At 33.9% G+C, this 144179-nt stretch overlaps 4 protein-coding genes and 1 pseudogene across 4 annotated transcripts; 4 read left to right on the top strand and 1 right to left on the bottom strand.

Annotated features, from left to right (window-relative positions):
* Nucleotides 1-51581: 51581 nt before the first annotated feature.
* On the top strand, nucleotides 51582-53305 carry LOC133188255 (uncharacterized; annotated as a pseudogene).
* An 8286-nt stretch (nucleotides 53306-61591) lies between these two features.
* On the top strand, nucleotides 61592-74559 carry LOC133188600 (oxalate:formate antiporter-like). Its single transcript, XM_061324088.1, has 11 exons — nucleotides 61592-61746; nucleotides 64316-64505; nucleotides 65080-65206; nucleotides 65598-65737; nucleotides 65901-66018; nucleotides 66871-66992; nucleotides 67318-67432; nucleotides 68013-68135; nucleotides 68481-68690; nucleotides 70068-70167; nucleotides 74359-74559. Exons 1-11 carry the CDS (start codon nucleotides 61656-61658, stop codon nucleotides 74412-74414), a joined length of 1392 nt encoding a protein of 463 aa, XP_061180072.1. The 5' UTR covers nucleotides 61592-61655; the 3' UTR covers nucleotides 74415-74559.
* A 2627-nt stretch (nucleotides 74560-77186) lies between these two features.
* Nucleotides 77187-84135, bottom strand: LOC133189059 (poly [ADP-ribose] polymerase tankyrase-1-like). Its single transcript, XM_061324498.1, has 3 exons — nucleotides 84112-84135; nucleotides 79217-79387; nucleotides 77187-77939 (listed from the first exon to the last, which is right to left on the bottom strand). The coding sequence occupies exons 2-3, from the start codon at nucleotides 79383-79385 to the stop codon at nucleotides 77344-77346; spliced, it is 765 nt and encodes a 254-aa protein (XP_061180482.1). The 5' UTR covers nucleotides 79386-79387; nucleotides 84112-84135; the 3' UTR covers nucleotides 77187-77343.
* Nucleotides 84136-90254: 6119 nt separating this feature from the next.
* LOC133188602 (uncharacterized) lies at nucleotides 90255-106653 on the top strand. Its single transcript, XM_061324091.1, has 6 exons — nucleotides 90255-90378; nucleotides 97349-97419; nucleotides 100164-100357; nucleotides 103302-103420; nucleotides 103929-104035; nucleotides 106297-106653. The coding sequence occupies exons 1-6, from the start codon at nucleotides 90351-90353 to the stop codon at nucleotides 106297-106299; spliced, it is 522 nt and encodes a 173-aa protein (XP_061180075.1). The 5' UTR covers nucleotides 90255-90350; the 3' UTR covers nucleotides 106300-106653.
* A 3084-nt stretch (nucleotides 106654-109737) lies between these two features.
* LOC133188601 (SH3 domain-binding protein 2-like) lies at nucleotides 109738-126911 on the top strand. The gene is made up of 15 exons (XM_061324089.1): nucleotides 109738-109839; nucleotides 115150-115226; nucleotides 115465-115551; nucleotides 115679-115781; nucleotides 116316-116436; nucleotides 118300-118376; nucleotides 118586-118734; nucleotides 119054-119212; nucleotides 123725-123786; nucleotides 124182-124210; nucleotides 124846-124939; nucleotides 125689-125765; nucleotides 126260-126323; nucleotides 126420-126473; nucleotides 126666-126911. The coding sequence occupies exons 2-15, from the start codon at nucleotides 115187-115189 to the stop codon at nucleotides 126807-126809; spliced, it is 1260 nt and encodes a 419-aa protein (XP_061180073.1). The 5' UTR covers nucleotides 109738-109839; nucleotides 115150-115186; the 3' UTR covers nucleotides 126810-126911.
* The last annotated feature ends 17268 nt before the right edge of the window (nucleotides 126912-144179 follow it).

The raw sequence follows: 144179 nt of genomic DNA, 5'->3' as shown, positions 1-144179 counted from the left end.
GTGAAAATACCAATCTATGGCACAGCAATAATCACGTTCTTAAACCCGACAAGTACCATCTATCAGACCAGGGAACATCAATGTTGGCATCAAATTTGAAGAACTCACTACATTCATCACTCGGAATCAAACAGGCCCATCCGAATTCGACAAACCCCAAAAAACAGTGGAGGGGAACAAACCAAGCGTATTACATGTACTATGGCGGAAATCCATATACTGGTAATGGTGACAAAAGAGGAGGAAGGGGTTACTACTAAACACCATCTAGCCCCTTGTTCAGACAACCGCGCCTTAGTGTATCCATAATCTCTTAGCAATTTATGAATACTAAAACTTGTTAGATTAAGTGTAGAAATTTGTCAGAGTGTTTGTTCCGATTTTTCTTTGTTTTGTTTTTTTTTAAATTTTTTTTTTGTCTCACATTTTAAAACTAGTGAGACCATTGTACCAAAATCATTTGTTATATATATATTTTTATTTTTTCATTACCATTGTTTAATAACATCTTATAAGGTGTCCAAATAAGGAATACCGGTAGATCATTTTTCAGTATCATGACAATTTACAAAAACTCGATCAATTTCTGTTATTGGAATATTGGTGGTTTAAATACTCATAATACAAGCAAACTTACTGACCACTCTTTTATCAAAGAAATACAAGAATATGATGTTGTGATATTAGCAGAGATTCACATTGGATATAATACTCCTGTGCTTATTGAAAAATTTAACTATTTTCCTGTGTGTAGAGATATATCATCAAATGGAAGGTATTACGGGGGTGTGGCAATTTTAAGAAAAAAAAGAATTAAAGGATCATATCAAAATACTACCCACTGAATGTAAAGATTATCAGTGGTTAAAATTTGACAAAAAATACTTCCACCTACAATCAGACCTATACTTGTGTGCTTTGTATTTTCCCCCTGCAAACTCATCATAAGCATTTACATTTATTTATGACATTCTTGAATTAATTGAAAAAGATCTTTTGAATTACAAAGAAAAAGGCGATGTCATGATATGTGGTGATTTTAATGCTCGAACTGCCACAGAGTTAGATGTTATAACTGACGATACTTCTAAATACCTTCCTTTGTTTGATTCATATAAGATAGACAATACCACCAGGGTAAGACAGAATCATGATACTGTATTAGATGCAACAGGGAGGGATTTGCTTGAATTTTGTATAGAGAATCAATTGCGCATTATGAATGGAAGGTGCATGGGAGATATTTTTGGACATTTTACATGTTTCAATCCTTTAGGTCAGAGTACAGTAGACTATTTACTAGCATCTGAGAAAATTACAAATCAAATACTGTATTTTAGAGTGTCTGACTTCATCCCCATCCTATCAGACTGTCATTGTAAGATATCATGGGAAATATTAGCTAAATTTCAACACTCATTTCCTCCAAGATCAGAAGAAGTAATGCATAAAGCCCCCATCAATTATACCTGGACAGAAGAGTCCGATATAAAATTTCAAGAAGTTCTCAATTCACCTGAATTTCAAGCAAAAATTAATAATTTCCTAAACAATTCAGATACAAGTACAAAGGATAAAATATCTGGGGTAATTTCTAAATTTCAGAATATAATTTTATCAGCAGCTGACTTGTCTCTAAAAAAGCCAAAATATAAGGCTAAAAATAACAAAAATAAAAACAAAAAATGGTTTGATGATAACCTTAGTAAAATGCGAGCAAAAGTTGTTGCGGAGGGTAAACTTTATTCTAAATTCCCCAAGGACCCAGTCATCAGAGGACATTATTATAAGTTATACAGGGAGTACAATAAACTAAGGAAAACAAAATATAAGAAATTTAGAAGTGATATTATCAATAAACTAGACTCTCTAGGCATAAATGACCCCAAACAATACTGGAAACTAGTAAACGATTTAAGGGCAGAAAAAGTAGACCCCGCTAACAATCCAGTTGAACCTAACAAATGGATAAATCATTTTAAATCTTTACATACTACATTTGATAAAAATTTTGAAAACAGATTTAAAAAATTAGACTCTTTACTAATAGAAAAACTGGAATCATACAACATCTTTAATAAGCTAGACAACAGAATAACTGTAAAAGAAATTTCATCGGCTATTGCTTCATTGAAATATAAAAAAGCAAAAGGACTAGATCTGATATCAAATGAAATGCTGAAAAGTGGGCATACAATAATATTACCCTGTTTACTGAAATTATTTAACTTATGCTTTTCATATGGTCATTACCCAGAGACATGGGCAAAAGGATATATTACCCCTATCTTTAAATCAAATGATCCCTGTGATCCAAATAATTACCGTGGAATAACTATAACAAGTAATCTTGGTAAACTCTTTAATAATATTTTAAATACCAGATTAGATAACTTTTTAAGGGAGAACAATTTAATACACCCTTGTCAGGCAGGATTCACAAAACATGCCAGAACTTCAGATCATTGTTTTATTGTTAAATGTCTTATAGATAAATATTGTAATACAAAAGAAGGAAGACTTTATGCCTGTTTTGTGGATTTTCATAAGGCATTTGACAGTGTTATTCATAATGGTTTGAAATTGAAACTACTGCAATACAATGTTGGAAATAAATTTTATAAAATTGTAAATGATATGTACATGAAAAGTGAGCATGTGTCAAGTATGGAAATCTTCTTACTTCTTCATTTCCTATCAAATTAGGTGTACGTCAGGGAGATAACTTGAGTCCAACTTTATTTAAAATATTTATAAATGATTTGCCATCATATTTACAAGGCTGTATAGACTCTGTCATGTTACACTAAAAAAGTATAGACTGTTTGATGTATGCAGATGATATAGTAATTTTTTCATCAACACCTGAAGGACTACAGCAAAAGCTAAATTCTTTAGAAAAGTATTGTGATGATTGGGGTATGAAAGTAAATTCTAATAAAACGAAAATTATTATATTTAACAAAGCTGGGAGAACAATCAAACATAAATTTCACTACAAAAACTTCAATATTGAATGTGTATCTAGTTATAAATACCTAGGCATCTATTTCACAGCCTCGGGGACTTTCTCTATGGCAAAAAATGAGTTATACAAAAAGGGACTTAAAGCTTTTTTCAAGTTACGAAAAGACTTTCTTAGCTTAAATCCTGGGATATCCACTAGCCTCAATGTCTTTGATCACACAATTAAGCCTATATTACTTTACGGCTCAGAAATATGGGGAATATTTAATGTTAATAATTCAAAAATAAAGCAATCTAATCAAATATTGATGCAACTATGCTATAAAAACTTTACAGGAGAAAATTTACACATCAAGTTCTGTAAAACTATACTAGGTTTGAATAGGAAAAGTACGAACCATGCCTCTCTTTCAGAATTAGGTAGATATCCTTTGCATTATGATATTATCAACATGTTACTTAAATATTGCTACAGATTAGAAAATTTAAATTCAGATTTCCCTTTACTAAAAGATGCATTTATATGTAGTAAGGAACTTCATTTCGCCCAAAAAACAACTTGGTATTCCTCAATAGAAAAATTACTAAAAATTCTTGATATCCCAAACATAATGTCCTATACTAAGAGTAATTTGATGAATTCATTAAAACAATCCATGAATAAAAAATACTCACTTGATTGGCAACACTCAAATGAAACACTTTAAGAGGGCAAACTTGTCACTTATTTATTTCTGAAGAACAATTTTAGATTGGAAAAATATCTAATTTTATTAAAACCTGAATACAGAAAACCAATATGTAGATTACGTGTATCAGCGCACAGACTTTTCATAGAATTAGGCAGATATAATAACACACCCAGATCAGAAAGAATATGTAAAAATTGTACGCTTAATCAAATTGAAGATGAAGAACATTTCCTTATTCACTGTAGCAAATTTACGAAGGAAAGAGAAGACCTATTTAACCTGATCTCATCTAAAGTAAAAAATTTTACAGAATTGCCTGATAAACAAAAATTATTCTGGATTCTAAATTGCGAAGAACTAGATATACTAAACTCTCTTGGAAGATTTTTACAAAAAACATTACCATAATTTTTTTTTTTAATTATTATTATTAATTATGTAAAAGTATGATACTTTCAAGTATATGGTTTAGGTTTAGTAATGAATGCATATATATATGATGTACTATATATCTATACTTATAAATTAATAAATTTTGCAAATAAACTCCGAAACGGGTGCACCAGAGTTCATACTAACTCCTCTAAGAATACACTAGATACAAGATGATGTCCGTAAACTATATTTAGATTTCACTCGGATAGTTAGTATCGTACATTAAATTAAAAGTCTACCCTCATTTTCTATAAACAGCCATGAAATAGCAAAAACATGAGTACGGTGGCGTTTCCGGTTGGCGGATCTAAGTTACGGGCAATTTTTAATGACACTGACAACAAGCAATCGTTCATTTATTTCATAAAACGTTATCACTGAATTATTAAATCAAAACTTGATTTAAATGATATAAAAGAGATAAGTTGTGATACCCGATTAAAAAGGGAAATGTGCAAATTATTTTCGTCATTCACCGATCTTAATATTGACGGAAGCTTCTAGAACATCATATAGCATCGAGCCCGATGTTAAAAAAAAACGAGGCTATTATGCTACATGAATATAAAAAAAGCTTTTGTGTGAATGGTCATTGAAATGATGGTAAATCATTGATAACACTGTAAGTTTTGAATGTATTTATATATCGAAAGACTAAACACATATATGTAGTAGGTTTTCCTAATAAATTTATCGGTAAAATCCTCACTGAGAGCATCGTGGCAACGAACCCGAAGTACAATTTGTACTTCGTAATAAACTTGCTTACATGAAAAGAGAAAATTTAATGAATAAGGTATTGTTCAAATACAATCAAAGCTTTAAACTTTTGTGCTTTAATCAATACATTTCAGTTATTTTTCTGAATACAGTCCTTTGTATCAAATACTCGGTCTATTCATAGGGCGTTAAAAGCTAATTTTTACACAGGTACTTGAGTCTTGGTTTAAAAATACGTACATGTATGTACCTTATTGATACATGTATGTAAAAAAGTAAAGTACATTTTTTTACATATCGATAAGGTACGTACATATTTATAAAGCAAGGCCCAAGTACCAGTGAATTTTTAACCCCCCTTCCCCCAAAAAATCAATTTATAAGTAAAATGTGTATATTCGCTGCTTTTATCCTTTATGGAAATGAAATAAGAGCATCTGAAGTACAATATCCATAACGTAGTGTAACAGGTTTCACAATAAACGCCAATTAATGATTTTTTTTTTCAAATTTTCACAAATTGGGGGGGGGGGGGGACGTACATCTACTTCCTGCAGGATTTTGAACAAAGTATTTCTTCCTGCTATAAGCCTGTAGGCTGTCAGTAGAAACTACAATATATTTTCTGTCGGTAGTAGTATAAATTCAATTCCCCGCGCTTGCGCGGGATTTCATCTAGTATACCTATAAAACAAGTCTTATGTTCATATAAAATATTTTGGGTATTCCCCTACTTGTATGTCTTTTCTATCAATCAAGCAATTCTTTCCCTCTTATGTATATGTATATTGTATTTCGTATGTATGATCATAATCATTATATACAATTTAACAATGAACTTTCTTTTTGCCCCATGAGGGCCCTTAATTGGTCAATAAACGAATTGAATTGAATTGAATTGTACGTTTCAATACAAAGTTCAAGCGCTCGCTCCATGATCGGAATGTTGTGAGTTCGTATCTCGGCCGCGACTGACCTAAGTCGATAAAAAAAAAATAGGTAGCAACTGTTCCTTCGCCAAGCGCTCGGCACGTTGAAGTGAAAGTTGTGGCTCCTTCGGATGAGACCTTAAAAACCGAGGCCCCGTGTCACGGCAGGCGTTGGTACGATAAAGATTCCTCACTGCCTAATGGCCCTGAGTGCCGCGTAAAGGTCCTAATTTGAAGCCATGTATATGAGTGATAAATTCTCGAATGGGACGTAAAACAACATAAAAACAAACAATCAATCAATACAAAGTTCAAGGTCTTCTTGATACAAATAGGAAATATTTCGAGGAAGCGAGAGGAATTCGATGAGTTTGCTCACTTCTTTTGAATTTTTACCTAATGAGGAAAATACATTTGAAGATTAAATTTCAACTTTATTCCTTTTTCTTCCTTAATGTAACATTACTAGATTGACTTCACGTTGGTAAATAATACATAATGTACAGCTCTCAGAAGAAAAACCTTATACAACTCTCACATGTTTGATAAAAAAAACTCACTTAAGAATTTGGCTCAGATGAGCTACATGTACATTGTAATAATACTTACATTAAATTTTGTAGTATGAATATTGGTATCAGGAGAGCTTTATGTGAAAAATTTCAAATTTGTTCACATGAATTGGTTGAGTCCTCAATGAGGTTGCAAACAAAAAAATATGGAAAATGCTCATCCTGTTGAGTGATTCCTTGTTTCTACTACTGAATATCTTGCAGTAATATTTCTAAAAAAAAATTTTTTTGCTTTTAGATGACGAGAAATGTTTGAATGAAAGCTATATTAAACTTGAAGAGGAAAAGCTGCAAAAATTGAAAAACTATAACAAAAGAAAATTAGAACTATTTGAGGAAATAAAGGTTTTCCAACATAAGAACTGTCTTGCTCTAAAGAAAATTGCCGAGACACTCAAAGAACAGCCAAAAGAATTTTCTTTGTCACCAATTATAAAATTTTAACTAGATCGATCGATATCTTTAACAAAACAAGATATGTTTGTGAAACACTGATGCCCTTGTATAGCAACTTATAGCGAAGGTTAAACTTTCTCGAATGCAAATGAAATATGTTGGTACCAAAAGTAAGGTCTTGTCTCGAGGAATACACCAGTGAAATGTGAAAGCCCTAACAGCAACCATTGAAAAGATATGGAAAAGGTTAAAGTTTTCAAAAGCAAGTCAAACATCAGGGTCAAAATTAATGGTGCCTAAGGAAAGGCCTTCTCGCTAGAAATACACGTGTGAAATATGAAAGCCCTAGCACCAACCGTTCAGAAGTTATGGCCAAGATTAAAGTTTTTCAAAAGTAGGTCAAACTCCAAGGTCAAAGAATCAAAGTTGTTGGTATCCAAAGTAAGGTTTTGTCACAAGAATTACATATGTAAAGTATGGAAGCCCTAGCTACAACCGTTCAAACGTTATGGCCAAGGTTATTTTTTTCAAAAGTAGGTCAAACTCCAAGGTCACATGGTTAAAGTTGTTGGAATCAAAGTAAGGACTTGTCACAAGAAACACACATGTGAAGTATGAAAGCCCTAGCTCCAACTGTTCCAAAGTTATTGCCAAGGTTAAGTTGGGTAAAATTTTGCAAAACTGGATCAAACTTCAAGGTAAAGGTCAAATATGATGGTACCCAAATAAAGTCTTGTCACAAGGAATATACATTGAAATATGAAAGCCATAGCTCCAATCAATTAAAAGTTATGGGCAAGGTTAAAGTTTTTGCGGACAGACAGACGGACGGACGGACAGGGCAAAGACTATATGCATAATAATACTATAGTTTATCTAGTATTCAGTAACTATATTTTGCTTTAGTTAGAACCCCGCTCCGAAGGAGAGGGGGGTATACTGTTTTACCCTTGTGTGTCTGTCTGTGTGTGTGTCCCTCAGTTTCCGTTAGTTTTCTGAGCAGTCTTCTATTCTGATAATATTGTAGCAATGTTAGATAATACCTTTGTTTATGTCTATTGCAATGTTAAACAATATTGAGTCGACCCCATGTCAACATTGCCTTCTTTTTTTCTTCTTCATATTGTTCACATCATCGGTATCGCATTATTGACCAATGTCGAGTCGACATCGTGCATCATTGCCTTCTTTCTTATCTTGTTTACATCGTTCACATCGTCGACATTGCAATGTTGGACGTTGTCGATTCGACATTGTGTCAACATTGCTTTGTTTCTTTTCTTGTTAACATCGTTCAAATCGAGTCGACATCGTGTCAACATCACGTTCTGTTTATTTCTATCTTGGTTAAATCGTTGACAACGCAATAATGCACAATATCAAGTTGACATTATGTTAGTATGGCATTGTCTTCTTCTGTTTACTTGTTTCACTTTGTCGACATCACAATCTAATCAACATCGTGTACATGAAATATTACGTATGACTGTTACATCCTTCAAACGTACTGAAATGACTGAATTGCAAGAGGGATATCGTAAAACATAGGTACATGTAAAAAAGGAATGATATTTGAATTTTTAATGTGTATTAGTCGCCCGCGTGGTGAGAGCATCTGCTCTGGAGTCGCGGAGTAAGGAGTTGATCATTACGTCGCGGGTTCGAATCGTACTGTGGGACGTGGAGACCGGTCCTTCGGATGAGACCGTAAAAACCGAGGTCCCGTGTCGCAGTTGGTGCTGGCAGGAAAAAGATCCCTCACAGCTCAATGGCCCTGAGTGCTGAGCATAGGTAAAAATTTGCAGCTCTCCCCCGGCAACTGGTGGCGTCACTATTTGAGTGAAAAATTCTCAAGAGGGACGTTAAAAAACAAACAAACATATTAATGTATATTACGTGTCATATATAAAATTGATATATATCGTTATGAAGACAATGGAAATATGGCCATGCAAGTGGACACGGTAATGCAACACCAAATACACAAGGATTTCATTTCGTCTTTCACCTGTTCAGCAGTATTCCGTGTGCTTCTTGTTGTTATTGCGTTGCATGAAACGCGGTTGGTCCTGGGTAAAAAGGATCTGTCTTGTAAGTTGTGAAGTGTGATTGCAGTAATGTTGAACTCCCGTAGCTGTATATATAAACAGATATTTTTTGTGATGCTTAAAATATTTTGCAAGGTTGATGGATTTTTCTGTGCTTTGCAAATTAAACAAGGATGATTTCGCTACCAGCGTCAGCAAGTGTGGATTGTGGATGAACGTTTGTTCACTGTTGTGATTGAACGATTTGAAGACTCGCCAACAGATACCAAAACTTCGGCCGCATTAAGAACTGCTTGAATGGTCATTGCTAAGCGCTGAGTATGCCCCTTCAGTTTTCCCATTATTCGTATGAAATAAATAATGCTACTTATAATCATATTCAGTCACCAAATCAATTGATAAAGTGATACAAGTAATCTTGTATCTTAAAATTTTTAATGGCATGTGAATAATGGATATTCATAGGAAAGAAATTAATGGGCGGATCTGAATTGGTTAAAGGTGGTGGGTATAGGTTCCAGACCCTGTTAAGTCGGTAGGAAGACCCAGGCATTGATATGATGAAGTAGAAAGTCCCTCCCTTTATTTTTATTAATTGAAAATAAATTAATTTCTGCTGCTTTCGCAAATGAAGTTTCACATGTGTGAATGCCTAAAGCAATAAATAAAAATTAAGTGCTTGACATTAGTGAAATTCCTTAACGTAACAGATACACATGTGTCAGTACTGTGGTTTTCTCAGAAATGCTTGTTCCTCGTTGTAGAACTTCACAGCCACATTCTGAGCGTCGTCATATAGGTAGATCTTCTTATTTCTGTGCATCTGATCTACCAACTAGAAAATTCTGAAACAAGAAAAGAAACATGTTAAATACGCATTTCATCACATTAGTCTCTAGTATGATTAATCTTTAGGCATCCTTTGCATTAGTTCCAGGGTCTTTAAACTTCCAATAATAAAGAAAGAAAATACTGAAACTCTAAAAATTAAATGCATCATTAGAGTTAGCATTTTTTCTTTCTTCATCAAGAAGACATCTGAATATTTCGCCAGGACGTGCCATGCCACATATATTAACCACGGGCTTTTCAACGGAAATGATACCTAAAAAAAACAATGCCTCGATATTTAACTTGATTTCTATCAATATGCGCAAATGGACTGTATAAATAAAAAAATCTATCATGAAAGAAACTTCTCTACTACAAGTCTGTCTCTTTAATGTTTCACCATTGTAGGCTGTCAAATATATTGTGGTATCGTAGTCAGATGCTGAACCAGTCTTGTAGAATTCAAGACTGCTCTGTCAGGTTTTGAGATCATCCCATAGCTGAATTTGCCGACTGTCATTGTTGAGCTGTTTTAAAAGTGATTTGACTGTAGCTGCTGCATTGATTGATTGCTTGTGTTGTTATATACGTCCCGTTCGAGAATTTTTCACTCATATTTGCGTATTTAACATGTTTCTTTTCTTGTTTCATACCGTTGCAGGACTTCAAATTTATACATTTACTCGGCACCCAGGACCATCGAGCAGTGAGGGTTCTTTATCGAGCCAACGGGTCCTCGGTTTTTAAAGTCTCACCCAAAAGACCCGCAACTTTCACTTCAAAGTGCTGAGCGCTTGGCGAAGGAACAGTTGCTACCTAATTTTTATAGACTTAGATCAGTCGCGACCATGATTATAACACATGACCAGATCAGGGAGCAAGCGCTCTATCGATTGAGCTACCGTGACGTCCTGTTGCAGTGAAAAAAGAATGAAAACAAAATGAACACATAATTGAATTTGTTACAAAAATTTGAATATAGTTATCTGTATTTTTTTTTAATTGGAATGGTTAATTAGATGAACACGTAATTATACCTCCGCTCCGAAGGAGAGGGGGGTATACTGTTTTACCCTTGTGTGTATGTCTGTTTGTCCGTAACAAATATTGGTCGCAGTTTTCTAAGCAACTACTCATTGCAGATGCTTGAAATTTTAGCACAGTCTTTGTTAAGGCATGCCATATGGTGGGATTCATTTTTGTACAAACCCGATGTCAACTTTCTGTTTATCCGTGCATCTGTTCATACCATACATAACAAATTTTGGTCGCAGTTTCCTCAGCAACTACTCATCGCAGGTGCTTGAAATTTTAACACAATCTTTGTTTAGGCATGTCATATGTTGGGATTAATTTTTGTACAAATCCGATGTCAATTTCACTCGATGTCAATTTACACGGTGTCTGTCCATAACTGAACTTTTGTATTTACATCAGAACGGGGGTATTATTAGTGAGCATTGGCTCACAGACTTCTTGTTGAATATGTTTAAAAAATTTGAGTATAGTTATTTGATTTCTTTTTTGTAATTGGGATGTTTATTCATTGTGTGCCCTGCTTGATCAAAGGAAGGCTCAACCACACCACCATTTCTTTTATGAAAGGGGGGGGGGGTTCTTCGTATGTGTGAGGGGGTGTGTATATGAGCGTGCACATATATATTTAATATATATATTTTTCCTTCCTCATAAACAAGAGGCCCAAGGGCCATAATGGTTATCTGAGTTATTACAACAATTTAGAGGATACATAGAATATAAAATAAACTGATAGATTAAGTTTTGTTGCCCAACAATGACCCCATATTAGGTCTCTCTTGGTCTTTGAAGAACAAGTTAATAAGATAAGTTATTTTTTCTCATTTCTGTTTATCTATTAAGGACAAGTCTTCTTGTTCATTAAAACTATGAAAGTACTTTTTTGTATTATACAATAAAAATTCTTGCATAATTTTCTTATTCTATTAACTTTTCAAATACTTTATTTACAGTGATATATTATCAAAAGTGAATGGCAAAGGGGAATAACTTCTCTCAGTAGAATAAATAATTAATAGAACCCTGCACAGGACCAGAACACTTGATCAAATGGTCCAGATGTTCAAAAATCTGATAAATACCCTAGCTTATTCAAACTTTTACCAAGGTTGCCTCCGACATGCCCAGGAGCAGAATTTCACAGAAACAATGCATTTGGTTGTTTGTATGTTGTTTAACGTCCCTCTCGAGAACTTTTCTACGGAGACGCCACCACTTGCCGGTGGAAAGCTGCAAATTTTGTCCTATACTCGGCACTTACGCCCATTGAGCAGTGAGGGATCTTTTTCGTGCCAGCACCTACTGCGACACGGGACATCGGCTTATACGGTCTCATCCGAAGGACCGGTCTCCTCGTCCAACAGTGGGATTCGATCCCGCGACGTAAGGAAATTGGAAATGTTAACGCACAACGGGCGACGCACGACGACAAAGAATGACTGAGTGACTCAGATGACCTCAAAATGGGAGATTGACCTTTTTCATTGTAGTAGTAAATAGGAGAACCATTCCTTCATGGAAAAATACCTATGTTCGCTCTTTTAATTATGTTTGTGAAACAATATTCATGTACCTTTTTTGGTCACTCTGGTGATCTATTGTTATCACTTTCGTCCGTCGTCGTGCGTCGTGTGTTAACATTTGTGCATTTTCAGCTTCTTCTGTGAAAGGGCTGAACCAAATTCAAAGTGGAATTACAAAGTGTTCAAACACCAAGCAGGCATATGTGTGTGTATTGAATTGATGTAATTTCTGATGTCCGAGTTTGATACAAAAAAGTGACTCCTAATATTAAAGGCTTCCGCACAATCACGCCAACATTTTGACAAACTATAGACCAAAATACCCGTTCTACTTGTACTTTAAAATTGAGTACTGAAGTTAAGAAAAAAATAATGTATTCCTGGGCCAGCAATTTTTTTTAATGGTATCTGAATCTGTCAAATATCTTCATTTTTAGAGTCACTGGATGTTATGTATTCCAGGGCCAGCAATTTTTTTTAATGGTATCTGAATCTGTCAAATATCTTCATTTTTAGAATCACTGGATGTTTTTCCTTCCTGTTGCAGTAACAGTATTCTGTACAAACAAATATATCTGCAAATAAATACGGACTTAAATCCTTATTATAAACTAAAATCAAATACATACGGGTATTAAATACTGAGATTTACATCAATGTAGGTATCTTGCACGATATTTTTTTGTTTGTTTGTTTTTTTTTTGTTCTGTTTGTTTGTTTTTGTTTTTGGTTTAACTTCCCTTTCGAGAATTTTTCACTCATATTGGGATGCAACACATACCAAATGCAGACCTTTACTCGGCACGTAGGGCATTGAGCAGTGAGTGATCTTTTTCGTGCCAACACCTACTGCGGCACGGGACCTCGGTTTATACGGTCTCATCTGAAGGACCGGTGTCCACGTCCCGCAGTGGGATTCGAAACCGCGACTTAATGTGTGTTGGCACGATAAAAAACGTCCCTCACAATGCGTAAAATGTTTGCAATATCATCGAATTGAAGTTGCATGTATGGACAGGGATTTCAAGGAGAGGACCATCAGTCATACACATCTTTACCGGCATCATTGACAGCAATTTTTACCAAAACATCCTGAGTTAACACTCCTCCCTTTTGTACGGAAGATCTACCCGGATGGTCACAGACTGATGCAGGATAATGATCCGAAACATGTCAGTAGGTCCACTAGACAATGGATGGAGGACAATGGCTTGAACCACTGGGTTTCCCCGCCCGAGTTTCCAGACATGAACCGAGTTGAAAATATATGGTCAGTACTGAAATTTCATATTCGGAGAAGAGTGAAACCAAGAAGACAAGAGGACCTCATAAGTGGAATCCTTGAGTTCTGGAACTCTATAGCGGTTGAAATGTTTATAGATACATTAACCACCTCTACAAGGTAATTCCCAAGACCATTGAATGTGACGGAAATGCAAGTGGACACCAATTGACTTTATTTGTGGGGAAGCACTTTGATTCGCAAGTCAGTCTGTTTGATGTCTGCTGGGGATGAGATTTGAAAATACCTCCTAGACCATTGTACCGTTCACGGTAGCTCAGTCGGTAGGGCGCTCGCTTCGTGATCGGGAGGTTGTGAGTTCGAATCTCGGCTGCGACTGACCTAAGTCGATAATAAATGGGTAGCAACTGTTCCTTTCGCCATGCGCTCGGCACTTTGAAGTGAAAGTTGCGGGTCCTTCGGTTGAGACCTTAAAAACCAAGGCCGCGTGTCACAGCAGGCGTTGGCACGATAAAGATCCCTCACTGCTCAATGGCCCTGAGTGCCGAGCAAAGGTCAAAATTTGAAGCCCTTAACCGGTTTATGGTGACGTCTCTATATGAGTGAAAATTCTCGAATGGCGTAAAACAACATACAATCAATCAATCTACACCATTGCTATGGATACTTCCTTTTCAATTGACCGAGCCATTGATAAAAAATAATGAAATGAACATAAAAACGTTGAATTTTCTTTTACACAATGAATTATTACTTTTCGGATATATTCATCATTTACTTTATTTATTTTAATTGGTCAATTATATTTGAAAAACAAAAGCTATTGGATGATTTATTAGAAAGGGTTTATAGATGATTCTTGGGGGGGGGGGGGGAGGGGAAAATACTCGGGTATACTGTATCTATGGAGAAGGTAGACACAGAGTGCCTCCGTGAGTTTACAGGTATCAAAACAGGGCTATCACGCGCAGCAGAAGAGCAGTTAATGTTGATGTCCGTAACGCCTTGAAGACGCCTGTGCGGGAACATGCACTTTACAAAACTGTACTTGTACCTCCGAAGTCAGGTTCACACGACATGCATACATTTAAATTGGATTGTAAATTTGTCTTCTGTGTCATAGAGAAATTTAATGATTTATAATTGTGATACAATGTAATAAGTGACCAATATCTACAAATCATTTACAAATTTATATTCGGTGCATGAAATGAACGTGCGCACGACCGCTCGAGACACAGTGATTTTGCTATGGGCAAATAAATTTTCATGTATCGACACCTTGCTACATGTAGATGTGTTAAAATTTCGGATTACAGTATTAAAATTATTAATCTCTCTCTCTAAAATCAACTAATTGTATTGGTACAGTACTAGTCAGAATAATCTAACTGTGTCTCAGGACAGACCCTCACCACAGTTAGAATGCCTCCCATATATCCGTAATGTAGCAGAAAATTGCAGAATCGCTCCGAAACGATTTTTGAGAAAATTAATGAAGTTGCATTGAAAATAACAGTCAAATTAATCATAACAAACCTTTTTGAGACTGTAAATACCTTTCATCTAAAAATTTAATTTATATAATGGAAGAATTCAACACTTTTTCACCAACGTTTTTTACTCGTTTCAAATTTACACACAATGTTGATATTCGGAACTCTCTGTTGCAACATATCTAGCATCTATATGAAAAACTCTTTTTCAGTCTTTTCTGCACATGGAATTTGACAATGTATCTTTAAGTGTATTTTAATGCAGATTATGGGAAAGTACTGCTTGGTTGAAATTGTAATCGAAGGGTTTCTGTAGTAGGAATGGTTGTCCCCTCTTGCCATATGGAGAAATGGTGCACAGTTTATTCATGAGGTTGCCCCCAGGTGATTTACTTCTCTTTAATATTCATAAGATCCTGCATAAACTCAAAATATTCCATTTCTTTAAATTTTAATATTAAAACCTGCAAGCACAGTTTGTTTTGTTTTTTAAGCCTCCGTCATAGTTATTTGGGCAGAATTTTGGGTTAAAAAACAGTTGACAACTCATGAAACCATCTTTTTTGGTAATAAGTAGGTCACACCGATGCAAGACATTGCCATTTTCAAATTAAAAAGGCTCTCTTCATGAAATGATAAATCATCTGTACTTTATAAAAATAGGCATTCGTCTGCAGCTATTAATCGGCGGAAGAACTCTGTCAACTTGTAATAAACACTTACATTTAATCACCAAAAATGATAAAAGACACCAATTCTGTGCTCTTTCCTTCACTAAAACATTATACTCTCGCTTCGGAATTTCAAATCAAAAAGGCGGTCGCAACTTTCACTTTGGCATCAACAATATTGGCATTTCCGGTAGAAGATATTAAGAAAAATCTAAACATCGGCGGTAGAACTTTATCCGAAATACTTAATATATAAAAATCCGGGGGGTTTTGTTCGTTCTCTATATAAACCTTCATGGAATCTGTCGCCATTATAGCTCCAATATGGCAAATATGTAAATGAGAAGAATGAACACCTTTTCTCCATACGCAATCGTGAAGGTATCCTATTTCTTAAATCTTCAACAGAAAGTGTCTTGTGTAAATACAGTTCTTCTCCGTGACGCCTTTCATTGACCTTAAACCGTCACGGTAGCTCAGTCGGTGATCGGAAGGTCATGTGTTCAAATTACGGCCGCGACTGGCTTAAGTCGATAAAAAATAGGTAGCAACTGCTCCTTTGCCAAGCGCTCAGCACTTTAAGTGAAAGTTGCGGGTCTTTCGGATAAGACCGTAAAAACGGAGGCCCCGTGTCACGGTAGGTGTTTGCACCATAAAGAATCCTCACTGATCAATAGTTCTAAGTGCCGAGTAAAGTTGTAAATTTGAAGCCCTTCACCGGTATATGGTGACTATATGAGTGAAAAATTAATTCTCCAACGGGACGTAAATCAACACAAAATCAATCATTGACCTGAAGGAGTTGTTCATCAAAGTATTTCCAGTTTCTTCAAAGATAACTCCAAACTTTGTGTCAATATCATTGCCGTTTAATGATCTGTAGTCAAGAAGTAAATTTGGATCATCTCTGTTTAGCAGAATGGAAATGCGCTATCAACCCTGGCTTGTTGATTAGAATTTCACAGCTAGTCAGTTCAAAGTACATATTTCTTAGTAAAGACTTTGGAATGTCGACATGGTTTGCATAACAACATATAAAGTCTCATTGTATTGACCTTGTTGAGAAGTTTGGCAGAAATGCATTTATTTCGTTGATATTTGGTGCATTCAATATGATACGTTCTTGTGTCTTGTTCAAGAACTTTCCAAATAAAGTAAAGTGTTCCAACAGAGCCACCACAAGGTGTATATCATATAATATCAAAGTTATCTGTAAAAGTAGAATTTTATGTATTGTTGCCTTTTGACTCTATCTTTGGGGGTATAGGAGTCAAGATCCATGCATTAATAATCTTTGAATGAGTTTTAATAATTTTGTAATTTTGTGTACTTATCTTAAATAGTATGGTACACCTCTTTTGCACCTTCCTTTATGCAGGAGGCCGTGTTCATATTTTTTTCAGATCTGGATAGATGTAATAGAAAAAAATGTAAATCGGACGCATTCACACACGCAAATATACAGGCACTGATCAAGGATTTTTTTCAAAGGGGGTTCTCATAAACCCTAATAAATGTCAAGTTCGGAAATGTTTTGTCAAACAAACAACTGTAATCAACTTCCCAAAACCTGAAAAAGCCTATTTGGGGAGTGTAGGAAGGGTGTAGGAAAAACACTTTCCTTAGTCAATTGTTTTTAGATACACGACTGTTCTTACCACATAGGGGTCTGTGTTTTCTGGGGAGGGGGTTGCAAAATCTTTCTTTTTACCATTATTAGAATCGAGACAAGTTTGTGGTGCCTTTGGTGACCTGAAGCCAAGGCTAACTCGTGCCCAATTTCTGTCCAAAGAAATTTTATAATGGCTGACAATACATATAGCTAACAAAAAATTGTGGTTTTAAAATCAACCTTTAAGAATGAATGTATGCAATAAGATTGATGACATTTTTCCCCGCTCTCAAGTATTTATTTTAATATTTTAGATTTCCATCATTTCGGCTTGAGCATCAATCAAGAGACAATTGTCTCTGGTGCATCAAAATTTGTACCGTATATAATTTACTTGTATTCTTATGATAGATTTTTTTTTATACATGCTCTACCTTTTGTCATGTTCAGATCAAGTTCGCTTAGTCCAGATTGCTGTGCTATGTCCTGAAGATTCTCATTCTCCCAAATGACTTTTGTGCCGTATTAAAAATGTATGGCATGAAGAATTGTAATTTTTGATGCTGAAAGTAGCAATTGCAGAGATTTCTTTTTTTATTTTCCTCTTTAAGGTGGTATATATATCAGTAAGAAATAAGAGGCCGTCGCATTCTACGAATTTTCCATCTTCCAGTTTCCGGTATTTGGAACTCCTGTGTCCCGCAGTTGATCTTCCATCTGAAGGACATCTCTGAAAATGTCCACTCTCTCAATCCCGATCTTATGAAGTATAGCATTTACATTTGCAACTCAACAGGCTCTAGAGGGAGATATGCGTACATGTAGTCCAGAATTTAGAGCATCGATTCTGTTTTGATTTATGATGCCAATTTTTTTTCATTGTAACTATGGAAAAGACAAGTCGATATCAGTTATTTTGGTACTAAATAATTCTCGCTAGAAAATATTTGATAAGCCTACATTTACAATGTGCAGCATTGGACGTTTATTCTGCCGTCTATTCAGTGTTGAAACATGGGGTCCTCGAATAAGACTCTATTTTGCTAGCCTAAAATTATGTAATATCGATTGATATGTAAGTAAATATTTAATATGATTACAACTAGGCTGACATTTATCTTTTCATTAGTGAGCTTTTCCGATCAAAGTTTTCCATAGTCCTTTTGTATCGCTTACTTTGAATGTTAACTTCTTTACACTTGTTTCCCTCTCCGGAACAACTGGGTCAATTTCAACAAAACCTGGCATAGAGTAGAATTATTGAAATGAGGGGTCAGGTAGATAACCAGAAAAGGACAAAAACTGGATTAGCCATTTAAATATTTTCTCAAGAGCCACCAAGTCGGAATAAACTAATGTGATAGCTTCCTGGCATAATGAAGATTCCGTTTTAGCGGAATAGACTTCAAATCTTTATCTAAGGCTAGAGGTGAGGTCTACCATCTTAAGATATTGTCGAGTTAATTTTCATATAACTTGATACCCACTTGTAAAATGTTGAATGTGTATCCTACCTGTGCGCCCGCGTAACGCAGTAGTTAGAGCGCCTCAATCTAGAATCGCCGAGTAAAGTGTTGATCCTAACGCCGCGGTTTCAAGTCCCTGTCGACACGTACAAACCATTTCTTGGGATTCATTAACCGAGGTCCCTTGTCGGCTTTGGCACGAAAAAAAATCCCTCACTTCTTAATGAATCTTCATCTAAATCTTTTCATCGGTAAATATCGGGGTTATCAACAGTGAAATCCTCAAAGCCAAAAATAACCAACTTTACCAAATAGAATCAGTCAGGAACAATTATTGGAGATATGAGGAAACAGACAATTTAAATCAAAACCAATATGGTACGAAAAGTATGGTATCAAAAAGGCTTTCAAAGTCGGTCATAGGTTATGAATTCCTACCGCTGTAATATGGTAGTAAATAATCAATCAATTAAATTAAGGACTTAATTAAGGACTTAAGAAAATTATGTATACCATTATCAAGTGTGTCGGTATAATGCCTTTCAAATAATGTTGCTTCCTGTTATATAAAGAATTGAATTGAATGTACTTCATAAAAAAAGGTCTCATCCGAAGGACCCGCAACTTTCACTTCAAAGTGTCGAGCGCATGGCGAAAGTACAGTTGCTACCCATTTTTTAGCGACTTGGGTCAGTCACGGCCAAGATTTGAACTCACGACCTCCCGATCTGAGCTACCGTGAACGGTTGACTAATGATGAAATGACCTATAAAAAAGTAACCATGATATTTCATCACCTATTCAGCCTTTTCCTCTGGTCCACATCGTATATTGTCTATGTATATTTTTTTGACAAAAAATTGCAAATTGATGATACTTCTTATATATTTTCTTTTCATTTTGGAAAAAAAATGACATTACAGAACGAAATCATCATCATCCGACCATACAAAGGCATTTCTCGAATTGGGGTTAGATTATTTTCTCTTTCTTCTTGGGTTGGAAGGATCCTTTTCGCGGAACTTGGGTGGATGACAAAATCTATCTTAGCGATGACGACGGGTTGGTGCTTTGATTTTGAAATGAAAAATTAAGACGATTTCAATACAATAAAATTGCAAACTCATGCCAATACATACAATGATAGATCATCCAAAACGGATTCTTATTCTGCCCCTTCCATTCTCTTTTGGATCATGTTTCCATTTACTGTTTTTTTTTTTTGTTTCTTAGTATTGAATGCAAGTCTTCAGAATCTGATACAATGTTTGGAAGGGATGAACTTTCTGGGTGCTTAACATTTCAGAGTCACTTTCAAATAATTAGTTGACCGTCGAGGTACTTATTCGGTAAAGCGCTCGGGATGTCGTGGAATCGAGCCCCGGTACCGACTGACCCAAGTCGATAAAAAATAGGTAGCAACTGTTCCTTCGCCAAGCTTTCGGCACTTTGAAGTGAAAGTTGCATGTTTTACTCTTCGACCAAATATCGACTTGCCGATCTCGATGAGTCAGCTTTTTTCGCCTTTATGTGGTTTGGAAATGCTCTTTCAACAATGAAATATACTCTTTAATATACGAGCTCCGACATGATGTTGCAGGAAAACGCAGAAAAACGAACGCATTGGGCAGATGAACAGTAATCCAGATAAGATTTTAGAAATCAAATGATATCCTGAACAGCCAAATTATTTTTTTTCAAAAATAGACTTTGCCCTACAGTTCCTAGTATTGAATCTCTGTACATTGCATCTGAAAATTGAACCTCCTGGCTTGTATGCTGATGCGCGTAAATGCATCGTGCCTTTGCAGTACATGTATGCAACTATGCACGTCGGTACTGTAGTTGCTAATAGACCCCGCCATAATAGGTAGCCATTCATATACCAGGTCATCAGATAAAGTCATCAAGGAAAAGGGATTCAAAGGATTCTCTCAATCTCTTGGCGTTAACTCATTGAGGTTCTCCCTCTTCCGTATTCTATATATATATAATTACCACCGCTCTTTCTGTTTACCATTTCATAGCCTGTATAACCCGTGTTTTAAGGACCAACACTGAAATATTGCCACTTAAACACCACTTGACCATGGTTTTTTCTCATCTGAAGATGTTAACAAAAATTGTCTCCAGAAAAGAAAAAAAAGAGTAAATAAACATGAACTTCTACAATTTATTTCTTTAGTATACTTCCATACTCTATCGGAGAACCGTTTTAGTACTGGTACTGGCGCACTGCAACATTCCATGCATACAAAGCATAATTCCTTCCATTGTAAAATAATCTGAAATTTATTATATTTCAGTTTGTTAATCCTGTGATAATTTGTCTCCATCTAGCAAGACATGCTATATCATTTTTGTTTCCGTTATACAGTTTTCACAGCTATACAGACCAAACGTTTTTATTACATGTTTAGTTTTACCTGTTAATGTTTTGCATGTATATAATTGTATTGTAATATTTATCGACTATTAATCTAACCTGAAAAGCGTCTGAAATGAAATATATGGTGATAACGAACTGTATTCAAGCTCAAAAGTCCATAAAACAATACAAAATAGGAGCAGAGCAAACACGGACCTCCAAACATCAGAGGTGGGATCAGGTGCCATGGAGGAGTGAGCATCCCCTGCCGACCGGTCACACCCGCCGTGTGCTCCTTGTCATGATCGAGAAATAACGGAAAAATCCGTCGACAATTCAGTGTGTAAATAATGGCTTAACAATTAGTATGAAAAACGTCAGTCAGCATTTGATTCAATGATAAATTGTATTTGCTGACAAGGTCATTGTATCGACCATAGAACTTACGAAATGATGACTTTAAACGAGACAGCTGATATTCTTGTCTCATCAACTTATTTTTCAATAATTTACCTCGTTTTAGAAATTGTCCATACGTAGAGCATGCTCTTGCGTATCGAATCAGCTGAGAGATATATACCCCGTATGCAGGTGATGAAGGTATATTGCTGCATAAATAAGGGAAGTTGATGATTGAAAAGTTAAAGTCATCACGTTTATCATAAAGCTTGGTTGTTAGATTACCATTAACGTCTTTTTCAAGTAAAATATCCAAATATGAAACGGATGTGTCAGACTCTGTGGTATCTTTTATCTCAAGTTCACCAGGATATATCGTATCGACATAAGAATGGAAATAGCCATTGTTTATTGACAATACGTCGTCGATATATCTAAATGTCGAGTTGAAGGCCACAGCAAGTGTTTTCCTCTTTTCACGTACAAGATTTTGGACAAATTTTGCTTCATATGAATACAAAAAAAGGTCTGCTAATAACGGGGCGCAATTGGTACCCATGGGAATTCCAATAGATTGTTGGAAGACCTGGTCTCCAAAAACCACATAGATATTGTCAATCAGAAACTCAAGCATCTTTTTAATGTCAACTTCAGAGTACTTGTGTGTACAATCAGAATGTTTTTTAACAAAATAATTTTGCAAATGACCAATGACAAGGTAAGTATATTTACGAGTTCCATTTTTATTGAAAAAGCAGCTGTCAATGATCTCAAAAAGCCTGGACTTTAATTTATCGTGGGGAATGGTTGTGTATAAAGTTGAAAAGTCGTAAGTTTTTAAGCTGTTGATTTTGGTAAAATCTTGTGATTTCAAATTTTCCAAAAGTTCCTTGGAATTTTTAAGTATCCACATCTGATTTACACCACTTCTCGAATATATTGTTGCACAGTACTCTTGAAGTTTCTCCTTCACCACTGTTAATATCTTAGTGAGGAGTAAAGATAAAGACTTGGTTGAACATTTACTGGAACCCGCTATGTATCTTTGTTTGTAAGGATTTTTATGAAGTTTCCGAATCCAATATAAATATGGTAATTCAAATTCATTTTGGTTGTTTGGAATATTAAAAATATTCAAAACTGACATATGATTTTGAAGAATTTCTTCCTTGGAAAGGGAACTATGAGTATAAGTTGGATTACCACTTGTAGAATTAAATCCAAGTTCCTCTAAAATACATTTAATATAATGAGCCTTACAAACAAAGACAATGTTGTTACCTGCTTTGTCAGCAGGGACCAGTACGTACTGATCATGTAATCTATCTAATTCTTTTTTCACTTCTGGATTATTGAATACAGAAGGATAAATGGTTTTCATATTGCCTCTCAATCTTTTAATGCGCGATTTTAACATACATCTGATACATTTAATCCATTCTGACAAAGTGTCATGGTCTTCTTTTTCATGTCTGACCCATCGCCTGGCGTAGTCCTCTACAGAATCCATAATATTTATGAAATTCCGACGCCAATTGAAGGATCTGGGTTCCCTAAATTTAGGACCTTTTGAAATTAGTGATCTAAGGTCCTCATTATTAACTATATTTACGTCACCAGTAATAACGTGTCCAGCAGGACTATAGTTATAGGGCGATGAAGAACATGAACACGATGGAGGATTATGTTTCAGATATTCGATATCCAGGCCCTGTAAAGTTTTCTTGTAATTAAAAAGTTTGGAAGCAATAGTCAATGTATATTTGTAGGAAATACAAGGTGTAGTCTTTAACTTGAAATATGGTGGAATACAAGACTGGACCCTATTGTGATTAAGAATATTACTTATATTAACCGCGTCAATTCCTTTGTTGGCATATTGAAGTTTAAGGAAAAACGGATTGTTTTAGCTGCATTTTCTTCAGTAAAACGCGCGGGTTTAAAAAGCCTATGATTTGTAATGTCCATAATCACAGATCCGAGCCTATATTCTGGTGTCGAGGAATCAAAAAATGGACTTTCCTTGACCTTTTCAAGAAGACTATTTAAAAGTTTCAGAGGGACAGAGTAAAGATTGGTGCGAATATGATGTAGACCTAACTGTTGATTGACGTAAGGTAGTAATGAATCAAAAGAGACATCGTGTATAAAAGGTTTATTGTAAGACCGATGCCCATGACTACGCTTAAGTCTGTGTATGGTTAAAAGCCCCATCACATTTACATTGTTACACTGTGGACTGGAAAGATTTCCAACACTATCGACATTGTCATTACATCCATAGGGAGAAGCTGTCCCTAGCATTCTTATCCAAAATTCTTCTCGTTGTCTACGGAAAGGTGTACTCAGTGATGGACTGTTTGTGTGGTGGTAAATCTTTTCCAGAATTCTAACTTTCATTGACAAAATAGAATGATCAGGTAAATTGTTTGTATAAAAGTTGCTGACCCCCATTATTTATCTGAAATCTATGACCTGATGTTCTTTTATTGAGTGATCCCTTGGTTTCACCAACATAAACAAGTCCACAAAGATTACATTCTATTCCGTAGACAACATTAGAAGATTTGCAGTTCAGATTTTCCCAAATTTTGGTACAGAAGCTGTCCAGTAAGATTACTGGTGAAAGAAGTGTTAGTTATCAAAATGTCACAGGTTTTAACAGTTTTTCGCAGAACATTTTGAAATAGAAGACATGGGATCGATCGAAAAAGGAGTCTTCGAATATATCTCTAATAGAAACTTTACATTCTTTCAATTTTTTGTATGAACCATTGGTTTTATACCAGAACTGGGAATCTGAAGACTGTACATATGACATATGTTTAATATCCCTGAGGATTATCCGAGGGGCACCGAATAAAGTCCTTGAATCTGTGTCCCTTATAGACTCGAAGGAATGACGCCTTTTTATACTGGGCGACGCCTTGCAGCTCTGTTTCTCACCAGATGCATCATATTCGTGTGGGCGGATTCTGGGGCGGGATGAGTTGTTGGCGGACAGCTTGGTTAGACAAGAGTGTCAACGGTCTCGTTTGGAGTCATCATCTCGCGAATTCTGGTCGGTGCAGTGATCTTGTCGGCAGGTGCAGTCTGTCATTGGGCCATGTGCTAACTGGCGTTTTTCGGCATTTGTTCGACGCTGGGTCGTCGGCGGAGTTGTTTGCCGTTCGTGGCGGGGCCGCGCGGCGGGAGTGGCTGGTCAGCGGGGGATGCTCGCTCCTCCTTGGCACCTGGTCCTAAGTCTGTTTTTGGAGGTCCGTGTTTGCTCTGCTCCCGATTTTTGTTGTTTTGGTGGACTTGGGGCTTAGTTGCTGTGCGTTGTCTCTGTGTTTCATTTGCCTATTCCAAGAAAATTACAGGATTCATTCCATTAACGAAAATAAATGTAGCAATAAGAATCCTCGAAATTGGGGGACTATATTTTTCAAGTCCTCAGCAAGCTTTGTGAAGTTCCCTGAATTCTGCTTCACACAGTACATGTCGCCCGCGTGGCGCAGTGGTTAGAGCGTTTAATATGGGACTCACCAATCCTCCATTTACCATACCTGTAAAATAAATTATTTACGGTTTAAATCTGTATGCAGAGTAATGCAGAGAAAAAAAATTATGATTCAGGATACTTTGCTTATAATTTCAGTAAGTTTTACCTGCAGCTAATTTCGTGTTAACACACCATGCACTTGCACAGTTGTTTGTCTTATGCTTGCTTCCAGTTGGAAAAATCATTCACCAGCCCACATTCCATACAGCTACACCTCACCAAGAAAACGTGAGCCAATCCAAATTTCTTTTCACCCACACTATCTTTCAGATGGAGAAGGTGGCCACATATCTGACAGGCTTCTAAACCAAGAGTTAGAACCCCAACAATACATGAGAGTAAATAATAATATTCTTAATTTCCTTGTATACCTTCACATATTAATGATTGATTGTATGTTGTTTAACGTCCCATCGAGAATTTTTCACTCATATGGAGACGTCACCATATACCGGTGAAGGGCTTCAAATTTTGACCTTTACTCGGCACTCAGGGCCATCGAGCAGTGAGGAATCTTTTCAGTGCCAACGCCTGTCGCGACACGGGGCCTCGGTTTTTAAGGTCTCATCCGAAGGACCTGCAACTCTCACTTCAAAGTGCAGAGCGCATAGCGAAGGAACAGTTGCTACCCATTTTTTATCGACTTAGGTCTGTCGCGGCCGAGATTCGAATTCACGACCTCCCGATCACAATGCGAGCGCTCTACCGACTGAGCTTCCATGAACGGTCATTTCACAGATTAATAATTTCTGGTTCACAATTTCACATGCTTGTTAGAATGTTAGAGGGGAAATCACAGATACTTGGGTCGTGGTTTATAAATATGTAACTATTCCTTTTGAATATATAAAAAAATGTTCATATTTATAAATCAAGACCCAAACCCCTGTGAAAAAGGGGGGGGGGGGGGGACTTGAGAGTGGCGATGAAAAAATACAAAATGACATATTTTAACTATTTACCGTTCTCATTTTATTCATAATTTCTTACCTAGCCCTACAATTCGGTGACCAGAAGTCCACCCAAATTCAGTTGCGTCTGCATCTCATGCCTCTTCTTGTTGACCCACAACATTCCCAGTTTCAATTAACCCAGAGCATGTGTACGCATAGTCGGCATATGGAATTGATGAATCTATTATGGGTGTAGACCGACTACTACTGGGTTAGGAATGATGTTCCTCTCTGTCCATGGCCTTCGCTAAAACTGTCATTGCGTAATGATAAGTCATACCGATCACGGTTTTATTATTTACATATACTCAAGACGTATAACTACTAGGGAATTACTTTAAAAACTGAAACCAGTCTGAAATGCGTGCAATTTTTCTTTTGCATCTGTGATATAGCGATTTATGATGACCTCGAGGATTTAGGTCCTCTATGGATCACTCCATGAATCGTTGGGTCATGCAAATAGAGTCAAGTGTTGTTAGGTTGGTAAAATCGCTAATTTAGCTACGTAGCTTGAATTACCCTTACAGCTTTATATACCTACCTGAAGTAGGTAGCTTAATTTAGCTACTAACTCAAACTTATTTTTAAATTAGCAATTTTCTCAGGGTGTGCAAAAATTCACTTTGATGCAGTGATAATTTTCAACTTTGAACTCACATGAAAACAATTCATGGAAAAATCATTTTTGGATAGGTGTCTATTTCTGGGCAATTTCAATCAAAGTTTTAAAACTTTTGGGGCTATAGACAACAGTTAATTTGTGTCCAAACAGTTACTTCTTGAATGGAATAACAAAGAATACCAGGACAGTTATAAGGTCCGTTTTACAAAAGAACTTACGCCTAAGACCAAAAAATTAAGTTGATTGTAAAATTTTGCAAAATTGATGATTCTGTTTAAAATTGCTAGCGTAAAAATATCTTACTATATTCCTTTTAAAAAGATTTAAGCCATTTTAATATAAATTAAATTGAAAAGTTATACGCAGAATTAAATTTTGGTCTTAGTCGTAATTTCTTTTGTAAAACGGGACCCCGGTTTACATGATGATTGATTGGTAATTATTCACCACAATGTGAAGAAATCATATTTTATCTACTCCTCACCGCACACAAGGTGATGGACAGTAACTCAGACAACAGATATACATCTTTTGCTTAAAAGTGTTCAAACGCAGCAATGTTTAAACTATCTCTGCTTTGGGTTGCTTTTTTGAAAAAGCAAACAAGAACCTCAAAATTTAGAGGTGGGATCAGGTGGCATGGAGGAGTGAGCATCCCCTGCCGACCGGTTACACCCGCTGTGTGCTCCTCGTCATGATCAGAAAAAAACCGGAAAAATCCTTAGACAGTTCATTGTATAAGTAATGGCCTTACAATTGGTATAAAAAAAATCACCAGTCAGCATTTGACTTAATGATAGGTTGTACGTGCTGACAAGGTCATTGTATCGATCGTAAAACTTGCGAAATGATGACTTCATACGTGACTACTTCATGCGAGATTTTAAACAAAGTATTTCTTCCTGCTATGAGTCTGTATTATCTTTCAGTACAGAGAATTATAGCTGCAGAACCGTAGCTCTCTGTTTAGAAAGTTCGAACAGGCAAACCAGAGAGCTACAGAGCAAAGCATTGTAAATTCGATTTACGCGACGTTTTGTTTTTTGTTTTGTCACTCGCTTCGGGTATTATTTCTTGTATTACTGTATAGTATATGCGTTCCTCTGCTTAAGGTATGGTATCTGTTAATTTACCATATATTTTACTCTTATTCCTGATACTTTATTTACCTTTAGGGCGCGTTATTCTAGCATGATCCTATCACATGGACGTCAGAATGCGAATTTTAAAAGCTGACAATCCAAGGCAATATAGAGCTGTTTCTATCAATTGAAACGTAAATAAAGTATCAGGAATACAGGTAAAAAAAAGATAATTAAATAATATCATCCCTTAAGTGAAGAAATGCATATAATTCAAGAAATAATACCCGAACCGAGCGACAAAAAAGCGAATCGAAGGTATTTACAATGCTTGAATCTGTAGCTCTCTGGTTTGGGTGTCCGAATTTTTTCAACCAGAGAGCTACAGTTCTGCAGTTAAGAGAATTAAGGAACATGATCAAAATTAAAACCAGCTAAAATTGCTTTAAAACGATCTCATGTATTGGAAGCGTTGTACTAGTCTCTGTCTGACTTGCTGTAGAGCAGGGTTTAAGGGGGGATTAGCCATCACATCTCTGTCCTCTACATCTCCCTCATACTCCACATCTGGATTTGGTATTCCATAATCAATGCATATGTTGTGCAGCTTAAAACAGGCAAGAATGGCTTTGATTTAGGCATTGCAAAGGGCAGTACACCTCCAGATGGATGCAGGCATCTAAAATGCAATTGATGTGTTCATTTTCTTTTTTTTATTTAGCCATTTTATTTGCAACATAAGTTTGGGTCATTTGAAAAGGAAAAAAAAATCCTTACCTGAACTCCAAAAGCCCTCTCAACTACAACTCGTGTTCTACAGTGTGCTGAATTGTAATTTAATTCTGCTTGGCTCTGGGGAGTCATTAAAGTGGGACTTCAGGAGATACCCTTGTAAAATAATTTACTTGATAAATGTTATGGGTAATTTGCACAAATTTATTGAAATGATTTTTCTACAGGAGATGATGACAGGCTCACCCGAATCTCCCAAAAGCCAGCCGTTAATCCCACCACTCAGATGAGTATTAATCTGTAGGAAATGAAATACCACGCCCTCTTCCAAGGGGAGATAATTAAGAATAAGAAAAAAAATGGTTGGAATCATTTAAAAACCTTCCCAAGAACCACTGGCTAAAAAGAGATGAAACGTGCGTAAAAGGCCCTTTTTGTCTGATCATTTAAACATAAATTTTACATATATATATTACATTAATTATTATTATTTTGACAATACATACCTATCCCTTATCTCTGATCTTTACCTGATCTTTACAGCGATAAATTAATTTACTTTGATTGCATTCCATATGTATTATATTGTGGCATATCTCTGCCACCACTTGTCAGATGTTTGCGTCGATTTGTTAGATCTTGTCAGATCTTAATGTTGACTTGTCAGATCTTAATGTTGACTTGTCAGATATTTGTCTCGAATTCAGAAAAATATGTTGTCAACTAATGGCGTTAACTGAGTATGGACACATTTTCATGTTTAATTTTGTTTATCGACTTGGGTCAGTCGCGGCCGTGATTCAAACACACGACCTTCCAATCAGGGAGCGAGCGCTCTACCGACTGACCATCTTAACCTACTTGCAGGATCCAATATAATATACACCATTCTAACTGGTAATATTTTAAGAGTTAGTGCCCTTTGCCTAAAGGTGGCGCTGAAAGCGGCAGCCATTACTGTACTGATAACTCGGAACAACATGCCGTATGAGAAAGGGGGTGGAAGGCATTGTGTAGTAATTGATTGTAACAACAATTTTGTAACTCACTTCTAAGAGGTAGAAAACAGTTAACTGAGAAAGAGGTTATCGAGTCTCGCAGAATTGCTTCATTTAGAATTCATGTCGAGCGTGCAATTATAGACGAATGAAAACCTACAGAATTCTTAATAGCACAATTTCTATTAAATCTGTCAAGAAAATGAACAAAATAGTTAAAGTTGTTGGTGCTCTTTGCAATTTGAGACCCCAGCTCATAAAAGAATGAGGTAAAGTTCATGTGTACCATAATTCCAATGTTTAGCACTGAACTTGTTACATTTCCATGTGTTAAATATAATATTGATAAAATTTCTTGTTTTGGAAGAACAGACCATAATGTCTGAAATACAGGGTTGGCCGGGAAATACCAGTGGTGGGAATTACCAGTGGTAAATACCGGTATTTCCCGTCCCGGAAAATACAATAAATTTTCTCTAAACTGGGAAATATTGGGAAATACAAAGTTATTAAAGTTTTTATTATTTCCCTAATTCATTCAATCTTACACAAAATTTAAAAATAGAATAAACATAAAAACATGAATAAGATGGAATATGTCAAAATTGCAATTTAACATATTCAGAATGTAACACTACTCCAGGTCCCATTACCATAAGCATTCTGAAACACTTCCCTGGCTGTATAAAGTTTACCAATTCAAGTTTCGTTTCAGTTTTGTAAAATTATTAAGTTTTAATATTAATCATTAACCCAAGAACCAAAAAAACTTGTTTTAATCCTTCCATAAACACTGTAGTTATTACAAACAATCATGTTGTTTTAACAAATTGCTCTGGACAGTTTTGTGCTCCTGTTTTGAGAGATAATTACCTTTTAAGAATTTTCTAAGATCCTTCTTTAGTTACATAAAAACCCAGTTGGGATCTTTGGGTTCATTTCATGGACCTTTAAAGACTACATCTGACTCAAGCACGAAACAAATGACACTGATGACTGGTATATGAATATACTGTGTTATGATTATATAAAATGAATTAAATGTACTTGGAAACAGAGTTTTTTTTTAAATCAGGGACAGTGATACCCAGGTAGATATCTTAGCCAATAAGGTGTACTACATGTCAATATGAATGAAATCTGTAGCTATTTCTTATTTCCCAGTATTTCCCGGGAAATATCAGTAAATCCCGGTAATTACCAGTATTTCCCACCGTCCTGGGGAATATGAGTATTTCCCAGTCTTTTGCCAACCCTGCTGAAATAAGACAAAATAGGAATTTTTTCTCTTTTATTTTGCATAGTCATGACACTGGTACATGTTGTTTACAGTTTGCATAACTTTGCATAACTTTCACTGAAGGAAAGTCTCCCTTGTGCAAAATCATCTACAATTCTGATAAGTAATTTTTTGAAATAAAATGCCCTAATTCTTGGCAAAATATTTTCAACAAAATTGCTGTCATATTGAACATTAATGCACACTGATTCACCACTTTTTGAAAACCATGTATAATATTTGCATAATGATTTCTTTGTACAGTGAAGCTGCATTTGAATTTGAGTATAGTATCCATTTCTCCCTGTTTTATTGATAGTGAAAGTATCATTCTCTTGTAAGATATAATAGCTTTTACTTGTTAAGAGCTCAGGTAGTAATTTCAGTGAACACTTTATTTCCAAAAGGGTTTCATCATCCTTGATGCAATCTGGACTACAGAAAGGAAAAGTTCAGTTTTATTGGTAACAGTGCCACACTTTTGAATATGTACATCAAATGTATTTTCAAATCATTCCCTTGCAATAGGTTCTGATGTTTTACCATGAATTGTAGCAATGTTACCTTTGAATCTTGGATACAAATGATTCGTAATAAATATTTCAGGATTTGTTTTGCTTGTTTTAGGCACTTTGTTAACACATGATGCCGAAATTCTAACTTGTCTGCTATCTAACCATAACTCAGAATTCTGCTCTTGTTCGTTTACAAATTTCATCAATCTGATTATCAGAAAAATGTACATATTTCATGTAAATTTTTCTACACACATCACATTGAATATCTGAGATACTGACTGGCTTTGAAAAATCTATGTCATGATTGCCATGCTGCACATCATTTGTGTCAAACATGCAGTCTGTAACTTGTTGAAAAGGTTTTGAATTAATGGTTTTATTAGCAATGGTTCCATTGCATTTAAATAAGCTTGACAAAGAAGAATTCTTTGTAAATTCTATCAATTCCCCATGGGAATCTACTTTTCTAAACCTAAATTCTTTTTGAGGCTTTGAACGTTCAATCACATCATTATGATTTAAGGGCTTATGCTGAGATGGTCGTTGAAAATCAAGTTCTTTTAAAGAAACTTGATGGTCGTTGGTGGCTGCATTGGCCCCTTTACCCCATACACTGGCATTTCCGTCACTGACTTCCCTGCAAAACCTTGGCTCCATGCCATTACAACTGCATATGCAATAGCTGAAATGTGGCTACATGACTGCCCAAACCTGCCGGGCATGAACAGCTTGCATTTGCTATACTATAATTGTTATCCTCACGGACTACCAAAATCCAGGCAGAATAATCTTGGCGCGTAGTTCCTGGCTGGGAAGGAGAGACGTTTGCCTTCAAAAACATATTTTGCCTAACAGTTATACTATGCACATCTCCCAACCACTTTGAGTTAAGATAGTTCTGGCCCCACAGTGCCCTAAATGACTTCATTTGTTTCCAATCATAGGCCTTTGAGTTGATTAAATAATCAACCAAATCTTCATACATAAGATGGGGCCAATTTGTCAAGTCATTTGTTCTCCAGCCTGGGTCTGAAGATTGTGGTGGATCTGAAACATTGAGATTTCTTCAATTTGAATTTTCTGATTTATTTGTTTTACAGAATTTAGCATAATTCAAAATGAGAGGATGAAAATCAAATTTGAATTATAAAAAAAAAATAATAAGACAGCCAAGGGGAAAAAAACACAAGAAAATTATAACCAATAGAAACGCAGCTCTGTTTAGGCTGCATAAAGGGGGCGGGGCCTAATTTATACGGGAAAAGTTTACTTTGACATCACACAAATATAGCAATTCCTCACAATAACAGAAAATGAAATAATTTGCGAATCTAAACTGCACAAGAGTAATGAACTACATCAAAACTTACCACTGCATTCATTTTTGTCGCTAGTTAAATCCCACACAGCAAGATATAAACAAGTCACTGATCGCAATGCACTTGTCGACATGACGTCATCATGGTAAAGTTTGACGCATTTTATGTGCAGTGAAAGGCGGATCAAGTAATTTTTTCACAGTGAAAAATGCATTTTATTATTAAACAGAATATTATTTGAAAATCTTAGGTAGACCATTTATACAAATCTGAAACGTTTGTTTAGTGCCATTATTTAAAAAATATCGAGAGAATGTATTGAATTAATTCTACCGTGTTTTTGTCTACAGGGTGTGCATGTTTCATGCCGAGGTGCCTCATTAAGTCGCCTTTTCGCAAGGGCATACACTTAATAGATCTTGACCATTTTTTGAATACACATAATGGACATCTTCCTTAACTTGAAAAGTGCTGCTGCTTTCCTGAAATCGACAGCATAACTTGATAAATACATAAAATACTTGGTAAAGGTCACACATATTTCGACATTAGCAAGATAACTGAAATTTAAACTAATAAAATGCGAATTCTATTTAAAGCAGCAGCACTTTCCATAAACTACAAGTTATGTAGAAACAATCTATTACTTTAATTTTTAATTTTAACTAGGGTATGCCCTTGCGATATTGAAATTTGTTTGTGACCTACATACAGTACACATTACATACATTTATCACGTGACTATCAAATAACGTGACCAAACCAAATTCAGTACAGAGCGGGATATACAATGTTATTTCAAAGAATGTTAAAGTCATAACATAATATAGTACCTTTACAAAATTAAAATTCATTTTTAAAAGGTATGTATTTATCAGGTTGGGGGGAAACGTAAATTCCGCTATAATAGTGGTATATCACTATTATAGTGAGATTCCGCTCTATTTTCAGCCGTAGTTACTCTCGATTTCATCAAATAACATATTTGCTGATTAAAGCGCAAGTTATGATGGGTATAAAAATGGACAATTATTTGAATCCTTGCATATTATGAATTTTATTTAATTTTCTGCCGATGCGTTTAATAATACGAACACACTTTTTAAAGCGGAAGTTACTTTTTTAACATAGCAACCAGTGATTGCGGTAGTATTGAACAAAGACTGACTCTTAATATCTCTTACACATGTGCACAAATTAGTGCTTGTAATAACTTTGAACCCACGTTGAAATACGTTTGTCGAATTTACAGAAAAAAAGATGATTTTTGCCTGCATGGTAACGGGTATGGAGGCCCGTTGTGACAAACGAAAAAAGCTCATTCCATGTTCACTTTATTCTGATGAAACCGATTTGTATTGTTTAATTGCAATAAATCGTGAACAATGATGTAACATGTCATTTCTGCAGGTAATTACAAACACATTGTTTGACATTCTTTTTGAGAATGTTAAACAAAATTAACAATACGAACAACAAAGGGCCTCGGTCGGTTTTAAGGGTGTCTTCCACCTATTCCCACTTTTTTAAAAAAAATTACAAGTCCCCATATTTCTGCTTGCAAAAATGATATAGTTTATTCAGAATATAACTTTGGACAGACAGCCCATCAGTTACAAAAATAACTTATAATCTACACATATTTTACAATAAGTAAGACTCTCACAGAGTCCAAAAGGGGGGTGAGACCCCTGATCAAGTGTTCCTCAGTCCCACAGTTCCATTCACTTGTATAGAAGACTATAATATATGCTATAATATAAAGCAGAAGAAAGAATACTTTAGAACAATTTAATTTATTTTACAATGTATGTAGCAATGCTGTTGTATTATATATAAACATTTGAAAATTAACCTTGAACAAATAGACATTGGGTCAACCTGACAGATCATCGTAACGTAATATAAGAGCATAAGAGATGGATAAATTTCCCTAAGCCAACTAGGGTACATATGCGATGTAAACCGAATAAATGAAGTAATTTAAATGTACTTGGAGATTTGTAATAATATTCATTTATGTATTTTTTCCTTAAATTAAGATATCTGTGGCACTGAAGAATGAAATTAAATTCGTCTTCAATTTGATGAGTATCGTAAACATCGCATAATCTATCCTCCCTGATCTTGCCATGTGTTGAAAGTTCATTTGTGTTTATAACAATTATGTTAATTACATCTCAACTTAGGTTTTTTTTTTTTTTTACAATTCAATACACTTTAAGACAGAAAATACATTTAATAAATCGATGAAAATGCAATGATATATTTCACTTAATTTTGTACAGAAAATAAATAAATAGATTTTAAGAAAAAATATGATGTAATTCACTCAATTTTTCACTCCTTGAATACGTACAATCTAAGACAGAAAATTAAGTAAATCGATTCAATTTCTTTTCCAATTTGCTTAAGCTTAAAATACTGTATGAAATGTGAAGATAACAAACAGTAATCAATCTCAAAAGTTCATTGGAACAATAAAAAAATTAAACAGAGCAAACACGGACCCCTAAAAACATCAGAGGTGGGATCAGGTGCCATAGAGGAGTGAGCACCCCCTACCAACCGGTCAAATCCGCCGTGTGCTCCTTGTCATGATCGTGAAAAAACCGTAGACAATTCAATGTGTAAAAAATGGCTTATGTGTACTTAAAAAAGCAGGCTTGATATTTTAGCGGCTGTGGCGCAGACAACGATGCACTAATTCATGATAACCATTAACAAATGAATTTCGCAAAATCCATGATAGACAGGGGATGCCTACTCCTCCATAGCACCTGATCCTACCTTTTCACTCTGCGAAAAATTTTATTGTTCAAATGGCCTTTTTCATATCTTCATATATCTGTTTCTCCTTGTATTTCGTTCATTTATACCAGAATAATCTACTTCTGGTAATTAGGATTTCATTGTCTCTTTTTAGTGCATAACGTAGTTAAATATAAAATTTTATGCAATTTACACAATCAATAAATTGTGCAGAATTTACAAGACGTCACATCTACAGGTAATTTTTACAACTTTTTCCCTTTTCCTGCTAAGATTAATTATTTTATTTCATGGTTTCATCATCAAGAGAGGAAACATTATACATGTACCTAAGATTACATGTAAAAGTGACATATATTGCTTACGATTTAGACGACACAAATCCGTTCCATTAAAGTGAACTTGTGCTGAGCTTTTTTTTCATTTGTCACAACGGGCCTCCATACCAGTAACTATGCAGGAAAAAATCACCTTTTCTTCTGTAAATTCGACAAACCTATTCCAAAGTGGGTTCAAAGTTAGTACAAGCACTAATTTGTGCACATGTGTGAGAGATATTAAGAGTCAGTCTTTGTTCAATACTACCGCAATCACTGGTTGCTATGTTAAAAATGTAACTTCCGCTTTAAAAAGTGTGTTCATATTATAAAACGCATCGGCAGAAAATTAAATAAAATTCATAACATGCAAGGATTTAAATTATTGTCCATTTTTATACCCATCATAACTTGCGCTTTAATCAGCAAATATGTTATTTGATGAAATCGAGAGTAACTACGGCTGAAAATATAGCGATATCTCACTATAATAGTGATATACCACTATTATAGCGGAATTTACGTTTCCCCCCAACCTGTTTATGCACGTTTATATTCTGTTGATTTCTTCGAAGTACGCCTTAACAGTGCTGCGAAAGAAAAAAAAAAGATCCAGACCACCACAATTCAGTATCACTTTATCAAGCTTCATATTGCATATTACATCTACTTGTAAGATCTCCATATCTTAGCAAAATGTTATTACAATGTGTTTATGCAATGAAATGAACTATTAGGCTATATGATATGTAAACAGTATATTATGCTATTCACAAAAATTAATAACCAGGGTATGCATTAAAATATAGGACCAAAGGGAATAATAACATTGTAGGAAGAGGGTGGGGGGGGGGGGGGGGAGTAGCTCCCAATGTAATTCTGTAAATGACGAATGATAAGTATATATATAGGTCTACCCCTCTATACTATAAATAGTATAGAGAGATAGACCTATTTATACATGTATGTACTTATCATTTGTCATTTACAGAATTTACATGTACATGGGGAGCGTCTCTGGCAGCGATCAGCAATGAAACCACTTGCATATTATATGTAGATCAAAGGTAAGAAAATATCAGAGATGGGGACATATCCATATCGTCATTTCAGCTGCTCACTTGCTGAAGAGCTCAAAAGGTTCCATAGTCAGAAGTAGGATCAGGACCAAGGGTAACTGGGCTGTTTGGATATATTTATTGTGCATTCGTGAGATTCGGTAATATCATTCCGTTACAGTTACCATATTTTGAACTGTATATTAATCATTTTTCGGCACGGGTTAACTAAGTGCACAACACTTCATTCAGCTACATGTACAGAGAAGTGGGAGCTGGTTCAACATAGAATACGTTTTAAAACACCATTCTTAACACAACCTTTGTTAATAATAAACGCAAATAAATAACACAAACTCTAAAGATTTAACTTCGTATACCTTTTGTTTCAATCATGTTTACTATTAATAAAGGTTGGAAAACACGTCATACAGGATGACTCAGCAGTCAAAGCGTGCATTTGTATACAGCGTTATCAGCACCTCGATGGACGACTGGTCACGTGATGAAAACATGGCGGCGCCCATGAAATAGGTCATAGAATGGAGTATACATGCGCTGTAAAATTGCACGTATCCCTTTATTATTGTATGAATATTTTAAATAACAGAAAATATATAGTATGAATATTTTAAATAACAGAAAATATATAGTAAATATTTGTTCTCAATGGGCACTTGTTTCGAAGAATTTGAATCTTTGATCCACTCCCCAAATTTTTACATTAAATTACAGGAAGTGACGTTTACAGATACAAAGTTTTGTTCAGGCTGACTGTAAATTTGACGAATTACATGATTGCCGAGGTATTTTACTTGTATTTTTGGTGAAATGTATTTACCCGGTACTCCGCCATGTTGGTCTTTCGATGTCACCCCTGACCAACTCCACCAGCTGGAACAGGTATAGTCGGGGGTTTCTCCGTCAGTCAGGTAGTCCAGCGACCTGTGACTTTCTCCGAAAAGTTTCCTTTTTTAACACTTATTGAAAACAAGATATGATACCATGTTTTTTTTAAAGATTTCATTTACCATAGCAAGAGCAAAATTTTTTGCGACTTACCCGGTACTACAGTTCGTACGACTTAAGACAACCATGTAGCAGTCGCTGATTTACGACGAACTTTGATCGTAAGTCGCAAGTCTCAATTCTTTGTAAAACGGTTGCAACTCTTAAGACCGGTCATCTGATTGAACATCTGAGCCAATGTTGGTATGCATTGGGTACCCCTGTCTCTCGATCCAACAAGATTGAGCTTAAGTGTGCTCGACAGAACTCAAGCATCCGTAGCCTGTCGACGATAAGGATTTACCTTAAGTCATTGTGACCCCCCAACCCCCAACCCCCCCAACCCCCCCGCACTGAGCTTGACGTCTTGCGTCTTCGGTGTGATTGAGGCATATACTAGTGCCTTACATACATATTTCCTGAATGCATCCCCATGTTCTTTTCCATAGAGCCTATCTGTCATTCTGCAATGTCATACTAGCCTTTAATGACCCTATCTGGCTTGTTATGACCCCCCCCCCCCCCCGCAGGGCCCCATATCCTGACCGAGAGACTCACCATTCAGTTAACATGACTTATCTTACCTACCATCCCTTCGGGAAAGTCTGACGTTCCTGCATGAGCTTAATAAAATCTTGAAATCTAGGAGTGTCTCTCGGACTCTCCGAAATAACTCTTGAGTTAGCGACATCTCCCCGCCCCCATATTGGGAAGACAAAACTTCCCTTTGGCTGCATTCTAACTGGGTACTCCCCAGACCCTCTCGGTCATTTCCCCCACCCAAGCGTACCAGCCCCTGCTGGATTTCAATTCCCCCCTCACTCTGTGGAAGTAATTAAATACAACCGGCAAAAAATTAAAGAGTATTTAATGAAAATACAGACAACTACTGTGCGGTAATTCCACCTACATGTATAACAACTATATACAAATAAAAGTTATTCAAATGAAAGAAAAAGTGAGTAAGCTCGCATACCCCACGCTCCCTCAAAACTCGACAATGCAACACATACTGTACTTATGAAATTATTTTAGGCAAAGCACCAATTTGAGGAGGGGAGGGGGAGGTGAGAACTATCCAAGATTGTGTGTGTGTGTGTGTGTGTGTGTGTGTGTGTGTGTGTGTGTGTGTTAAATCATAAATATTTTGATCTAAAAATCAATAGCGGTCTTTTTGAAAGTCATAAAATATTTCACATAAAATTTCATTACAAAAGCTGATTCCAGTGGATTTCCTTATTACCTAGCTGGAAAGTTTCTTCAATAATAGGCAAAACTCTTCAGGCAAAAATAATGGAATCGGAATTTCCTGGTAATATGCACATCTACACACTGTGTATTAAATATCTGCAAAGTTTGACAAAATTCTGTGCAGCGGTTTAAGAGGAGTTGCACTGACAAACTGTTCATCTCTATGTCACCGGGTCTTTTGTAGGATAAAAATCCAACACTGGATTCGGCACAACTATATTTATTTACTGTGCTTATAACAAAAAAACCTACAAAATATAAATTAAACAGACTCTCACAACACAATACACACCCAAAACAAATACTTTACATTTAACATCAGACATTAACAACACATAAATTATATGATTGTTCGCTGTCGGGATTAATTAATAAAAGTGAATTATAAAATACATTTATATAATAATTATTATAAAGGTAAACAGAAAGCTTACCAGGAATCCAGTTAAATTAACTCCAAGTAATACTTTACAGAATACTTATGTGTCAAATACATGTACAGACTTCTACCGTAGAGGCAAAAAGCGTGGGGGTCGAGAATTGGCGGGTACTGCGCTTATATACTCGGTGCAGAAATTAAAACATGCATATTAATAAGATAAAAACAGTCGGTTATTGGTCAGCTGTAAGGTCACATTAGGTCACCTAACCGGAAACACGTGGAAATACAAAAATAAACAATGTCACATGATCTCCCAAAACATTCACACTAGACACACAACACAAAAAAACGCAGCGAACGCATTCGATTGGCAATGCGCGCCAATTTTATGTACAATTTAAAACACAACATCTGTGACATCTATTTTCAAGATATGGCCAAAAATCTAAGTTGAAAAGTGCCGAAATTCCCATAAAAATAATGGAATTAGAATTTCCTGGTAATATACACATCTACCCACAGTGTCCTAAATATCTGCAAAGTTTGATGAAATTCTGTGCAGCTGATTATGAGGAGTTGCGCTGACGAACTGTTCATCTCTATATTCAAGATATGGACAAAAATCTAAGTTGAAAAGTGCTGAAATTCCCAGAAAAAAATAAAGGAATCGAAATTTCTTGGTAATATGCACATCTACACATTGTGTCCTAAATATCTGCAAAGTTTGATTAAATTCTGTGCAGCGGTTTATGAGGAGTTGCGCTGACAAAAAAACACTAACGGACTGACTGACAGACGGGTCAAAAACATTATACCCCCTGCAACTTGTTGCGTGGAGTATAAGAACACTTCTTAAAAATAAAAATCCAAAAGGACGTCAAGCTACCCAAAATACATGCTAGGTCGGCACACCGTCACTGACCAGAAAAAAACCCTTGTATTTTGAAAATAATTTCCAAAAACTGTAAATTTTTTGCATTAGAAAATGAAATGCTGAGACAACTCTTACATGTGGAAACTGTGGAAGCCATCATGAGAAAAGAAAATGTCAAACATTTGTAAGAGATGTCTCAAGTTAAGGCTATTTGGCATCAAAATGCAGGATTAAGTCTATTTATGCCAATGAACTATAATCATACGAAGTTTCAAACTGTGAGACAAGTAAAAAGTTCTTAATTGCTGCTATCTCAAGAAAAAAAAACTATCAGGTGAAATCTAAACAAGTCTGGAAATAAATAACGTTCCTATCAAGTTCAAGTTGGATACAGGCTCACATAATCACGGACGAAATCTTCAAGAAACTTAACAGCACTCTTACCAAATCTAGCGTGAAATTTTACAAGTCATTCAGGTTATTCCATACCCATTACAGACAAATAAAGATAGTTGAAAATGGTTGGCCTAAATACAGGAACCAGCGGTATAAATCGTTACATGAATATTTGAAGATGAACGTGTTTACACTGAGCAATGAAGATAACTTGACGTGATTGTGAATTATTACATGTACTTGAATTTTTCGATAAGCCAAACATGAAGACACCAGAAGCAGAACCATCACCATGCGCATGAATCAACATTTTCCGCCATGGTATCTTTTATGAATTATTAAGTGATAATGGACCACAGTACACATCCAGAGATTTCAAGGACTTCGCCAAGAAATGTTCATTCAGACATACTACTATTAGTCTTTACAATCCACTAGGAATTGGACTCGTTTATTTGGAGAAATGATGTACAGTTTATTCATGAGGTTGCTTCCACGTGATTTACTTCTCATTAATATTCATAAGATCCTGCATACACACTGCATACACTCGAAATATTTCATTTCTTTAAATTTTATATTAAAACCTGCAAGCACAGTTTGTTTTGTTTTTTTAAGCCTCCGTCATAGTTATTTGGGCATTTGGTTATTAACACTTGACAACTCATGAAACCATCTTTTTTGGTAATAAGTAGGTCACACTGATGCAAGAAATTGCCGTTTTCAAATTAAAAAGGCTGTCGTAACTCACCACGAAATGATAAATCATCTGTATTTCATAAAAATAAGCATTCGTCTGCACCTATTAATCGGCGTAAGAACTCTGTCAACTTGCAATAAACACTTACATTTAATCACCAAAAATGATAAAGACACCAATTCTGTACTCTTTCCTTCATTAAAACATTATACTCTCGCTTCGGAATTTCAAATCAAAAAGGTGGTCGCAACTTTCACTTTGGCATCAACAATATTGTCATTTCCGGTAGAAGATATTAAGAAAAATCTAAACATCGGCGGAAGAACTTTATCTGAAATAGTTAGTATATAAAAATCTTCGGGTTTTTGTTTGTTCTCTGTATAAACCTTCATGGAATCTGTCGCCATTATAGCTCCAATATGGCCGATATGTAAATGAGAAGAATGAACACCATTTCTCCATATGTTGAAAAAAAAAACTGTCCAGACTATGAAACGTATGTTGGAAAAAGCCAGAGTAGGTAAAAATAAATAATAATAATAAAAAAAGAACATGCTCAGGGAATCAACAAAAGCACTATTTCAACAGTGGACAAAAAGATTTTCCGTACTTGAAACCAGGACATAAAGTGCGATACCAAGACAAAGAACAATGGACCCCAGGGTACATGAAAGTCAAATTCATGATAGATCCTACAACATTGAAAACTTAAATGGTGATCATTATCGTCTAAATCGCGCCGACACGGTAGCTCAGTCGGTAGAGCGCTCGCTCCGTGATCGGAAGGTCGCGTGTTCGAATCACGTTCGCGACTGACCCAAGTAGATAAAAAATAGGTAGCAATTGTTTTGAAGTGAAAGTTGCGGGTCTTTCGGATGAAATCTTAAAAACCGAGGCCCCGTGTCACGGTGGGCCTGGGCACGATAAAGAACCCTCACTGCTCAATGGCTCTGAGTACTGAGTAAAGGTCTAAATTTGAAGCCCTTTACTGGTATATGGTGATGTCTCTGAGTAAAAAAGTCTCGAACGGGACATAAAACAACATATACATTGTACAATCAGTAAATTGAAATTGCAGAAAACTTATCCAAGAAAAAGGATGATATAGACTTCTTCAGTGAAACAGTTGTTGAGGTACCCAATGGCATGCAGCGTTAAATAACTCAGTGAAACATGTACCAGAACAGTTGTTAGAGCGGTGCGACCATAACCGTACAGACGCGAAATTACGACGTCCAAAGAGATTCGAGGACTTCGTGTGAATAAGTGATGAGGCATAATAATCCCCAGTGCAATATTGGCAGTCAAGGCAGTCTACTTTGAAATGCTTTGTAATATCCATGAGAACATTACCGGCATATTGAAAGATGAATTCTTGTTTATACGTTATATTACGAAGGTTGTCCGTAGAGTTCGTAGACAAACTCTATTTTTACGGAACTAAGTTTTGTTACATGTAATAAAACTATTAACGCTTAGTATAAAATTAAAACTTTACTTATAATATATAGCAATTTCCGATAAAATGCAATTGTTAGAAATTTAATTGTCAAGCATTTTGATTTTATTTATATGTCCACCCAGAGCAGAGCGTCGGTGTCGAATAATACCCTCGGGCATTATTCTATGGGAGTCATTTTTCGTCTTTACACTGGCGTAAAAAATCACGTCGTGTGTGTGACGTCAGTATATCAGAACGCCTCAGATTTTTTCAACGTAGTCTCCTTTCAACGATACACATTTCGATGTCGTTGTATCCATTTATCAAATATCTGTTCGAGCTGGTCAGTTTTCATCCGAAAAATGATATTTATCACCTCCTGTCGCAAAACACAAGGGTCATCAAATCGTCTACCTCGCAAATACGACTTGATATAATGCAAAGTCCAAAGGGGCAAAGTCTGGGCTGGACAGCGGTAGTTTCAGGCATTCAAAACCCAGCAGATCAATTTCTAGGAATGTTTTCAGAGAAGTATGACAGAGTGCATTGTCTTGATAAAGAATGACTCTCATATGTAGAAATGGTGTACATTTTGCGAATTTGCATAGTGGCCATATCAGTCTATCCCAAAAGTACCGGTCCATCGGACAAATCCGATGAATATCGATTTGGTCCGATGATGAAGTTACAATATTCGGTCCGAATGTCCGAAGGCCTCTTAAGTTCAAAAATCGGCATTTTCTCCTGATGGTTATAAAGATACATAAATCAAACAATTTTCCTTTCAGTCGAGTGTTTTGAAGAAAGAATTGCATCAAATTTACAGTACTACTAAACAACATATTCTTTGTTTATCGAAATGTTTCATTTAAGATTTATTTCATCTATTATTAGTAAATTGTTTTCATCTATTATTAGTAAATTGTATTAGAAAATTAATACGGTGGTACAAAAACTAGAGTAGAAACGACAGCGTATATAATGTAGATAAACGCCATTCAACGAAATTTCTCAGGTAATACCACTGAATGAATAATGTATTTAACATAATACATTGCTATTTTATTTTGTTTCTTTTTTATATATTATTGTTTGCCTTGTTTACGAAAATAAACACAGCAAAAGGTCGCCAATCTGCAACGCGCAACCGACCCAATCTAAATTTTTGAAAGTCTTGGATAACACCTAATAAAAATAAATGCCCTTGTTCATAAAAAGTTTCGGTCCGGCAAAAATTTATTTGGACCTGTGAAATGCGTAAAGACTGTCGGTCCAAATGTCCGGTGTTAAAATATTTTTTTTTTCGCGAACACTGCCATATTGTATTCAAAGTGGCAGATTTCTGTTCAATGCATTATATAAGGAAAAATTAGAAAAACAGAAATAAAAAAATATCAATTCTAAATAATTCCTTCCTCATAATTATGGTTCTCTCTTTTATTTTGTTCTGGATCGGAATGCACTCTTTTGTTTACAAAATGACCAAAATTTAATGGTTCTTTTCGGCTTTGAAAAATCTGAATTTAAGCTTTATAGCTTTGACATATAAAAATGTGGTGAAAGAGCTGGGAACGCTTTGTCAAGTAAATTTAGAAATATTTGCCATTTTTTGAGTTCTTCCTCATATGTCGTGAAGGTGTGTTAAGTTGTTCTTTAGTTTAAAAAAAAATCAATACTTCAAAGATGATAAAACGATTCCTTTTTAACTTGAAAATCACATTTAGGCAAGAGTTTAGACAAGGTGAATGAGCCTCCGATTTGGGAAAACACACTTTTTTTGTTTGGCTGGGGAAAAATTACAGGAAATCAGATAATAGAAGTTATTCCCTAGCGCGAACCGCATTCTGTGGCTGGTTCGCTATTCAAATTTCCGTAAGTGTCCTAATAATTTTTTCTCTCAAAAAACTTGAATGCCTCAATATAATTCATTAAAGAATATAATATAATAATAATATAATTAAAGAAGCGAATCACAGACATCACTTAAAAAAAGAGAGAAGCCCAAACAAATGTAGCTAGCCTGATCAAAATAATGACAATGAATATAATACCATTAAAAGGTAAACATTGTGCCAGCTGGGCCAAGCTAACACCCTGGATCCCATATTAAAACAATCTTTTAACGGGGGAAGGGGCTGGGAGAGTACGTTTGACTCTCAAAAGAAATTGAGTTTACAAGAACGGTTACCTATTTAGCTAGCCCGGTCAATATTGGGAAAAACCCGTATAATACTTTTTAAGAGTATATAGCTTGAGGGGCTAGCTAACATCCTGAATCCCATATTTAGACCTTCATCTTTTGACAGGGCGGGGTCTGGGAGGGACTGTTCGACTCTCAAAAGGACTGAGTTTACAAGACCGGTAACCTATTTAGCTAGATTTAGAGGAAAACTGCAATATATTTCAAGAAAACCGATGCTACAATTTGCAATATTATAACGAACTCATTCTAATTTGTGGAAATTTAAGTTTTTTCAATCTTTAATCCAAGCACATTTTAGGTTAAAATAAAATAAATACATGTTTTTAAACCTTGAAAGACCAGTGGGGGTACAACGTAAACAAACCGGAGTGGCATACCTTTCTCTCTTATAATGTATAGTGGGGTATTTTTGTGTAGAAAGAATTATTTTGGGGTTATCACGATTTTTTTCCTTTGGTACACATGATAAATAAGTGCAATAAATATAATTTGTGAAAAAAATGTCCAACAAGCCCCAGGGTTGAATATCGGGAAGGGGGGGGGGGGGGTTCCTGTCCACAAGTACCTGTGATTGAACTGAGGTATATGAGTATATGTCGATGTGCTACAGACGAAGTTTTTAAAAAAGGATTTTCCGCAATTTATTCTCATAGTTAGCAGATATTGAGCTGACTATTAGTATGTGAGTGTACAGTCCCTAAAACGTTCTACTTTCCCATTTTTCCGTTCGCTCACCGTTCGTTCAGCGTGCGTTCACCGTTCGTTCACCGTTCGCTCTCCGTTCACAGTTTTGCGTTCAGCGTTCACCGTGCGCTCGCGTTCACCGTTCACAAAGCGTTCACTCTTCGGTCGTTCACTTTGCGTTCACCTTGCGTTCAGCGTTCACTTATCGTTCAGTCTTTATTGTCATTCGGAACTCCGAATTGAAGGACTTATCTTTTTTAAAGTAAGGATTTACAGGTTTTGAATTAAATAATTAACATATCGTGTTTAAAGAATCATTATCTCATGGGGAAAAAAATTATCTACAATATTTATTTTTATTATGATAATCCTAACTTAGCTCTAAGGTTATTTACTAAATTTATATGGAAAATAAATGTTGTTATAAGTACATGTACAGTGTATGTACATGTACCTATGTAGAACGATGCTGAAAAATTTAATCTAAATACAGGGCAAAATACAGATACCAGCACTGCGACATTTTGTCGTTATGTTAAAGACAACAAATCGTCAATGGATAGATAAAAATCGAGTCAATTAATTTACCAACTGCAGCAAAAATACAATATTTATTTCTAACACATTTTTTTTTTAAAATAATACAGAAATACGTTAGAACTAGTTCTGAGAATTATAAAGACTACTGCGGATATCCAGTTTATTAAATATCTTTAGAGCGAATTAAATTGATAGTGTGGTTTAAAAAAAAATATCTGTTTAAAATGTAATACATTATAGAATTTTTTTCTACTTTACATATATAAAGTCTTTAATTAGAGAGAGAGAAATGCCTTTATAACATGATTATCATTAACATAACCAAGGTGATTCTCCAGTAATGATATTTTTCACCGTAACATTATATTTTTGCCATTCGACATGATTAAGACCCCCCCCCCTTCCCCTAAATCGGTTACTTCGTTAGTATTTCCAGTATATCTTAATTAATTAACATTTAAAAAGAAGTTAATGTGTTAAGTAGCACAAAAACTTCAGTCTCAAAACAAACATGCATCTAAACAAAGTCATTAAACAATAGTAGTTCAAGATATACATGTGCCGGCGGTGATATTTTAAATTAGCAAGGAGCATGTTTCAAATTCAAGTGTTTATTCCCATTGTATTTTATTCATTTATTACTTTTTTTTTTTTTTTAGAAATGTTGGAATCAGATCTAAAAATGATAAGAAAAAATGTTAAAACTTCTTGGAAATACTAACACTTCCGTGCGACGAGACTTTCACACCTGCACAGTGTCGAATGATTTTGATTGACAGGTCAAGCACGTGGACTTCGTGTGAACTTGAAGCAGGAAAATAAAAACCGATTATGACTGTAAAACAAATGGATCTGTTGATAAAAAATGGTTACTTTCACTGCCTGATATATATTTAGAAAAAAATTAAGAATTTTTGTTTGATATAGGTAAACACATTCGAGGAAAGGGGGGGGGCTAAAACCGAATCTCTCTTTCTCTCTCTCATTTGTCTGTTTAATAAAAACTATGACAGCATATTACTTAAATATCAAGTTGTGAAAATTTAATCTATAACAAAAAATATGAATGCCTCTTTGAATTGTATCATCTTGTCCGAGTATAATCACAGCCGGGAAATGTCTACAGATACATGTAGAAGTGTACTCAATAAATCATCATAAAAAATAAAACTGACACATAAATATATTATTGCAATAAAATTTTAAAATACTAGTTTAATTATGCAATAAACGCCCACATACCTTTGTAAGATTTTTTAAATTTTTTTTCTCATTATTTTACACGGAATCGCCTTGGACGGAAATATATGTATGGTTGTTACAACCGCTGCAATTCATTCTATAAGTCCGTAGTTTTCTCTTCTATAATCCACATTATTTGATTATTATTTATCAAATAAGAATAAACATATTTATTTTACAACTAGATTAATTTTATCTTTTATACTACAGCGTTCGGTAACAATTACAATGTTTTAAGCGATAAAAATCGTGTTATCAAAACTTAATGTGCATGTATCATCTTTCTTAGGACAATTTTCATTGATTTGTTTATTTATTTATTTATTTTTTTAGCACCAGGCATAAGAATACAATAGAATAGTTTCAATGCAAGGAAAAGATCAGAGGCATTCCGAATAAATCGTTTATCTTGCGTTCACTTTGCGCTCGCGTTCGCGCTCCGTTCGCGTTCTGTGTTCGCTCACCGTTCACACTTCGTTCACCAAGTTGCGTTCAGCGTTCACATATCGTTGACTCACCGTTCGCTCAGCGTTCGTTCACTGTTCGCTCACCGTTCAAGTGGGAAAGTAGAACGTTTCAGGGACTGTACCTCGATAAACTGTAGATCAAATTTCCATTTTGTTTCGCTTCAATTTTTTTTACGGAATACGGCATTTTTATTGGGAAACAGGTTACACTTGCCAGTATGGAACCCTATAAATTTGAGCTGAATACGCGTATTTAGAAACATTCAGTTTATGTTGCCTGTTAAGACCTCATCATTACTACTGGTGCTCGGAAAATTGATCATATGTTAAAAACACCGTTGTGTACTCTCCTTAGCGTACTATAAGTTGAAACTGCAAAGAATTGGAATTTTTCAAAGTCCAAGGCGGCATAACTGTGTCCAAAATTGCTCGATCTACCCACAACAGAACTTGACCTAGATATTTTATTGATAAATCTGATATATAAAATCTTATTTTGAACAGTATGTGCAACCTCTGCATAAAAAAATGAACGGGAACTGCATATAATTGGAATTTTTCAGTCTATGGGGCATAACTGGGTCCAAAATTGCTCGATCGTCCCCAAAAAAGAACTTGGTCTTGATATTTTATGATAACTCTGTATACAAAATTTCACTTTGAACAGGGTGTGCAACCTCTGCAAAGAAAATGAACGGAAACTGCAAATAATTGGAATTTTTCAAAGTCCAAGGGGCATAACTGTCCAAAATTGCTCGATCGTACCCGAAACAGAAATGACCTTTATATTCTTATGATAAATCTGTATACCAAATTTCATTTCAGCATGTGCAAACTCTGCAAAGAAAATGAACGAAAACATCAAATAATTGGAATATTCCTAAGTCCAAAGGGCATAACTCTGTCAAAAATTGCTCGATCGTTCCCAAAACAGAACTTGACCTAGATATTCTAATGATAAATCTGCATACTAAATTTCATTTCAGTAAGTGCAAGCTCTGCGAAAAAAAATGAACGGGAGCTGTTGGTGAACCGACAGACATGCCGACTGACCGACCGACAGCAGCAAAACATTATGCCTTCCTTCTTCGAAGGGAGGCATAAAAAATGCCGAAGTTAATCAATTACTTACAGCTCAATTCAGGTTAAAACATTTCCATTGCCTTGACGTGAAATATAGTCTCTCACCACAGAGTTTTACAACCAGAACATAGATCTTTTGCAATTTCAGTGACAGAATTACATAAGTATATGTATCAAGACAAAGCATGAAAGAATTTTTCACTCATGCAATTTAAAGTTATATTCTCTTTCAGGAGAGAAAGCGTTGTATAAAGATTATTTGATCTAGAAATTTCTAGGATTTTTATAGCCGAATAAATAATTTTTTGAAATTTTGACAGTGTTGCTTTAATATTTCATTTTAAATGAATATCAGAATCGACGAAATATTCATATGATTTCAGTCTTGTCTTTTTTATCATTTTACTTTTTAACTTTTTTTTCCATTTAGGTGTGGGACATTTGTAACAAATCTTTAACCTACTTGCACCCCATGGATGTTGATGAGATACCTGTATACAGAAGTATAATAAGGTACGTGTACCTTAATCAAGTCATAGATTTAAAATATTTTACCAATAATAAATGTATTTTTGATTTTATTCAACGGCATTGCAAGGAAGTTTACCACATATTTTAAGGCTCTAATAACACTGCTTGAAAGTCTCAAAATAATGCCCACTAAATGCATTTTCAAAAGAAGGAAATCATTTCCTGTTATTTCAGGAAGTACGCAATAGATATGCCAATTTTTTCCTCAAATTCAATTTTGTTCAAACTTTGATATTCTGTTCTAGGATACAAAATCTCTGTTTAAATGTCATATGGAAGAAATTCAACCTTATATTTTTTGCCCACATAGTTTGAAATATGGCCCATCAAACCCATGTAAGAAGATTGTGAAATAAGACAGCGGACCTGAGATTGGGCGTTATTTAAAAATAACCAATTGATTTATTTCAAACTTGTGTAATGGTGTTTATAAAGGCAATCTTTTTATACTAAAATTTAGCAAAATAATTATACCGGTATATTTAAATAAAACGTGATGTAGAAATAGAACATACATAGCCTGGAAATTAAATATTCAAATGTGACTATACTGCACGTTAAGTCCTCTTTAAAGAAATATGATTCTTTTTTTTTTTTTTTACAAAAAATTAACAGATTAATTGAAATAGAACCCAGATTAGAATATGTCAAAATGATGAAATTTGAACCGGTGGTTTCAGATATTCTGGCGATTCACAAATGCAAAAAATGTGATGATTCAGTAGACATCATTGTATTTGACCTTTGACCTCTTTATATGACCTTGACCTTTATTAAACAAAAAGAATGGAGACTCCTTAATAAAATGTCTAAATATCAGGTCTCTACTGTAAATGGAACAAAAGTTACTTTGCATTTAATAACAGATAGTCATATGGCATAAACGCATTATATACGTTTGTCCCAATATTGATTGGCTTAGCTAAATGGGTTACCGGTCTTGTAAACTCAATTCCCTTTTATTGTCAAACGGTCCCTCCAAGACCCCTCCCCTGTAAAAAGATGAAGGTCTAAATGGGGGTTCTAGGGTGTTAGGCAGCCCCTCAAACTTACAATTTTATATGCTTTTTCCTCAATCTTGACCGGGCTAGCTAAATAGGTTATAAACTCAATTCCTTTTGATAGTCAAATGCACCCTCCCAGACCCCTCCCCTTTCAAAAGATGGAGCTCTAAATATGGAATTCAGGATATTAGCCAGCTCCTCGAACTATGTACTTTTATAACGGTATTATACGGGGTTTTCCCAATTTTGACCAGGCTAGCTAGATAGGTTAGGGGTCTTGTAAACTCAATTCCTTTTGAGAGTCAAAACGTCTTTTTCGTGCCAACGCCTGTCGTACACGGGGCCTTGATTTTTAAGGTCTCATTCGAAGGACCCGCAACTTTCACTTCAAAGTGCCGAGCGCATGACGAAGGAACAGTTGCTACCCATTTTTTTGGACTAGGTCAGTCGCGGCCGAGATTCGAACTCACGACCTCCCGATAATGGAGCAGGCGCTCTACCGTCATGAGGTGTTGAAACAAGGTACAAATACGCTGGAAAATAAGACCAATCAGAATCTCAAATCAAAACAAGAAACTGGGAAATAATAAACATGGAAATCTAGAAGAGAGTGTTCAAAAATATTCGAGAACCACTAAATAAAAATTGTGTTCTAAGGTTACATTGTAACTCCTATTACAGAGCCATGTGTCCTGTCTCCCCTTAAGTTCGTTACTAAATGTTGCAAACAAGAATAATTAAGAGTAATGAACTTATGGTGACGGAGTTTGGGTAGTAGGGGATATATTAGGTGATTGAATGTTATTTATAATCTCTGACTAACGGGTCGTAAAACTTCATAAAATGAAAACGCACAAACTTCCTTGTACTATTGTAGTAATAAATTCTCGATCGGTGAAGTGCGACATTGTGTGTTCATGTTTTGTGCCATTTTTTTCTTTGTTATTCGTTAATCTTATCAAATAAAATTCTTTTTCAAAAACTAAATTTAGTGGCGGTTTCTATCATTTCCTGATTTTTTTTCTTTTTTTTTCAAGTAGATTTGAATGTTGTCGGATTTTCTGATAACAATCAGAAACTTTTCACTCTCGATTTCAATCAATCAACACGTCGATTTTAATCAACAACACGTCTATTTCTTCTATCTTTATTTTCTCAACAACTTAATCAAAATGGCAACTAGTGAAAATCCTGTAGACTTAAACAATGCCAGCTTTGGGGAATTAAAAACAATCCCAAACACAGGAGAAAAGATGGCAGGGTTAATCGAGACTTAGAGAAGAAATAGGGACACTTTCTGTAGAATACCTAAAAACAGTAACAATTATCTCAAGCACAATCTGGGATCCCCTTGTAAGTGAGGGTGTGATTGTTCTCAGAGAGAGAGAGTGACTCAACCAGAAAAAAACGCATCCAAAAAATGAAGATGCTCTAAGTCAAATTACAAAATTACGATCAGAAATTGGTAAGCTAACAAAAGATATTGATAGAAAAAATATACAAATTTCTCAGTCAGAAAAAGACATCACTGCTAGACAACAATCAATGGAATTTTTAGAACATACATTAAGATGAACATGAAGAACAAATGCACAAATTACAACAAAAATTTGAAACAGAAAACATAAAAGCATACTACGAAAACACAATTAGTAAAAAAAAAAATGACAGCAAAGGACGAAGAGCTTACAGTGATGTAACAAAAACTTCTGGAACAAGACAGCAGGTGGGTATGTAAACTACAACATTTAGAAAATAAAATCAAGCAACTTGAAGATGAAAAAATCAGTCGAGAAGTAGACAAGTTAGCCCCACAAGGAGTTTACAGAAAATCTTCATCGGCAAGCCTTGACACCAATGAACCAAAGGGACCAAGTCCTCCACAAAAGTCTACATTTGATGGAAAGAGTGACTGGAGACCTTTCTTTACACAATTTTCCCACATTGCATCAAGATATAAATAATGGTCCGATGAACAGAAACTGGACAAATTTATTGAGAGTCTTCGAGACAAAGCCTTGAGATATTTCAGTTCCAGACCAAGTTCAGATCCGAGAAGCTTTAAGAAACTGAGCGCAAAAATGAATGAAAGATTTGGCAAGAAAGACCTTCCTCATATAATACGAAGACAACTTCAAGATGTCAAACAAGGCCCTGAAGAGTCCGTAGAAGAGTTTGCAGATAAAGTTTTGGAAATGACAACAGACGGATACCCAGACACGCCTGAAGACTGTCGACGAACTGTTGCACTAGACACATTTTTGAGAGTCTACTACACTGGAAAATACTCAGTATTCTTTTGGATATTAGCAGCCCTCCTGTTGAGGTTCTACAAAAATGTGAACTTAACAAAAACAGAGAAATACTTATAATAGGATCCTCAATTATTTATTGGGTCCATCAAAGATCAATTGACACCCACTGACATGGGTTTACAAAATTGCAACATTAAATTGCATGGAATAAGAGGCATGAAATGGTCTTCTCTCACTCAAACTTTACACTCTGCTACAAAGGATATAATCCCAAGCATTATTATAATCCTTTTAGGATCTAATGACATCCCTTTTTCAAGTCCTCTTCCTCTTATAACCAAAATGAAAAATGACATTGCTTTATACATGGAAAATTTTTCAGATACAACTTTTATATATTCTGAACTGCTGTCAAGAAGAGTTTGGGGAAAAATTGAAGTCTGGGAGGGAGAAAACAAGAAAATGATTATTAATAAATAACTAGAATCGTTCATTGGAGGAAGGGGAGGGAAAGTGATATTTCACTATAAAGTATATTGAAAATAACAACACTTTTTAGAAGGGATGGGGTACATTTTACCGAGAAGGAAAATGACATCTTACTGTCAGATTTCAAAGATGCATTACAAATGTTTTGTTGATTGAATAGTGTAATCATTTTTAAAATTGTATATATATGTACAGTATACTGCTTTTATATTTAAATGGCATTAAGTCGGATGTTCTGATTTGTGCCATACCTTGGGGTTCATTAAAATGGGGAGGAATGTAGTAATAAAAGGTTTTTATAAAATAGTTCGGGTTCGGGATGTACATGTATATACTTGTATTCGTCACGATCAGCTGATCACTGAACTATCATATCAAACCAGTTGTTAATTTACCCTCAATGTATACAGAAGTCTGTAGACACCTGTCCCGTCCGGAGTCCACAGCTCAGGTGGGTTGTACCCCTCACCATTTTCACAAGTTGTACTAACTAAATACCGTTCTCCCTTATACTAACGAACTTCACAACTATATAAAAGAACCAGAAGTGTCTGATGGGACTGTATCTCTACTCTTGTGTACATGCATTTGTATCTACTTGTGTGTCAAGTCTTACAGAAATCTGACCGAAACTAGGAGAAGTTCAATTTATACATGTATGTACTAACAATCGGAAACATGGATTGTTAAATTAAAAAGAAAACAATAAATGGAATTATTTATCTTAGTATAGTCTACTTGTGTACTTAATCGTAAAATTTGAATTTTTTGAAAATTGAAATTTGAATTAAACTGGGAGGAGGAATTACACAGATAGGTCTATTTTTAGTAACAATGGCAACACTGTTTGCCAAAATCAATATACTGAAGCAAAAACTGATAAACACAATTATGTATCTTCGTGTGGACTATATCGTATGTACCAAGTCTTAATGAAATCTAACGAAAACTGTAAGAGAAGGAATTCACAGAAATTCTATTTTTTGTAATAATTCATATATTTTACGTGATTAATTTGAAAATACGGGAAGTAAATCATGTAAATGCAAAGTAAAAGCGATTGCATTTTTTATGCCCCCCGGATCGAAAGATGCCGGGGGTATATTATTTTTGTCCTGTCTGTCTGTTTGTCTGTCTGGCAGTTGTCAACTTTAACCTTGCCCATAACTTTTGAATGTTTGGAGCTATGGCTTTCATATTTCACATGTGTATTCCTCGTGACAAGACCTTCCTTTGGGTACCATCATATTTGACCTTTTGACCTTAAACTTGGAGTTTGACCCACTTTAACAAAATTTTCTGAGACTTTAACCTTGGCCATAACTTCTGAACAAGTTGGTGCTTGTGGTTTCAAACTTCACATGTATATTCCTTATGACAAGGCCTTCCTCTGGATAGCAACCTCTTTGACCCTTTGACCTTGACCTAGGAGAATGACCTACTTTTGAAAAACTTTAACATTGGCCATAACTTTTGATTGGTTGGAGCTAGGGCTTTCATACTTTACATATGTAATTCTTGTGACAAGACCTTCCCTTGGATACCAACCACTTTGACCTTGACCTAGGAGTTTGACCTTCTTTTGAAAAATTTTAACCTTGGTCATAACTTTTATATAGTTGATGCTAGGGCTTTCATACTTTACAGATGTAATTCTTGTGACATCACCTTCCTTTGGATACCAACCACTTTGACCTTGACCTAGGAGATTGACCTACTTTTGAAAAACTTTAACCTTGGCCATAACTTTTGATTGGTTGGAGCCAGGGCTTTCATACTTCACATATGTAATTCTTGTGACAAGACCTTCATTTGGATACCAACCACTTTGACCTTTTGACCTTGACCTAGGAGTTTGACCTTCTTTTGAACAACTTTAACCTTTTGAATGGTTGATGCTAGCGCTTTCATACTTTACAGATGTAATTCTTGTGACATCGCCTTCCTTTGGATACCAACCACTTTGAACCTTTGTCCTTGACATTGGAGTTTGACCTACTTTTGAAAAACCTTAACCTTGGCCATAACTTTGAAAATGGTTGGTGCTAAGACTTTCAAACTTCACATATGTAATCCTTGTAACAGGCCCTTCCTTTGGATACCAACAACTTTGACCTTGACGTTTTACTTACTTTTACAAAATTAAATCTTCGCCATAACTTTTGAACAGTTGCAGCTAGGGCTTTCAAATTTCACAGGTATATTCCTCGAGACAAGACCCTTCTTTGGGTACCAACATTTTTCATCTTTTAGCCTGGATTTTGACTTGCATTTGAGAAACTTACTTTAACCTTCGCCATAAGCTGCCATACGGGGGCATCAGTGTTTCACAAACACATCTTGTTTTGTTTACTATTCTTTTTATATAAGAAATTTATCACACTGTAAGAATGATTTTATGAGAACGCTTGTACACCCCAAACATCATAACTGCTTGTATAAAGTTGGGCGCGGATCCAAATACTTTGAACACATTGGTGCTTTACGTCTCATTGGCTTTTTTCTTAATATATATTTTTCGTTTGACCAACAAATATCACAGATTTCCACTTCCATTATAATGTCCAATTTTTCGTTCTTGACAGGTTCGATATTTTTACACCACATATGATGTCTATTTTACCATTTACTAAACAGTTCTAATAGATGTGTGATTATAATGTGATAAAACTAAATTTTTTGGCCCCTTATCATTTTATTTCTATATTAAACGAGCCCTCCCTTTATTATTTAGTCAAAGAATATAAAATTAAGTTAGACACGTAGTGCATGCAAAGATGGTAAATTTCTTCAAAGTCAACTTTTTAAAACAAGCCCTCCCTTTATTATTTAGTCAAAGAATATAAAATTAAGTTAGACACGTAGTGCATGCAAAGATGGTAAATTTCTTAAAAGTCAACTTTTTACTAACCTTATGCTTTAAGGCACATTTTGTTTACACTAGTCCTTCATATTGCCTAACCGTTCACGGTAGCTCAGTCGGTGGAGCGCTTGCTCGTGATCGGAAGGTCTTGAGAGGCCGCGACTGACTTAAGTCGATAAAAAATGGGTAGCAATTGTTCCTTCGCCATGCGCTTGGCACTTTGAAGTGAAAGTTGCGGGTCCTTCGGATGAGACCTTAAAAACCGAGGCCCCGTGTCACGGCAGGCAATGACACGATGAAGTTCCCTCACTGCTCAATGGCACATACAATCAATCAATCAAGCTATCAGTCTGTCTGGCCGTCCATCTGCCAGTCAAAAAACTTTAACTTTGGAATGAAAGACGATATGGCTTGTATATTTCACATGTGCATTACCTGACACAAACCCTTTCATAATGTACAATGATTTTGTTTTACCTGTTGACCTTGGAGTTTGACCTACTTTTTAAATATTTTAACGTTGGTAATAACTTTTTTAATAAGAGAGGATGGGCCTTTTTTATATTTCATCTAAGCATTTTTTTTAATTACCAAACCTTTTCAAATATACTTGATAATATGATTTTTTACCTCTTGACCTTGAAATATGACTTACTTTTTAAAAATATTTCAACTAAATAAGTTTGAATAAGAGGATTTTAATATTTCACATGTTCATTATCTATGAGAAGACATTTCGAATATACTGTGATTTTTGACATCATTACCTTGAGGAATGACTTTCTAAGAAAAATTAACATTAATTAAACATAATTTTTGAATGAGAAAAGATAGGTCTTTCATTATCCTTCTTTGCAATACTAGTACCTGTGAAAAGATTTCAAAATAAACTCGAAATAAACTAAACAAGATCTTAGCTTTATTACATTAAAAGACAAGGCTTTCATATTTTTACATGTGCATTGCCTGTATTATGATCTTTACTAATATTTTAGCTAACCTAAGCTGTAAGCTCAAGTGAACTGTTCTGATTATCCGTCGTCCGTCTGTCTGTAAACTTTTCACATTTTCTACTTCTCAAAAATCATCAGGCCAATTTTATCCAACGTTATCAAAAAGCAGAACTTTGAAAAGGAGATTCTAAATTGTTCAAATGAAAGTTAGATCCCCTTTCCAGAGTAAGATACACTATGTAATAAAAAAGGCAGAAATAGGGTTGGGTCACTTAAAAATCTTCTCAAAACCCCTGGACCAGAACTGATGAAACTTATGTGAAAGCTTTCTTTTGTAGTGTAGATTGTAAATTATTCTAAGCATGCCCCCGGTAGTAGGGTGGGGTCAGAGTCGGGGATCACAGTCTTACATTGAAATGTTTAAGGAAAATCTTCTCATCAAGAACCACTCTACCAGAAATGATGAAACTTGTATGAATGCTTTCTTTTGAAGTGTAGATTGTAAATTGTTCAAATCATGGTCCCAGGGGGTAGGGTGAGGCCTCAATAGGAAATCAAAGTTTTACCTTGAAATATTTAGGAAAAAAATCTTCTCAAGAACCATTGGAGCAGAAAAGATAAAACTTATTTGGGAGCTTCCTGGGGTAGTATAGATTCGAAATTGTTCAAATTATGCTCCCAGGGGTAGGGTGGGGCCATAATAGGGGATTAAAGTTTATAACTGAAGTAAATACGGAAAAATCGTTGAAAATATTGTTCGCGAACCACTGCACCAGAAAAGATGGAACTTATGTGAATGCCTTTTGAGGTTGTGAAGATTGTACATGTAAATTGTTCAAAACAAGGCCCCAGGGATAGGGTTAGGTCGCATTAGAGTTCAAAGTTTTACATTGAAATATATAGGACAAAAGATGAAAATAGTGTGAAAACTTACAGAGGTACACATGAGTACAGATTCTAAATTGTTCAAATCACGCTCCCCTTTGGAAAGGGGCACAATAGAGTATATATATATATATATATATATATATATATATATATATATATATATATATATATATATATATATATATATATATATATATATACATTATACCTCTGTGAATTTTTTCAATATAAAAATATGACAAAAAAACCTGCTATCTTTTTAAACCGTGGAATAGTTTTTGTGCTTTTAGCCCATGGTGAAATAGTCATCAAACTATTCACCGGCAGCATTCCGTTTCCGTCGCTTTTCATTTCGAAGTTCTTCTGGTTTTATCCAGATTGTGACGTAACACAAGTAAAGTCGGCTTCGGTATAATAAATCACCTATTTACTGACTATTCGGACAATAGCAAGTTTATCGTCCCCCTCGACAGCAACTATTTCCCTCGGCTGCGCCTCGGAAAATAGTTGCTGTCTTGGGGGACGATAAACTTGCTATTGTCTTCATAACCAATAAATAGGTGTATAATATATATATATATATATATATATATATATATATATATATATATATATATTTATTTATTTATATAATTATTTATTTATTTATATATAAGCAGATAAACCTCTTTATCTCGATTGTTGCTAAAACGCGGAACGGAAAACGGAAAGTATGATTCCATGTTAAATCCCTTAAAATATAAAAACAATACCAGAAACAGTATATATCATATAATTTTTGTCATATTTAATCCTTAATTATTAAAATAGAGTTGATTTAGTCATGTTCATTATCTTATTTATGAAGATGTCTGAACATAGACAAACCACAGAGAACGGTAAACGGAACAGAAAATATCTAATGCCGTACATACATGTATATACATGTAACATGTTTTGAGCGAACATTTCCATAATTTTCAATGCATATGTACCTTTGCACCTTATGTGTGGATAACGTACATCTCTGTAACCACCCCCGCACTAAAATATGAATAACACCTCTATATTTTCTCGAAAATATGTCATTTCCCCATCAATCTCATCTTGACGTTATTCTGTGGAATAAGTTTGTGCTGTTTTGCACAATTTGGCCATATACATGTATGCTATCTTTCTCCTATCCCCGTTTCAGGTCCCTGTGGATTGCATCAACACTCTTGTAGTTGTTATAAACTTTTTTAAAATCGTTTAATTTCCTTAATCATGTTAATGCCAGTGATCGTTGTCTCTAACACAATTGTATAATTATGTACTCTGTTTTTCTCTTTCTTTCCGCCTGTTTCAAAACAACATTGCCTCTTTTATAATTAACAATGATGAATTTTTCTTTGACGAATAAGCCATTTTTTAAATTCAGATTTGGATGAGTGATAAGTACAGGCACGGATCCAGGAATTTTTTCCAAGGGGGGGGGGTACACCCCCGTCAAAAAAAAAATCCAACCTTGACAAGCAAAACAACAACAACAACAACAACAAAAAAAACCCGTAAAGTCCTTTCCCAGACGTGAAAAACCTATTGGGGGCAGGGGGGGGGGAGGAGGGGGTAGTCGTTGATTTCTAAAGCTCAATACTTATGACTTTTCTTACCAACTTTATACAGATCCGCGTTTTCGAGGGGGAGGGGGTGGGGTGGTCCAAGTTCACTTTTAGTTGGTTTAGTATATACATTAAATAACTCTGCAAATTTCAGGGGACGGGGGGGGGGGGGTCCGGACCCCCGACCACCCCCCCCTCTAGATCCGCGCATGAAGTGAGACATTCTGATAGATAATGGGATGTGAGTCTAATTTATCTGTATTTTATTGACCATTGCATGTATATATGCCACATGTTTTGAGGAAAAAAATCGTGAATAAATCACATTGTTACGATAACTTTTAATTAGATATGATTTACATGTATTAGATAAAGAATATTGCTTCCTAAGTCTGAATTATACCTGTGCTTAGTGAAAACTTGACATCAAATTTTCCGTTTTCCGTTCCGTTCCGCGTTTTAGCAACACCCTTTATCTCGAATTCAATGGGACCGAGAAAAGAGACTTGAGACTTCCAAATCACTTTGACATATCACACTTGCAATTGTTTCGTATACAGGGCACCCCTACTAATTTTTACCACAAGGTACCTAACTCGATTTCATCCACCCCTCTTCAAACTTGTATTTTATTAATTTATCAATCAGGCACATACTTTAATAAGACATAGTTCGCTTTGAGATACTTTTTTTCTTTTCTTATGAATCTTTCAGACGTCCTTGGTCGAGCATCTTTATTGTAAACCACTCATTTTTTTCTCAAAAATTACCTCACGACATTTTAAGACTTTCATAGACTTCAGAATGAAAAGCTCGGAATCAACTTCAGATAGACAAGATTCAAGTTGGTTCAAATCATGATTCCATCCTCCCCGGGGGATTGGGTGGTGCCACAAAAGGGATCAAAGTTTTTTTTGATTTAGGAATATATAAGAAAAACACTTTTAAGTCTTCTTTTTAAGAACAGCAAAGCCATGGCTAGTCTTATTAATATGGAAGCATCCTCGGGTAGTGTAGATTCAAGTTTGTTCACATCATGCCCCCCCCCCCCCCCCCGGAGAGTAAGATGTGACCAGAATAAGTAAAAGTTTTATATAGGAATATATAGTGAAAAATCTTGAAACATATAACTCCTCTTTTCAAGAACAGCAATGATGAATCCCATTAATGTGAAACCATCCTGCGGTATTGTAGATTCAGGTTTGTTGAAAGCTTGAACTCCGGGGGTAGGGTGGAGACACAAAATATTTAGATTTAAAGATTTTTAAAACTTTCTTTTCAAGAACAGAAAAGCCAGGATTAATCACTTTTATATGGAGGCATCCTTCGGAAGTGTAGCTTCAAATCATGACCCATGGGTGTAGGGTGGGGCAATGAAAGCCACCCCCCTTTTTTCATAGGAATAAATGTATATAAGGAAAAAGTCTGCTGATGCCAAAGTGATTCAGATGAGCACTATGGTCCATGGGTCTCGTTTATTTCATGATCTCGAAGTTGACCTACTTTTCAAGAGGTTTAATTTAACTGTTGCGCTTGCACCGGAACATATGAATGGAAAAATATCAAATGTTTTTTAGCATGATATGGACAGAAAAGATAGGACAGACAAGAGATTAACAATATGTTAATTTATTCATTACACTGCAACCAACAGAACCCGAAAAGGGGGGCCAAAGGTCTCTGAACTGTTGGATTATTTTCTTGCAAAGTTATCTTTCTTATCAGAGAGCCATTACACCTTATACTCAGAAACTTTGAAAACTTCGTTTAAGGCGTACAAGTCGTTCTAATTTTACCTGCACAATTTTGTTTGTATTAGTTATCCCCACATACACTGTAAGTAAGAATCTGGTTGATGTTGTATATATTCAGGAATACATTGCCACGTCTGGAGACATAATCAGATCCAGCAGTAGGCCTATTAATTACTAGTACATAGTTTTATACACACACACACGATATTACATTGCATCATTACTATGTTGTACAATTTAAAGCTCTCTCTCTCTCTTATTCTTAAATATATAACATACTCTTGTTTCAAGTGGTTTCAAGGAGAATTAACCCTATTCTTGAGCCTGCTGTTGGCTTCTGCACCAGTAATCTTAAATTTCATACCGATTCATAATTACATGTACAATTTTATCAGTCACGTGAGACATCAGAGCGTTTATTAACCATATGACAGTTTATCAAACAAGAAATCTCGTGTAGTGAAATGACATGTGTCAGTAAAAGATGGAGGGCCTACTCCGTTGTGCTTGGAGGAGTCCTGATTCACCTGACCCTGGGAACCATTTATACGTTTGGTATGTCTTTGTTATCATACAATTTAACAAGGTCAATTTAATCTTCTTCTAGCGTAAATCCCTCTGTGTATAAGGAAGAATATTTTTCGTTTTATTGATTTCGTCGTAGATTGTAAACAGTGATAAGTACATGAATATAAATAGTGACAGGTACACGTTATACATAGTGTATGTTATATTAACCTGAGCAGTTGCACCAAGTATACAACCCTATCATATATATTCATAATGTTTATTATTAAGAAATTAAAGCGCTTATAGGACTTAATGTATGTCGCTGTCTCATACATCTTGCACAATGCAAGCGCTACATCGTCGGTATTCAGCATTAAAACAATTTTTTGAAACAATATAGTTTTGCAAATGATTAATACGCATATTCACATTTTGTAACTTGGTTAATACAAGGAGATGAATAGGTTACAGAAGTTATTTAAAAATAACAAATAGGTTACAGAAGTTATTTAGAAATTATAACAAACAGCTCATACGCATGACGATCCATGCGCAGATACAGGAACTTTTTCCCTGGCTTGGTATTCAATACTAACTCAAACAAATGTCCAAAAAGTAAAAAAAAAAAAATAAATAAATAAAGTGTACACTTCCCATAACATGGAAACCCTCTTAAAACGTACTACTTGGGAATGTTGGATGGGGGTAAAAACAAGTTACTTTACTAATTCTAAGTCAACCGAGCTTAGAGCTCTCCTTATATCATATTACAAGGGCCCTGGGTGGTGACTTGAAAAAAAAAAGAGTTTACGACATCGGGACACAAGGTCTTCGGAGGAGAGTGGTGCGATATACCCCCACCCCTTTAAAAAACAAAAATATTTCTGTCTAAAGTTATGTAGCTAGATTTTGTTCATAAAATATTTGTGAAAAAATAACTTCCAGAATCCACCAAAATGATATCGGTTTATTAAAAATACCCTGGCTTTGGGGAGGGGTATCCTACCCAACACTCCCTTTTGAAACTAAGTGACATAAAATAGAATACTTGCTGCTCTGGGAACACACACACAAAACTATCAAATCCTACACATTCCTTTAAAAGAATGCCATTTACAAAGTATCCCCACTGAAGCCACAAGGATCATAATACATGTATATCAATGAACAAATATGAACCTTTGGTTGTTTTCAACTAATTATTTTTCTCGAAAGTTCTATCCTATTTGAACCATCTTCCTATCTGTATAGCCTCACCATACGGAAATTTAACCTCTTATGCAACTTATTTAATATGGTGGTACATTAAGTGTTTATTTCAATTTAATGATCATTGCTGCTTTTCGATATTTCAGGTTTGAATAAAGACAGGAAAAAATTCAGGCTGTAGAAAATTTATTTTTCCTCATTTTTTTGTTCATTTATTTATTTTTTTTATTTTATTCTATTAGAGCAATTCCTTTCTTTACATAAATTAATAATGATAGTCCTAGTTACAGTTATGTACAACAGGATACAATGATACATGTAACCACACAGTCCATCTTCTAAAAAAAATGTTTCTTTGTCCTCTTTCTGTTCATTCCCGATTTTTTCACCATAGATATTAAACATCAACATCAGAACTTTCAACATTGCTTTTAAAAAGAGGGTGTGAATAAAATAAAAGGTGGATGAGTGCTTGGTTGGAAAAATTCCGGATTTTTAAAAAAAAAATTGTTTCCTTGAGATGTAAAAAAAGTTTTGAGTTAAGCCATTTTAGTCAGTTGGTCGGGAGAGGGCTAACAAACATTTTTTTAAAGATGACCCTACTGCACTTAACCTGCATTATTTCTATAGCTAATTATTGATAGAAGTGAATTTAGTGAACAACATTCCTACATTAGTCTTCATTTGTTATTGCAAAAAATAGAATTTAATATTCGGACTAACATCATGAGATTTTTTTATAAGAGTGAATTGACAAAAGTTATTTCCTATTGGCCGCCATATTGGGGGTCAAGATGCTCTGATTCTTCAATTATTTAACCAGTTTAGCTTTTCATGATGGCCAGGAAAGAAAAAAATTTATTGCTGAAAAATATTTATACGTTCCTTAAAGTGTCCCTTCTTTCATTATTTTCATATTGTAAAGATTTTTTTAACTTATATTCCTGCCACACGGGTCGCCCGCGTGGCGCAGTGGTTAGAGCGTTCGCTCTAAAGTCGCGGAGTAAGGAGTTGATCCTTACGTCGCGGGTTCGAATCCCACTGTGGGATGTGGAGACTGGTCCTTCGGATGAGACCGTATAAACCGAGGTCCCGTGTCGCAGTAGGTGCTGGCACGGAAAAGATCCCTCACTGCTTAATAGCCCTGAGTGCCGAGTATAGGACAAAATTTGCAGCTCTCCACCGGCAAGTGGTGGCGTCTCCATATGAGTGAAAAATTCTCGAGAGGGACGTTAAACAATAAACAAACAAACAAACAAACCCTGCCACACGTTTTAATTTGATTAGTCAAAGAAGGAAAAATCAGCAGGTTGACCTCCAAGATGATGGTGAAGGGGACTCATTAACTCAGAAATTAAAATACCAATATTTTAACAATTTTCTTTAAAGTGTAATGTCTTTATAGGAAACATGACACCGTATATGACATCCTACATGAAAAAACATAAAATAGATGAAACTCTGAATTATGCTGAGAGTACGTGGATTATGTCTTTAGCCGCTATGGGTCAAGGAACGTCCATGTTTCTGGGAGGCATGCTGTACAAAGCTCTGGGACCCAAACTCTCCACGCTTATTGGTGGCTGGTTAGCAAGGTGAACATTTGGTTACCTATCTCCTGATATAAATATAAAACATACGATAAATCTGATCATTTGGATTTTTTTCTTTGATATGTATATATGTGTCTATTGCAAACGTTATTTGCTTGTCAGCTTTTTGCTACAGAATTGAAATAGAATAGGATTCAGAAGCGAAATATAAAAAAATAGTTGATAAACTGAAACTGAAATTATAGATTTGAAGCTGTTGTTTATAATGCCAACAGCCGGTACATATGCTTCACATTCATTTTACTTATAGTAAAATATTAAAATATGCATGTTTACAATGTTGATCAGTAATAATTAAATTAATATTCTTTTACAAGAGACTGCCGAGATAAACAGTTTATAGGGCAATGACAAATGTTAAAAACAAGACCTCTCTTCTCCAGCAATTAATATAAACGACAAATACACACTTTTAACTTGTACATGAGTATCTTACTATACTGTTCGAGCTCATGAGTAGGTGTTTAGAAATTTTTTAAATTTATTTCTAACTAATTATATAGACTTGTGTGTTTCTTCTTTCAGTCAGTACCTAATTTACTCTATTTTTTTGCAGTGCAGGTGTAGCGCTAACATTCTTCACCATAAAATCCTCATTTTATTGGACACTATTCACATATGGATTTATGTTTGGAATTGGTGTCGGTTTGGCTTATGCAACACCAATGGGTTGTGCCATGAAGGTGAGTTAATTTCACATGGACCCCTCTGATGTGGTCAATTGCTCAAAGGTCAAAGTCAAACGTGCAAGATGATTGATATACCTTCATGTACACTAGTGGTCCTATGCGACTTTGTCAAGCCTTATGCGACTTTGTCAGTTTCGTAGTTATTTTCAAAAATATCATAATATAAAATATTAGTCATTGTCATTTAGTCATTAATTATTATAATTATCAAATGGTCCCTTGATTTCCAGGCGCGGATCCGGGATATTTTTTCCAAGGAAGGTGGGGAGGGGGGGGGTTCTACTTAAATAATAATAGTTGTCAGACCCATGATTTTTTTGTTATTCCACAGTGTTCAAGTCTATTTTTGACTAGTGTACATGTATATGGTTTGCGCATTTTGCAGTGGTTACCACACAAGGAGGGATTGGTTAATGGCTGTGTTGTCGCTGGTTTTGGTGGAGGAGCTTTCATCTTTGATCAAATTCAAACAGCCTTTATTAATCCGGACAACCAGAAGGCAGATTTGAACGTAGATGGAGAAAAGTATATTTAAGACGTATAGTTTTTGATTATTCGACAATAACACACCTTGCCTTCTCCTAAAAATCTAGATCTCTATATGGAATCATCTGAAGCCAAACTTTCATACATTTCATGTGGAAGCTTTCCTTCTTTGATCCTTGTCCCTTATGATTTCCTTTTTCAGGTATTTTACACAGGACAGTATTTTAGATAGAGTTCCACATAGTTTTCTATTGTTAGGCGGTTGCTACGCCGCAATGCAGTTTATCGGCTCCATGTTGCTTCAGGAACCCCCTGAGCAAGTAAGAAATCAGACTCTGTAGTTACAATTTTACATATTGAGAGAAATAAAAGTTGACGGGAAGTAGAGGTCTCTAATAACCTGTTTCAAATGCATAGGAGAGAGATTGAAGTTTTAAATTTTTCATTGTTGTTGGTTTGTTTGAACTTTAAATTAATATACTTCAGTATCAAAAATACCAGACAAATAGGACGTTTTCAGATTTTAGGTCGACATAGTATACATTTATTGACCGGACTCTCAGGGAGGCCTTTTGTCGGATCCGAGAATCGAATTTTGCCTGAGACAGTTAGAGTGATAGCAACCGTTTGGTTCAAGGGTTCGGCGGAACGCATTCTTCCCGTCAATATTTATTTTGCACCTTTTACGTTTTATGATAATGATATTTAATTGAATAACTAGTGTGAAATTTATATGCTTGTTTACTCGTGTCGGATGATCCCACTTAAGCTGGGGATTAACAAAAGCAAATTAAGAATGACGTAAGAATTGCCATAGTCCAACATCTCACTGACCAGTCCAGGATCATATTTTGGACCTCTTAGTAAAAATATTGGAAATGTTAAACTTTTTAGAAGTACAGATTAATGTATGAAACAATTTTTAAGGGGAAACAAGTCTTTTCAATGGAAAGACCTATGGGAAATTTTTTATGCATGTATTGATATACGTCTTAACGCTGTCAGAATAATACAGTAGGTAATTAAATACATCACTCATCAAAATAAATAAATCATTAAATCAATCAACCATGTGTACATGTACCTGGCAAATAATGGGTTTTAAAGTGAGCACTATTAATAGTAGAATATCACATTGTGAAACACCTCTTCCTTTTTAATTACATGTGTAGTATCGTCCGTTGCTCAATTGCGAAGAAGTAGGAGAAAAGAAAAGTGGTAAAAATAATGACGAAGCAGCCGCCATGCTGGATGATGAAAGTATCGGTGACAAAGAAAATGAAAGTTCTGACAGGTAAGAGATCAGCAAAGACTAATTTAATGCTATCATAATCATGGCGTTTTTTGATGTTTGAAGCATTTCACCGTTCCTATACATAAAGAAGAACAGATCTGATGTTAGCTTTAATTTTTCGAAACTTTCACCTCAGTCATGTGTAAATGAACTAGCATAGCAATTGTCTTCATTCAAATCCTGAAATAAATGCAAAATAAATTAGATCTAGAATGTTGCATTTCATAACTGTAAGCGTACTTGCGTCAATCGACATTATTTTCCTGTATGTTGTTTTCTTGCAGATATTCAATTTATTTATACTTCTGTCAAATTGTATTTTTAGTGAAGAAAGAAACTTTTCGCCGAGGGAAACATTACGACAGTCTGAATTTTACAAGCTCTGGTTCATTTATTTATTCAACGGGCAGGGAATTAGTTTTATATCTTCGTTATACAAGGTATATTCTATGTTTTAAGGATAGCACTATATCTCTAAAAAAATATCTTACAGAAATTCGTAGAACAGCTTATACAGGTATATTAATGCTGAAACACGTATTTATCACAAAATTTCCCTGTCAAACCAGCCTTATTTTCTCATTCTTTAAATGCAAAAAAAAAAAAAAAAAAAAAAAAAAAAAAAAAAAAAGAAATGGAATCATTCCCAAAATGAATCTAAATTTACTCTGATTGTAAGAAGAATAAATTAATTTGAACATGTTGAATCTGAAAATAGTAGAATTCAAGAAACTATGATAAAAAAAACACTCTTCCAAGATAACCGTAACATTATCCATATTTATATCCAGTGAAGTGCTTAATTATCCTCGGCTAGTATTAGGGTATGTAAAATAACAGTTACCAAAAAAAAAAAAAAAAAAAAAAAAAAAAAAAAATTGAGTTTTCAATTTTTCGTTCAAAATATATTGAAATCTTTGTCAATATTGTTTAAACCTTCGGGAAAACGATAGTTTAATATTTCATAGCTTGTTTTTTTCTGTGTTTTACAAATATTCTGACCTATGTTTTGTATTCCAGGCGTTTGGACAAACTTTCATCAGTGACGACTACTTTCTGGCAGTTGTAGGTTCGCTGTCAGCTGTCTGCAATGGAGGAGGTCGCATAATGTGGGGTGCCTTAGCAGATAAATTTTCCTTTAAGGTTAAATATCGATTATTCAGCTTAAAAAACACTAATACTGCCCATAAAATATTTAATCTGTTCAGAACTTAAACTGTGTGCATATTACTACATGTAATAAGAAACACGTTTTGCCAATTGCTTAATCGCTGCCGAATCGTCAGTCTCTGGCATTCGACAACGAAACAGGATCGAACTGTGTAAAGAAACGCATATCTTAATACATAAGTAGCCGAAAAAATAAATATACAACCAAAGGTTTAAACAAAAGGAGTAAGCCCTCAACTAATGAAGTAAGAATAAGATGTTTGTGTTATATTGGTTGTTATGAAGATGGCTCATAAGATTTTTTTTCTGTGTTTTCAGACTGCCATGGTATTTTCGACTGGCCTATTCTCCTTTTTTATTCTAAGTTTTGAACTGACGAGTTTAGTTGGAAAACCTTTGTATCTTATATGGGTTTGTTGTCTATTTCTATCATTCTCCGGAAATTTTTCACTGTTACCAACAGCTACTGCGAGGGCGTTCGGGAAAGTGCACTACGGTGTCAACTACGGAATGGTCTTCACTGCCTCTGTAAGTGTTTGAAAAGGATCATCATCAGATGATTAGTAGAATTAATCGATATACAAGTACACACACAAAAATACCCACTCGATTTCTGGATTTTTAGTTCTCTTGTGTCCACATCAATTATTTTTTTGGCTTGTTTGATTTATATTCTTTCGTTTGTAAGCTTGATTTACTAGTCAAAGACCAGAAGAGCTTATGCGATCGTTAAGTTCGATTCCAATAAAACTTTGCACATAGGTAGACTACACTCATATACATAATTCTATACATCGAATCCAGATTTCGACGAATGATTTGCTACGGTTGCTAAAAATATAAATTTCTTTGAACTACTTTCTCACAGTTTTGGTCCGATTTCAAGAAAATGTATAACACCTATATATCGCACTAATGTACACACTGCTACGTTTCATTTTCTTTATGCCCCCGGATCGAAAGATCCCGGGGGTATATTGTTTTTGTCCAGTCTGTCTGTTTGTCTGTCTGTCTGTTGTCAACTTTAACCTTGCCCATAACTTTTGATTGGTTGGAGGTATGACTTTCATATTTCACGTGTATTCCTTGTGACAAGACCTTTCTTTGGGTACCATCATATTTGACCTATTGACCTTGGAGTTTGACCTACTTTTGCAAAATTTTATAAGACTTTAACCTTGGCCATAACTTCTGAACAGTTGGTGCTTGGGGTTTCAAACTTCACATGTGTATTCTTTGTGAAGGCCTTCATTTGGATACCAACAACTTTGACCTTTTGACCTTGACCTTGGAGTTTGACCTACTTTTGAAAAACTTTAACCTTGGCCATAACGTTTGAACAGTTGGTGCTTGGGGTTTCAAACTTCACATGTGTATTCCTTGTGACAAGACCTTCCTCTGGATATCAACCTCTTTGACCCTTTGACCTTTACCTAGGAGTTTGACCTACTTTCGAAAAACTTTAACCTTGGTCATAACTTTTGAATGGTTGGAGCTAGGGCTTTCATACTTCACGTATGTAATACTTGTGACAAGACCTTTCTTTGGATACCAACAACTCTGACCTTGGCCATGACTTTTTACTTACATTAAAAAAAAATTAACCTTCGCCATAACTTTTGAACAGTTGCAGGGAGGGGGGGGGGGGCGGGCGGGGTGCAGATCTCATATTTGGCTAAAATAACTTTCAGAGAAACGCCTAATTAAATTTCAAATTAAGATGTCTTCTGCCAGCTTCTAGAAAACATTTCCGCAGAACTTCGTTAACTTTGTTTTTTTCCTGTGCGAAAATTTAAGTACATGTAACTCATCCTTGGATTTTCGGAGAATCATTCTGATGTAACACAACTAATATTGCATGTTTGTTATAAATTTCAGCCACATTTGTTTTCTTCTCTTTATCAGGTTATATCATCTCCTGTATCAGCGCTGCTGACGTCAAAACTAAAAGCTGTCATCCACTGGTATGGCATGTTTTACATGGTAGCATTTTTTTCATTTCTAAGTAAGTATCACGATTGTGCTTGTGTTGAAATATTATGGTAACATTAATCAACTTAACAAATATGAAGTACATGTACTAAAAATGCAAACTAAACATGTGACAGATTTTTTTTTCGGGGGGGGGGGGGGATGCATTCAAGTTCAGAACTTTTTTCCAAGGCTGTGTTTAATTTTGATGTTGCGGATCGGCAAGGTCTAGACTTTCCTTTTGTAAAATAACATACCATCCGGTAATTGGTGTTGCATTTAGGTAATGTTATATTAGTTGTATGCATTTAAACTATTTGATTTTTTTTTATCTATTAGATACTACTATATTAAAATTATAGACTCGAATTTTTGGCCTTTAATACCGATAAATCGAAAGAGTACTGTCTTTTGTTATATATATTTTAAACATCATTGGTACTTGAAGATAACCAATTTGTTTTTATTTTTTTCTCAATTAAGCTTCGCTAATTAATAATCAACGAAAATTCCTCAAATATTCCGGAAATCATCTGGATTTTTTGGATTTTACAATCTTGCGCGTGCGCATTACATTCACGCTAAATCACGGTGTTCAAATCGGAGAAGACAAAAGTAATTTGTACTAAGTAGATATATATTTGTTATTTTATAATTTCTATAATAAGAAATCATAAATATGTATGAACGAAATATATAGCAAATTTCCAATGAAAATTTACACGTATTTGTATTAATGTTTCTGAGTTTATCCATGCAAATGTGATATTGTGGCCACGTGGGTAATCATTCGCCATCTCGGAGACACATTTATTATATGTTATTTATGTCTCTGACCATCTAAACGGAGGCAAAAAGCTCATGATCGTAGGAGCAATATTAATGTAACTACCCATTTTATTTTATCCTTCCTTTCTTTTATGCTTTTTTGAGGGGAGGGGGGTACATGTACAACTCCAGCTAGAATCAAATCTTAGTGAAGTAGGCATTCTTTTTCCGCCAAAAATTACAATAACATTATTTTCATTTCTTAACTTTGAAATAAATCGAAATAATTAAATAACGTCAATATAACCGATATTTTCAATTTGAAATGATTTAAATGATTGCAACTTGAATTTGTTCGCCATGTTTACTATTACCTCTCTGGTCAAATAGTTTTGGAAAAGAAAATTCATTAAAAAAATCCTATAAATACTCCCATGGATACCCCTCCCCTATTTTGGCCCCACCGTACCCCCAGGGGTCATGAAAGGTCATGATAAGATTTAAACAAAATTGAGAATGCTTCCACATAAGTTTCAACATTCCTGGCCAAAAGGTTCTTGAGAAGAAGATTTTTCAAGATTTTCCCTATATATTACTATGTAAAATTTCAACCCCCCATTGAGGCCCCACCCTACCCCTGGGGGTCATGATTTTAACAATTTAGAATCTACACTACCTGAGGATGCTTCCACATAAGTTTCAGCTTCCCTGGCCAAATGGTTCTTGAGGAGAATATTTTTAAAGATTTACCAAAAAATTTCAGTATTTCTTAATTATCTCCCCTTGAAAAAGGACATGGTCCCTCATTTTAACAATTTTAAATCCCCTTCACATAAGAATGCTTTGTGCCAAGTTTGGTTGAAATTGGCCCAGTGGTTTTGGAAAAGAAGTCGAAAATGTGAAAAGTTTACAGACAGACAGACGGACAGACTGACGACAGACAAAATATGATCAGAAAAGCTCACTTGAGCTTTCAGCTCAGGTGAGCTAAAAAGTAAAACACATTACATTTTTTGAATCATAAAAGATGAAAAAAACTTTCAAATTGGTTACTATTTATTTCGAATTTTCAGTAACTATAACAGGTTTAAACACAACTGAAGCAAACATACTGTTTCAAAAATCGAATCAAAATTATTCAAGAACCGAGGTTTTTTTTTCAAATCGATTCAAAATATTACTAATTCAAGGATATTACATTAATTTTTATCAAAAAAGACAGTCATGAGAGCATTTTCTTATATCATATATAAAGTCATTTGATATTCTTAATTTTTATTATGATCTCTTGAACAACCAGTGTTTTCTTTTTTTTTTTGGGGGGGGGGGTATTTGCAAGATAATCTGTTCTGCTTCACATCTGCTAAATTGTGTAAAAATACCAGTATAGCACATTTGTCCATTTTCATTTCTGTTTTTACAGATTATATACATGTCTATTACCTGTGTATATATAAAGTATATGTATTAGCAGTGCTTTATAAATCTTTTGTTGTTGAGGTCATATTTTGAACAAGTGCAGTCTTAAAATTGTTTCAATTTTTTTTTTACACTTTTAGCTTAATAACTGATTGTGTAAAAATACCAGCTTAGCACATTTCTTCATTTTCGTTACTTTGCTTGATATCAGCAGTGCTCAACTCTTTGTTGTTGTCATATTTTCAATAAATATCCATAATTTCTTTTATTAAATTTGTTTGGAAAGGCGAAATTTATGTAAACTTCGGCGTGATTCGAACTCATGACTTGATTTATAGCTAACTGGGGGGCCAAACCCATTCTGCGCTACGCCGTTACGCACCAATTTTGAAGGAAAAAAACAGAATTATATTCACATTCAGTGTTTATTTCAAAAGTACCTTACAATATGAATGTGTCGATGTATCTATTTTGTAAATGTCCGATATGCACATGGATGAATTCATAACAATGTCAACCCGTGCACGCACGGGTCAAAGTCTAGTATAAATAAAGAAGTTAGGTGAACAAGCCGAGCAAATTACCCATGACACGACAAATATATAAGTGAAAAATTAAATTAGATTATAACGATTTTTTTATATTTCGATTTACAATAACGTATACAAGTACTCTATGTAAACTTCCCACGATTTGCATCAATCTCACAAGTATTAAAATCATTCGTTTATGAAAATAGAATGCACGCACCAAAGAGGGCAAAAATAGTCATATATCTTCAGACTCATCTTCGCTAGCCAAGGGCTTCTGATACGCTACTCTCCTCATAAGCCCTTGGCATACGGTGTTAAAAAAAGTTGGGATTTTTTTCTCAAGTTGTGATTGGAGTTGATCGACATCGTTCGACCAATCAGCAATTGTTTTTTGTAAAATGACGATATTTGCGTTCGGGATATATCTTGACTCTTTAATATCGGTAATGTAAAACGCAAGTAAACAATGATCCGTAAGATAACATGCCATTCTATGAATAGCAATATGGTGTCATCCAATTTCTAAAGCAACGTGCAAAATATGTGATTAAGAATCTATACTGAAGATGTAGATTTTGCATGTTTACATGTTTAAATAACAAATTAACATAACTCAATACCTTCTTGTTAATTATTCTTTAAAAACAATTTTTTTTAAATACGCTTTTTATTTCTGTCGATGACGCAATCTGTGCGTACCTGGTAAGAATCATGATCACGTGACAAAAACAATCCCGTCTTTTGTCAGCACCGTATGCTAAGGGTTTATGAGGAGAGTAGCGTATCAGAAACCCTTGGTTCTGATCTGAAGATGCTTCAGACTATAATTCAATTTTTCCATATGAGTGGGTCTTCGCTCATTTTTTTTTTGAAAGCATTTCTTAAAAGTATGCGCAAAAATATACATTTTTCGATTAACATTAACATGGAGCAAGAACCCACTAGTCCTTCTAAGTACACTTTTATGCCACAATATTTGTATATTGTATATTTGTATATTTCCGTTAATAAGTCCGTTAATTCCAGGGTCATATCACAAACATGATTTAAATATCACGATCAGTAATGAGCTGTGTGGCAAAGTGGTCATCGAGTTAATCTCTATAAAAAATGATGATACTCAAGTTTTTTGTGGCATGGGTTCAACCCCCCCCCCCCCCCCCCCAAAAAAAACGCAATATTTTGTATACATTAATTTTTCCGAGAAAATTTTCTGCTGAAAAGTTTTGTGTTTCATAATTTCAAAACTTGGAACATTAAGAACTTTGCTCTGCATATTTAATTCTCAAATTAAATTTATTTTTATAAACTTGAATCTATTGGCATTTTGCACACTTTGTTCGCCCATGTCCTGTGTGAACCTTTCTTCCATTCGGTAAATGGGTGTTGTGCCGATTTTGGATGCAATACATGGGAAGGGATCAATATGCTAATGAGAATTTATTTAAGAATAATATGAACCACAGAGTTGTACTCAGTATAATTTGTTTTCTTTTAAATTCCAGGCATGTGTTTGGCGTGGTCATTTAATGTAAAAGATTCAAGAGGCAAAGACATTTGACATAACAAGAATCAATCTTAGAAATTATTCGTACATTTTAATCCCGAATTAGCTATTCTGTGTACAAAGTGCACGTCCATATCTGGGTTCAAAACGACATTTCAGATTGAGTTATTTCGGGATTGGATATTGAATGTACAATATATTTTTTTTTGCTCAATCAGTCAGGAAAATACTTCTTTTTTATCAATAGTCTTAATTTATTTTATACGTATTTAATTGTATTTTGTTGCATATAATTTTTTCACTTAAGAAAAGAAAACCATTTCTGCATATTTAATACAATGTACATTTTTCATTAACATAGGGCTTCAATACCTGACAATACTACTTGCTAATAAACATGTTTGTATGGAAAAATAATGTATTGCTCATTTGTTAATGATATTGGTCATAGACCACCGTCTGTCTATCAACCTGCATTTTTTAACGTAGTCCGCAGGCACCTGGGGGGGGGGGGGTTTACCCACCCACTTTTTTTTTCCAAACACAACCTATTAATGTTGGAAATGTTCACTGAAAGGCTGGTTGCCCCCCCCCCCCTTTTTTTTGCTGCAGTATAGACAAATCAGGGTACTTTGGTAATGTATGAATAAAATTTGGCAATGAAAAGAAGTTGGAAACAACCTACCCCCCTCCCCTCCCAAACGAAATAGGATTTTCTAGTTTGGACAATGCCCCCCTTTTTAAAAGTAAGTTGTCGTTTTTTTTTTCTGGCTACCCCCTTCCCCCCTTTTAAAAGCGATACTACGTGCAGTTGAAATTGCTCACAAAAACGTCATTGAATTCATAAATAACGTAAATATACCCATGTTATTTCTTCAAAGTTCATCATAGTTATTAGGGAAATTATCAAATCTCAGGAAAAGTGAATAAAAGCACCAATTATGCATTTTCTAGTGGAAAATTGATCAACAAGGACATTTTTGGATTAAAAAAATATAAGTATCCAGGCATTTGGAAAAAAAATTGTATGTTTTTATTACAATACTTATGCACTATTTTAATTCATCTTTTATCAAGGTACATAATTCTTTGTATTGCTTAGTTTTATATCAGTGAAATTTGATAAAGTTTGCAACACTTTCAGATACATGACCGACTTCAAAAAGGATGCTATCATTTTGGGGAAATACCGCAATACCATTGAACCTGCGATATAATGAGAATTGAGTATAAATGTTTAAATGAAGTACATGTACGTTGGCACTATAAAGATCCCTGCTCAATGACCCTGAGTGCAAAGTAAAGGTTAATTTTAAATCCTTCATCGGCATATGGTGACGTCTCCTATGATTTTCCAGGGGACGTAAATAAACAATCGAACAATCTGCAGCAGAGACCGTGAAATACTCTAAATACGTAATCTCAAATTAGAGTTAAAGTTTTACTTTACCCAGCCTGGTTGTTCATGACCTTGACATTCAAATGCATTCCAAGATACTCAAGTATTGCTGCTCAGATATACATGTATTCTGTTAAGGAGGGATTCTTCTCTTGAGAACACTTATTTCTTATATTTAAAAATCAATGAAATTTTCACAGAATCAAGAAGACAATATCACTAAGTGATGGTATCAGTTAGATTAAATTTGACCGTTTTATATTAGAGGCAAGGTCAGGTCAAGGTCAGTACCTTTTCCCTGGACATTAAGAATAAAAAATTACTGTTGCCAATCATGTGATGCCTACTTCCATTTCAATAAATTAAATGTTTTTCTTTTTGCATAAAGAGATATTACCATATAGGGTCTATAAGATGACATTACCAAATTGACATAAATAATTTTAACTAAAATGGATATTGGCTAATCCGAATTTTCTCTATTTTTCTTAAAATTTTAAGATATTTTAGTTATTTTTATATGCTTCCTATATTTAAATTTTTCTTATTTTCACATATGGTAAAGTTGTCACATAAAGATACAAAATGATATAAGAACAAAAAGTTTTGACCGTTTACTAAGAGAGAAAAAACACTTTTTACGGATTTTTGGCTCAAATCTGAACTTAGATTGGAAGCTTTTAAAAGCTAACATAATTGAAATTTGTTTGGAAAATCATATTTATTTCATATTATTTCAAAACTTAAGTCCCTTATTATTAATTTAACTTACATTTAAAATTTTTCTCCAAGTCTTTGATTGTGTAAATATTATAACTAAATTCATTGTTCTATAATCATTTTGAGAGGCAGAAAAGAAAATATTTTCATACGCCGCCATTCCGCCAAAAATATAGTCCCTGCTAGATTTCAAATCAGTTTACCATTTCTATTTAAAGTTGTACAATTGTGATGAGGAAAGAAAAATATGATCTTTTAAATCTCTTACATCTAAATATATAAAATATATAAGCAAATATACTTTGAATATTTCATCTAGTCAGAAACCAGACAAGAATCCCTCCTTAAAAGAAATCGATATTTCAAACAGGCAGTGTTAAGTGCAGTGATCTATTTGGACAGTCCGATCATGGCAGCCAAAATATGTTGTCCCAATCATCATATTATTCGTTTTGAAAAGCAACGTGTAATTTAGCTTCTGTACTACTCACTTCTGTGGTACTGTTAAGATCTTGAAATTTTTGTAGTGTTTTTGCTCTGCTGTGTCTTAACTGAAATCAACACTAGTGAGTACTTTTCTTTCAATATTTATTCATGCAGTTTTACAGCTACATTTTGATTCATTGATTTCAAATTTAGGTACATGTAAGCAGTAACGGTGCAAATAAGTTTCATACTCAGCAATCAAATAAAAACGCAATCAACAATGACACACAATTCCCTTTCTTCGGCCTCTGTACACATCCTTGAACTAATCATATTTCATGATAAAAATGCCATTTTCCTAAAATTTCAAAATGTCCCTATTAAAAAACTCAATAACAAAACAATGCATAAAACATTAATTCGTCAAATTGGTAGATTCTAACTAGGTCTGATATTAATATTAGTCAAAAACTTGTAGTATTCACTGACGTCACAGAAGAGCATGTAATCCTTGATATACTTAGGAAGATTAAGTTTTTGCAATGCAGTATACAGATTGACTGTAAAACATCTCCTGATGACGTCACGACAGCATGCTTGAAGAGTTTTTGGTTGTGTTTCTGTGAATAAATCAGTGAGATCTATCAAATTGTCCATTTGTCGAATCAAAGAAGACTGCCTTTTCATGATACTTATTTCCTTTTTCTTGTTTACTCCACAATGTAGGAGAACCTCTGTCAATCGAGTATTATTTTTCTGAACAGCTTTCTGCAGACATGATACGCCAAACGGATTCGATAAATTGGGATCCGCCCCAGAAATAAGCAATAACTCGGCGATTTCAGTTTTGCCTAAAACAATAGCTCTGTACAAAGGAGTTTCCAACGTTCCGAAGCACTGATAGTTTAAGTTACAGTTCTTGGCAAGAAAGGCTTTAAAAACCTCCAAGAAATCCTCAAAGTTGTCAAATACTGTCACAGCAATGTGTAAAGGTGTGAGGCCACTGTATTGTTTCCTAGCATTTACATCGTATCCTGCAACAAAACAAAACAATAATTAAAAGTTGAGCAAAAAGCTCTGATGTCTAAAAGAGTCTTTCTTAATATTGAACTGAAAACTAAATTTGTAAGTATATAACTGAATATCGAAAGTTCAATGTTTCATGATATTTATGCCCCCGGATCGAAAGATCCCGGGGGTATATTGTTTTTGTCCTGTCTGTCTGTTTGTCCGTTTGTCTGTCTGTCTGTTGTCAACTTTAACCTTGCCCATAACTTTTGATTGGTTGGAGCTATGACTTTCATATTTCACATGTGTATTCCTTTTGACAAGACCTTTCTTTGGGTACCATCATATTTGACCTTTTGACCTTGACCTTGGAGTTTGACCTACTTTTGAAAAACTTTAACCTTGGCCATAACTTTTCAATGGTTGGAGCTAGGGCTTTCATACTTTATATATGTAGTCCTTGTGAAAAGACCTTCCTTTGGACACCAACCACTATGACCCTTTGACCTTGACCTTGGAGTTTGACCTACTTTTGAAAAACTTTAACCTTGGCCATAACTTTTCAATGGTTGGAGCTAGGGCTTTCATACTTCCCATATGTAATCCTTGTGACAAAACCTTTTTTTGGATACCAACCACTTTGACCTTGACCTAGGAGTTTGACCTACTTTTGAAAAACTTTAACCTTGTCCAAAACTTTTGAATGGTTGGTGCTAGGGCTTTCATACTTCACATATGTAATCCTTGTGACAAGACCTTTTTTGGATACCAACCAATTTGACCTTTTGACCTTGACCTAGGAGTTTGACCTACTATTGAAAACATTAACCTTGGCCATAACTTTTGAATGGTTGATTAGGGATTTGTTACTTCACATATGTAATCCTTGTGACATAACCTTCCTTTGGATACCAACCACTTTGACCCTTTGACCTTGACATAGGAGTTTGACCTTTTTTTGAAAAACTTTAACCTTGGCCATAACTTTTGAATGGTTGGTGCTAGGGCTTTCATACTTCACATATGTAATCCTTGTGACAAGACCTTCCTTTGGATACCAACCACTTTGACCTTGAAGTTTTACTTACTTTTAAAAAACTTTAACCTTTGCCCTAACTTTTGAACAGTTGCAGCTAGGTCTTTCAAATTTCACAGGTATATTCCTCAAGACAAGACCATTCTTTGGGTACCAACATTTTTTTATCTTTTGGCCTGGATTTTGACTTGCATTTGAGAAACTTTGACCTTCGCCATAACCTGCCATACGGGGGCATCAGTGTTTCACAAACACATTTTGTTTTACCTGCATTTAGTAATGCTTTCACGACTGTTAAGTTTTTCTGTTTCACTGCATAATGGAGTGGTGTGTTCCCCTTCCGGTCGACCTGATTGGATACTTGTCTCCCTTCTCTTATCAAGCACAAGGCAGTGTTTGTGAAATTATTCTGGGCGGCCAACAGCAACAAAGTCATATCTGTAATGCAAAATGTAGAGTTTTGGTGTTAATTAGCAGTCAATACCGCGTATTATACAGGTGACAACATTATGATGTACATGGTTGTTTGGGTGCTGCATGAACATTTTATTGCATTGGGAAGTTAAATTTTCTAAGAACGACACTCTTGGCCAAGAATTAGGATTTTCCACACAGTAATATTTCTACAAATGGTAAACTTTTTCATAGGACACCATAGCTTCTGTGTGTTTGTTAAGTCTTCATAAACAAGACACAGATCTTTTTTTCAAACTTAAATCATTGTCTTGATAAGTATGTGATATCCCCATTCATTGCAAGGCCGGGGGGGGGGGGGGGGGGTGTTTAATTTTGCCAATATATATCATATAATAGGAAACAAAGCTAGTTTACGGCTGTGCCCCCTCAATAATAGCCCCTTGTTTTGCTTCACAAAGAATTTTTGTTAGGTTGTCCCCCAAAACTGAATTCTACAGTTAAATTGCATCCCCTGCCCCAAGCAAAATTGTTCCCTACAGGTCTGTGCAGCTGTTAATTGTTATTCAAAATGATATACATGTAAATTAAACCATTCACTTTGACCTTGACTTTTATTGAATGAAGACATTTATTTCTTTACAACATTCTAGCTAATGAAGAATATTGATGGTAAGACAATATAAAGTCTCTAGTTTTTGATGGTGAGAATGTAACATGTGGTGAAAGTACTAATTTTTAGACCTATATGTGCTTCAATGAAAATAATTATTGGGTCACATAATAAGCAATGATTATGCCAATTAAGATTTACTTTTATCAAATAATTTAAAATATAGGTTTCTGTTAATTTTCAACTAAGTTTTGTTCAATAGGAGATTTTTTTTTGAGGAAGTAACATACTTTTCACAGTAACCTTTATGTTGAAAATACGGCATCCCGCAAGATCAATTGATCAGGGGATTATGAAGAGTTTTTAATGTGCATAATTGCTAAAAAAGAGCTGTATACCCTATTCTGCAGCTTTCAGTAATTTCAACGGTTTCTGTCTGTAATTTGAGCTTTTCATCCATCATCTGTTGTCTTAATTTTCTAGAAAAATGACTGTATAATTGATAACCTTAGACATGTTAGACGAGAATTTTTTTACTGTGTTGTTAATATCCTTTGTGTCAGCATGTATCATGCATAAATGGCAATCGATCTGAAAACAAGTATGATTAAGGTTTTTAACTGAATTCCTATAATTGCTCAAGTATTATATGACATTAAAAGAATTGAAATTCAGGGCATATCCCAGAGGCATAAAGCTCCGAAGCCAATCCGTAATCCGTATTTCAATATAAAAATCTGGGATAAATAGGGAATTTCTGTCATTATGATAGTAAATTAAAAAGCTCGGCAAGAGATGTTGATTTGAACAAATCTACCTGAACATATACTGAGGATGCTTGCATATTTTGTATCATTAGTCCACTAACGACCCTGTTTTCATGAGGAGAAGATTTTTACAGATTTTTTAACATATACATGTATTCCCATGTAAAATTTTGATCCCCTAATGTGGCCCCACCCTACCCCTAAGGATCATGATTTGAACTTTTTTTTTAAAATGCACTATTTGAGGAAGCTTGCATATATTTAATTTATAATAATAAAATATCAAATTATGGTCTGCTGTTCTTGAGAAGAATTTTTTACATTTTTCTATGTATCCCCAGAATGTAAAGCTTTGACCATCATTCAGTTGATGGTTTGAACAGAATTTGAATCTGCACTACCTAAGGATAATATTTATATCACTAAATCATGGCTGTGGAAGATTTTGAAAGATTTTTAACAAATTTCCATGTAGAACTTTAATCCCCTATTGTGACCCCCCTCCCCCCCCGAGGCCATATGCATGGCTTCTGAATCAACAAAATAATATGAATCTGCACTACCTAAGGAAGCTAGTATATATATATATAACAATAATCATGACCCAAACTGTTCTTGAAAAGAAGATTTTTAAAGATTTTTTAACAAATTATATTCCCCTGTAAAACTTTGATCACCCTTTATGGCCCAATGCTCCCTACCCCCAGGGGTCATGACTTGGACAAAGTTGAATCTGCACTACCCATGGATCCTTGTATATTAATATCACTAATCATGGACTTGCTGTTTTATGAGGAAGACTTGTAAACAAATTTTCTTACATATTTCCATGTAAAGGATTGATCCCTATCGTGGCCCCACCCTCTCCAAGAGGCCATCAATTTAAACAATCTTGAATCAACACCATGTCAGAAAGCTTTCATATAATTTTCATCTTGCCTGCTCCAGTGGTTCTTGGGAAGATTTTTAAATGACCACATCAAATTTTCACTATTTCTTAATTACATTTGTATATCTCCCCTTGAAAAAATAGCATCATGACCTTTAGCACAAATTTTTAAGTCCCCTTCAACCAATGATGCTTTGTGGCAAGTTTGGTTGAAATTGGCTGCATGTTTCTGGAGAAGAAGTCGAAAATGTGAAAAATTTACAGATGGCACATGCCAGATAGGTGGACAGATACCAAAGCGACCAGAAACTATTTGATCAGAAATACAAACTTGAGCTTTTGGCTCAAGTGAGCTAAAAAATGATGCAGATATGATAACCATAAATATACACCCATAAATACACACCCTTAGACTGAACATTAGATATTAAGATATGCTTACTTCATATTAAATATTACTCTATTAGATATTAATATAATAGGCTTACTTTATCCGTGAATATAAGCATTATTGCAGTTATGCAGTAGGCTACATGTATATATTTTAAAATATTTTTTAGGAAATCATAAATCTTTAGATCTGAGTACTAGTTGTTAAATTATTTGAATGCAGCACATATTTATTTCAAAAGTGCTTTCAAAGTAAATGCAGTTTGTAAATGTAATTTAATTATAGTAAATATATCATTACATTTTAGAAATTATTATACAAGCATTGAACTTTATTGTCTGACGTCATGGCGTCAGACAGTATTAGATTTAGCCAAGGCTTGTTGGTCAAGTCGTTCAATAGAATTCTTGTGATAACTTGATCTTGGAAACTTCATACTCAGTTGGAGAGCATGGGGAGTACAGAAAACAATCATGCTAAACAGCCAAACAAACCAGAGTACTGGACCTATTTATTATCACATTATACATTACAGGTTACATAACATTTGGCCATTCTGGAATGCATATCATTTATGTCCAGCAAAACAGCAGGAATGAAGCTGATCAGGTCAACACTTGTCTATTATCTTTATCAGATTAACTAAATGGATGTTTATTTTCAATACATACTAAGACTCTCTACCTTTAGAATTTTTATAAATCTACACATATTCATAACCTGCAGATGTTTGATTTCCGCCCCTCGTGAATTAAAAATTGTGAGTGTATTTACCAATAACTAGTTGTCGCCCGCATGGCGCAGTGGTTAGAGTGTCTGCTCTAGAGTCGCGGCGTAAGGAGTTGATCCTTACGTCGCGGGTTCGAATCCCACTGTGGGACGTGGAGATCGGTCTTTCGGATGAGACCGCATAAACCGAGGTCCCGTGTCGCAGTAGGTGCTGGCACGAAAAAGATCCCTCACTGCTCAATGGCCGTAAGTGCCGAGTATAGGACAAAATTTGCAGCTCTCCACCGGCAAGTGGTGGCGTCTCCATATGAGTGAAAAATTCTCGAGAGGGACGTTAAACAACATACAAACAAACAAACAAACAAACAAACCAATAACTAGTTAATATCTATAATGTAACTATAACATAGTTCAAAAATTATCAAAGTGAAGGATAGATGTTGAATATTCTTTTGCTTAAAGACAGATGATACAAACAATTTTTATTGAATATCTTGAAAATAACAACTAAAGCCATGTTTCTAAAGTAAAATGAATAAATTTAACCGCATAGTTTTTAATTTTTCATTCGAAATTTCACATTAATAAGATTTAAAGTGACAAAAATTGTATAGATTAATAAGGATGGTTGAAGACAGGTAGAATTTTGAACACCATAGAAAGTTTACAATTTCTTAATAATTTAGAAATTTATTATTTGCATCATTTGCGATCAAAATAGGTCCAAAAATATACACCTATCCAGACATCCACTTCTTGTTTGTATCATTTGTCCTTAAATGCAAAGATGTTAGCTACGTTCATTTCTTTAAATAAGACATTTCTTAACTATCAAAATTGTTCACCAATTGATTTTTATATGTTGCAACTTTTTCTTTCAAAAAGACTGGTTTTGTATCCAATGAACAGACCCGTTGGAAGAAATTTCAGAAATTTGCAGTTTAGGGTGGACATTATCAAGGAAAAATTCCTTATAGAGCATACAAAAGTTATCAAAAGTTAATATTTACATGATTTAGGTGACACAATCATAAAATAGCTATGTATATAAATCGACAAAATTATTGCCCCCCCCCCCCCCCCCGGTTCCTACGTCTAAGAAAAAAGAAATTACAAGTAATATAATGTACACAGAGTAAATTCATGACAAGTTTTATTTGATGTTGATGCCACTGAATTGAATTTTTTTTTGTTTCTTAGCAAAAGAAATCATTTCATGACTAAGACTCATGTTGATTACACTGTATTTAACATTTCTTGATTCTCCACGTAAAAATAAATTTGCTCAAGTCAGACAAGCTTTTTAGGAAAGCTAATACTTGTACTATTCTTTGATTAAGTTTACAATGATTACTGTACCTGCATTGGGTCACCTCCTTCCATGATGTTTACATCACATTTGTAGGAAATTGACAGTGAAAGAAGAGATATTTGAGATAATTCGTACATAAAAATGTCGATTTCAAAAGTGTCCAGGATATATTTTGCATCCAAAAATATTTTCAGTGCCGTTTATAAGATATATATTAAAATTATGTTTAAACAAGTCATCTGAAAACAATAAAAATAATAATAAAAAAAAATAAATGAATAAATACAAGACTATATGACAGGAATATAGTATACATGTATAAGATGGATGTTATAAATTAATAAATAGATAAATAAATGAATAAATAAATAAATAAATAAATACAAGATTATTTGGAAGGAATATAGTATATAAGATGGATGTTAGAATATTGTGTTAAACGACTGCTTCAGTGAGAAGCAATATGAACACCAACGATACTGCATGTAATTCAGAAGTGATTAAAGAAATAGTTAGATGACATGATCAATATACACATATATACATGTAGCTGGTTCCAACTGACAACCAGGTAACAACGTCGTCTGCTCATTATTACAATTTTTTTTATAGTATTAGAGGAACTTATATTCAATTCTACAAGTTATAATCCATCTTATACTAAGAAATATAGATTCTTCAAAATCACATGTCAGTTTTAAATACATTTAAATAACTTATTTGGGAATTTAAAAAGAAAATTGAATAATATAATGACAGCTAGGTCTGTCATCTCACATCTCGTGTGGCAAATCTAAACATTTTACATACAAGATTTATATACATGTCAGATAAAAACGAATCCAAATCGCTGTTCTTGTGGAAATAAAGAGGATGTCATAAAAAATATATTTTTTGTGTGTGTAGAAATTATTTTGATGCTAGACGTTTAATTAAGGGTGAATGCACTACTTGTAAGAAACTAATCCTAAAACACATTTTTAAGCCGAGTTACAAAGGGCACAGTATTATCGACATTATTGAAATTGCTAAATCTACTGACATGTAGTTATATTTTTTGTTTTCGTAATTTTCGTTTTTTTCTCCTATACATGTATCAATTTTTTCTTCCTATCTTTATCCAACAGGGAAGTTTCTTTTGTTCTTATGTTTTTTGTTTTGTATTGTTTGTTTGTTTGTTTTGTATTTTTTTTTGGGGGGGGGGGTGCTTTTTTGGAGAAGGGCAAGGAAAACGTACGAGGTGATCAAAAAGTTCGCGAACTATCTAGATATATTTAAAAAACCACAATTCAGATCAGAATGAAATTTGGCACACATAGTCATACACATGTTCTATAAATAGCAGATGTTAAATAATGTTTTGCTCCGTGTTTGTGACGTCACCATGTGAAATGACGTCAGTATGTAGGTCACTTGTGACAAAAAATGGTTGACTCAATCGTATTCGAGCAACGAACGACTGTAAAGTTTAACGTATATCTCGGAAATTCCTTTGCAGTGGAATATGATAATTTGTACAAGATCTGTGAAGACTAAAGACTTACCAGAAGTTCAATCATTAATTGGATTGAACTTTTTAGTGAAGGCAGGGAGATGGTTTAAAATGATGTTTGTTCTCTTGCCCAGCGAAAGCAAGCCGGTGAAAAGATGTGTCCTTAGTTGAGCAATTTGTTTTGAAAGATCGCCAAGTTACAGTAAGAAAAATAGTTGAATATCTGAGCAATAATATAATTATTAAATCCCTAAAATATCGTTTACTTTAGACCTTAAACATATGAGATATGAAAAAAAGAAGGCGCCTATACTTTTTCCACATTGGATAAACGACGCTCCCGAGACAATGAACTCGGGTTGTGATGGTCACCATGCTAATTCTAGGAAGGGATATCCTTATCCACCCATTCTATTGCCGAGATTTGACCATTTCTGACAGATGGTCTGTTCTTGTTGTTAAAAATTACTTGCATGGTAAGAAATATAAGACTCGGAAATGTGAACAGACCGCTACGAAGTATGTCACGTGACCGCCTGGATCACGTACGTGATTCGCGCATGGGCAGAACAATGGCAGATGCGCATTAAAATCGGAGAGGACTACTTTAAAAAATAATGAACACTGAAACCTCATTTCATTTCTTTGAAGCAAGTAATTCAATTACTTCGCGAACTTTTTGATCACCCCTCGTACGTACACGTTTAAAATTTTGATTTAAGAATGATCGTGCATGCATCTGATTATATAACACGAATAATCGCGTCCCCTTCTCTTTCTCTCTATAGTCCAGATAAAATTCATCTGGTCATGTCATTTAAAAGTTTAAAGTTAGATAATAATATGTTTTACGGTGTGACCGTTGGGGGCGAGCGCAGTTGTACCATCAAACACCTATACACAGTTTACACTTCTAACGTTGATGGATCCGCCTCTTCAAACGTCAAACCGCACGAGACACAGTCAAGACTGTGACGTCACATGACGTCGGAATTTACGGAGACAGCCGAGCGTCTGGTTGAACGAGACTAAAGATCTTGTGCAATAATAAATGAAATACGTTGTAGAGTGGATGTAATTATTTTTTATTTCTTTTAAGCCCTCTGCAAAGAAAGAAAAGTAAACGTATCTCTCGGTAATGAATAATTATCCTTGGTCTTTTGAATGTTTGTAAGAATTTCGCATGGAACCCTGGTAGCGAAGGAATTCTGTGAATGTTGCCCCAGAAAATTTCCCTGACGTATGTACAGATTTCATTCCGAATTTCCTCTGTTCTTACACGTTAGTCTATTGAGCTCGCTTCGCGAGCGGCGCTTCGCGCCGCTCGCTGCGCTCGCTATTACTATGTTGTAACAAAATACTAAAATGAACCGAAAATGCACTTGATACTGCAGATAATGTTTTGATGCTTAATGAGTAGTTAATTGGATCCTGGGGGTTTATCTAATTAAAAGTATTTTATAATACTCATGAAGGACAATTTTTACTTATAGGTGTATATAGAATTTCCGCTTAACTGAAGAAGAAAAAACATAGTACAATGATAATGACAGGGATTTATCAGCCTATTTTGGGAAATGCCATTTCTGGGGAATTGGGAAAAAATTATCGGCTTTTTGATGAAATTGGGAAAAATTTAAAATGTTGCTTAAATTATGTATTCAGGTGTAATTCATTTAACATTTCAGCATGAACTCTAATTTGGGCAATTTTTTAACCAAACAAACAATTAAATATGATCCAACTTCAAACAAGATCAATTACGAATAACAGACTGATAAAAGTAAAATTGACTTTTAATCAATGAGTATAAAGTGTTTATACAACTTAGGGTAGTATACATATGTGTATGAGATCTAATATAGGTCATTACAGAATCTGTTTCTGGAGATTATAAACCTCCTGCAAAAATTATACTAAGTACACATTTTCTCAAAGTCCTCTTTTAATATATATTAATGCATTGAAAATATATTTTTTTCTATTGGAAATAATGCCTACAGTCCTTACCATTCACTTGTAGATCAATTGAGTAGGTAGAAATAACTTAATAAATCTATATAATTGCACAATATCACCATTTTCAGAAAAACGGAGGAAATTCGGATTAAAAGTTGGCGATGTTTTTACAGTGTTTTGACTGTAGCTTTGCAAAATGAGTTAAATAGATTAAAATTACAGATAATCTGACAATTTTACTTTCTGTTTTTCCAAGATAATTAAAAATAAAAGCATCGTTCATCAATTGGGAAAAAATACTGCCAAATTGGGAAAAACTGAACTCATTTTCAATTGGGAATGGGGCCGAATTTCGGCCCCTGAGAAGGTACTGATAAATCCCTGAATGATCTCTATTTGTGGAAACAAATATGCATGCAACTGTTGATTTTGATTACATGAAGACAAACACTTCACGAAATATTTACACTTTAAAAACATTGGAAGAGCGATTTTTGAAATGTTATTGTTTTGATTTGTTTACAATAATTTAGTTATTTTGTAATCATATTTGAAATAAAAATTTATACTGAAATAATTATAAATAAGATTAAAACACAAACATTTTATTAATAGATCTTACCTCGGAGGCTTCTGTTTAGATGAAAATTATATAGAATGAAAAACAGGAAGTCCGTCGGATATGTCCACTACATGTAAACACCCATGCGCATTCTTGCAAACAAGCAAAAAACAAAAACAAACAAAAAACAAATAAACAAAAAAACAAACAAACAAACAAAAAAACCAACAAACAAACAAAAACAAACAAACTAAAAAACCCCCAACATATTAAGGAGCTGAATCAAGATTAACTTTCACGCTCGTGTGAACTAAGTATCTGCATGCCCTATGATTTTCCACTTACACCAAAACAAAACATATACATAAAACATATTTCTTGCGACAATCAAAATAAAAAAAAAAATGAGCCAGTGAATGTCTGATTTTAATCAGACTGCTTACCTTAGAGACAGCAATTTTATTTCATATAAACGTATTTTTTAGGTGAAGTTACAATTATTGAAAAAAATATCTCCCTACAAACAAGTTTTTTAAGAGTTAATACCCAAACTGCCTATTAGGTGGGAATGTTTAAATTAATTTAATGATGTTCTGCGTTGAGCACAATACCAAAAAAATTATGTTTTGTGTTGTTACATTTTTATTTTATAACATTTTGCGTTGCCCTCAACGCAAAAATTATACATAAATAACGCAAAATGTAATACATGTACAGTCATTCTACAAAAACATGACCAATTAAGAATTTTTTATGTCGCTTGCAAATTTACCGTTGTAATATCTTAGCTATAAATTTTAAGGCCGATTTCAACTTTAAGACTTAACATACACATATGGTTTTGTAAATATTCACCGATATATATGCAGTTAAAGTTTTGTTATGAACATAATGTAATGTTGAAAAACGTATTCCACTGCAAATCTTAATGTCGCTTCATTTATATACAAATTTCAAGATGAAATTTTCAGTAGTAAAATCGCTCCGAATAGATTGCAATGAATGTTAAAAAATGTCTTTTATTCTGTATAAAAAGAAATCAAACCACTTCTCGCAAAGCAATGCATAGATCTCCTTTCATGCGAATTCATATGCATGTCGCTTAAAATCGATTAACTTCCGCAACGATTTTGTTTTAGATTTCACGCATAGAATGCAGATTTCAAAAAGAACTGAAACTTATCTGAAAGTGGCCACGGAACCTTATATCATCGATTCTAGTTGAGAGGCAGCTATTTTAGACGATTACATTTTCGACATAACAAAATGAATTGGACAGAAACAGTTGTCTCTCTTAAAAATTTAACTTCCGTAACGGTAATTCAGGAAAGTTTTTGCAATAAAGGTATAATTTTTTTTTTATTATTTTGAGAGCGAAATCCTTCATACTTTTGTTTAATATCCTAAACCAAACTTTGATTTTAACTATTGAAGAGAATTTTAACTTTTATTGCTGGGAATTAACTTCCGTAACGATATTTTTCCCGAAAAATTAATTTAAATTCGGATTAATACAAGACTTCATGAATCATACTTTAGCGTTCTTTACTGAACAACAGAAACAAAAAATTGGTTAAATTCAGCTTTATTTAATTAATAAGGCTTGATCAAGCATTTAACTTCCGTAACATTACCTTAAAATTAATGGTATCTTGAAATTGAATAATAAAAAATTAATACATTATTACATTCTGAGTTAATCTCGACGTTAAATGTAATAACGCAAAATGTAACAATCCTAAAAAGTATGTTATTACATTTTGCGTTATTGCGTTGATTTCGACGCATAATGTAATAACGAAAAGTATTAATCCCAGTTTATTACATTTTGCGTTGTAGCACCCCCATTCTACATTAGGAAACATGGATCCCTCGTAAGTTGATGAGAATATATATAATATGTATTTCTTAATTTCTCTCTCTCTCTCGCTTTTTTTTTTTGTTTTTGTTTTTGTTTTGTTTTTTTTGCATGGAACATCTCCTTCCCCGGATCCGCCTAGTTGAGAGACACAAACAATAAATTCATTAATGTTAAACTGCAAAGATACCCTCTCTCTCTATCTTTCCCTCAGATCAGCAAAGTTTATAATAATATACAAAATTTTATTTACACTGTATCTATGCCGTACGTAATGGAGCAATATTTCACGACAGAAAGATACGAATCAATTTACGATCGAGTTGATATGAAATCTGTCCTTTCTTCCGGTCCTCCTTGGCGAGTACACAAGATTTGTTTACTTGTGGCCAAAAAATCGTAGATCATCGCCAAAATGATTGTATTCCAGGACTTGATCACAGGTAGAAAATTCTTGCCATTTACTATTTTGTCCATTAAGAATCTATATGTTATCCCCATACCGTAATTACAAAGCAAATCAGCTTAAAATGATTTACCGGTTGCGAAGAAAAATTTCAACTGTCAAAACTCCACATATTTTCTGTTCCATAGTTATGGGATGTTAACTTTTATTCTTTATGTAATTTTTTACAGTTAAACCACGTTATTATTTCGATTGTTCGTTAGATGAGACTTTAATTAACGATATGGAATGTCGAGAAAACGAACCGATTTTGTCTGTAAATGAGTCATAAACTCGTAATATTTTGAGCAAGTAGGATTGACGGACAAAGATTATTCAATTATGCAGTAGCTTATCAAAGTTACTAATGAGAGTCCAATTAAAAAAAGTATCTCTTTCTTGATAACTCAGAGACAAGTTATTTGATATTTACATAATATGTATCTACATCAGTCATACTGCTAGTATCAGCCTATCCCATTTTAAAGTTTGTAACTTTAATCAGCGGTGTGTTGTTACCATGACCAGACATGCGGGGCTACCAATCTTCATTAGAGTAAGGGCAAATCAAAAAATAATGCTGTGTTAGCCCATTGGGCAAGCAAATCAAAAACTGTCTCAAAGTTACAACCGAATTTACATAAAGGATTTAACTTGTTACCAAATCAAAATCATCAGTCTATTTTAACAATAGTTAGTTCAGTGACAAACAACAGGGTTGCAAATAACATTTTAAACTTACAAGACGTGTGGGCCCCCAACTTTAAAGTTACTAGCCCACATTGATATCTTGGGGCCCACTATTAACTGTTCACTTGTTAAAAAAATATCATTTCTTATGATAATCTCAAATACATTCCTGTCCACAGTCTTTCATTTCTTTTTTCATGGGGATTTCGAAACCAGTTGTATGGAATTCCATGTTTTCATTCACTTCAAGATATGTATTTTGAATTAAATGTTTCTAGTGAAAAATTACAGAAAGTGTTCTTTACCAACAGAAAGCATTATTTTACCAACTTTCAAAGTTCAAAATGTGAAATATTTTTATCCACGATAGCAGCAAAAAATCGGGCTCAAGTGAGCTTTTTTGATCAAAGAGTGTCCTGCATCCGTCTGTAGTCACTTCTCCTCAAGAACCACTGAGCCAATTTCAACCAAACTTGCAACAAAGCATCCTTGGGTAAAGGGGATTTAAGTTCACAGGAAGTGCCACACCCTCTTTCAAGGTTAGATAATTAAGAACTAGGGCTGAGTATGGGCTCCGAATTTCGTATTGCGAGATATTGCAATATTTTAAACCGTATTGCAATATGTATTACAATATTATCAATAACAGTTAAAATGCGCTTTCCTTATTTTATTTACATCCATTTATAAGGCCAAACAAAAAAATATGTTTGTTTACTGTTACATGCTGAAAAAAAAATAGGGTCGGTAGGTAGGATTTTTTTTTTTATTTTATTGAATTTTTTTATTTACAAATTCACATGAATTGGTTGAAATACAAAACAGTTTTACTATTGTGTGATGCTTTACTTTTGTTTGGGCTTGCCATAGGGGCGATAGACAATATCTTTCTTGTCAACTGCCTTACAGCTACCACACAGTGGTAAAACTGTTTTGTATTTCTTCTTTAATTCCATGTTGCACTGACTAATCAATTTAGCATTTTCCCCAGACAAAATTTAATGCATGGGGGGAATTTTGCTGAATTGATGACGTGCAGCATGTCTTAGTTGAGTTACTTGTACATGTATCTGAATCTATATATAAGTGAAAATTACAAATGCAATACCAGTATTCATTTACATATTTTTTTTTGAATTTAAATGATAAATACATTTTAAATAAATTGTCAATTTAACTTTAAAAAAATAAAAATTGATTTCTTTTTTTATAAAAATAGATCTAATCATCTTTGGGGTGGGGGGGGGGGGGGTGTCACCGTGTGGGTATTTTTATTGTCCTCTAATTAGCCACTGTCTTTTTATGTGCTGTTTTATTCTTGTTGTCTACAAACTGAATAGGCCCTATAGTGACCCCCTTTTTTAAATTTACTTCATTTTTGGCTGTCCCTACTTTTACAGCCATCTTTAAACAAAAAAGGGTGCACACTTTGTAGCACTGATGACAACATGTTTGTTTTTCAACGTAAGCTGTTGAATGTAGGTCATTGTGTATAAAAGCATGTGCGCTTGACTGAAGTACTAGCCCATAGTTCATAGAGTAAATAAACAATGATAATGTTTATAGGACATGTTTATTTTAAGCATATATTTATGCTAAATATGGTTTAAGAATTATGTTTTAACTAATGAATCCTTTTTGATGTCGGAACATAAATGCTATTTATAGAATGACCTGGAAATGTTGGAAAAACCCACATGTGCAATATAACAAGTGTATTACTTTCATGGTGTATACTATCTTACAGCAATTAATTAATTTTTCATGGTTATAAATATTTTAATGAAATAAAAACTTAATATTAAATAACATACCAGTAAATTGCAATAAACATAAATTGACAGCTATTGCATCATACCCTGTACCATGATTTGCATCGAGTTCACCACAGGTACGCAACATGTTTGTAGGATTCTAGTGATCTGAATTGTTTTATTAATAGATTAATAACTGATAACATTCAAAGTAAATCATCTTCTTAAAAAAAAATGTATACCATTAATAATTCATGTATAGCGGGAAGCATAGCGGCAATGTTTGATGCATGGCGAGAGATCTTGAATGCATGGCGGTATCGCCATGTAAAAACGGCCTGGGGAAAAAATTATGATAATTTAATCGAAAGTACTAGAAATAGTCTATTTCTAGTACTTTCGATTTCAAACCGTTGACCGATTAAGATGCATGTAAAAGTTTAACTGACCGGTGAGTGACTTCTGGATTTTTACGACGAAAAAAAAATTTGGGTCGGCGATTAAATATAGGGTCGGTCGGGTAACCGTAAACAAACATATTTTTTTGTTACGCCTAAGCAGAGTATCTGTCACTATTATTTTTATTTACATCCATTTATAAGCAGAGTATCTATCACTATTACAGTGAAACCTGTCTTATCCGACATGCTGCGGGAAATAAAATCAATGTCGGATTAGACAGTGTGTCGGATTACCCAGTGTTGAATATTTCTGCGCGTTATGATTGGTGTCAAATGACTTCAAAAACCATTTTTCATTAGGTTTAGAGTACACGTGTATTTAATTGTCAAAATGTTTGCATAATTTTGTCTTTCTTTGTTGTATAAAATATACCTTTGTTAATTAGCATTCCTTTGAGCATTAGTAAACTCAGTAGTAATATACGATGTTTGTTTTTTTAATGGACAAAACAGATAGAATTGCTGATCGCTTCGAGATGTTGCAATCTAATTTTTAGCATTTTACTAAAGCAGTAGATGGTTAAGTAAATATTTTGTTTACATGTACCTTCTTTACACAGAGGTATTATTTTTTTTCTACGCTACATTTCTCTCCGAATTTTCTCCACTGCTTACCTCTCAACATAGACTGTGCTATTAATACCGTCACGCGACTTTTCATACAAACCGGACGTAACTCTTAAACATTGTGATTTTTATCAAACAATCGTAATATTTTAAAATTGAATGGGCAACTTAAAGCGGTATTTTTGCTTCTGGCAAATCCTTTATGTGCACAGCCTTGCGTAAGTCAGTGTATATATATACAAACCGGACGTAATTCTAAAACATTGTGATTTTTATCAAACAATCGTAATATTTTAAAATTGAATGGGCAACTTAAAGCGGTATTTTTGCTTCCAGCAAATCCTTTATGTGCACAGCCTTGCTTAATTCAGTGTATATTAACCCTAAAGTGAAACTTTTTCTTTTAGACAAGATGAACATTCAACTTGTGTATTGTCTACATGTTACGTTCGCCGTACTCTTTTTTTTTCGGGACATGGCTTTATGAAGGACTGACTGCATGTTTGATTTTAATTTCAAGCTAAAATTCTTAATGTAATCAAAATATCATGTACTCTTTTTATTTTCTGTCGCGTGGATGCTATTTCTTAAATGCGAGAATAAAACTGATAACAACAAAGAGAACTCATTGCCTATCTTTTTTAATTTAAAAACTGATCATTTAACGCTTACATAAACACTTTCAAACTTACATGTAATTAACTACTCTCTAAGTAGACCAATCTTGTGGCCAAACGGGACATTGATGTCACCTGGCCTGCGGCTAATTACGGAACACCCGTGTAATTTTGTCGGATTACCCAGGTGAAATCATAATGTTATTATCTAGTCTTGATGACAAAAAAGCGCCGGAATTCGGAATGTACAGTGGTCGGAATATACAGTGTTTTGTTCTATATAAAATTTAAAGAAATTTTTGGGAATAAATTATGAGGTCGGAAAGTCCAGTGTGCCGGATTGCACAGTTGTCGGATTGGACAGTGGGCACTGTATAAGTAAGCTTAGCCAAAAAAAAATCTTATTGATTTCACTCCAGTTTTGCAACAGAAAGCAACAATTCAACAGCAACCTTACTTTTTGGCATGATTGAAAACATTGTTGACATTTTAAATTTCATATTTTACTTTAGGAACCCAGAATCTGAGCATTTTGCCAGTATATCAGTACTGGAAAAAACGTAGTGCAATATGATATTTTTGGTTAACAAATTGCAATATTTAATACCGGAATATCGATATTATTGCGCAGCCCTATTAAGAACTCATAAAAAATTTGGTGGCATCTTTTAAAAATCTTCTTCTCAAGAACCACTGGGCAAGAAAAGATGAAAGCTTCATTACATACTATAGATTCAAGTTTGTTCATATCATAACCCCGCAGGGTAGGGTGGGGCCACTAGAGGGGGTCGAAGTTTTACATAGGAATATATAGGAAATATCTTCAAAAATCTTCTCAAGAACAGCAAAGCCATGATTAGTCATATTATATAGAAGTATCCTCAGGTAGTGTAGATTCAAGTGTGTTCCTATCAAGACCCCTGGGGGTAGTGCAGGGCCACAACAGGGGGTAGGAGTTTACCATAATAATACTTTGGAAATATCTTTGAAAATCTTCTTCTCAAGAACAGCTAAGTCATTATTAGTCATATTTATATAGAAATATCCTCAGGTAGTGTAGGTTCAAGATTTCTCAAATTATGACCCAAGGCTAGAAATAATAATTTTTTTTCACTGGTCACTCAGGCTATGGCCTTAAATTTTTACAGGTCAGCTCAGTACTTTCACTGTCCCATTGGGCCAGTAGATTTTAGAAAGACGGGCCCAGAAGCACAATAATAATGTTACTATTTTCATGATTTTGTTGTTTATGTTGTGATACTTAGTAGTACAACTTAACAAAACAAGATATGACAGAACTTGGGACTGACAACGCTGTCAAGTTAACTAGCCCAACCGTGAATGAATTTTGTTATGCGTTTAAAAAACAATGACCCAAAGGGCACATGCCCTCTAAAATGTACTAGCCCAGCTAGATTAAAAAAAAACCCTGCAGTGTTTTCAATGAGATTTTCTGCATAAGGAAATAAATTGGAAATAGCGGGAAACCAATCTAAGCGAGGTCCAGGACAGAGCCTTGGTAGGGGGCCTAGGGGGGAACCCCCCCCCCCCCGAAATCAACAATTAGCATTTTTTACCCAATTTTCTTGCCTCTTGCATGCCTCAGGCCAACAAAAAGTACCATGTTTTTTTAAGCATTTCTGTCACTAACAATTACGAAATTTACCCAATAAAGCCATTTTGAAAACTATTTTTACTCTTACAGATTTGTGGTATAAGGACGTTAGACCATGTAGACAGACTGAGGTTTTTTTTTGAAAATTTTGTGTCTATAAAATAAAAAAAATTTAAAACAACTTTTCTGTGCTAGAATTTCATACTAACAATACTACGTAATTTTTCCCTTCACATAAACTGGGTGATTATTCAATGTCCAGAAAATGATTTATTTAAAAATATAAGAACTTTAACCCCCCAAAAAATGAAATATTCTGCAAACTTTGACTAAAATATCATGTACCTTTAAATTAGATTACTTTTTTTGTACCTGTAGAACAAAATAATAAGGAAAATGGATACAAATTACAACAAGTACATAAAAACCTTCTTAAATGTGAAATTACTGTTCCCCTATTTCAAGAGATCTATCACAAATTTTTCAGTTTGAGAAAATTCTGTAATAATTCCTATGCCTCACAGTTTAAAAAACCCTTTTCTTCGCAAAGTCTTAAGATGATGTCATCCTAGAATAAAATATTAATATTTGCTGTCATGTTTGATATTTTAAACTTGACCAAACTTGAGGCGTGGCAGTGGATGTATTGATTGATTGATTGTATGTTGATTTACGTCCAGTTCGAGAATTTTTCACTTGTATAGAGACGCCACCATTTACCGATGAAGGGCTTCAAATTTAGACCTTTACTCGGCACACAGGGCCATTGAGCAGTGAGGATTCTTTATCCTGCCACGGGGCCTAGGTTTTTAAGGTCTTTTTAAGGGGAGAAAGTGGATTCCAAGTCAGTAATTGTCCATGGGCAAGTGTCTTTTAAAAAAATTCTAGTCCCCTAAACAAGTTTAGAAAAGTTGAAGAGATACACTGTTCAGTGTTCTGTTAATTACTGTAGATCACTCAATTTTTGCGACACTGTATTTTTCGTGAGGTAGCAATATAGTATTTATAAGCAAGAAAAAATATTTCACGAATACATTAGAAATATACATGAGAATAAAATTTTTGCAAGCAGACACTCTCATATAATTACGCCAAAATAACGTATTGGCACATATAATTAAAGTGATTTACAGTATTGTATGTGTATAATAAAAAAAGAAATTATGCTACAGAGATCCCAGTATAACTTTTACTGAACTCGGTAAAACTACAGTCTCATTGTAATTGGCAACAATAATCTGTAATATAAGTAATGTTTTTGTAGGAGATGAGCTCTTCACAGATGCCTATGACTACAAGATAAAAGATGACTTTTTCTATGAGGTTGAGGGAAAAGTAAGTTGGTACCTGTAAAAAATAGTAATTTCTAGTGACAAGGATATAAATTGATATAGTGTATGATATTGTGTAAATTTTGCAAACAAATATTTTTTTTCCATGCCATTGTGATAACTCGTGGTTTATCATGACACACTGGGACTCGCTGTAGCACAATATGTAAAGTTATATTTCACCTTTCATAATTCATATACATGTATGTATGTATTGTGTGTGCTTCTATATTCATGATATTGAAATGGGAAATTCTTTATCACAGTGTTATGGTAAATTATTTCTTCAGTTCATAAAATACATTATATAACATTTAGTAAGCTAGGACAGTCAGGGGTGATACTGAAATCTGTCATTTTTAAAATGACGATTTTTAGTCATAAAATAAAATTTTTATTATGACTTATACTCGTCATTTTTAAGAAAATGACGAAAAACAGTCATAAAAATTTAGAGTGTTTCTAGAATACCGAGTTACCTCTCTTTGAAAAATGTTAGATCCACCAACCGAAAAAAGGACAAAAAACATCGTAAACAAACTTCATTTCTCTAATACAGTTGACTACAATACTGGTTATGTCGACAGTACAAAGGTTCACTTCTATATAAATAGGGATCTGACCTATAGGGCCGGGCTTGGTTTTTTTCTCTACAAAAAGCTTGTCGATTTCCGTTCCGGTTAATGACTTGAGGCTGAATACATGTAACGATTTGTTTTTCATAAATCTTTATTTCAGTGAGTAGAGTTAATAGGAACACTTTCATTGATATTCTGAGTTTGTTAAATTATCTTCAAATGTAATAATTGATATTTTTCTTCACTTCTCATTGTACATAATGGTAATGTCTACTCTCTTTGGAATTCTATTCTTTATGAATAGGATATTTATTTTACAACACTATTCCGTGGATATAATAAAACATGCCATTAATGTGTGCAAATTATATATAGGCCTAAATGAAATCCAAGGGAGTACAGTTACTGATATATATGTAGCCAAACTGTTTCAAAACTTAAGATCTTAGAACATTGACTGAAAACAAAAGTACATGTATGTTATTCTAAATATATTAAGCTCAAATAATTCAAGCAATACGTAACATACTACATGTAACCCAGACAAGCACTGGTAGCACAGACAGAATAGAAGGAATGCGATTAAATTCTTAGGCATATATATACAATTGAAATTCATCGCAGCTCAATGCTGCCAAGAATACCTGTATCGAGTAACACAGAGTGAATTATTCTTGTCCTCGGAGAAAGTGTTGCCGCCTGACTGACAACTGTACATTGGATTGTTACGATTTGAGCTCTCTCTCTAGTGTTTCGTATATCAATAATGGGAATGCATAAAGGATAGATAATTGAAGAAAAATAAACAAGCCTATAAAAATTTAAAATAGTCTTTGAAAACGCGAAAATTTAAAACTATAAAAGTGTGGCACCAGGTGGATTCGAACCCCCGACTTTAAAAAGATAATATCCACGACATAATAGTCAGCGCATATATTAACTGAGCTATTCTAACTATAAGATTGATTGGTATAAATTTGAAGCAGATTGTCAAAATCAGGTTTCCTTATTTTTTATAGGTTTTTTGTGAATTTCGACCCGAGGGCAGGGGTGCCCCTAAAAATATCCTATCTTAAATTATTCCTTACATCCCAACCTATTAAAATATCACAATTTTATTTAGGGGCAGGCCTGCCCTGAAGGACTTCTAGGCCAAAATTCATGCAAAAATCAACGCTTTAACGGACAAAATGGTGTTTCGGCCAACTTTGGAGATTTATTGTAAAGTTGTAAATAATAAATTTTAGTTGTAAAATATAAATATGAAAAATTTAGACATATATACGGTAGAAAACAACAAATAAAGATTGATTTTTAAATGTAACTTTTTCCGGGAAATTGTTCTCTCCTATAGGTCAATTCTTTTGTAATAGTGAATACATCCTTTCCCAAGCAAAAATAAGAGTGGAAGAGTTATTTGTCAATTTATTTGCATTAAATAGGAAAGAAGACGAAAATGACGATATGCCTTTTTTTTTCAAAATGGAGGGTCTGGGCGCACTGAAATATCTTGCTTGTTTTACGGGGCGCACTACTTTTTTATGGCTTTAACTTTTTGTCGAGACTTTTCTCTACAAGTACGTATTCTTCCAGACGGTGTACTATATGTTTTTATAGGTTTAAAAGCCATGTAAAAATGGCGAATTAGTTCTACCAAAATTCGACATTTTACCGCTAAATAATAACTTTCACTTTCCATGTTGATGTTCTAACGCACGTTGTCGGCAGTAATTAGTGACCCAGATGAAATGAAACTTGCGTAAACACTCTTCTTTCAGCGGTGAATTCAAATTTCGCTTTTATGTAACCAGGATAGAAGAATTAAGTTGAAAAAGAAAATATGACAAAAATAAGTCATATTGACAAAAATGACGAAAATACGTAGTTAGTAAATATGACGATTATCCATCATTTTTCAGAAATGACGGATTTCAGTCTCCCCCCTGACTGTAGGAACAAAATAAAAACAACTAAAATAATAATAAAATCACTTTGATTTTAAGTAAATCTAAAAAAAAAAGCATAAATTTCTTAAAATTTTATATGTTGTGATACACAGGTATACATTTTTTTGTTTCGACAGTACAGTACAATTCTTTTGTGCATTACAATATACCGGTATATTTGTTTATTGTTACACCTGTACTGATTATATCCGTGTTCATTTTAGATTGTCACAGTCAGCAAAGGGGCAGGGGACATCAACATCGGAGCTAACCCATCAGCTGAGGGTGGAGACGACGAAGGTGTAGATGACTCCGCAAACACTGAGTCAGGGTGTAACATTGTACTGGGCAGTAAATTACAACCAACACAGTTTGACAAGAAAAGTTACCAACAGTATATTAAAGATTATATGAAGGCGTAAGTTTTGCTGGAGAGAAGAATTAGACCATCTTTAAATTAAATAATTTTTCTGGTGCTTCAGGGTGGGTAGTGGGTATGGTATTTTTATGGTGTCAGGCTCTAGAGCTTGAACGTCATCTAGCAAAAGCGTGATCAAGATCGCCATCAGAATTTAGGTAACCGAATGTGTCAGTCGATGCATCCGCAAAAGAAAATGGTAATAACTATAAATCAATTTCTTTGAAAATGCTCACTATTGATAATAGCTTGAAAATAAAGCTGCATCAATTATACTGTAAACCAACTATTATTTGCGTCAACTTTTATTCACGATTCGTCGGTTTGAAATCAATCCGCGACGATTAATTTTCGCGACTGGGGAAATATTCTCTACAAATACAAAGCAAAATAAATGGTTCGCGGCGATAAATATTCGCGAGTTAAAGTGGGTCGCGAAACTCGCAAATATTTCTCACACGCGAATAAAAGTTGGTTTACAGTATCTACAATTAATTAGGTTACAAAACAAAGATAGTGTTTATTTTCACAGAAGAAAAACATGATAGTTGTTGCAGATGAATTTCTACAGAAAGGGTGCGTTGAGTGACATTGAATAACGTTTCGGAACGATAACCTTGTAACATAAACAACCCAACAGGCAGTAAAACATTCACAAAATTACATAAAACGAATACTGGAAGACTAAAAAGATTGAATTTCAAAATCTTAACTTATTTTTCAAAATCTTAACTTATTTTTACAATCTAATTACCAATTTTATAATAAAAATTGAAGTTATTGACCTGTATTGCTGTATTTATCCATTTCCTCCATTTCCCAGTATACCGTATACCACACCTGATCATAACTCGATTGTAATCCTAACAGAGCAGAGTTATGGTTGTAGTTTAGATGCAATTACTTAAATAGTGCTTAGACATTGGCAATTAGGAAAATAATATATAAATTTTATAAAATAATGTATAAATTCTTCATAGTTCTTCAACTGAGTGGAAAGAGATGAGTTTGATATTCAGTATGAACATGTCCAACGGTGTCTGGTCAATTTGAACCCTGCTCTATTTGGATCATAATATAAGGCCCCAGACTATAATCGTTGACATTTTGTTTAAAATTTTTAAAAAATTTGTTAGGTTTCCTGAATCACACAATTGACCTTTTGCTATCTTCAAATTCAAAAAGATCTTTTGAAATTGTTTTTCATGTTCGACGCCATTGAAGCCTTTCAGACTTTTGATTTGAATTTATATAACACATTGATAAATATTTTGAAAATCACCGTTACAAAATTGGTTAGGGACTCCCTGATTTTTAACTAAACTTTATTAACTTCAGATGTTTGTGAATTGCTGCAAAAAGAAAAAAAAGATACATTTATGGAACTTCAAGGATTTTTATCATGTCTCAAAACTTTTTGATATCACAAAGTTGACATGCTATTAAAATCATCCATTTAAAATTCTTTCTAGAAAATTGATATTTTTGATTAGTGTTGAATAATCGGAGAAAAATCATAATCGATAATCGGTTGTAATCGGAAGCACATAATCGATTGATAATTGGCTATAATCGGGTTTTTTAACCTTTCAAATAAAATAAGAGATTCCTTAACATTTTAAAGCATAATCACAAAAAACAATATTTATAGCCTTCTTGTATTCAAAGTTTAATAAGTAAATAAAGTCAGTAATATATATATAAATAAACAAAATATTTTTTTCAGTAAAATTGTTTAATGACAAAGTATTCTTATTCTTTATTTTCTCTCAGTAAAATTGAAAATAAGAGTTAAATTTCTGTATGATGCTTCATTAAAAAAAGAAATAAATACATGTATACAAATGGGAACATTACTGATATTAGTCACACCTTTTATTATTTATTTTCTTGGAATAACTTTGTCTGATTTCATTTGGACTTATAAAATTGTTTTTTAAAATAGTTAAGTTAATAGAACTTCTGTACTGTTTGTGTATTTCTGATTTTAGTAGAACCGCATAATGCTGGCCATTTCCTGTTATTAGTCTGACCTTACATTCAATGATGGCGGTAAAAATATTGTCAACAACAACTGTTGAAGTGAAATAAAGAAGGTTTTTACGCTTTAAACATTCAGGATAACTTTTAAAATGTCTGCAAATGATTTTTTGGTAATAAAATTTGAAGTTTAAACCTAAATTAACCCTTAATATTTTTGTTTGCGATGTCGGCGACTTTTGTTTCATAATCGATTAGTAGCATCGAAGAGCTCCAATTGATCGACAATCGATTGTCGGCGACAATCGTTTCATCACTATTTTTATTGTATCAGCAGTTCAATGTTTCATTTTCTCAATATGCATATTTTGATCATAGATGTTAATCACCACTGCTCTGATGTCATGAGTCTCAATCCTGAAGTACTTATTAGTTTTATTTTTGTCAGTTTGATACAAAGTACAAAATTTCCATCAGTTTGGTACATTTTTCAGTCAGGATCGTAAGTCAGGTTTGGCATTCGTAAAAACATGCCTCACAGCATGATTTAAAATTAAAAACGTGATTTTCGAGGAAAATAGTTTGTAGAATAATCTTTAAAAGGGAATTCTTTCTAATAAATTTCTTCTTTAAAATTTTCATGTGGATTAGTTACTGATTTAGTGAAACAAGACTTGAAGCAAATTTGAAATTGTTTCCTTCTATCAAAATGTATTGAAAATAACTGAACCATGAAAAATTATACAGTACTGTACATATCATATTGTGAAGGAAGCTTATTGTTTCATCCCTACTTACTGTGTTTACAAAATGGCTCAATTGTTGCAACTATTAATTTAAAACCTGTTAGATAATAAATGATATTTGGGTTATTGTCATCTAGTAAGGTATCCAGGGGTTAAGAATTGCTTGTGATTTTTTTTCAGTCTATTACAGCATTTAAGCACTATTATTTTCTCTGCAGGATTAAGGCCAAAATAACAGAAAAAGATGGACCTGAAGCAGCTGATGCATTTGCCAAGAAAGCACAGACCAGTGTCAAAGAGATTCTAGGAAACTTTAAAAACTTTGAATTTTTTCTTGGCAAGTATTAAAGATTTAAATAAAGATGTTTCATGAGAGAAAAAAAATATTAGCATTGTCATTAAAAGTCAGTAAGTAAAGAAGTGGGTCATTAAGTTCCTTGCAAATCCTTCAAGCCCATTTATAAACTTACCACAGTGGAAACAATTTGGATTAAAATGACTCAGTACCATATTCGTAAACCTTATAACCACCATCTAATAGCCATTACCCTTTCTAGGATAGTGGTCGCAATCGGTGGAAAATAAAAGACTAAAATAACACCAGAGACCTGTCATGATTAGAGAGGTTGCTGGTGTGTTTTTTGTACAGAAATGTAGGAAAATGTTTGTTAAACAAAGGAAAGATGAGTGTTGACATCTTTACCTGATTTCACAAATGTTTGTTGTATGTAAGAAACACATACTTATCTGTGTAATATGAGGAGGAAATTAGTTAAAAAAATCCATATTGGACTAAGGTTGTATCCATGACTGTTGACAACAATTCTGTGATTGTGTTATTGCAGGTGAAAGCCAGAACCCTGATGGACATGTAGCTCTACTGGACTACCGAGAGGACGGAATCACCCCCTACATGCTGTTCTTTAAGGATGGAATTAGAGCAGAAAAATATGTAAGAAAAGAAAAACGTTTTTAATTAGTCCATCATTATAAATATCTTTGTTTCTCTTAACCTGACCCTTAATTCCAAAGTTGGATAGGTAAATAGGTAAAAAAAAATTTCAGAAATATATTCTGAAATTACCTTTATAAATAACAAAAGTACAAAAGTGAACAATTTTAAAATATAATGCAAACGGAATGTAAAAATAAAATTAAACAGTAAATTCTCAACAGATGTTCAAGTGAAATTGTGAAATATCTCACACCCTTTTCATTTATTGAAATCAATAATTTACAAAAGGACAGGATTCTCAGATTTTCAGATTGACACCCACTTATATTTTTCAAACCTACTAAATGCTTCCAGTACTTGCACAGGCAAACTGCCTCTTCCTTATTAAGGAGAGAACTCTAACAAGATGTATTAAAAATATTTTTGAAGATTTAAGACCATACATCTACAATTTCCGAGGTTATTGAACGCATTTAAAAAATTCTGAAATACGTAAAGTAAAATGTATTGAGATTTTTTTAGTATCAAGTTATAACAGGGTTCTCACTACGATTTTTGTAACTTGAGTCCCAGGACTCAAGATTTCTGAGAAGGTTGCGTCCCAGCTAAATTTGATGCGTCCCAGAAAAATTATGTTGAGTCCCAATTAAATTATTACAGTATTCTTCCATCCAAACATCAGTAAAAATCTTTATCATTTTATCAGTTTGCTTACGCAATATTAACATATTCAAGTATATAAACTGGTAATGCATTCAAGCCATATTCTAAAATACACGCGTAATCAATTGCCATAAAAATTAACTTGGTGTTTATAAAGCTAAAATTAACTGTTGCATAATCAACTAGTACCCAAAAGTTGCCTGTATACAATCACACTCACAGGTGTCATGTGCAATGAGGCGTAACTAATCCTGTCGGTCTGGGTGAAATTCACGAGATAATCAAGCCGCATTGTGTATACAAGCAGTGGTTTCTACATGTAGATAACACTCAAGATTCAAAAGTGTTTTTTAAAAAAAAAGCTGCAGTGTGTTTACAGCTGTCGGAGTTTGGCATGTGACACTATTATGACTATGGACTAATAAACATGAAATATTTTATGATCAATCCCTGTTTTAAAAAAAAGAGAAATAAGTACAACAAAAGTTGTTTTTTGGATAAACTTTATGATAGTTACAGGAAGATTTCGATTAAATATTTCTTTGACAAATCCTAACATCAAAATTCCCCGTTTTCGAAATCACCCGAATTTTCTCGCTAATGAGGACGCGTCCGATCATGAGTCCGCGGACGCATCATTTTTAAGAACCTTGCGTCCCAAGTAATTTTGCTGCATCTAGGACGCAGATTCTTGCGTTAATGAGAACTGAAATGTTAGGTTGGGTATAAGCTCTGATTAATCAAGAGTAAATGTATACCTAAGCTTTAAACAGGACGTGTTCTATATATACTACAGAAACACTCTTAATTAGTTCGAGAGATGTTTAATTCATTAAATGCAGAAGTTAGAGGATTCTAATAAGTTACAGACGTATAGGGTTGTTAGGATGCCATTGTTTAAAAATATGACTTTTCTTTCTTAAAAAAAGCTAGTGTGTCCACATTTTTTTTCTCGCAATTTTTTCTAGCAAATGCTTGAAAACCATAGTAGAAAAAAAAATCCTGATTGAAAATTAAATTTCATGAAGTTAATAAAAAGTATTTAAATATGTTTCTTAAAAAAAAGAATTTCATTTGGCAGGATTTAATTGGTCAGGCCTCATTGAGGGAAAGGTACTGTATACAGGGAAATTTTCGCCCCGGTTTTATTTTCACCCCTTTCGCCTTACTCACAGGTGGGCGAATTTAAAACGGGGCAAATTAAAAAAAAACACAGTATAATTTCTTAAACAGAATTGTGACTTGGTAAATTTAAGAAGGGGCAGAATTGCTTGCAGGTGAAAAGGGGGGAATGTATACAGTATTTTTTACATTGGCCTCACTGACTCATGTGTTTACTGTCATATACATTGGTAGAAAGTCTAGCTTGGGAAAATTACAATTCTAGTGAGGAAAGTCCTTGATTTTTCAATAAAAGCTATTTCTAATATCAGTTAATTGACAAAATCTTTTAGGTTACTCATAATCCTTGTTGATTCATTCATCCACCACCCCCAAGATGTATGATCATGAACAGCAGTTGATACTGGACCTAACTACAACTGTCTCATTTTGCTTGATGTTTACTTATTCTAATATTTTAATTTTTCTTTCAGTGAACAAGTCAAAAATTAAATCATTTAAAAGGATCAGAAACATCCAAAAAAGGTGACATTCAGGACTTTCTTCAAATATGTGGAAAATTTTATTGGAATTCTTCAAACTTTGGACCTGAGCATTATTTGATTCTGCTTGTGTCCCATTGTGACATCACTCCTAGTCTCATGGTAATCGGGTACGGGTTTTCAGGCCTTTATTTATTTGTTGACACAGTAAAATATGATATTGTGAGACTAAAGATATACAACTGTGATACATTAAATGGGACTGTTCTTAATTAACGCATGTTTGTTGGCTTATGTCAAAGCTGCAATATAATGTATATGATTATACAATAAAATTTTTAAAATACATAGTTGTTTTTTTTTTGAAATTTTTTAGTCATATATTTATGTGTTTGAGTCATACATTTTGCTGTTTCTCTTAAAATACAAAACTAGTTACAATGTATGAACTTATGATACACCTACGTATAAGATTATTGTATAGACATTACCTTGCCCATCTCAGCATGTGTAACTGTCTGTGCAGTACTGGGCAGACTAACTTTTAGTGGAGAAGTATTGGAAGCTCATATGTATTTGAAAAATTGCTTTATATGACCTTAGGCTGAAATTGATTTGGCAAGGTTTGTAACTGATAGGTAAAGTGTAACTTTCAATTGGAAATGGATTGGAAATTCAGAGAAATACTTGTCTTTCACCTGAAAGTGTACCGTAACATTAACTCAAGGTCATTTGGTTTAAAAAATAATGGTAGAAAAACTGAAATATTTGTGTGTTCCAAAACTGCAAAAGAGAAACATAAAGTGCACATCAATCAGATTGCTTTTGACTTAAATGTACTAATGTCATGACTTTCTCATGACAAGGTCACCGGCAAATTCAAGATCACTAGTAGAAAAAAAAAATGTTGAATTCGTGGTGGATTCACACTTTAATAAATTATATGTTGACAGAAAAAATAGAAACCACTTAACACAAAACTACATGTTACTTGAGGGTGTGATGTGACCTTGTTTCAAGGTTATTTGAAGTTAAAAGTCACCGGGAGAGAATGTATTGATGATGCCATCAAGGACTGGGCACTACAGGACATGCTTCGGATGCTGGATCTGACCTACATTTTCCAGATGAGTGACAAGGTTAACGTTTTTGGAGTAGCTGTGTAGCTATATGGTCTATAATGAGTAAACTTGCGTGGACGATGCAACTAGGGATGATGATGATGCGATAGTGATGACACGATGGTGCGATGATGATGGGACGATGAAGCGATATCCACTACTGCTCCGTCATGCTATCGCACCATCTTCATCGCAATGTCGTTTCATCGCATCATCATCATCGCTTCATTGTCATCATACCATCAACGATGAATTGATGGTGCAATGGCGAACTACGTGGCACATCCAGTTTACATTTAACTTAGGGTTAAAATCCATACCTTACGTCACTCACGATATGGAATACGGATAGGGCAATTTATGGAATCCAGTGAGAGCAACGTAGTTTGCTATCGCACTATCGAGCATCGACTAAGGGTCGATTGTGTGATAATGCGAAGACGATGAAGCGATAGTGAACATCGATTCATCGTCATCGTACCGTAGCCATTGCGTCATCGCTATCGCACCATCGCGTCATTTGGCTACTAGTATCACTTCATCGTATCATCCTTTTATCTTCATCGCATTATTGCGCCATTGCATCATCGTCATCACGCTATCGCTGCATCGCGTCATCATTATCGCACCATGGCTTCATCGTCATCGCATTATCGCGCCATCGACTCTTTAGTCGATGTTGAATGGTGCAATAGTGAACTAAGGTCATTCCAAATTTTTTTTCTATGTTTAGCGTCCGCCTGCGCCTTGGTTTTTGACACCCAATATCAGAAAAAACAAACAAAATCATGAGTCTTGAAATTGATTATTCTGGTCGAAATCTTTTAATTCTGTCAATTTCCCTAAATATTTGTCTACAATATGCCATATTAGATATATTGTAAGCATTTAATATCTCATCTTTGCTAAAGAATAGTTCTTTCTATGAGAAAAATATATTGATGAAATCACACCCTTTGAATGACGTCATTTTTATGACTTTACAGTCTGCGTTTTATTTTTCGCTTGTGTGTTTTTTGCGAAAAGGTAGGTAAAGTTGGGTGGTCACTAAACAGAGAAAAAACTTGGAATGGCCTAAATGCCCTTTTCCATTCTTGCTGGATGACCCAAACACAATGTTCAGACCCCTTTTGTGGATTTTTGCCTGGTTTTCTACGAGACAAGCACTTCATAGGGTTGTCTTCCGGATTGTTAAATGTAAAATAAAATAATAAAATTTTTAATCTACTTTAAATACACTTAAAAAGTTGTTACAACAAAGATTCTGACACTTTCAGACAAGAAATACCATGTTTAAAAAAAACCTACCACACCTATACATACTCTATACTATACATACTCTATACTATTCTCTATTGAGAAATTGATGGCTCATTTTAATACTCCCCTCAACGAGCCATCAACTTCTCAATAGAGAATAACTATATACATACTCGAGTTTATGTATATAGGTGTGGTACGTTTTTTTTTAACATGGTATTTCTTGTCTGAAAGTGTCAGAATCTTTATTGTAACAACTTTTTAAGTGTATTTAAAGCAGATTCGAAATTTTATTATTTTATTTTACATTTAACAATCCGGAAGACAAGCCCCAATGAAGCACTTCTAAAGGCAACTAGATGACCACCATTATACGGACAAATCACATTTTATATTTATGTGATCAAGTCGATAAACTACAATGAACGTGAATGTTTTTAATGATACATGTATCTATATTCTCATTGGAAATAACTTTGGAAATCCATGTTTATTGCAACAAATAAACTGTCATAATACTCGGTAAGATTTAGAGTTGATCTAGCTAGAGATAAAAGAACAAGAAATATTTACATTTTGGTTTTTCTTCATTTAGGATCAGATTTTGAGAAAGTAAAATTGATTAATCGTAAAAGGACTGCATACCAATTCCGGTAGAGATAACTTTTTACTTCTGAACAGCTTTTTTTCTTGCAATACTTTATTTAAATAATTTATCAGTAATAAGTTAATACTTTAATTTAAGATATTTAATTTAATACTATTTAATAATAATGAATAATAATTCATTAATTTTTCATAAGTATAAAATGTATTCACATACTACAGGTTTATATATACATGTATATTTTTATGTAAAAAAAAAAAGAAAAAAGATCCACCACTTAAAGTTTGAACCACATTTTAAAAAAATTGTCTCTTGACCTAGTTTTAATATCCTTACAACCAATGGCGAAACGCCTTGCGGATAAAACGTTTAAGAGACCCGTACACGTATGTAAAATAAAAAAAAAACACTTCCTTGTTCAAAGCAATCCGAAAGTGTGAATTATTCCGTACTAAATCATGGTATGGTACTACTAGCTGCGTACCGGTGACGACTAAAAATATTTGGACAGTGCAAGGTGACACACCAAGAGCAGATTGATTTCTTGTAAGTGTATATTTATTGAGTATACTACTTATGATCTCTCTTGTTTACATTCCAAATATTTTGTACAGACTTTTTAAATGTAATTAAAGTAGGTTGTTCTGCTTTCAAGAGGTCAATTAGGGTTACATGTACAAATGTTGATTTATTATGGTTTACGTACAATATCATTGTCCAAGTGCTGAAATGAATAATTGACCCCCAAAAAAGTTATGTATATTGGGATACGTCGTTATAAAATGTATTGTATGCTAAATCCAGTGTCTCTTACATACAGTGTACATTGTAACGTCGTCTCCAAAGTGGGACGATTTCTGTCAGTGTATAGTGATAACGTAAGTCTTACAAATTTTCTGTTTTTCAATTCTCATTATCTAGAATTTACCCCCCCCCCCCCCGCCCTACTTTCCAATTGTATCCTCTCTTTATATGAATAATATTTAAAAAGTAAAACAGAAATGAATGAAAGACACACATGTACATGTACACCTCTCAGTAAATCTGACGAATAAAAGTAGTTTCAGATTTGCCTCTCTGTCTCCCGCCATCCTCTCTTTTTCTCTCCCCTTCCTCTTTATCTTTTTCTGTCATTTCTTTCTTTTTTCTGTCTCTCACGTCTCTGTCTGTCTCAGTTCAGGCCCGTAGCAACGATTTCAAAAGGGGGGGGGGCAACTCCCCCCCCCCCCCCAAAAAAAAATTCTGACAAGCAAAAAATAAATAAATAATATAATATAATATAATAGAAAACATAAACTGACCAAAACGTTGGGGACTTCCCAAAATTATATGGACTAATTTACAGTTCAAATCCTGGAATTTGCCAATGCTCGACCTGGTAACATTAAAAAGTGGGGGGGGGGGGGGGGGCAACCAGCATTTAAGTGAAAATTTATACTCTTAGCAAAGTACTATATTCAGAAAAAAGTGCCCCCCCCTCCCCGGCGTTCTACGGGCCTGCAGTTGTTACTTGGGTGTTTGGAATTAGTTTTATGCTCTTCATAGTAAGGAATATATTATATTTTGGGAAAAATATATTAGAGTGTTACCTATAAGAGCTCAAAGAAGCACTGATTTTATGAAGGCATTGGCCTTTCAAATTAGAGAACAGAACTTACTGAAACTACAGCTTTTTTTCTACGATAAAAAAGAACCATTGTCTTTTCCTTTTAAGAAAAGATGAGGCTTGAATCGACATTTTATATTAAAGGTTTGATATAAAAAAAAAAAAAAACAACCTTTAGATATATATCGAAATGATTTACGCCTGGCCTTGGACCGGACTTGGACATACATGTATCAACTGTTGATGTGTTTGATAAGATGTCGGATGTATAGTATTCAATCTTTGAGATTTTTCAAATTGCAAAAAATTTAAAATTTACACACACCATACTCCATTAATAAGCTTTAACTAAATTTAGAATTTTCGTTGTTCTGTATCAAGTAAAACATTTAATTAAATGTATCTGTGATGTACTAAATCCCGGATTTGGGGAATATATTTCCTATAAGTATTTGTCCTCTGACCTCAAAATATGAAATTGAATTGACCTTTTAACATAAAATCCGAACTCCAAAATGTCCAAAAATCTAGTCTTAAACTTCACTAACGCTTTAACCAAAGTATAAAGTTTGTTAAAAAAAACGAAAAGACCAGCTAAGAGACTAAAGTAAAGTCGGTGTGCATGTGATGGAAACGGGGGGGGGGGGGGGGGGTGGCAAGACATTCTTTCAACTAAATTTATTTTCACAGATTTTTTTTGTGAATTAAAATTAATGAGTATGTTGGGGGAATTCAGGGGTTTCCTTGGACATTGAAGAAAAACTGAAACAATTTCTCAGAGAATGCAAAGATAGCTGGTATTTATAAGGCCAGACTTGTCAGAAATGTATCAAAAGAAAAGTTAAGGCATTTCAATAAGAATTGGATGAAGCACATCTACATGCATTGAATTAACATATAAATGAAACATTATTTCAAGAATTTTGTACACATATTTAAATTTAGTAGACACAAATTTTTGACGAAATTTCTTCTTTTTAAAATCAATACATTATAGAATCTTGTTAATTTGAGCTTTGTAACCCATATATTTTCTGCCTATTCTGACTAAGCTCTTCGCTAATAGTGCGGAGTGGAGTGGACTAAAATCCACTGACTTGCAAAATGCGTACATTAAATACTAGTAAAGAACGTGGCGCAGTAAAGGACAAATGTGGCATCTAATTTGACTGAAAATTTCACAATTATAGAAATGTGACAGCTTGTAATTGATAACTTTTAATGTTGTTGGTTCGGAACCACAGTATGTGATTTTGACACGCGGCTTTCATAGATGAATTCTTATTCCAAATACATTTCATTTCGAAAAGCACAGGGTGTTTGCTACAGCATACCTAAATATGTTCATATATGGGCCATCTGACGTACATGTATGTAAATAACATTTCTGAATTTTTGTAGAGAAAATGAATACTAGTGAAATATTATTTTTAAGTACATAATTTCCGGGTCTATTTCTTGGCCTATTTTTCTTTCAATATAACCCGCAATTAACTTCTTACTGATTGATAACTCGACCACACGTATATAAAGTATAATGCACTGTTTTGAAAAAAAAACATTCAATAAATTAAGGAACTAAGAAAGGGTCTTATCAAAATATTCTTTTCAATACTTATAAACACAAATGTAACCTGGTTATACTTCAGTGAACTGACTGACCCATAAAAATAAAGAGACTGTCGAAACAGTGCTAAAAGAGGTTGACATAACGTTCCCTGACTGGATGTTGTGAAAGAACTAAACGTGTATGGATAAAAACTTATAATTTTAAAGGGTACATAGAGAACGTCTATAAGTTGAAAATAATATCCCTTGTTTTATTCGAAATCCCTAATACAACTGGAGGATTCAAACAGTTGGTTATAAACATGCTCTTTTCACAGGTTAATGAAAATACATACCGTTAACATTTTGGCGTGCTATATTTTAGTGGGATTTTATCTCGACCACGGGTTGAACCTTAATAAAACATGTGATCGACTTTCTTTCATTGCTGGATTGCTATATGTATTTTTGATTTTGCACTATAGAATGTCTTTCGTGTATTTAAATGTATCCAAAAGCAGGTTTTAAACTGATAGCTCTAATCTAAAGTTATGTAAATTTCAACACTAATATAAAGCAAGTAGAATTCAAAATGCACAATACTAACAGTGACAGCCTCTGTCTTACCCTGAATACTAGTGATTTGATTCCAGTATGCTCTATTTCCGCTAAACTTCTCGTTTTGTTTTCTGATTATTACAATATCAAAATAATTCAACAATGAGATCCTAAAATACCATATAGTCAAGTACAAATCGTGAAAATCCCAACTGCTAAAATAGTTAAAATGAAAAACGTTACTATATATCGTGGAACATGAATGGAGGTTTGTAATTGCCCCATCTCTTTCTCCTCCAAGTTCACAGCACAAGCATAAAGCCTGCATATACTGAGTACTTCCTTGTATCATTGTCGGACAAGCATGTATACACTTGAATGTAGTTCTCTTGATATAAGCACAGCTTGAAAAAAAAAATGCAATATACATGCCTTATATAGGTTAGGACAAGTAATATATTTAATTGGTGGTATATTTCCTCAAGAAGAATGCTCGACAATTTCCTCTTTCTGTTGGAGCCGTGGAAGACATGTAAGATGTAATTTCCTTCAACAAAATGTTGTCAAACGGAAAGCGTCTTTATTGTAATAATTATAATTATAGGAATGAAAGTATAGATTAAAGTTTCCAAAACTGTTTCTGTTTATACGTTCTCTTCATATTTTTATATTCGTCAGAAGAAAAAAAAAAGCACGGGTTTTCATAATATTATGTTACACGGGTTTTCATAATATGTTATACAAACAAGAAAGAGACTTCTAAATCATAGAAAAAAATTCCCTTGCTAAGGTAAAGCCGTATCAGACCCATTGCAACGTTTTTCAAAGTGGGAAAGGTGGAAAAGGGGGGGGGGGCAAAAAAGAAAAAAACCCCTAAACTACACTTAAGTCGAAAATTCTGTTTTGTCTTTCTCTTATTTTTCAGTTAAAAAAAATCAGTGCGAGATTTTCAACAAAAATTGGGGGGGGGGGGGGGGGGGGAGTCTTTAATTACTTAGTATCTAATTGAAAAATTTCATGTTAAAACCCAGCAAAAGACTATTCTCCAATAAAAGTGGGGTGGGGGCCCTACCACCCCCACCCCACCCCATTTGCCTGTATTTTACATTAATTAACTTAATTTAAAAAGAAAAGAAAAGAAAACGTAATAAACAGTGGCGGATCCAGGAATCTCGAAAAAGGGGGCCCGACCAGTTTGGGGTCGGGGTCGGGGCCCACGGCTACACCAAAAAAAAAATGATTTATTAAATCTTATGTATATTTTGGACACAAAAGGGGGAGGCCGGCCCCCCTGGCCCCCTTCTAAATCCGCCAGTGATAAATACGCATACTACATGTACATTGCCATGTGTCCAATTGTTGAGATAACCATATACTATCATTCATTCAGCATGCAGAGTCTGTTCAACAATGGACTCTTCATCTCATATTTTTTGAATTGACACTAAAATAGCTCGGGTACATTCATAAATTACAACAAGTCATATACAAAAAAGTAAATTTAGGTTAACGGATATTCCCTTTTAAAATTTTATTTGTCACGAATTTTTCTCCGAAATGCCTTCTAGCCACAGACCTTATAGCTTCCGCTTCTTGAGCGGATAGCATTACTGTCACCGTATGAAGTGGTTGTTAAGACATTAATAAGGTTACATTTTCTCTTCAGATGAGTTCAATGCGTGGTTGTTTTATGAAAGGAATATAATTATATCAGTTCAAAAAACTGTGTCAAATTTCGATGTATGATACATTTATGAACGGTTCTACATACATGTATGTACGAATATTTCAGCAGGCACTAGTTACATGTAGGCAGATGATGGAGGGTGGGAGGGCTTATCCAATAAATCGACACATTTAATAAATAAATAAATAAATAAATTTTAATAGCATAAAAAGCGTATTTTTGAGATGGTGTTAAGTATTTTTCCAGAAATGCAGAGATATGATGCGACGTTTTGTGATGGATATTATATACATGTACATGTGTATAATTATGGCAATTTTAAACTATAATTAGGAGAAATTGATCTAAATTTGGCAAAAGCTATTTATTCTCATGTTTAATATGTATATTATAGTCAACGATATCATTAATTTACTGAATACAATTCACTTCTGTTTTTTTTTTGTTTTTCTTGCAGGTAATTTATATATCAAGAATGTGAAGAAAGAAACAAAATGTCGGACAGCAAAATTCCTCAACCTTTAGATAATATAGGTAATGTATGAATTCTATATAAAAAAAGACATGCAGAGAAAGCGGAGACAACACATATTTTGAGAAGAAAAAAATCACTTTTAAATGTTTATTTTCCATCATAAATTTGCTTTCTGCATTCATAAAAACTATAAACATACAGTATCACCATTTTGTTCTTTGGAATTACTCATGATTTGGAGAAAAATCGAGTGGTCGCCATGGATACCATAAAATATTTGTGATTTTTTTTCTGAAGGTTGTCAGGATCTGTTACTTGAGGACTACTGTCACAGTGGTTGGTTAAGAAAACAGAGCTTTATAAGCAGATTAGGAAAATTTAGATGTTAGTATCCCTCTCTCTCTCCTTTAAATACTGTTACATCTACAATACTTTTTCAGTAAAAAAAAACATGGTAATTTATGTTATATATTTATTCCTATTTATAAGCCCTGGCTAATTGATTTTACAGGGCCACAGATTTACATGGTAGTCAGTGGAGGTTGTATCTATTATTTTAAAAATGAATACAGTACCCGACCAGCGGGGAAGTTTACACTCTATGGATATAATACGTAAGTAGGACTGTAAAAAAGGACATTCTACTGTAAGGCTGTATAGCAGGGCAGTTTACACTCAATATCAGATATAATTTGTGAGTAAGGATGTCAAGCTTATACTTCATATATACAACTTTTGATGAGGTCTACTCGTGACTATACGGACCATGCAGGTCAGATATTGGTTGACCGACGCTCGTACACCTTGTGTCAAACCCTGACTACAGAAACTGTTTAGGCATTGTACATGCAAAGCACAACACTTTTATTTAAATTAAAAGTTCTTGTAATATCCTGTAAAAATATTTATTTATTTATGTTAATGATAAAAAATTAAAATTGACCAAACGTTCTCAAAAATTTTCTTTAAAAAAAGATTCTTTTTCTTAAAAAAAAATGCTTTAAAGATTTATATGTACAAAGAGTATTGGTATTATTCCACTTCACTCATCTAATGCAAATCAACGGTTGATATGTTAGTGTACACTTTCTGTTTTCAATGTATGAGTCAAAATGTGTTTGTAGTACATCCTTATATTTATATCCTAGGGTTGCCCGAGCGCAAGAAAAGGTTTCACCAAAAGTGGCACCCTTCGCCTTCAAAGTTGTTCACGCCTCCCCAGAATATAAAACGTACTACTTCGCTGCTGGGTCGGAAAAAGAAATGAAGGCAAGTTTGAAATAGATTAGAGAGAATTCGAGTTCTGAGGTACCATAGCATAAAAATTTTACTTGCTTTTCAAAGAAAGAAATCCGGTTTTCTGTAGAGGACACTTGTTATTAAAAAAAACAACTTGTGGATAATTTATTTTTACATTATCCCGCACTGAAATTACATTGTAGAGCTTTCATTGCATAAATGCTGGATTTAATGTATATATCTACAGCATTTATGGAATGAAAGATAGTGCATTGGATTCTATGGCATGTCAAACGTTGCAATATTCGATCTTTTCCATTTGTATTGTATAATTTTTAATTTGTATTGTATAATTTTTATTTGTATTGTATAATGTTTCATTTGTATTGTATAATTTTTCATTTGTATTGTATAATTTTCAATTTGTATTGTATAATTTTTATTTGTATTCTATAATTTTCCATTTGGATTTTATAATTTTCCATTTGGATTGTATAATGTTTATTTGTATTCTATATTTTCCATTTGTGTTGTAAAAAAAGTCATTTGTATTGTATAATTTTTCATTTGTATTCTATATTTTCCATTTGCATTGTATAATTTCTTATTTGTATTGTATAATTTCTTATTTGTATGCGATAATTTTTCATTTGTATTGTATCCGAGGATTGTTTATTTATTTCGTTACGAAGGATGTCATTGGTCATAAAATTTAGTCTGTATAAAGGTGCCCATCACAAACTTAGTCTGGTACCCTTCCCACAATTCCGATCGCGCACTCTCTACAAACACAAACTCGGCTCCTCTATTTGCGGTGCATGCTAAGGGACGACCATTTGATTCTCGGGGGGTGTCGAATCCGATTATTTATTTTCATTCTCTCGCAGGAGAGAATATTTATTTCCAATATGACCAGAGACAAGGAGAAAAACAAAAAGAAGAAAATCCGCCCAAACCCGAAAACTCAGTTTTTTGGGGGTGGGGGTAGTTACCACCACTCAAGGTCAATTTATTTATTTTCTCAATCAGCATTCCTAAGGACAGATTATTTATTTGCCATCTACCAGCGCTCCCTTTTTAGAATCCAATGACCGTCTAACATGCACGCAAATACATATGCCGCCGAAATATGGCTGAAATATTGCCGACTCGGCGTTAAACAATAATCAATCAATCAAGTAAGCAAGTACATATGAGCCCAGTTTGCTTTGAGCATCCGGAACATCTTCAACCCGATACAGGCTGAAACTTGACCAATGAAATCCTTCGTAACGAAACAAATAAACAGTCCGCGGATACAATACAAATGAAAAATTATCGCATACAAATAAGAAATTTTACAATACAAATAAGAAATTATACAATGCAAATGGAAAATTATACAATACAAATAAAAATTATACAATACAAATGAAAATTATACAATACAAATAGAAAATTATAGAATACAAATAAAAATTATACAATACAAATGAAAAATTATACAATACAAATAGAAAATTATACAATACAAATAAAAATTATACAATGCAAATGGAAAATTATACAATGCAAATGCAAAAGATCGAATATTGCAACGTTTGACATGCCATAGGATTCACTCTAACTTAGACAAATGTAGAAAAATCTGTAGCTCTACAATGTAATTTCAGTGTGGGATAATCTAAAAAGAAATTATCCACAAGGTTTTTTTTTTTTTTTTTTTTTTAAATATATATATATATATATATATATATATATATATATATATATATATATATATATATATATATATATATATATATATATATATATAATTATATTTTCTTAAAGAAACATTTCTTGATTAGCAATTTAATTTGCAGTATAAACATGGTAAAGGCCAAATAAATATCTTGCGCTTTCTTTGATCAGGAATGGATGAGACGTATTAAAAGTCAACTAATGAAGGCCAATGGCCAGAAAGCAGACAATTATTATTATATGTACAAGTAAGCGAAATTTTATACATGTATGTGTTTTTAAAAAATTAAAAAAAATGTGGTAAGATGAATTCTGGAAACATTGCAAAAAACAATACACAATATTGGCGTGTTGAAATAGAAAAATAGCTGTATCTAAATTCTTTTTACATTTTTTTTTATTTATTTCGTTAGTTTAAACTACTCAGTTTAATCGTAATGAACATAACTATTGTAAGGAAAGCTGAGAAAGAAACAAAAGCAGCAGAAGAAGACGAAAAATCTATGACGTACCAGGAGATAGAAACTGACATTTATGGTGACACTAATGCCTTCAAAGCCACGAATGACTACGCTTTGAAATTCAAGCTTAAAGGAAGAGATGATGGTAAGCAAAAGGTTTATAATTCTGTAGACATATCAATAAAAAGATTTACTTAATGATAAAAGAGCAGTGGATATTTGTGTCAGGCTTGTGAATTGTTTTACCAGTCTTCTTGGCAGGTTAGTAAATCCCAATGTGTATACGAACTGTAAAACTTATAAAAGTAATACTTTGAAAGTTATCTAAATCTTTTCAATTTCTGTAGTTCAATTTATTTAACTGTGTTTGAATTATGTACTGATTTTTAATAGCACTACTATCTGTTACACTAGAAAGGATTTTATAAAACAACTATAGTTTGGAGAAAAATTCCATATTGCAGTGTCAGATGATGAGGATATATCTGTACCTGCTCCCCCTCCCCGGAGAGGACAGGGAAAAGACGCATACAAAGAAAGACCCCCTGCCCCTCTACCTGAAGAGGAAAACAAACCCTCAGTCCCTCCCCGACGACAGGCAGACACGTCTCAGCCAGTGAGAGGTCAGGGAATAAACCATATATTAAATAAACCAAATTCTGTATCATAACCCCACAAGATACATTTTTACCTTCTTTGAATCATTCTCTTATATGTTAGTAACCCCCCCCCCCCCCAAAAAAAAAAAAAAAAAAAAAAAACAACCCCAAAAACCCAAACAAACAAACCAAACAAACAAAACAAAAACAAAGCCAAAAAAACCCCATCTGCTTACCGTAGTTAACTTTCGAGATTTTAGGTTTCCCAAAGCAAAACACAGGCATTGCATGCCATTCTTTCTATAACATTAATCTATAGTGATGGAGTGTCCATCCTTCCTTAAGCCCATGGCATATAACACTTGGGAGATTTACCCATCTCTTATCCCCAACTTCTCCTTTACATGTACAACTGAATAACATTTAATGAGACTATCACAGAACCTTCCTTAAACAGGTTGGAGAGAATACTCGAAATCGGGTATTATCCGTGAAATCGCGTATAGTCCCCGAAATCGAGGTATCTTTGTATCCGCGAAATCGGGTATAGGCGGTGTAATCACCTTATAAAACTTAAACAATGGGATAGCGCATTTTGCCGAGTCAACTTTCACCTAAAGACAAATGTTATCTAAAGGTATCACTAGCCAAATAACAATTTGGAAGTCTGAATTAATGCGCATATGACAACAAATACCCGTGGAGCTTAGCACATTTCATGATCTGCACCCAAACAAACGTTCGTTCTGCTTTTATATTTTATATAATGTTAAATGTATTTGCATCTTCTTCATGTTCATACCCAACACAACAGAACTATTAAATATCAGAAGTCTGGAATTCATAATATTTCCACATCAATACGACAAACATGAACATTTTGTAAATAATTCAATTTATACGGAAACACATTTCACACACAAAATAATCTGACATTTAAACAGGGGGGTTTTCTATCGTATTTAATTATGCGTCATTAATTGCTTTAACATTCATCTTGTGCAAAAAAATAATTCATTACAAAATGTATAAACTATTTAATGGTTAAAATGTTTCAAATTACGGCAAAAACTAATATAATGCGTATATTATTTAGTATTTTTTCGGAGGGGGGTGTTATGAATCTATTTTCATCAGTTGATTTTTTTGTCGTTGAATAGCATTCCTTACATATATCTTGTACCAGTACATAATTATGTTTTATAAACACAGAATGACAATTAAAGCTAATTTCCAGAAGTTATAAAAGGCGACATATTTTTTCTTATTTTTTTTTAAATTATTAAAATTTCCTTTGGATTCAACATGCCTCCAACGTTTTAGCAAAGACAATGATGTTCTCAGCAACATAGCTTGTGAGAGAAAATAACTGTTGATCATTTAATTTCGCTGAGTCGGCAATATTTTACCATTTTTCGGCGACTTCAGGGGACGAAAGTGAATAGGTATAACGGTTGTTATTAGCTGCTCACATTAATTATTCCTTGTCCGGACTATCTCGGTCAAGCGAAAATTAACCTCGAATGTGTTATGCATGTGTCCAAGAGAAACATCCCTCCCCTTTCAAAATAATCAAATTAAATGTAAAATGTTATTGTAGAGTTTTGTGCTAAACGTCATTGAATGGTATATATTCATTGCATGATAAAGAGAGAAGATCTATTCATCTAATAAAAATCATATGGATTCCCTATTTTGCCCTCTTGAGTGAATAGAATTCTTCATATCTCCAAAACATTCATGCAAGAATTGTTTATATACCGAAACAATATGAGGTTAAAATAGAAACCTGTTATTTTCTACCACATTCGACTAGTTTTAAAAAAAACTAAACTTTATGTTTATTTTTAACACATTTTCCACAATAGATGAATAATAACAAAAAGTGATAACCATGAGTAATAAGTTAGTATCACAGATTACAGAAAAGACAGGGAATTATGAAGTTTTAGTTCCCTGTCACGTGACGTACTGTCTAGAATCAATCAGATAACGTATTTTAGCATATTATAATGAGGTTTAAAGTGATATAACCTAAAATAAACTACAGACTCTGAAGGGAAAATCTACCCTGTCTATCCAATACTATAATAATAATAAAAGAAAGTGTCTCCAATCTGTATGGATGATTAATTAAAAACAATGCAGCTCAATACTTGAGCTAAGACGCGATTGAACACTCCACTTCAGTTTGTTCATATGTATAAAAAGTAAAAACAGTATAATATGTGAAAACTTTAATACATAATTCATATTTGAATATTAGCTTTATATTGAAAATGTATAATAAGCACATGAAAAGATGTGCGAATTGGATTTTTTAAATTTATTTATATGAACCAAGCCCCCCCCCCCCCCCCCCAGCTAAACGAAAATCCTTTTAACAAGACATCTCGTTCTCAATTTCCACACAAACTAACGTCGCTTGCATCAATCAAAATGCAACCAAAACATTGGCGGGTTTTGAATGAAAATTTTCATGGTAAACTGACATTTAAATATTTTCTTTAAAAAATACGCACCTCCTCCTTTCCCCGCGGGAATTGCAGGACTGTATACATACACCATAGGAGGAACTGATGATTTTACTAAAGATTCTTTACCTTTATCAATATACACTGTATTAATTTTTAAAAAAGTATTTAAGTTTACATGCATGTACACATGTAGATATTAAATTTATTTCATTTTATATCATTTTTCAACCTGTTTTCCCTTTGTTGTTTTTTTTTATGTTTGTTTGTTTGTTTTTATTTTATTTTTTTCCCTTACGAAAACGTAGGTATTCTATATCGATGAGAAATACTTATACTTACCAACTGAGGAATAATTTAAATTTAACGTGAAAGGGACACCATACATTTTTAAGTAAAAAATACATAACACAGCGTAACTAGTCGTTAATTTTCTGCAAAGTTTTACATTTTGTGAATAATGCACAGGTAAAGAAATTAAGCTTGGGGAATAATTTATAGGGAAATAAACACAAACGACATGTAGTTATTTGTTTTTAGAACTTGTACTGAAAAATAATGACGCCACCGTGCCTTCTTTGCTACCCCAGCAGTGTTTGTCGTGTGATTTTAAACTTGTCAGATAACCATCGAAATTGAGTTCAATAAAAATAAACTCCCAAGATACTGATGTACAAGTAACACTAACTTACACAATGCGCCGTTGCTTTATTTTTTCTGTTTTTACAGAAAGTTGCACGGTATACCCGATTCAGCGATACCCTGATATCGAGGACTATACGCGATTTCATGGACAATACCCGATTTGAGTATTCGCTCCAACCTGTTAAATACTAGTAGTGCCATTTTCACCTACTATTCTATGCTCAGCTGACAGAAATTTGGGGTTGCCCATAGCAGAAAATGGACTTGGTCATTATACTCATATAGGAGTGGACGTATCAGATCAGTGTGAGCTCAGTGCTCTCAGTACCTGTGGTTTTATATGAATTATTTCAAAGAAAGTGGGTTTTGATTCATATTTAAATGAAAGAATATAACATTGATAAAATCTCTTTATATCTAACTGTCGGAATTGAACCCAAGCCTTGTAAACCAAGTAATAGAAATCAAGTTATCACTTCAATTAAAATCTTTTCTTTTTCCTCAGTCCATTCTGTGACAGTTTGATGTTTTCCATTTTTTGATTTTAACATCTAGAAGTGTATCGTTTGATTCATTTTGAAGATGATAACCTAATAAACAATGAGAACCTAGAAAACCTTTTCGCGACACCTTATCTTACGCTAGATAGATATTTGGTATTAATAAGCGAAACAAAATTTTCACGAATTTTGTTAATGTGTAATATATTTTTTTTTTATTAAGACAAATATAATTATAGGAGACCGAAATTTTAGCTTACAGATGGTTCTCGCATAATTACGCAAATATAAAGTTCTTGCTAATAAAAGTGATTTTACAGTTTTTGCTTATTTGCCGGCCTTAAACCAAAAGCAGGAGATTTTTAGAATATTGAAAATACATGTATATAATAAAAGATAATAATAATGCAGTAAAAATACAGCTAAATTATTTTTTCCCGAATTCTGACTTTAGAAGATTATTATTATGTGTCCCAGACTTTCTTAAAACGACTGATAAATTTTGATGTTTTTATAAAAGAAGAAGGTACGGTTTCAATACAATCTGGAATATGAAATTGTTTTGAGAATTTACGGCTCATACTTTCTGAATTATTCAAAGTCCATGCCGTAAGAACAATTAAACAAATCATATTCTTATATAACTTCCTATAAATTGCCAATCGTGACGTCATAAACGTGTGCATTTTTTTCCCAATATTTTCATAAAAAGTTTGCAGAAGACATCAATTTTCAGTGGAATTTTCTTATACACCACATGCATCGCCAACAGAGTTGTTTTAAAAACTTTTCACATTCATATATTCAACTCATAAACCAATTTCAAACCTTTTGGAAATTAAAACAAATTTTTTGGGCGTAATCAAGCAAAAATCGACCCTACTTCTTTTTATGAGGTGGTTTAATATCTTTTTCAGAAAATGAACAAAGAGAAGGTGGAAGACGTAAAGGATCCATGGACGCGGCCGCCAGAGTGCATGTTAGTTAAACCTTTATATATCTTTATACGAGAAAAAAAATGATTGATTAAGGTTTATTATTTTCTGTTAGCAAGTTCCACCTTGTTTCAATATACTGCATATACACATTATAGGTTTTGAAAGTAATAATGGATACTGTAAAGTAATAATAGTCATGTACAAAGATATCTGAAGAAAAAAAAAGTTAATTAAACAGTGTAAATTAATTCTGTGACACAAAGTACATTTAGAATTATGATTTTTTTGTTTATTTCTTACTTTGAATCACAAAAGTACATATATACAATGTTATATGATAATTCCTATATAAGATAATTAATCCAGCAAATCATTTTGCATGTGTTTACAACAGTGTGTCTTAATAAGTTCATGATAATCTGTTTTTATTTTGCAGAAAGAATTATCAGAGACACTTTCAAACAGGTACAGAGAAAAACTATCTATTTGTCATTTTCACTTTTAAGCAGTTTTGTAAGCTATTGTTACAGTATTAGGAATATTTTGTAGTAGAAAATTGTGAGCATCAAGCACATAAAGGACAATAAGACTTTTTTTGATTCAACATAATGCATGTTTAGTGTGTAAAATCCTAATTGGAGCAATACTGCAGGATGAAACTACTTTTTATTAATTTTATCATTAATTTAAGATATTAGATAAGCAAAGCCTCCTCATTTCCCAGAGAAGCTTGTTCAATGTATCTATGTATTGTTGTAAATAATAACAAAACTATAAGGCCACGTAGTTCACTATCGCACCTTTTGAGCATCGACTTAAAGGTCGATGGCGCGATAATGCGATTTGGGGGATGGCGATGAAAAGATGGCACGATCACCGGTGAGATAGTGCGATGACGGTGATGCAACGGCGCGACATCATCGCTCTCGCGTTATTGCACCGTCGCTTCATTGTCATATCACCATCGCTTCATCGCCATTGCATTATCGTGTCATCGCACTATCGACCCAAACCTCAATAATGCGACGATGCGATAGTGAGCAACATGGCTATACTGGATTCCATACAAAACAGAATTTAATTTCCATCTATGTTCTAAGTCACTCTAAAGGAAGGCGAAAAGGATCAAAAGACAAAGAAAACACTCCAGTTTCTGACAGAAGAATGGCTGAAATTAAAGCTGAAACAGAGGAGGTTATTGAGCTATTTATTAAAAAAAAAATAAAATTGAAATAGTGTTCAGTTTAATTTAAAGATGAGCATACTTTCCTCCGAGGAATCATCATAAAAAGTTTATTGGGGACGAATATTCCTGAATTTCTTAGGTTTTCCTTACCCACAAATTAACATTCATACGGATGATAACTTGTATCAACTTTTGACTGTTCTCAATGTAAGAATTCGGTCCCCAGATATTAGTAAAAATTTTAATTTCCCAAGAACATTTATACAAATGAAGAAAAAAAATCCACAGAATGTGATTGATTGATTGATTGTGTGTTGTTTAACGTCCCTCTCGAGAATTTTTCACTCATATGGAGACGCCACCACTTGCCGGTGGAGACCTGCAAATTTTGTCCTATACTCGGCACTTACGGCCATTGAGCAGTGAGGGGTCTTTTTCGTGCCAGCACCTACTGCAACACGGGGCCTCGGTTTATACGGTCTCATCCGAAGGACCGGTCTCCACCTCCCACAGTGGGATTCGAACCCGCGACGTAAGGATCAACTCCTTACTTCGCGACTCTAGAGCAGACACTCTAACCACTGCGCCACGCGGGCGACTCCACAGAATGTGAATGTTATAGCTTAAATACTAATATTCGCACAAATATTTTGAAAATATTTACGTTTTTATATTTTCTTAATATGATGCATAAATAAAGATCTCTATAGCATATAAAATTGACTTTCATATGATATTTGAATTATGGTTGCTATAGGACGACGAAGATGAAGATAGCGAGGACTATTGGAGTAATATTTATTATGACGGGGACGATAAAGAGAAGGCACAGGAGTGAGTAGTATACAGTTGTAGATAATATATGTCTCTAGATATGAAATGTGATATATATGTTTTTATATTTAGCATACTCAACCATTAATGTATAAACATGGAACTTCGATTATTACTTTTTTACCATCTGCAATGTCTGTGTGTTACATACTATCTTTTTTCTAGTATTCATGAATTAGCACACATGTATTCTGCAAAAAGATGCCAATTATAATGTCGCTTAAATTAATTACAAATAAAGATTTTTGCATTGTGAATTGATTTTATTGTACAGTTTGATTTCAAATGTAAAAATCTAAATTGAATTTTATACTTTTTATGCTTTCCTACATAAAACAAAATCTCTCATTTAAAAAAAATACCCTGAAGATAAATAATTGTAATATTAGAACATGTTAAGCATTGAACACCTACAGAATCTTAAAATTTTATTTGTACATGTATCATAGATCATTCATCTGTATATAGTAGTATTTATTCTATTTTAAAAACAGAATAATACGGAATATTGGTGAGGATGGTGTGTATCTGATTCGGACAGGTGCAGATGGAGGGCAGGTTTGTAAAGCCTTTTCTCTATCAAAAAATCATTAACTGTTGAAGAGACTCTACAAAAATACATGCATAACCTTAAAAATTAATTTGTTTTGGCAGGTGTTGGTTGTTTTTGCAGAAAACATGCCAAAGAAATATAAAATTACCAATGAGGTCGGTATTAATATTTACTTCAGCTACATGTACATCAACTTAAGCCAATTATTCCAAAATTATATAAATAATGTAACAGTTCATTAATAAATATTTTTTTTTAAAGAAAATGGATAAAAGCTTTCGAATAAAAAAAATGTTTCTCAAATCAAATTTTACAAACTTTGAAATCAACTTTTCTTCTTGTTTCAGAATGGTGAATTTTACCTCAAGAAGGAGGGTCCCCATTGTGACTCAGTGGAAATGCTGATGTACACCTATTATTCTACAGAGCTTCCTACAGCAAAATCTTGTCTAGAAACACCTTACAAACTCCACCCAAAGTATAAAGGATAGCAGCTCTTTAATGGATTAGCAGTATTAAAGTTGTATTTTTTTAAATCCTCTGCTTACATATTAAAATGTAAAAAACACTTAAGCATCAAGAATTATTTAAACTTACTATAAATTATTTAAAAAATTAAATAAAACAAATATTTTTTGACCAAAAGTCAAAATATAATTTTTCATGGCCTGTAAGAAACATACTCATATGCTTATCAAACAAAAAAGGAGAAAGGTTTTTAGCGGTTATTGGACTTTCCTTTCTCTAACCTACATGTAATTTAAATTTTAAAATATATTGTGTTTCTTTGATGACACTGATTATATATGTTTCTTTTTTAATTTATTTCCATCATACAGCTACATCTTTATAAATTTGTTAATTGAAAATTTAAGAAATTTAAGGCAGATATTGAAGGAGAGATGATAAAAACAATTTTTTTTTTTACAAAAATCATGTAAATAACAACTAAATCTCTTTTTAAAGTAAAATGAATAAGTTTAGTCATATAAAGTTTCATTTTTCATTCAAAGTTTCTGAATGTTCAATAAAGTGATAAACAATTGTATAAATTTATAAGAACAATGGCAAAATGGAAGAAAGTTGAATATCAAAGAAAGTCTTTTCTTAAAGAAAAATATTCTAGAGATTAAGTAGATGATATGCATTATTTACAACCAAAATAAGTCCAAAAAATATAAACCAATCTGTGCATCTTATTTCTTGTTTATAGCAGGTGTCTTAAAGGGAAAGTCTCAAAGCGCTCATCTTTTCCTTCCACGGACCAATCTCAATCTATTTTCTCTTTTGTAAACTTAATGTGGCATACCTTGTACCTTGTCAGTAGCCTTCCCCTTTGTACGTAACATTTATTTTTCAAAATTGCACCCTGTACTAGATAAGATAAAATTTTCCTTCATTCATATTATTTATTCATTATATCTACCACAAAATCAAGTTTTTTTCAGCCCTGCCTTGGTACCCACCTCTTATGCAAAAAATCTTGAATTTAAGTGCTCAGCTTTGCGAAATCACTTAGATAGATATTTTAAGCAGTAGAAATAGACCAGTTTAACGTAACCGTATTTTAGTTTGGTGGAAGAGGTTATAACATGTTTGAAATAGCTTAATTACAAATGCACCTAAAATTATATTTTCTTTGGTTCATCACACAAAGAAATATTCTTTAAGAAGTTTGTTTTCATTTTCAAAGGTGTTTTGAGAGGAGAGTGCTGTTGTGTTCTAAAATTAAGCTTCACATCTTCTGTGATTTACTTCAAAAACGTTGCGTGTTCGTTATGTTCGATGGGTCAGAGAGACGATTGTAATTGATATATTCTTAAGGTTATGCTTATATTAAACAGTCCATAATCAGTACTTCTTCATCATGTGATAATAGTTTAAAATAGTCATATATTTGTATGAATACTGAACGTGTTTTTAAGTTGTTATGTTGATTGTTTGGAAGAGTCCATGTTATTAATGTAGTAATATGAAGTACGAATGTGCAACACATTCAACGTTATTAGTCAATAAATCTGCAGAAATTCACATTATGATTTTTGTTTATCAGAAATGTTTTAGCTTCTTTTTATTATTCTGATACTTAAAAAAATCACCCAAACAAATTTAATATGAAAAAAGAAAGCGTTTTTGTACAGTGGATTGAATTTTCAAGCGTAACTTGAATAATTTGAATGATGATTGAAATGCGAATTGAAGGGGAGAGTGGCTTGATTTGTGGCATTAAGCCTCCTTTCTTTAAAGTGGTATATTTATACAACACAGTGGGGAAGATTACTCTTACTATTTACATTAAAAGTTTAAAGTGAAGTCAAATTTGACGTTAATTATTAAGGAGGGATTCTTCTCATATTTCTTGTATTTAAAAATTAATGAAATTTTCATAGATTCAAGAAGACATTATCATTAAGTGATTATATCAATTAGATTAAATTTGACAGTTTTATTTTAAAAGCAAGGTCAGGTCAAGGTCAATATCTTTTTCCTTGACCTTGAGAATAAAAAAATACCGTTGCCAATCATGCGATGCCTACTTCCATTTCAAAAGATTAAATGTTTTTCTTTTTGCATAAAATAATATTACCATATAGAGTGTATCAGATGAAACTACCAAATTGACATAGATAATTTAAATAATATAGATAATGGCTAATCCGAATGATATATTAGTTATTTTTATATGCTTCGTATATTTAAATTTTTCTTATTTTCAAATATGGTAAAGTAGTCTTATAAAGATACAAATGAATACAAAAACAAAAAGTTTTGATCGTTTACTAAAAGAGAAAAAACACTTTTTACGGATTTTTGGCTCAAACCTGTACTTAGATCGGAAGCTTTTAAAAGATAACAAAATTATAGTTTGTTTGAAAAATCATAGTTATTTGATATATTTTAAAACTTCAGTCCATTATTATTAATTTTTACTTATATTTAATATTTTCTTTTAGTCTTTGATTGTTTATTTTTTTTAAACTAAATTCATTGTTCTATAGTAATTTTGAGAAGCAGAAAAGGAGATATTTTCTTACGCCGCCATTCTGCCCTGATATAATCCCTGATACATTTCAAACTCAGTTTACCATTTCTATTTAAAGTTGTACAATTATGACGAGGAAAGAAAAAATATGATCTTTTAAATCTCTTACATCTAAATATAAGACATATAAGAAAATATACTTTGAATATTTCATCTAGTCAGAAATCAGACAAGAACCCCTCCTTAAGCGTCGAAATGACGAGCGATACGATCCCGATGTATTTTAAAGAAAAATGGGATTAGGGGCTTTGATAGTGATTTCTTTATGAATATAAAATCCTATCCTTGATTGTTTGCACATTTGCAGTCACCCTCCCTTCAATAAAATGGAAAAAAGATTATCCCCTTAATTTCTTTAATTTCATATTATGCGATTTGTATTCGCAATCATACCACATGTCACATTTCATGTGACTTTGCTTTTTTCCATTACAATATACTACATAATAGGCAGATTACTAGTCTCTCTTATAATTATGCAAATAATATTGTTTAGGTTTTCTTTTACAAAGTTGTAAAAAATTTATAAAGTTGTTTTTAAATTTCATATGAGTTCACTGACCAAAGAGAAACAACTCTAAAAATGTTGGAGATATATGTTTTTTCACCCCCTATTTGAGTTAATCCTCCTGTTTTCCGAACAATTGTAATATTTTCTCGAATAAACAGATACATTTACTGTGAGTTCTGATGTACAAAGAAAATGAAAACTAAAATATATACAAAGTAAATAAGTGAAAAAATTGTTTACAGAAATTAACTGCATGTATACAATACCTCATCGCGACAATCTGGACTGGCCTTCTTTTACTGTGAACAGTTTTAGTTCGATTTTCCTCAAATAAAAACAAAACGTTTGATACTACGGTACATTTATTATTCAGCCACATGAATAAATTTAATGAAAAATTTACAGTTTGATACATTGAAGTTAATATGGACAAAATCAGAATTTCCATTTTATTTGTAGAAGCAACAGAATGAAGCATACAATATCGGGAAGTTGGATACCCTCATCCCTCTCTTGTTTAAAATAATTAAGAAAGTATATAATTATGTTCATTTACATCACAGAAGAGTTGTACATACACCATTGTGCGTTCACTTAAAAATAGTAATATTAAATCCAGTGAAAGTCGAATTCGTATACAGTAATACAGGTATGAAATTGAGTGCATGTGTACGGACTACAAACTGGACACGTGGACATAAAATTCTTAGAAAATCAGTTTTACTAAAACATATATCAGCTGTAGTACTACATGTAGTTGTCAATATTTAATCTTGAATATATGAACATGAATGAATGATCTATAGTACTTTAGAGATTCAATCTCCAGATATAACCAATGTTTCATCAAGCTCGAATTGCCTACGTGACAAAGGAGGAAGAGGGGAGATCTTAAAATATTTAATTGGTTAAAAGAATAAGTCATTGAAATTTGACAGGCTATCTTGACTTTTTTGAAAATCATTGAATGAGTAGTTACCAAAAAGAAAAAAAAAAAAAAAAAAAAAAAAAAAAAAAAAAAAAATTCCCCTCCTCGTGAACAGCCAAAAGGGGTTAACTTTTGGAACTTCCAGTCCCAATACGACTCGGGCGATTTTGTGCAAAATGTACATACACATAGTATATATATATAGTTATGTATAAAATAAACAAAAATAGCAAGAATTAAACGACGGGGATTTTTGGGGGTGGGTCTGTTGTACATCATTAAGGACTGAGATAGCCGAATTCTCGAAATAGCTTGTGTTCATACGACTATAACTGAGGACGCAAACGTGCAAATAGATTAATACAGTCGTTAAGCCAGTGCACACGACCTTAATTATCGGAGGAAAAAGTCTTTGACTGTTGTTAAGATAATATGTATAAGTTATTCAAATAACTGGTATGAAAATTTACAAAATATGAATGATAAAGTACGTGGATGTCAATTACAGCCCTTCATCTATTTTTCTAGTTTTGAATTCATTTTTTCCATTATGGAATCAAACCCTAAATAAAACAAATAGGTGGATCGAAAATAGTAATTTTGATAAGTGACCTTGTGAAAATTCTATAAAAAATAAAAACCATACTGAAAACTTTCCAACGAGAGACACGGTAACAAAACGTGTGCAACAGATGGGTTCCTTTTCGTGAAATGAAACAAAATCAACCATACATGTGACATAATTTTACGTGAATGATATAGTTTGTGACTAAAAACTGAACACGACTCGTAGATAGGCCTACATCATATTAGTTTTTTCTCTCCAATATCAGCAGTGGGGTATATAAACCTTTCCCATTCTTTAAACCTGATTGCTTTTAGCTGATCGCTGCGGCGTGTAGTACATGTATATCTCAAGTTGTCCTTTTTGTTTGCGTTTCATTTAATTGAAGTTGAAGGTGTATTTGTGTTTATTTCACTTTGTAATGCATTGACCTGTGCAGTTTATATCGAATATCTTTTAAATAACTTTTTCCCTGACGTGGCAGAAGCATACAGAAGTCATTTTTGTCGCCCCCCGAGTAATCACAATAAAAATGACGGAGACGTAAGCTCAGGTAGACTTCGTGAAACAAAATGCATTGAACCCTGAACAGAGCTGAGGCTTACATTGCAGTTTGGAAACGACAGCCTTGAGAAAACTGACATGTCGGACAAGATAACTCTCTTCCTTTTACGAATTGTGTTCAGCTCTAACTTAGAAGGATGTACACTTCCACCAGACTATTGACGTTTGTATATACCATTATTGTGCTTTTTAAACTGTTACGATTCATGTTCCGAAAATAATCAAATAGCTGATGGATTATTTTTTGAATATCGTAATTTCATTTAAAAGTCTAATATCGTTAAATTTAATGTTTAAAAATACAAGTACCATACACATTACTAACAAAATCTAGGTAGGTAAAAATTACTTCCTTTTTTCAGACTTGTACTAATGTCCTTAGTAATATTAATTTGTGGAGAATATTAATTGTTTTCTACCTATAAAGTTTTGCGTGATTTTCAATGGCTAACATGATAAAATGTAAAAGTAGAGGGAAAAAAGTCAAGAAGTATTTACAACCAAAGATTTTCTGCTGAATTGTATTATTTATTTATTAAATAATAACGATAATAATATGTCAAAAATATCATATTAAAACAATCATTTGAAAAATTGTCCATCAAGCAAAACCATAAATACGAGGTCTGTAATAGTAAATATAAAATCTAAATAATAAAGACTGTCTCCTTATAGGATCATATTTGTAGGAATTTTCGTGCCTGGTAACAACACCTCTAATATTTCAACATTGTAGGCTATTCTGTAAATTCTAGAAAGAATGCATGTACCCGCTCTAAAGAAACAGAAAAACAAAACAAAAAAAAAAAAACAACTAGCACTACTACTAAACTACCAAACATAAAAATAAAAAAAATTAAATAACACCTTTATAACACATCATTTGATATGATTAGCCCCCCAAGAAATAAATATAGTTTTATAAATGCAGTAATAAGTATATTTTTTAAAATGTGCATTTTTGTTTAGTGTAGCATATCATTAGAGATATGTAGGAAAACACCATCGCTAAAGAAGGTGCTGATTATATGACCCCCCAACTTTTCTTTATTTTTCTCATCACGAGTCTCTTACAACAGATCAATCATATGTATGTGTTAATGTTTAATATAAACAGCTGTGTCGTTTACAAACTTGTCACAAAATTCAATACTTTGAAGCACATTGATAACAAAATCATGAATTTATATATGTATCTCCATGTAATTGTTGTTCAACGTATCCGATTCTAATAGCTGTAGCTTCTTGTATTCCGTGGTATGGTTCCTCTCTGAGCGACTCTTGATAGGACTGTAATGTCCCGTGTAAGTCTCCCACAGTATGCTGACAGATTCCTAGTATCTGCCAGGATATGTCTCGTTCAGGAACATGGCACGCATCCTCATAGATCAAAAGTGCCCGTAGGTCTGTCAGACTGGGATATATTATCCAGTCTAAAGTGAGATAGCACAGACAACATTTCTACTATAATGAAAGGTGATAAATTTAAGACTGGTTTTCCATTCGGTTCACTGTTATTTTGTTCTAAACTCAGTTCTTCAATATATGGAATACCGTTATGAAAATGTAAGTCTTGTATCCAGGCTGTCTTCATCCTTCTAGACAAAGGGAGATTACCTACTAGTTCATTGTACCTCTGCCTGTTAAAAATACAGTAATGTACATTGAAGTCCTGTGGTAGTCTTTGTTTAGTAAGATAAGCGATATGTAGTGTCTTTTCATATCTTCCTGTCCTATAGTAATACAATGCTAGATACAGTATATGGGACTCAAAGCTAAACCTTGCTGCTAGTTTTAGCATGTTACAAATCATTCTATCTAAGATGTAGACATTTCTTTGTCTGCAACATGAAATACTGTTTGCCAAATTAAAGGCTATACAAACGAGAGTGTCAGCAGTGCAACACTGTAAAGTTAATGATTGGTATGCTGAGATTGATAATCGTGATAATGTATCAATTGATTTAAAAAAAATATAACAATCCGGAATACTGTTTACAAGGAACGGTATCTGAAATAGTTCACTCATGCCACACATATCTATATTTGCAACATCAATAGATTCTCCCTGAGTAAAGGATAATACGAAGGACGGGCTAATAAGGGCTGGTTCTAAGATTAATCCGAGAGTCGGACTAAGCAGTAAACAGGATATGCCCATTCTGTAATACTGATAAAGCTGATGTAAAAGAGATTCACGTGTTTCACCAACTACTTTGTTTAAGAACATGTTGTTCTGTGAAATAAAAAAGTTAGGAAACACTCCACGGTAAACACAATGAATGATGTATTTAAAACACATCCAGAATGAATTAAGTAAATTGTTTGGATCCCATCTAACGCTTCCAGATTGCATTATCCAGAACATCGTTGTCTTCATGTGATATGAACATAGTAATGGTTCTTTCCTGTAACTGATCACTTCCTTCAGAAATATTTTCAGAAGTCCGTAACATAGAAATTGTGTATGATTCATGGTACACACTAGTTGTTGTTCGGCTTGAGAAAAGGATAATCTCCATTCTAATTCGTTAGAAGCTGATGCAGTTTTACTTCCGATAGACACACAGTGGCATCTATTTCTAAGAATTTTTTTCAACACAGGTACAGGCGGCCAGATATGTCTTTGACATCTGTCAACCCAATCTTTTATCAGTTTAGGCCAACATGTAGTGATAAAACAAGAAGCAAAATCAAATTCAATAAAATCTCCGAAACCATTAGCACAAGGACCATGGATTGTAACATTCTCCAGTGGGAATTCCTTGGCATTTTTAAATGAGTGCATACATCCCTCTGTCCATAGGGAACTAGATATATAAGTTCCGCCATTAAAGGGAACAAGATAAGGTATAATATTGTCTTCTGGGAATGTCAAAAGCCGAAGTATAACAAATCCTGGCGGTGTATCAGAATTTTCCATTAGTATGATAGCATGTTTTGATATATTGTAAACTCTAGCCTGGGAGATGTCAGAAATTAACTTATATTTGCAAGTCCAGAACATTATATCCTTGTCAGATGATCTTAACCTAAAACCTTCTCTGATACTACCACTCTCCATCAACACAATTCCTGTATGCATTCTAACGGGTTTCTTTATCATGTCCTCCATATCCATCACGTCCCTTCTGATAGCCACTTCTGTTGGTGTCCCTATCTGTTGACACAGACCCACATACATGACTTCAGATAGACGGGGAATATGGTCCATTCTGTATGTACTGAAAGGAAAAAGAAACGCAGGGTAACATAATATGCGAAAAGTTCTTAACTGCATGGCATAAATTTACTAAAACTGGTCAGTGGGTATCTTGGTAGCAGTGCACTAAACTTGGTGTTTAGAATTACTCAACCGTGAAATGTATGACGTTAAAAATGTTGAAAAGACAAAAAACACGCGCATATTGATGATGACAGGTTTGTCAACACATCTTGTAATACCACTTGATACACATTGTTTTTCGATATTTAAAGACAATTTGAATTTTTTGTAATCATGGTGTGGCTGACGGAAGTTTCAGGTCTGGCTATTACGTTGCCTAAGTAAAGAAAAAGGAAAGAATAGGTTGCTATGCAGTTTGTTGTAAATTGTTTTGCACCGTAGAACGTCTTATCCGTCGTCAGAGAGGAACTAGTAACACTTCCAATCAATCGTGCTGATGACGTTGGCGCGTGACAACGCCACGTCAAGATTGGACTATTCATCCTGTTATCTGTGTAATCGCCAATTACGACCACTGAAACCACTATGAATACTGTAGGCAATCATAATCGTTACATTCACCCAAAAACTGAAAGAAACCCATTGCGTGATTTTGGTTTGTGAGCTCGTCAACTTTACATCAGTGTTCCTTTCATTTATGCATATGTGCGCATTATGCCTTTTCAGCATGTTAACCCACGACCCAATGTAGCCAGAGTTTGTAAAGACTTTATCGCAAACATTCAAATCAACCCACTCGACTGATGTCCGTTCAATCCATCTTTTTTCTCCAGTCGAATATCTGTTGGACTAACTGGACGGTAGGGTTTAAATGCGTCGGAATGTCTAAGCTATTCTTGACCAACTAAACGCTACCTTATCCAAAGGGTTGAATACTATCCCAATGAGAAAGATAAATGCACTTTTGAGCTCCATGCAGAGTAAAATAAAGGCTGTGACAGATGCACAAGGGAGGCAAAGGAGATGAGGAGAATTTTCGATTTTCACTTTTTGGGGGTACCGTCATTTGAGTTTCAATAACTCAGGAATTATAGGTCAAAATCAAATGAGATTTTGCTTACTTGTTGATACATGTAAAAGATGAGTTTAAATGTTAGTTTACAATACTGGAAAATACGTTTAAATATATCATTACGTAGATCACTTCAAAAGTTTACCCTGCGTTTCTTCTTCCTTTTAGTATGTATAAAATATATGAAGAGAAAAGACAAATATCCCCCGTAAAGCTTTAGCACTTTCATTTCACTTCAGGAGCTTTACAAAAATGTATATACAACAGTATAATAGTCACAGTGATATTGACGTCAAAGTAAGCGAAGCGTTTAATGTCTACGTGTACGTGTACATAAGGAGCACATAAAAATCCTTGCAAACAAAGATACATAGCGGGTTCCAGTAAATGTTCTACCTAGCCTCTTTCTTTACTCCTCACTAAGATATTAACAATAGTGAAGGAGAAACTTCAAGAGTACTGTGCAACAATATATTCGAAAATTCTAAGGAACTTTAGGAACATTTGAAATCACAAAATTTTACCAAAATCAACAACATAAAAACTTACGACTTTTCAATTTTATATACAACTATTCCCCACGATAAATTAAAATCCAGACTTATTGACATCGTTGATAACTGCTTTTTCAATAAAAATGGAACTCGTAAATATACTTATCTTGTTATTGGTCATTTACAAAATTATTTTGTTAAAAAGCACTCTGATTGTACACACAAGTTCTCTGAAGTTGACATTAAAAAGATGCTCGAGTTTCTGATTGACAATATCTATGTGATTTTTGGAGACCAGGTCTTCCAAAAATCTATTGGAATTTCCATGGGTACCAATTGCGCCCCGTTATTAGCAGACCTATTTTGGTATTCATATGATGCAGAATTTGTTCAAAATCTTTTAGGTGGAAAGAAGAAAACACTTGCTGTGGTCTTCAACTCGACATTTAGATATATCGACGACGTATTGTCAATTAACAATGGTTATTTCCATTCTTATGTCGACACGATATATCCCGGTGAGCTTGAGATAAAAGATACCACAGAGTCTGACATATCTGTTTCATATTTAGATATTTTATTAGAAAAAGACGTTAATGGTAATCTAACAACCAAGCTTTATGATAAACGTGATGACTTTCACTTTTCAATCATCAACTTCCCTTACTTATGCAGCAATATACCCTTATCACCTGCATACGGGGTCTATATCTCTCAGTTGATTCGATGCGCCAGAGCATGCTCTACATATGAACATCTTCTTAAACGAAGTAAGTTATTGACAAACAAGTTGATGAAACATGAAAATCAACAATCTCGTTTTAAGTCATCGTTTCGTAAGTTCTATGGTCGATATAATGGCCTTGTCAGCAAATACAATCTATAATTATGTCAAATGCTGACTGAGTTTTTTCATACTATTTGTTAGGCCATTATTTACACACTGAATTGTCGTCGGATTTCCCCGTTATTTCCCGATCATGACAAGGAGCACACGGCGGGTGTGACCGGTCGGCAGGGAATGCTCACTTCTCCATGGCACCTGATCCCACCTCTGAAGTTTTAGAGGTCCGTGTTTGCTCTGCTCTTATTTTGTAATATTTAATGGAATTTTGAGCTCGAATACTGTTCGTTATCTCCACATATTTCACTGTAACTTTCTTAGTTTTCAACAAAACAGGATGAATTTTAGGAGAATGATAGGTGTAATGGGTTCCTACATTTTGCTACTATCAAAATCGAATGCAAGAACATACATGATGTGTGCTGGATTCAGACTGGCCAATACTTATGTGGCTATATCTCTCATAGTTTTCGATGAAAATGTTTGAGATTTCTTACATAGGTATTTATTGTGAGTCTCTTTACGAAAGGACATGTAAAATATCCAGAAACATGGGTATGCGCGTGCTCTTAAATCTGATAGGCTAATACTCAAAGGACTATACTGGTGTAACGTAGAATTTTGAACCTGGGTTGAAATTTGGCCCTGATTGAAACCGGTTCCAAATACAACAACATAAAATACATAAATACATATTAATAAGTTGACATTCACAACTTTGATTAAATCAATTAACAATTTACCCTCAATTCACTTTTATTCTTCAGATTAATATGTTAATATCTTCAATTTCAGTCTGAACAAAACATGAAACACTTTAAAGAGGAAGATCTCGAATTTTCCAAAGAACCATTAAAATGTGCAAGTAACTTATTTGAAGGTGAATGTTTCCCACATAATTGCAATGTTTTGTGTAATATTTACATGATTTATAAATATAAAAAGAAATATGCCTAAATATAGAATATTAGTACATGGTTACACAATATACTATAGTTCAGAAATACCTTTGTTTTTATTTGCTATAGACTAAACGCACTCTAGTTTTTTTTTTAAAAAAATAATATTTCTAAAATTCGTAATTTTAGTATTTGCGAAAAGTTAGAGGTTTAAGGCAAGATGCATGTATATTTTCATGCATACTTAGTCATGTACAGTAATTATATCCATCTTGAAAACGGGTATTTTTTAGACTACTAAATACTGACTCCAAAGTGCCATTGGACATACTGTTGGATTCCAAAGTCAGATGGTGTGCGCTAAACCCCGATGGCTGGAAACGCCAAAGTCCGATGGTGTGCGCTAAACCCCGATGGTTGGACACACCAAAGTCCGATGGTGTGCGCTAAACCCCGATGGTTGGACACACCAAAGTCCTATGGTGTGCGCTAAACCCCGATGGTTGGACACGCCAAAGTCCGATGGTGTGCGCTAAACCCCGATGGTTGGACACACCAAAGTCCTATGGTGTGCGCTAAACCCCGATGGTTGGACACACCAAAGTCCGATGGTGTGCGCTAAACCCCGATGGTTGGACACACCAAAGTCCTATGGTGTGCGCTAAACCCCGTTGGTTGGACACGCCAAAGTCCGATGGTGAAGAAAGCGATCAACTTTTATAACGTCATAGTTCTACTACGCCAAATTGCAAAGCCGCACCATGTCAAGGTCCGATGGTTTTGATTAAATACAAATGAATAATTAATCATTGATTACTGAAGTAAAATGGTTCATCAGAATATTTAATTGTACTATTACTCCTAATTTTTTCGAGTGGGTGCAAGGCTAATCATTATCCCTCGGAGGGGTGCGAGACTAACCCTAATCGCTCAAAAATATATGCAATAGCTCACCTATATACATGTATTTGGGTGTATGAGAGTTAGAGACTAAACCTAAGGCTAATGGGTCGAATAGTGTGCAAGGACCTACCATTAATACCTATGGTGGATGCGAAACTAATCTTATTCAGTCGAGTAGTGTGCGCGGACTACAGTGTAACCCTTAATCTCTCGATTGGGTGCAAAATTATCCCATAATCAGTCCGATAGTGAACATGTGTAAGGACGAACACTTATCAGTCGAGTAGTGTGCGAGGACTAACCCTAAAATCTCTGGTGAGTGCAAGCAATAAAAAAAATCAAATGATTAATCCTAGATTATTGGCTTTTGGATAGCGGACAATTGTGTCAAGGATGACGTCGGATTATTTTGACGTCATTGACTGACGTCACGGCGTCAGGCAGTATGAGGATCAATAGTTAGTCAGCAAAATTATGTGCAAGCTGATTAACACCGGAATTTGTTACCTGCGTTTCAACAACAACAGTAAGCAGAAAAAATAATCATATTGCTAAGGCCATGATTAAAAATGTCTTTGTTTCCCCTAACCCGATCCTAAAATCTCAAGTTGGGTAGGTAGGTAGGTTAATTAATTTCTGAGAGGATTTTTGAAAAAAAAAAACATTCTGAAAATTTAAATAATATCTTTATAAAGAAGAAAGAACAAAAGAAACCAATTTTGATACCGAATATCATACAAATGAAATTTGAAAAGAGTAACATGTATGGTAAATTAAGTATCAGACCATATAAAAATCAGACAAAAGGTGATACATGAAGGTTCTCAGAATTTGATGATTTTCCACTCATAGATTTCTCTTGCACTATGATCCATGTATGTAAAATAAAAAAAATGTTTTAGTTCATGGTTACTATGGAAACCTGGCCAAAGTAATTTCCCTAGCAACCGGCCAATTTTTCCATGTGGTAGGACAAAAAGTCACTTATCTTTTAAGACTTGAAATGAAATGTAAATATGAATAAAATTATTCCTCTTCACTAGCATAAAGAAGATACACAATTTAAGTGTTTTAACAACCCAACACGAAGATATCAGATTTAAAGTTAGTTCTGTAACAGACATTGGAAGATAGATATTTTTAGCAATTTTTGCTGATTCAGCATTTTTCTTGATTTTGGCAATATTCAAGGTCAAATCAAAATTTGCATCTAAAACTTTCAGCTTTTGCATGTATATCACATAAAAGTAGAGGAATGTCTCTAATGAAATCCGAATTCAAACAAGTGGGTTTTTTGAAAATAAGTGTCCGTTGCCTAGCAACAATAATGGATGTTTTGATAGATAAATAGTAAATAACTGTGCAGTGTTACACAGAAAAATTGTATAAATTGTTATATTAGAGTACTAGAAATAAATTTTAAAGTGATAAAACATATATCAGACTTCTTAACAAATTAAAGGCTATTGTACCGTTACTTATCTCCACGGCAACAGCAAATTCCCCATAGCAACAAGGCCGCAAAGCTTAATTTTGGCAGATATTAATGTACAGTGGTAAGAAGTGTTTCAAATTCAGTCCTAAAATTGCAGTTTAGCAAAATTAAAAATGTATTTTGGACCTCATAAAAGTATTTTTGTCATATAAATTTCCCATGGAAACAATTTTGAGAACATAACAACCACTTGATTTCATTGAGTGTTTGAAAGATTAATTCTCTGCAATTACTTTGACCTTTATATATGAGCAGGAGAATACATAATCACAGAATTTCTTCAACATGCTATATGTGTTATCAAAGAATTTGAAACCATTAACTCATATAAGGCAAATAATTGTTGCTATGTAACATGGTTACCATGGCAGCGTGCCTTAAATTTTGAAAAACTTAACATGTTGTTCAGAGTCCCATTATTAATGTTTACAGCAATTCAGAAAAGTGACAATGAATATGTATAAAAGTCAAAAACTGGCTGTCTTGTATTCAAATGGACAATGTAATTTTGGTCTAATGAAAATATTTATGTATTAACATATTCCATGGCAGCAAATTTGAACACATACATGTAACAACTTAGATACATGTACATGCATATCTGATAAAGAGTTAAAGCATTTTTTTTATATAACCATTGTCTTGAAGAAGAGTAATGGGACACACATTGTAGGTGGAATTCGATGTACTCATCTCAAATATTCACTAGAGGAATACATTGTGCCATCATAACTTTAAATTTTGAGATGACACATTTTTACTATGAAAACACTTTGTTAGCATGGAAATTGGCCCTTTAATGCTTAAGGGAGTACAAAACTTTTTTTTTTTTTAGCTTTTGTTTGTTTTAAAAGAATTTTGAATATGACACATAAAGTTATCTCCCTTGTGGTACTCTTCTTTCAATTAGGGTCAGAAAGATTAAATAAAACAAAGTGGTCGTGGAAAGAATATTTATTGTTTCACAATGCTTTGTATTCCCATTTCTTTCTAATCATGCACCTGTAAACAACTTGTGTTAAATTATACACCAATCGAATAGAAATACACCCCTGCCCCCAGAAAGAAGCCAGCATACAGCAAATCAATTTTTGACCAACAACTCAAAAATTCGCATTTCTGCTAATGGCCCACACTCAAGTCATCATTATGACGAAATGACAATTATGTATTCATGCAAGATTTCCGAAAAATAGATATAATGTTGAAAGTATTCATCAAGTGCATGACACAAATTATTTAAGTTCAAAGTAATACTTAAAAAAAAAATACTCAAAATTTTTAGTGAGGTAGGTACTAGAATTTGCCTCACTTGCCTCAACGGCCTTGATTATAAGGTAATCTAGTGACTTTACAAGATCTTAGTTACCAGTAGTAAGGAGTTTTTATCATGCACTAAGTATAAGGAGTATAATTTTTTGTGCTTGCTCATGTATTCATTAGACGGATGTAAACCCTATTGGAATATAGCATAGTAGTGGAGAACTCGCTTCGTGGTTTGGAGGTCCTGGGTTCGAATCTTGTCCCCGGCGCCGTGTCAAACCTAAGACGTTAACATAGGTAGTTCCCTCGATAAGTCCAGCATAAGAGTTAAATGTCACGGATCTTTTGGATAAGATCTTTTAAATTAAAACAGAGATTGCATGTCATGTGAGGCATTCAGACAAAATAGACCCCTCAAAGCAGAGCTGTCTTCCTTTGAATGATGAATGGATTCAGATTTTACTACTTTGAATAAATAAACCAAAAAATGACTACGTAAACAAAAGTGACTAATTAAACAAGAACATTACACCTAGTTGCCACTTACGATGTAAAGACTTTATATTTTAGACTTTATCTGTAAATAGGCAGTAGCCATGGCTACACTTGGAATACATTTTATGTGCTTCAACGCCCAATTTTTACTATAATTACATCATGTATGAGTTACATGATAAAATTCAATTGCCAATGGCAAGAGAAACAATAACAACAAAAAAGCCTACTTGCATAAATAGGTTATAATTATAGCAATTTCATTCTTAAAGTAAATGCCCTTTTGCAATGGTACATGTAACACAACAATGTGGCACAAAATTTTTTGCTTGGGTTTATTTTTAACAAAAAATTCCATCTAGTGATAAGATGTGGAGAATCGAATCTACAAACGGTAAGTCGCCCGCGTGGCGCAGTGGTTAGAGCGTTCGCTCTAGAGTCGCAGAGTAAGGAGTTGATCCTTATGTCACAGGTTCGAATCCCACTTTGGGACGTGGAGACCGGTCCTTCGGATGAGACCGTATAAACCGAGGTCCCGTGTCGCAGTAGGTGCTGGCACGAAAAAGATCCCTCACTGCTCAATGACCCTACGTGCCGAGTATAGGTCAAAATTTGCAGCTCTCCACTGGCAATTGGTGGCGTCTCCATATGAGTGAAAAATTCTCGAGAGGGATATTAAACAATAAGAAACAAACAAACAAACGAACGGTAAAACAGCAAAGTGGCACAAAATTTGTTGCATAGGTTTCATTTTAATTTAAAAAATCCATCAAATAGATATAGAGAATCGAATCTACGAAATTAAATCTTTTAGACCCTGTTAACGCAAAGAGCACAAAAATAGGTCCTATTTTGGTTATGATACTGAAAAGAGAAAAATGTTCAATTTTCCTAATACATGTATCATAGTAGTATTGTACCGTATGTTATAGTTTATTTGTTATTATTAGGTTCAGTTAGAGATTGTTTAAGGCCAGAACTGAAAGCCAGGTTATTGTTAATACTTTATATAATTTTTCCCCATATATTTTTCATAATACATGTATTACATGTAATACATAGCAACACTCTATATTTAGAGTAAGTTCCGGACTTTTTAAAATTTGGAAATTTAGACCACACCATTGCCTATAAATTTGCATTCCACTTGTTTAGAATTGAATCTTATTTAGAAAAATATCAACAGATAAAAACTTGCAGAGAGTTAATTAGAAATTACTTTTCAATATTATTTCCAACGCAACCCTTGTCGATCAAAGTTATCTTAGTTTTCTTTATACATCCAAATCATAATTGCTTTTATTTTTTAATGTTTAACTAAACAAAGAAATATTAAGAAATTATTGCTTTTCATACTTTGTTTCCAATGTGACAAGACAGCAAGTTTTTTTTTTAACTTTTGGACACAGTCATTGCCACTTTTCTGAATTGCTGTAAACATTAATAATGGGACTCTGAACATGTTCATAAATGTTATTTTTCAAAATTTAGAGCACATTGCCATGGTAATCATGTAACATAGCAAAACATCTTTGCCTCATATGAATTAAAAGTATCCGAAGGACCATTCTCTATAGGGCCGTTTTGAGGCCTACAATGACTTAAAATTTTCAAGTAGT

This window comes from Saccostrea echinata, unplaced genomic scaffold, assembly GCF_033153115.1.
Source record: "Saccostrea echinata isolate AGI-Se365-2 ecotype Australia unplaced genomic scaffold, CSIRO_AGI_Sech_v1 ptg000016l, whole genome shotgun sequence".
NCBI classification, from domain to species: Eukaryota; Metazoa; Mollusca; class Bivalvia; order Ostreida; family Ostreidae; genus Saccostrea; species Saccostrea echinata.
Note: the sequence above shows the minus strand (reverse complement) of the source record. Positions and strands in the feature narration are given on the sequence as shown.

Bases quoted from the DNA above. Each gene is read 5' to 3' on its own strand.
- LOC133188600 (XM_061324088.1), top strand. From the start codon at position 61,656: ATGACATGTGTCAGTAAAAGATGGAGGGCCTACTCCGTTGTGCTTGGA. The intron at 68,136-68,480 runs GTTAAATATCGA...CTGTGTTTTCAG, and splicing joins CAGATAAATTTTCCTTTAAG to ACTGCCATGGTATTTTCGAC. The intron at 68,691-70,067 runs GTAAGTGTTTGA...TCTCTTTATCAG, and splicing joins GAATGGTCTTCACTGCCTCT to GTTATATCATCTCCTGTATC.
- LOC133189059 (XM_061324498.1), bottom strand. From the start codon at position 79,385: ATGACTTTGTTGCTGTTGGCCGCCCAGAATAATTTCACAAACACTGCC. The intron at 77,940-79,216 runs GTAAAACAAAAT...GTTTTGTTGCAG, and splicing joins GAAAGCATTACTAAATGCAG to GATACGATGTAAATGCTAGG.
- LOC133188602 (XM_061324091.1), top strand. From the start codon at position 90,351: ATGATTGTATTCCAGGACTTGATCACAG. The intron at 90,379-97,348 runs GTAGAAAATTCT...ATGTTTTTGTAG, and splicing joins ATTCCAGGACTTGATCACAG to GAGATGAGCTCTTCACAGAT. The intron at 103,421-103,928 runs GCAAGTATTAAA...GTGTTATTGCAG, and splicing joins AAACTTTGAATTTTTTCTTG to GTGAAAGCCAGAACCCTGAT.
- LOC133188601 (XM_061324089.1), top strand. From the start codon at position 115,187: ATGTCGGACAGCAAAATTCCTCAACCTTTAGATAATATAG. The intron at 118,377-118,585 runs GTAAGCGAAATT...AACTATTGTAAG, and splicing joins AATTATTATTATATGTACAA to GAAAGCTGAGAAAGAAACAA. The intron at 126,474-126,665 runs GTCGGTATTAAT...TTCTTGTTTCAG, and splicing joins AATATAAAATTACCAATGAG to AATGGTGAATTTTACCTCAA.